This window comes from Juglans regia, chromosome 1 (assembly GCF_001411555.2).
Source record: "Juglans regia cultivar Chandler chromosome 1, Walnut 2.0, whole genome shotgun sequence".
NCBI lineage: Eukaryota > Viridiplantae > Streptophyta > Magnoliopsida > Fagales > Juglandaceae > Juglans > Juglans regia.
The window spans coordinates 44,070,478-44,213,364 of record NC_049901.1 but is presented as its reverse complement, the minus strand read 5'-3'; the positions used below and the strand labels follow the sequence as shown (position 1 = coordinate 44,213,364).

The 142,887-nt window shown below is 36.8% G+C and overlaps 13 protein-coding genes and 1 pseudogene across 22 annotated transcripts; 7 read left to right on the top strand and 7 right to left on the bottom strand.

Moving 5' to 3' along the window:
* The first annotated feature begins 1,943 nt into the window (after positions 1 to 1,943).
* Positions 1,944 to 4,690, top strand: LOC109012728 (probable pectin methylesterase CGR2). Its single transcript, XM_018994521.2, has 3 exons — positions 1,944 to 2,046; positions 2,437 to 2,787; positions 4,409 to 4,690. The coding sequence occupies exons 1-3, from the start codon at positions 1,944 to 1,946 to the stop codon at positions 4,606 to 4,608; spliced, it is 654 nt and encodes a 217-aa protein (XP_018850066.1). The 3' UTR covers positions 4,609 to 4,690.
* A 2,957-nt stretch (positions 4,691 to 7,647) lies between these two features.
* On the top strand, positions 7,648 to 8,290 carry LOC109012648. Its single transcript, XM_018994394.2, has one exon. The coding sequence runs from the start codon at positions 7,705 to 7,707 to the stop codon at positions 8,116 to 8,118; it is 414 nt and encodes a 137-aa protein (XP_018849939.1). The 5' UTR covers positions 7,648 to 7,704; the 3' UTR covers positions 8,119 to 8,290.
* Positions 8,291 to 8,337: 47 nt separating this feature from the next.
* Positions 8,338 to 16,191, bottom strand: LOC109012647 (transcription initiation factor TFIID subunit 6). 2 transcript variants are annotated; one of them, XM_018994391.2, is made up of 13 exons: positions 16,032 to 16,191; positions 15,488 to 15,696; positions 14,144 to 14,230; positions 13,098 to 13,199; positions 12,900 to 13,008; positions 12,627 to 12,739; positions 12,403 to 12,540; positions 12,230 to 12,325; positions 10,810 to 10,934; positions 9,996 to 10,128; positions 9,495 to 9,620; positions 9,285 to 9,396; positions 8,338 to 8,837 (listed from the first exon to the last, which is right to left on the bottom strand). In XM_018994391.2, the coding sequence occupies exons 2-13, from the start codon at positions 15,611 to 15,613 to the stop codon at positions 8,464 to 8,466; spliced, it is 1,641 nt and encodes a 546-aa protein (XP_018849936.1). In that variant the 5' UTR covers positions 15,614 to 15,696; positions 16,032 to 16,191; the 3' UTR covers positions 8,338 to 8,463. The 2 variants fall into 2 exon arrangements, with proteins under 2 accessions (XP_018849936.1, XP_018849937.1); XM_018994392.2 differs by having other exon boundaries at positions 12,627 to 12,730.
* Positions 16,192 to 23,136: 6,945 nt separating this feature from the next.
* On the top strand, positions 23,137 to 26,622 carry LOC109012651 (protein IQ-DOMAIN 1). Of its 2 annotated transcripts, none has more exons than XM_018994399.2 (6): positions 23,137 to 23,403; positions 23,665 to 23,949; positions 24,335 to 24,541; positions 24,977 to 25,090; positions 25,259 to 25,633; positions 26,336 to 26,622. In XM_018994399.2, the coding sequence occupies exons 1-6, from the start codon at positions 23,332 to 23,334 to the stop codon at positions 26,414 to 26,416; spliced, it is 1,134 nt and encodes a 377-aa protein (XP_018849944.1). In that variant the 5' UTR covers positions 23,137 to 23,331; the 3' UTR covers positions 26,417 to 26,622. The 2 variants fall into 2 exon arrangements, with proteins under 2 accessions (XP_018849944.1, XP_018849945.1); XM_018994400.2 differs by lacking the exon at positions 23,137 to 23,403 and adding an exon at positions 23,417 to 23,520.
* Positions 26,623 to 27,079: 457 nt separating this feature from the next.
* Positions 27,080 to 28,692, bottom strand: LOC109012652 (eukaryotic translation initiation factor 1A-like). Of its 2 annotated transcripts, none has more exons than XM_018994401.2 (2): positions 28,554 to 28,692; positions 27,080 to 27,725 (listed from the first exon to the last, which is right to left on the bottom strand). In XM_018994401.2, the coding sequence occupies exon 2, from the start codon at positions 27,706 to 27,708 to the stop codon at positions 27,280 to 27,282; it is 429 nt and encodes a 142-aa protein (XP_018849946.1). In that variant the 5' UTR covers positions 27,709 to 27,725; positions 28,554 to 28,692; the 3' UTR covers positions 27,080 to 27,279. The 2 variants fall into 2 exon arrangements, with proteins under 2 accessions (XP_018849946.1, XP_018849947.1); XM_018994402.2 differs by having other exon boundaries at positions 27,080 to 27,719; positions 28,554 to 28,665.
* A 1,373-nt stretch (positions 28,693 to 30,065) lies between these two features.
* On the bottom strand, positions 30,066 to 32,994 carry LOC109012650 (7-deoxyloganetin glucosyltransferase-like). Of its 3 annotated transcripts, none has more exons than XM_018994397.2 (3): positions 32,859 to 32,994; positions 31,340 to 32,108; positions 30,066 to 31,245 (listed from the first exon to the last, which is right to left on the bottom strand). In XM_018994397.2, exons 2-3 carry the CDS (start codon positions 31,857 to 31,859, stop codon positions 30,314 to 30,316), a joined length of 1,452 nt encoding a protein of 483 aa, XP_018849942.1. In that variant the 5' UTR covers positions 31,860 to 32,108; positions 32,859 to 32,994; the 3' UTR covers positions 30,066 to 30,313. The 3 variants fall into 3 exon arrangements, with proteins under 3 accessions (XP_018849942.1, XP_018849941.1, XP_018849943.1); XM_018994396.2 differs by having other exon boundaries at positions 30,121 to 31,245; positions 31,340 to 32,102; XM_018994398.2 differs by lacking the exon at positions 32,859 to 32,994 and adding an exon at positions 32,257 to 32,388 and having other exon boundaries at positions 30,167 to 31,245.
* A 3,844-nt stretch (positions 32,995 to 36,838) lies between these two features.
* LOC109012649 (7-deoxyloganetin glucosyltransferase-like) lies at positions 36,839 to 38,411 on the bottom strand. The gene is made up of 2 exons (XM_018994395.2): positions 37,889 to 38,411; positions 36,839 to 37,787 (listed from the first exon to the last, which is right to left on the bottom strand). The coding sequence occupies exons 1-2, from the start codon at positions 38,409 to 38,411 to the stop codon at positions 36,856 to 36,858; spliced, it is 1,455 nt and encodes a 484-aa protein (XP_018849940.1). The 3' UTR covers positions 36,839 to 36,855.
* Positions 38,412 to 53,206: 14,795 nt separating this feature from the next.
* Positions 53,207 to 57,559, bottom strand: LOC109012654. The gene is made up of 11 exons (XM_018994403.2): positions 57,420 to 57,559; positions 57,119 to 57,252; positions 56,655 to 56,736; positions 55,914 to 55,984; positions 55,677 to 55,778; positions 55,481 to 55,570; positions 55,076 to 55,150; positions 54,858 to 54,890; positions 54,629 to 54,709; positions 53,741 to 53,800; positions 53,207 to 53,667 (listed from the first exon to the last, which is right to left on the bottom strand). The coding sequence occupies exons 1-11, from the start codon at positions 57,472 to 57,474 to the stop codon at positions 53,485 to 53,487; spliced, it is 966 nt and encodes a 321-aa protein (XP_018849948.1). The 5' UTR covers positions 57,475 to 57,559; the 3' UTR covers positions 53,207 to 53,484.
* Positions 57,560 to 68,244: 10,685 nt separating this feature from the next.
* On the top strand, positions 68,245 to 74,438 carry LOC109012655 (putative BPI/LBP family protein At1g04970). The gene is made up of 6 exons (XM_018994404.2): positions 68,245 to 68,751; positions 69,981 to 70,120; positions 71,965 to 72,316; positions 72,512 to 72,760; positions 73,773 to 73,898; positions 74,016 to 74,438. The coding sequence occupies exons 1-6, from the start codon at positions 68,344 to 68,346 to the stop codon at positions 74,193 to 74,195; spliced, it is 1,455 nt and encodes a 484-aa protein (XP_018849949.2). The 5' UTR covers positions 68,245 to 68,343; the 3' UTR covers positions 74,196 to 74,438.
* A 465-nt stretch (positions 74,439 to 74,903) lies between these two features.
* LOC109012656 (tRNase Z TRZ2, chloroplastic) lies at positions 74,904 to 88,286 on the top strand. 2 transcript variants are annotated; one of them, XM_018994406.2, is made up of 8 exons: positions 74,904 to 75,454; positions 76,156 to 76,318; positions 76,402 to 76,472; positions 76,947 to 77,042; positions 77,134 to 77,247; positions 80,736 to 80,804; positions 87,030 to 87,104; positions 87,636 to 88,286. In XM_018994406.2, the coding sequence occupies exons 1-8, from the start codon at positions 75,074 to 75,076 to the stop codon at positions 87,723 to 87,725; spliced, it is 1,059 nt and encodes a 352-aa protein (XP_018849951.1). In that variant the 5' UTR covers positions 74,904 to 75,073; the 3' UTR covers positions 87,726 to 88,286. The 2 variants fall into 2 exon arrangements, with proteins under 2 accessions (XP_018849951.1, XP_035548178.1); XM_035692285.1 differs by lacking the exon at positions 87,030 to 87,104 and having other exon boundaries at positions 74,911 to 75,454; positions 87,636 to 88,281.
* A 10,725-nt stretch (positions 88,287 to 99,011) lies between these two features.
* On the top strand, positions 99,012 to 104,987 carry LOC109012657 (protein-tyrosine-phosphatase IBR5-like). The gene is made up of 6 exons (XM_018994408.2): positions 99,012 to 99,458; positions 99,610 to 99,871; positions 100,941 to 101,040; positions 103,464 to 103,521; positions 103,747 to 103,853; positions 104,396 to 104,987. The coding sequence occupies exons 2-6, from the start codon at positions 99,635 to 99,637 to the stop codon at positions 104,692 to 104,694; spliced, it is 801 nt and encodes a 266-aa protein (XP_018849953.1). The 5' UTR covers positions 99,012 to 99,458; positions 99,610 to 99,634; the 3' UTR covers positions 104,695 to 104,987.
* Positions 104,988 to 105,370: 383 nt separating this feature from the next.
* Positions 105,371 to 112,824, bottom strand: LOC109012658. 4 transcript variants are annotated; one of them, XM_018994409.2, is made up of 12 exons: positions 112,612 to 112,691; positions 111,983 to 112,079; positions 111,352 to 111,600; positions 110,496 to 110,705; positions 109,261 to 109,341; positions 109,075 to 109,161; positions 108,904 to 108,999; positions 108,640 to 108,693; positions 107,298 to 108,523; positions 107,134 to 107,182; positions 106,986 to 107,025; positions 105,371 to 105,834 (listed from the first exon to the last, which is right to left on the bottom strand). In XM_018994409.2, the coding sequence occupies exons 2-12, from the start codon at positions 112,013 to 112,015 to the stop codon at positions 105,689 to 105,691; spliced, it is 2,271 nt and encodes a 756-aa protein (XP_018849954.2). In that variant the 5' UTR covers positions 112,016 to 112,079; positions 112,612 to 112,691; the 3' UTR covers positions 105,371 to 105,688. The 4 variants fall into 4 exon arrangements, with proteins under 4 accessions (XP_018849954.2, XP_018849956.2, XP_018849955.2 ...); XM_018994411.2 differs by lacking the exon at positions 111,983 to 112,079 and having other exon boundaries at positions 112,612 to 112,824; XM_018994410.2 differs by lacking the exon at positions 111,983 to 112,079 and having other exon boundaries at positions 111,352 to 111,613; positions 112,612 to 112,717.
* Positions 112,825 to 113,390: 566 nt separating this feature from the next.
* On the top strand, positions 113,391 to 113,828 carry LOC109012729 (uncharacterized mitochondrial protein AtMg01250-like). Its single transcript, XM_018994522.1, has one exon. The coding sequence runs from the start codon at positions 113,391 to 113,393 to the stop codon at positions 113,826 to 113,828; it is 438 nt and encodes a 145-aa protein (XP_018850067.1).
* An 8,589-nt stretch (positions 113,829 to 122,417) lies between these two features.
* Positions 122,418 to 129,438, bottom strand: LOC109012730 (annotated as a pseudogene).
* Between the last annotated feature and the right edge of the window lie 13,449 nt (positions 129,439 to 142,887).

Genomic DNA, 142,887 nt, shown 5'->3' with positions numbered 1-142,887 from the left:
ATGATCAGTAGCTAATCTGATCATCGAGAAGTGATCCCGGCCGGGCCCGACCTACAAAAAATAGGAGAAAGTGATCATCTTAATTAATTCGAACATGATTTCTTCCCATGGGAGGAAATTAAGGAATCTCCGATTATTAAGTTAATTAATAGTTTGTAAGTTTTGAGATAGAATAAATAAATGATCGATCATGTCTGGTTTGGGAAAAGTTTTTACGTGGCAGCGGGTGGTGCTGCCTTTCCTTTTATTAGTATAGGGCTAAAGCCCATAATCATATGATCCTTTGCCACGCAGATATATACATTGCTTGAAGTATTGGGCTGCTCAATAATCTATATATCTTAGGGCCTATTTATTGGGCCTTATCCAACCCATTTGCAGCTTGGTTTCGTTAGCCCTGATCCAGTACTACTAATTAGATTTAAAAGCATGCACTTCACTGATTAAATAGGTCTCAAGTTCATTTTGATGGTTAATTAATTAATTCAGTTCAAATTTAAAATATACCAATTTATAAGCACTACTCCTCCTACAAAAACAGGATGCATCCGCCTTGCACTGCTCCCCCACATTAATTATATATTTGTCGGACGGATTCATGTGTAATTTTGTTTACTTTTTTATGTTTATAGACATTAGATCAGCTAGCTAGGGTTGCCATACTGACAGGCCAGACGACCTTGCAATGACTCATGGTGAACATAAATAATATATATACATGTGTGTATGCGCCAATATATAGCGTCATGCATGACGCAGATCAGATCAGCATGGAAGTACTGTAGTTTTATCATGGCGCCCCACGATCATTCACTCCTTGTGGGGACTCAGCTCAAAACTCTATACATGCAGTACTACTGAAGTCATGATATGATCAGTGCGTGGCAATCCGAAGGGTCTGACAACTTGCATGTGATATATAATTGAATGCATGGGAGTTATAGGTCCCGATCTTATCGCCATACACTGATCATCCACACATGCATCCCTGCATCTTCATTTCTCTAACAAATTAATGTATATATATATATATATATATATGTAATAATGTGTCAATATATCTGTTGCCTTTTAATTTCTGTCTAATATGTTTCTCTTTTCTGAGTGAATGGATGAGAGACAAGAGGTAAAATCAGGACCATTGAAATTAATAAGGCTGAAGCTGTTCTCACATGAGGTGCCCGTGCTTGAATTTGCCGTATTATGGATTTGATGCCACTGGATCATTCCACATGTCAACAACATCTGTTTTATCCTATATATGTAGCTTCCATATTGTAAACCCTAGATTATTCTCATTTTGGCATTCTGTTATTTGAGGCGGCTTCGATATAGAGAGAGAGAGAGAGAGAGAGAGAACAGAGAGGGAAAATCTAGGGTTTGTAAGGGTTTTCACTTTGAGAAGAAAATCATTGCGATTTTTTGAGAGAGAGTGAGGATTTTGTATATACATGTGATTCTGAGGCTTCTCTGTAAAGGACATTGATCATCAATAAAGCTCTAAGGCCATTCATGCCGTGGACGTAGACCATTAGGGTCGAACCACGTAAATAAGTTGTATTGATTCTTTATTTCTTTACTTCTTTAATTCTTTAATTACTGTTTTCTTTATTGCTCGATTTCTTGATATTTTTTATTCTGTTGAAAGGGGTTCTGAATTTGTTGTATCAGTTTGGTATTGTCTGTGAATATTTGCTATCATATTTTCTTTATTTGAGTTATGCATACAAGAACTCTTGAATAAATCTTTACAAGATCATAACAATATATATATATATATATATATATATATATATATGCATGCATGCATGTCGTTCCCTATAAATAGGGTTGAGCTATAGGGTTGAGCTAGCTGCATGCAACCATATCTTCTCACAGCTAGCTTCGTATAGAACTTCCAGTGATAAATCATGATATATAGTTTCTTCTACGATCAAGGAACAATGGCTTCTTCAAAATCTAATTTATTGTTACTTCTTTGTGCTCTCTTCGCTATTTTTCTCATAGTCTCATCTGAAGTACTTGCAGTTTCAAATGATCATACAGGTAAGTTTTGAAAACACACACCGGCGCATGCGCGGGCGCACACACACATGACACACTCTCATTTATACAATGCTTTGATCATGTTTTCCATATGGAAACAAAAAAGAGAACTGAAGTGAAATATTAAAGACATGACCATACTTGTTAATTATATATCCCTTATATCTTAAAAGCCGCTATATGCAGATGAACAGAAATGAACAGTCACTTCCTTCTTCCACTTTTGTCCCTCTGTCTAGCCGAGTGTTCACATTTTTGCCTCTTAAGTTCTTTATATTTAGTTCGTCTGATCGAGGATGTTTTGGTCTTTTTAGTGAAGGTCATTTCTGTTTCCTTCTCTCTCGACTCAGACCCCCTCTCTCTTCTGTTCAGCTTCAGTTTAATGTGTTTAATGCCGGACAATTCCTATTTTGAAGAAAGCATATGGAGACAGCATGCATAAAATTTTGCATGTTGGTCCAGACATCTGTTCGGTGGTTTCTAAATTGCTTAAAGAGGAGGAAACTGAAGCTTGGGGCGTGGAACCATATGATATAGAGGATGCAGATACTAACTGCAAAGCTCTTGTCCGCAAAGGCGTTGTGCGTGTAGCTGATATCAACTTTCCTCTTCCATATAGACCAAAATCGTTTTTCCTTGTAATTGTTTCAGATGCTCTGGATTACTTATCTCCAAGATATCTCAACAAGACCCTTCCTGATTTGGCAAGAGTATCAGCTGATGGTCTTGTGATATTTACAGGTAAATCTCCAATAGAAGTTTATCCTGTCTCTCACTTTGCATCATGGATGCTTGAGTTTGGATTTAAAATTCTTTTCTCACCCTCGATAGTTTCTCGTACAAATATCCTTACCTGAAGCAAATTATTTTTTCCATTATATTAGCAAAAGGAACTAGGTGTCCATGTGCTATACTGCTTGAGTTTGGAAGCCGACGGATATGATGGGGGGTAATAAGGCTTAAGTGACTTTTCAACTCCTTCCCTTAGAAGCTAAAATGGATGATGGAGATTCAATTTAGGAAGATATTTTCCTTACCCAACAAATCAATGGCTATGATTAAAAGAGCTTTATATTTAAAATAAATAAAATAGTAAAACTAAGGCTAATGTTGTAAAATCATATAATTATACCCTTCCCTCATTTTAATAATTCCTATTTAAATCAAAACATACTCATTTTAAAATATATAATGCATAAAAGAATATTTCATTTAAAGTATTAATAAAAATGACATAAAAGAACATTATTTATTAAATATTGAATAAAAGAAATTGAATTGTGTCGCTTTGAGATCTCGACGCACGAACTCTCTTCTATAGTTCTATAGTAAGGGATGTAACATGATTAAAAATATAAATTCTAAGTACTTAATGTACAAATTAATATATACTTGTGAAACATTGCCTGATCATAATATATATACATCTTCCACGACTTAATTTACATGATGATCATAAAGAAGTGTCATGTATTATATGGTCTGCCACAAACCAGCCAGCCAGCATTTTGAATTAATCTTTTTGTTAAACTTGTATTAAACAAATTTAACAAAATGATCAATTTATAAAATTTATATTAAACTATGGCATATTTTGAATTAATCATTTTTATTTTGTAAAAAATCATATAATTTTTATAAAAAATCTAAATACGGCAAACGTGCCTTGGATTATTACTGCTTTAATATATAAATGTCATTAATCGCCTTTTAAGTATATATATAAGAATAATGATAGGGTTACTACCCTACTACTACCCATTTACTACTCTTTTTATATTTGATTTTTTTTTAATTTTTTAATTTTACTTAATGATTAAGGAAGTGTATATTAGTAAATATATATATATTTTTAATTTTTTCTTAATGATTAAGGATGTTAAAAAAATACTTAAAAGAAAATGATAAAAAAATAAAAAAACTTAAAATACCTTTTGGTAGTAGATGGGTAGTAATAGGGTAGTAAGCCTATCACTACCCTATATATAAATGTCATTAATCGCCTTTTAAGTTCATATATACTGCTTTAATATGATACGTCAAATCATCTATTTTATAATAAAAAAGTGTTTTACAATATAAAATAATATTAAGACAGCTTGTAAGTTTTTTATTTGATAATATATTTGTATAGATCGAGAGATTTTCATCAATAATTGATGAAAAAATCACTTTTAATCTTTACACACGTTTGTCGCCTACTTATAAAGTATAACTGTAGATACATTGAGTCATAAAATATTAAATAGATTATTAAAAAAGATAATAATAATAAAAAAAAGAAGTGTAAATGCTAAAGAAAAAGAAAATTGTTACTATAATATTTAGCCAATCATTAGCAACAATCTCGTTTTGAATGCAGAAAATCACAAAGAAACGACTGGGTTGGAAGAAGCTGCCAAGCATGGAGATCCTGGCTATGGCTATCCAGGAGGTGAATATGGGAGTCATGGCGGGTACTCAAGCCATGGAAGATACCCAAGAAGGGGATGTCGCTATCGTTGTGATTGCCATAGATACCGTTATGCACCAGGCTGCCAAAGGTGCTGTAATGCTAATTAAGGAGACTAATTAGCACCTTCCGTCAAGCTTAATGTTTTGCCTTTGATGATGATTAAAAAAAAGTGTGTTCCATAGCAAGCTAATCAGTTATTAATTTAAGGATGATGATGATATATATATATATATATATATATATATATATATAATAGTTCGTCGCTACAAAAGAAATGTTTTTTTGTACTTGACGCGCGATGATGATGATCTCTCAGCTGGTGAGTGAGATCATAAGAGTTCTCATGATCAACCGGAACCAAATTGGTCGATTAGTTCAGTTGGATTTTTAGGATATTCAAAATCTCAGTCTTATGTTTCAATATATTACACCCATATATGCCACATGATCAGCAACGAAGTATTGATGCCCGAAGCCAATAATCATTTAATTTTACTAATTGCGGTCATAATAGCCAACTAATCTGCATAAATATTAAGTTGTCAATGAAAAATCTGAAAAATGTGCAAATAGATCATGAACATCGTGCGTGTGATCATCCAAATAGATGAATTATTAATTCCTTAGACCATGATGATGAAATGACATAAAAAAAAAAAATAGCCCGATTAATTTCAAGCTTCCCCAAACCAATTAAAGCACCATTGACCCAATCTGTTTGCGACAATTAATGATAATTTTTTCATGCGCATATCATTATGTGCGTGCTTTAGTATTAATTTCATATGCATACCACGTGTGTGTATATCTGTCCTATACTTAAAAGCGCCTATAACATCTACAGTAATAAACAGTGACTTCAGTGGATTCAACAGAGTCATCTTCTTCTGTCGTTCATTTCCTTCCTATCTTATTTCATTTCAGTCACATTTTCTTTCTACGGCTCAATCACATTTTCTTTCTTCGGCTCTTTCTTCGGCTCAACAACGTAAGTATATTTCTTCTTCTTCTTCTTCTTCGTTTCCCTTCTTCCCCGTATGATTTATTTCTTCATTTCAGATGTATTTTGGCATCTCTGTTTTGTTTCTTCTATGTTTGTTTTTGTTTGACGAGAGGAAGAGAGAGTTGCCGTCTGCGTCTCAATGGTAGTGTGCGACGGAGAGGGAAAGGGAAGTTCGTGGTGGCCGGATTTGGTAGAGATTGTCGCCGGTGTGAAGTGTTGGAGGTCTGGTGGCCTGGGTGGCCGCCTACGGCGGCACTGGTTGAGAGAAATGGGAGAAACCCATTTCGGATGGGTTTTCGCGGGGGACATATAGGGCTGCGCGTGGGGGATATCGATGGTAGCTGGGTTGGTCGCCGGCGTGAGGAGGAGTCACCTGTGGTGGTCGTGACGGTAGGTGACCGCGTACGGCGGCGCCGGTTGAGAGAAATGGGAAAAACCCATTTCGGATGGGTTTCCGCGGGGGAGACCTAGGGCTGCGCGTGGGGGACATCCATGGTGCCTTGGGTGGTCGTCGGCGTGAGAGGGGCTCCCCGGTGGTGGCGGTGAGACTGGCTGGCGCACGGCGGCGCCGCGCTGGGCTGAAGCAAAACTGACCGTGAGGAAGAATCGGGCCACAAAGAGACAACGTGAGGAAAAAAAAAATCATTATAAATTCATTAAAAAAAATAATATATGTTGAAAAATATTTAATTATTTGTTATTAATAACATTAAATTATTAACTAATTAATTTTTTTTAAAAAAATATATTATTTTTACACATCATATTATTTTTTTAAATACATCATTTTTAATTAGACAAATGGACAAACGTGCTTTGCACGTTATATACTGCTAGTATATATATATGTATATATATGTACCCTCTGGATTTATTCCAACTTATAATTATATATAATAAACCGGCGCAAATTAGTGTAGAATTATAAGTAACTTATAAATTCATTGAATACAAAATGCTACATGATTTAACAAATTAGTTAGCATACCTTCAAGTATATATATATACATACAATTACAACTTTGGTTGAGCAACTTGATAACCAGAAATCTCACAAATTAACTTTCCTTTAAGTGAAAGTAGCAGCATAGTACTAATCGAAAGTTATTTATATAATCATGTCATAGTAAAAGGTCGTACATATATACTGTATGAATTATATATATCAGTCACTATTCACTCTCAAACCTGATCACACGATGTATAGTTTTTTTATAAGGTATGAGTGTTTTTTACAAGGTATGAAAATATTTTTAATAGGATATGAGATGTGGGTAGTAAATAGTGACTGATAAAATTTTTTTTTCTATATTATTATTTCATACCTTGATCTCTAGTAAACCAGCTTTGAATCATGCACCATTCTAGTTAACGCGTTTTGACTCGATTTAGGCAGAAAATCATGGCTTTGGCTTTGGGGACCGAAAGTAGGAATAAAAATGGTCTATGGGTGTCTCTGTTTTTGAAGTCAAGATTCTGGCCTCATTAACCTCTCCGTACGTACTACAAGACTCCGGCATAGTGATTAGTTGGGCTAAAACAACGTTCTTTAACTGTAGAAAAATCTACATAATTTTATACTATTTATATAATTTTTACATATTATATTTTTTTTAATTTTTATTATTTTTTTCTTTTATAAAAAATTTAATATATAAATATTAAATAGAAGAATTGAATTAGTTTAACAAAATAAATTTTAAAAAATATTAAAAAATTTTAAAAATATAATATATAGAGGTTGAGAGGTTGCGTAATTATTCCTTAATTTTATAGTTTCTCTCGTTCTCGCTTTTGACTTTCCTAGGTAATCAGTGGGCCCCACCCTTTCTTTCTTAGGCTGGTGACCTTACATTTTCAAGGTTTTGACTTTTCTAAACATCCTTTTAGCCCGTTGATATCCAATTCCACCAGATTCATAAGAGTAGTTTAACGCGGGCCTCACCCTCACATAGGACAACACATCAGATTTTGTCGGTCCACATAAGAATTCTAAAAACTTTGGCAAAGAGAAACCACAGGCTAAAAGGTGGGGGAGTGTTAGATACAGCATAGTTTTGTAGGCATGCATTGGTTCAAGAATCTATAGCCTCTCAACATTGCTATATAAATATATATATATATATGAGAAGGTCCCCTTTCTCATTCGAAGAGTCAACATCAAAATCCATTTTATACATCTTCAAGCCTAGTAGAAAAAATGAGCGTAGAAGTATTGGATGCTGCCACCATCTTCAACTTCGTTGATGATGAAGAAGCATTCGAAATCTCGGTATGTGACCGTTTTGCTCACCTTGACACCAACCATGATGGTCTTCTCTCCTATGTAGAGATGTTGAAGGAGCTTCAGAGTCTGAGGGTCTTTGAGACCCATTTCGGCATCGACGTGAAGCCAGACCCTGACGAGCTAGCTCGTGTCTATGCTTCCCTATTCATGCAGTTCGATCATGACTCTAATGGGACAGTCGATCTGGTGGAGTTCAAGGAGGAAACCAAGCGAATGATGCTTGCTATGGCCAACGGCATGGGGTTCTTGCCGGTTCAGATGATCCTGGAAGAGGATAGCTTCCTGAAGAAAGCTGTTGATCGAGAATCCACAAGGGTGGCGGTTTAAGTTCATTGAGTAGATCCTCCATGCATAAAACGAGTGTGAAATCGTTTTTGTTTTTGTTTCTGTCCTCCTATTTACTAGATATAGGAGCTGCTATAATGATAATAAAGGAATTTTGTTGTCTGTTAAGATGGCAAAGTTCTATTGGTTAATAATAGCTTCAACTACAAGCTAATCTTAGTGCGATGGTTATATATCGATCAGCAACTAATACGGAAAAACTCATTGATAATATTGGATCTAACTACTAACAATGTTGTCAAACATAGGGTCAATCGAAGGGGCTAAAAGTTCTATATTTATGTATTACATAAACTTGCCGATAAGTGCTAGTATCTGTACAAATGGTCATAAGAACAAAGACATCTCTGGAGCTGGAATGAAGGATAATATGCCTTCACCAAACTGATCAAACAAGAAGTCCAGGAGACGCCCAGAATCCAAGTCGTTCTTCCATATCTGAGTGAGCATGGCTGATGCATTCAGAGCTTGATTATCACCCTCGTCTCTCCTCCCTCTGCCATCCAACATTATCTCATCAAGCATCTGTCTAGAGGATGAGGATGGGCCCACATTGGAATCAACCGTAGAATCTGGAAGCAAAGCTTTCCCTTCCATGTGAGGCGGGGAAGAATTGCTTAAATCTGCAAGAATTGGACCATCAGTTGCTATTTTCTTGTGGGGTGACTGCTCTTCCACTTGCTCCATGCTCTTGCGTTTATCTGGGTACATTTCAGAAGGCTTAAAAAGCAGCTAAGAGTCTTTACATCAATTGATATGAACACCAATCAGATGGCATTTCAATTAATAGTGTTGCAACCACCCAAAGAATGCCCAATCCACATCTAAGCCCATACTCTAAAAGGATTAGTCAATGATATAATTGGAGTAACTTGCACTCAATTTAAAAGGCTTCAACTTCTCCCTCCTAGTTAATATGGGGGATCCCATTTACCATCTTACTATACACGAACTGGGGTATTACACTCATAAGTAGCATCATCTTTAAAAATATAACTTTTTTTGTTAATAACGTGGAAACTCACCAATGCAGGACCCTTCAGATCTACTCCTAGAGAATAAAAGCTCGGATGCACGACCCCATTATGGAGTTCGATAGTCTATTGAACGGAATTTTTTTTTTAAAAAAAATACAGCATATTGCTTACTTAGTGCTGTGCCAATGACTCTTGCATTGGTCCTCCATACTGCACGCGCTGGTTGGGATGATAGGGGTGGGAAAACCTTGAGCCGATCATACAGACATTGACCTGCTGCATGCTGGTAAAAGCATCCTCTTATTACACAGCAAAAATCCATCTTAAATATCTTACTATTGTATAATCATAGAAGAACTTTTGGTTAGAAAAGCGGCTCACCAGCAGGGTTCCATAAACACGCCAAGCTTCATGTCTCTTCATCTCGTTCTTTTGTTTCTCAAGAAGCATCTCTGGTTCAAGAAGTCGCATGTATGGCTCAAGATTTGGCAGTATAAGAATGCGAACCTACTTATAAATTAAAGAAAAGTTAAAAACAGCTTAAAATCGGATTTAGAAACCCAAACATAATATAGATGGACATATAGAACAAAAAATCCTGTCCAGAGGGGACACGAGGTGCAACATGACCTTAAAATGAAATAGAGCTGAGATATTAACTGAAATTGCCACTTTTACTTTTCTTGACTTAAGTTTACAAAGACTACAAATGCCTCAATAAAGACTTAAGTAAACAGAGTAGCTTTGCATGACTACCCTTAACACCGCTTCTAATTCAAGAAAATTAGTACGAATCAATAAAGACAGTTTAAGACATTGTGGAGATGACATCCTATGGAGGGGGAGATTAGTTGCAAATAGCATTAAGGAAGATGAAAATACCACAGTGGGTCCTAAGGCTGCCAATCCTCGAATAGCACCATACTGTTGAGTCATTGCTCGTTTGGGATCCAAAAATGCATTGAGCAAAGTTTTTGTCAGGCGTGTCTGGAGATTACTATAAACATGCCCAAATCTGCAACAGAAGAACTTGAAAAGGGAAAAGGTTAGATGTCAGGTATAATATAAAGTATCTATACAGATGCATGAAATAACAGGAAAAAAAAAAATCTCTTTTGTAAGGATGCAGGGTAACACTTTCATAATCAAAGGTTAGAACATTGGATGAGGAGACAGATCAATTCCACTAATTAGTCAGTCCAGGTCACCTAGCCTGAAGTGAATCGATAACCAAGTTACTTTTCAAAACAAAATTTAGAAGACTGGCAAAAACATCAAGTTATCCACCATCTGAACAGATTGTGTTGATTGGGTCAAAATGTTTGCTAAGTTACAGCAGGTTCATAAATGATCCTGACCAAGGCGTCAACACAATGGTTGAACAAGTAGGTTGATCTGGAACTTAAATTAGTCACATCAATCAACTTTATCAATAATGGAGATCCATAAAAACACGTGTGATCCAATATGAGCATGCTATTTAACATTATGCACAAAATTATTGTGTTTTGATCACATGTTGCTACTATATTTCAATCAGAGAAGTATGCACAAGGACACAAAAGAGAAGCCTGTCAACAGAAAGGTGAGCAAGAGACTTATAAAAAAAAGAAAAAATAAAGATGAGCAAGAGTTTCAGCAAATTCGTACTCATTTTCTTTGCATGCACAACATATAACAAGATAGAAAATCTCACCTTTTGCATATTGAAGCAACCAGGTTTGCAGTGAAGTCTCTCAGTTCCCAGTGGTTGTCTGCGAACCTATTTCCCAACCTTCTTGCAACAAGGCATGTAACCACAGAAGGCATCAATTGGTGTAGCTGACAAGAAAACCAATGAGTTTTCAGATTCACAAATATGTTAACCTTTGACAACTGAAATTTTTTTGATCGGTTTCACTTAACCTTTGACAACTGAAATTTGAAAGCATTTACATGGTAATCATTAAAAATGCCTTCGCAGAAAAGAATAGAAGACCCTTACACCAACTTCGCTTTTGAAACTTTTCTATAGAATGTTCATGAAGTTCCTTTTGGATTTGTAATTGCTTCAAGCTCTACTTTTGTTGGGAAAAAATTCATATATAATCTCCAGATCTAAATCTTTTATCCAGTTATCAGATCAAGTTTTTCAACATAGTCAGAATATTCAGAAATCTGATGGTTAGCAGCCAATTAACTTTAAATGAATGGCTTATGTCTAGATGGTTGCTTTTCAATAACTACCAAATGCCAGGTCAGTATATGCTGCATCTACATAAAATGTGTAATGCGGAATGCTGTTTTGAGTCTCCTAACCATCTACCCAATAACACTAAAGCTAAGACACTAAGAATGATATGGGAAAATCTCATTTTGCAACCCCAATCCACCAAAAACCTCAAAAACCTCCACAATTTGCACCCTGAATCTCCTGCAATTCCTTGCTAAAAAAAAAAAAACTATTGTATTTTTCATTATTGTTAAATATTTCATTTTATTTCTTCTTTTTTATCTATTTTTGTTATTTGTTATTTTTGCTATTATCTTATGATATTTTTTATTTGTAATTTGTTTTTTTAACAATTCATTCTAGTCACATAATTTTTGCATTTCAACAAGGGCATTTTACACACTTTCAAGGGTTTCACTGTGGGGCACAAATTGAAAAAATGTGGTAGTTTCGGGGTGGAAATTGTTAGTCTGGTACCTTGGAGGTACATTTTGAAAAAAGTGCAGTTTTTTTATAGGTAAAAAAAAAAAGTGTAGTAGTCTGGGGGGTGCAAGTGAAATTTACCCTAATGATCATAAAGTTAGATATGGTTTAATCTCTTCTTTTTTTTTCATAATGAGGAATCGCAAAGACCATGCAGTTGCAACACTTCTTTAACCCCGCTGAGCCCTGAATCCCTGTATCGCATCTCCATCACACTTATAAGGTAAATCATCAATTTATAACCTGGGGGACATGGCCCCTAAAAATTTCTTGCACCCAAGGGTTCGAACCTTAGACCTAGAGGGAGCTTACCACCAAGACCAAGGCCCTTACCATTTGAGCCCCTAACCCCTAAGGGTTTATAATTTACTCTTTATGTACATGGTAAACAATAGAATGAATAAACTAGAGGTAAACTTACATAAGGTTCTATGTGAATATGAGGATTTCGAAGAAGACTACGCACAATACGCATCAAAGCAAAGAGAAGGGAATAATCACTTAAACCACGAGATACCTGAAATTATCGAAGAAGATATAGAATTAGCAACATATTGCTGTATATTTCTCTCTATCAGTTCAAACAGCTTTTACCTCATCAGCTATAAAATAGGTGAAATATGGAACCAAAGGATGAAGTCCTGAGTCTGTGGCCAAACTAACTAATGCTTGTTTGAAGAGGACCGAATCCGAGCTATTCATGGTAAGCTCGGTGATTTTGTCAAAGTAAAGCTGCAAAGACAGCAATGGAAGATAGATAACTGAACTATAGGGCTGCAAATAAAATATACCAAAAACGGACATAACATATCATATACCTGAAGCTCCCTAGACAATACGTGCTTAACTGGTAATTTAATATCAACAGGAAGTCCATCATCCTTCTGTTCCTTCTGTTCAAGCTTCTTGCCATCAGAAGGAGCTGCAATTACTACAGGCAAAGCCCAAAAGCTTTTTTAAGACTGATTCTATAACTTGAATATGAGACCTAATCCCAAAAGAAAAAATACATATACAGATCTGTCCAGACTAGTGAAAATTACAAGTCCAAAAATGTTATGCTAGCAAGCTGCAACTATTCCTATACTGACCTTCTACAGAAGCATTTTCCGGAATAGCAGGTTGTACACCTTCAATAGCTAGCCAGTGACAATGAACTGCTGTATCAAGAGGTGCCTTTGGTAAAGGAGTCTCAATCACCTACAATTCAAACGAAATTATTAAGATTATAAGGCATTGCACCCATTTATGCTGAAATGGCAATGAAAAATTACCCAGTAACTCCTTACATCTTTAAGATCGACATCCTTGTCATCAATGTAAAACAAATCCCTCTGCCCAATAGCTCTTTTGAACCGCAAAGGACCCATAGAGGCAAAGCCGTATATTGGCTGATTACAGAAAATAAATCAAAACGAGATTGAACAAAAACGGTTCATAAACAATGAAAAACACACGAAAAGAAAAAAGCCACGACATAGGCAGTTCTATCATATGCACCAAACATTTCATTCCCTGTGACACACACTTGACACTAGCTGAAGTAATGATAGAACTTGAGTGCTTTTTTATTTATTGTAATCTTAGCCATGCAACTTAAATAAGAGCTTTAAGCCTATAAATATAAGCAGTTCTACATATAAACCAACATATAAACTTCCAGACGTGCTTATGAAGACTAGCCCAAAGCACTAAACATGTTGCAGTTCTCTTGCCGCCCTGCAGCCCAATGCGATGAAAGTGTATTTGTGTTAAAACCTATAAATGTCTTAGTGCATGTTTGAGATTGTGGTGGAAAATAGAGCTTATAGGTTTAGGGCTTATAGCTTATAACTTAAGTAATAAGTTTTACTATTAAAAAGTTATTTACTGTTTGGTAACCATATGTTTAAAGCACTTTCAAACATTTTTTATTTGTTTGGCAACAAATTAAAAAAAGTGATTTCTGAGGTAGAAAAGACAATTATTTGATTTTTAAAAAATTGTGATCATATCCTTGAAAGTTTAAAAATTGTAATTATCTGAAAGTTGTATGGGTATTTTTGCCCATTGAAAGTCTTTTTAAAATTCGAATTACGTTTATCATTATCCAGAAAAGCACGTTTGAGGAAAAGCATCCGTACTTTTTAGCTTATTTGAGATTAAAAAGTACTTTAATATGTAACACCCAAACATCCTAATTTTTCTATTAAAGAGCTTTTAAGACTGTTGAAGCACTTTTTAAGATTCCTAACGCAACCTCAAACAGACCCTTAAAAAGGAAAAATGACTTATGAATGCAAGAAATTAATGAGTGGTAAAAAGCCAAAAATATCTAATTACTTGCAAAACTTACCTCAACATTTCTCATATTCAGTGCAGCATCAACATCATCTGCTGTCAATGTCGTTCTCTTAGAGTGACGCATGCATTTGATGGCCTCCTGCAATTTTGTGACGAGGTTTTACTATGTGTCAGTTATTTCTTTCTGTAAAGAGTAATGCTACATGTACTTACAATTTTACATACAAGACTCATTTTGTCAGTTTTCTTTTGAATTTCAAATTTCATAACTTTCAGCATATTTTTTTTTTATAAGTAAACAAATTTTATTGATCAAGGAACAGGTAGAGCCATATACAGAATTCTAAACAGCAAAAAACAAAGGCATGCCCTTTGCTACATAGGCGCATTATAGAAAAGAAAATCATGTAGGTCCATGCCATTGAAATTAATAGCAATGGCCCAAATTCAAAGTATTCTAAAGAATAAATCTTTCAGCTCCTCCTGCGATCTCTCATTGTCTTCAAATGTTCTGTCATTACGCTCCTGCCATAAACACCACATAATGCATATAGGGATCATCTTCCAGACAGCTTTAATCTGTTGCATGCCTCTTAGATTTGTCCAGCTGGCCAGCATTGCCACCACTGTCTCCAGCATAACCCAAGACAAGTATAATCTACTGAACACCTCATTCCATAATACCCGAGCTGTCTCACAATGTAGTAGGAGATGGTTTACAGACTTTCCCCCATCTCTACACATGCAACACCAATCTACAATGATTACCCTTTGTTTCCTCAAGTTGTCAGTTGTGAGAATCTTCCCCAACAAGGTTGTCCACACAAAAAAAGCTGTTTTGGGAGGCGCCTTATGTCTCCAAAGCCTTCTCCACGGAAGCTGAGTTTTGAGTTCTTGTGTGAGAGCCTTATAAAAAGAGTGAACCGAAAATACCTCTTTACCATCGGGTTGAGATGAGAATTTTTTGTTTTGGATAAAAGTTTAAAATATTATTTTTTAATATTATTATTGTTTTGGAATTTGAAAAAATTGAATTATTTATTATATTTTGTGTGGGAATTTGAAAAAGTTGTACTGATGAGATGAGAATTTTGTGTCTCATCCCACTTGCCAAACCTATCAAGTCTTCCTACTGCTCAGCTTTATGGAGTACAAAAGGCTGTAATACTTTTTATAAATCCAACACAGCTTCATGATGGCAAATACTTTTTAAACTGGAAAACTAAACACTGCCTGATGCTTTCTTACTCTATTAGACAACACATGCTAATTGCCATATTTAAAGCAATGTAAGCTAACAGTCTATGTGACCAACAAATTACACTCACATATATTAAAACAGCAGCGGCAAAACAAACTAATATCAATACTAATGCACAAAAAACCCGAACTCTACCTGCATGATCTCACGCATTCGATATTCCGCATCGGGAGCAAGAGCAAGTGCAACATCAGAAGACAAGTTGTTAATCCCAATGCTTTGTGCTATGACCTCAATGTTCTCCTTGGGCACAATGCTCATTTTCTTAAATCGTCAGTGATATCTCATAACTCAAAGCGCCTCAGATATCCACAAAAAAAGAAAAAAAAAAAAAAGGGAAAAACCTATGACAACAGAAAACATAGGCATTTAAGCAATACCCACCAATTATTTAAGCTGGAAATGAACTAGAAACTAATAAATATATAAACAAGAAATTCAAGTTTAATTAACATAAATACCATATAAAAACTTGAGCGTGTGTGTATATGTGCAAACTGAGATTTAAGAGTTCGATTTCAAAGCAAGCAAACATTTTTTTACAAAGCAGTGAATGGATCAATGATACTGAAGGGGATAATCAGTTAAATCCCCCCTAAAAAAAAGGAAAAAAAGAGAAGAGATTTTCTAGGAAGCGAAACAAAAGTCTTAAAATATACTTGGAGAAACTTAAACATACCAAAATTATTTGAACGGAACCACTCAGGAGTTGAAGTTGAAGAGGAGAGAAGAAGAAAAGTGCCTACTGCTACCGGTAATATACTGATTCTCTTGGTTCTGCGAGAGGGTTCGGACCCGACCCAAAATGTGATTCGCGTTACAAGGAAGGCAGGCTGGATTTGGAAGGGTCAGTAGTATAAAAGCGGTCGGGTGAGTCCGGTAATCCAGGTATCAGGATATTGGAATCGGGTTTAATATGTTCTCAATCATTTGGGCTTTGGGCCCTTTCGAGGAAAATTTGAGTTTCTTTTTTTAAGAAATAATCAACAAGAAAATGTGACATAGTTAAGGTGCAATGAGTGTTTTTTTTTTCTTTTTTTCTTTTTTAACACTCAATCAACAAGAAAACTAGTAGGTTACTAAAGGACTTGGTTATTTTAGCAATCTTTATACCCAAAATTATATAATTTTTTTTTTATGTATAAAGAATTTTAGAAGCTTCTATTTCTCTAGTAATGATTTAAAATAAAGAAGATAGCTGATCAAAATATGATGATTTTTTTTTATCTATCCATTTTCATATTTTAATTATATTTTATCACAAGCAAAACATGTACAAAATTTCCATACCAGCCCTGTAAAAAGAAAAGAATAAAAAAAATAAAAAATAAAAACCTTCCCCATCTATGGCAAGAGAGGTGGAGGAACTAAAATTCTTTCTTTTAGCTAGGGGTGATACCCGCCCCCTACGGGGCAGGGCCACCCCTCCCCCGCCACCCGCCCCCGCATATGCGGGGGGGGATTTTTTTCCCCCGGACCCCGCCCCCGCATGGGCGGGGGAGGGGTCCCCCGTCCGCTGCCCGGGGTGCGGGGGTGGACCCCCACCCGTCCGCACCCCCGCTCATGGTACTGGGCCTCCGGCCCAGTACTTTTTTCTGGGCCCTAAATGGCCCAGAATCAGTTTTTGGGTCCCTTTGGGCCCATAATTCGTTTTGGGCCACATTGGGCCCATTATTTATATTAAAAAAATATAAATTTAAAAACAGAAAAGAAATATTTTTTTTTTTATAAGTAGATATTAAGTTTTAAATATTAAATAATTAAGTAATATTCATCACTAAGGCAGTAAGACACTATGCTACAAGCCTACAATAAATAGTTTACAATTATACAAATTAAGAGAACTAATAAACTATTACACTATTACAAACTCTTCTAAAAAAAATAAATATTACAAATTATATAATTAACTATTGTAGCAACATTACAATAATTGTAAATTAAGAAAATTAATTTTGGGGGTGGAGCCGTAGTTGTGAGTTCACTGAGTTGTGTCGAATGTCGATTGCTGTGAGACTGAAAATCAATAAGTTAAAAATAAAAGTTAATAAGTCAAAAAACCTGAAATATTAATAAGTTAAAAATAAAACAAATTAGAATTAAAAAGTTATAAAAATGAAACAAAGTTTTAAATGCAAAAAACAATTAGGGAAGAAATTATGCAAATCATGGCAATGGTGAGTCCAATACAAAAGTCATACTGCATCGGAGGTAGCCGTAGACGCCGTCTCATGTATCACTATAAGTATTAAATTTGAAATGAAATTAATGAATACCAATTAAATGAAAATAAATAAATGAAAATAAGAAATTAGAATAAATACTAGATCCAGACTGATCATCACCCTCCTCCTCGACGTCGGCCTCCTCATACTCAAGAACATCCGGAACATGAATTGGAGTTCCCTTGATCCAATTCTGCGTGCAAATCAAAGCCTCCACAGTGGCAGGAGCTAATGAACTCCGAAATGAATCTAATACACGTCCTCCGGTGCTAAAGGCCGACTCTGAGGCTACTGTGCTAACAGGGATGGCCAAAAGTGTGCGGGCTATCTCTCCAAGGATGGGATACTTCACAGCATTCACCTTCCACCAACTTAATATATCGAAATCTCGTGAAAATGGTAGCATCTCTGCTGCTAAGTATCTGTCTATCTCTGACTGAGCCTCTACAGAAGTCCGGAGGAAGGGGGCCTGCTCATACCTCTCACCCCACTCCAATCTACGCCTTTTCCCACTCTCGACTTCAGGAAACTGTGAGCCTGAGGCTGAGGGGGTAAATGTAGGTGCCGCAATATTACCACCTCGCAGGGTGGAAAACTCATCAAATAATCTAGTAAGGGTTTCCCGAACCCTTGCTGCAATAAGCTCCGCCCATACTTGCCCGTACGCAAGGCCCAATCCAAATATCATGCCATCCAACTTATACCTCGGGTCAAAGACGACAGCTACATATAACAAAATATTAGCCCTAGTTAAATCTCCCCAATACTTGTCATACTTTGACCTCATAATCAATGTCATCTCCCGCAGCCTAATGTGACCACCCGCGACCATGTCATCTAATTCTTCTTTTACCCTACATATTTGCTGGCATACAACATTGGATGTAGGGTACAAAGTTCCAGATAGCCTCGTGGTGATATCGTAAAAAAGCCTCAAAAAGTCTACAAAAATAGTTACAACTTCCCAATCATCAGCTACGGGTTTCCCCAATCCCCCGTGATCATCAAAATATTTTACATATTGGATGTCTTCATCACCCAATAATGCAAATGCCAGCCTATATTCTTGGGCCGCCTCTAACATCAGAAATGTTGAGTTCCATCTTGTAGGCATATCAGTACAAAGACCCTTCTTAGATGTTAGACCCGCAGATCGCGCAGCAACCTTGAATTTCTCCAACCTTGAAGGAGAAGATCTCACCCATCTCACAGCAGTCCTAACTTGAGCAATCGAGTCATGAAGATCTCTCAAACCATCACTGACAATCAAATTCAGAATATGTGCTGCACATCTCACATGCAGACACTCACCACCCATAAATGTCTTATTTGCCTCTCTAAGATAAGTTCTCAAATGTCCTAATGCAACATCGTTAGACGAGACATTATCGACTGTGACTGTAACAACTCGGTTCAAACCCCACTCTTTTATTGAAGCCTCCAAGGCCTTCCCAACTGTCTCACCCTTATGATCGGTGATTTTACAAAATTTTATAATTTTCTTGTGTAATGTCCAATGGCAATCAATAAAATGCACAGTCAAAGACAAATAATTAAAATTTTGGATCGATGTCCAAGTGTCAGTGGTGAGACAAACAAATTGATCCGCCAATTGACCCATCAACTTCTCCTTTTCAATGTAAAAATGATTTTTTACATCCTTTGCCACCGTGTGGCGAGAGGGAATATTAAACCTTGGTTCCAAGTAGTGAGAATACGCCTAGAACCCTTTCCCGTCTACAATTTGAAAAGGTAGCTCGTCCATTATGACCATACGAGCTAGATGTCTTCTACACTCATCGGGATCATACTTAGTATACCCCCTCAAACTTGCACCCCCACTAGTCCCATCCGCCATTTTTTGAAGTCCAACTTCTAGTCTAGATTGGCTTTTATCTTGTAATGATCTTAACATTAGACTTTTTTTGCATTGTTCTTCTAAGTGCACCTTTAATTGAGAGGTGCCATGTTTCCTATAGTGGCATCCATAAATTTTGCCACAATGGTTACACTTGGCTTGGGGGTTACTTGAGTCACCACCCTCTAATTTGGTGAAATGAGTCCAAACTATTGAAGCAGGTTTCTTGCTGGGCTTGGGGGCGGGGCAAGGTGCCGTAGGGCTAGGGGTAGGGGTATGAGTAGGAGGGGTAGGTGTAGGTGTAGGTGTAGGGGTAGGGGTGCCCTCGGCCTGAAAAGGAGAGCTCGCACTCGAATCCGCTGGAATATCCATGAACTAAAGCAAACAAGAAATCTGAAATAATAGAAAACATAACAACTATATAATGAACATAAAAGAAAAGTAGAATAACAAAAAGTATCACACTATCACTTTACATTCATATATATATATATATTGTGTACTTTGGTTATAAAATGTAATAAAGTATATTAACAACAAATACACTATATGTTGTTAATAAAGTATATTAACAAATACACTATATGAGGCAAGAAAATATGGATGTTTCCTTTATTTAAGTAAGGTGGAAAAGTCCACATCCAACAAATTAAAAAATATTAACAAAGAAATGAGAAATAAAAAAATAATATTGAATTTTTGGACTCTTATCTTCTTCTTTTTTTCTTTTTCTTTTTATAAACATATCTTTTGGGATATTGAGATGTATGCTTAATTATATATAGGCAATATCTATATGTATGCTTTTTATAAACATATCTTTTGAAACAAGCTAGAAAGTCCCCAATATTCTTTATCCGACCTAAAGTATAAATTAGTTAAATCATGTACAGCAAAAATAAGCTTTTTAATTTCCTTGTTCAGAAACTTTCATAAAATAACATCTAAAATCAAATATTACCTTTATTTTTAATATTTTATTTTTATGCATCATATATGGGTAGGGAATAAATAAAGAAAGATATATAGGAATCATCTCACATAATTCAATATCTAAAACACTTGTCCTAAAGAGTCTTGCTAGTTATCAAATATGTCCAAATCCTAAGCTTTTTTTCTGAAGCATATATGATGTATATATCAAAATGAATGAAAAAAATAAAAATAAAGAAAAAAAAGGGTAACGTTACTTGTTATCAGTGATCACACGGTCACACCAATTGATATCACACGTTTTTACTTTTTAGTAGTTTCATAATTCAATAATTTAAATATATCAATACAACTGTATTACTGAGAATCATTAAAATTAAAGATGAAGAATAGTATATTTTAATAATCCTAATATATATAATATATTAGTTAATTAGTTAATTATTAGTCATATTAATAATCCTAATATATATAATATATTAATATTATTTTAGAGACAGACTGTAAAATAAAATGATTTCTCATTCTGTAATTTAGGGTTTCGGATTTGAGCCCTAAATTAATTTAGGGGATTCAAAGATTGAAACCCCTAAATTAATTTAGGGCTCAAATCCGAAACCCTAAATTAATTTAGGGGTTTCAAAGAAAAAAAACCTACGCATGAAATGACGTCGTTTCATGCGTAGTTTATATATATATATATATATATATATAAACACCACATGCGGGGGTATATATGGGGAGGCATGGGATGATTGATGTGATGACCCCCACCCATGACAGTAGTCACCCAACGCGCGGGAAACGCCGGGAAGCGGGGCCGCTGCCCACCCCTACTTTTAGCATGCTTATTAGGAGCAAGAAATGCTCTTAAAATTGATCGGTTAGGTAGACTAATTTTTTTATGGAAATGATAGCATGTAAGGGTGGGCAACGAGGCCCCACTAACCCGCCCCCATTCACCCCGCTCTCGCATCTGGCCCCCCTAGTGGGGGTATGGGGGCCGGGTGGGGCAGATTGCCCTACATCCCGACATGTGGGGCGGGGGTGAAATCCCCACTCCCTGCCCATGAGGAGAGAGGGGGTGGGGGGAAGAGAAAAACACATTTTAGAACTCAGACTTATAAAATTCCAACTCCCCTCTCGCCTCCCTCCCTCCCCCTTTTGAATCAATTGGTGAAAAGGATTTCTCTTTTATATATAGATATGTATATATATATATATATATATATATATATCTCAGAACATTTGGGATCTAGAAAGTGATGTAAAATAGTGTACCACCGTGACAAAATATCACGTATAAAGCAAATTATATGATAGAGAAATATTGAATAGATAAAATAGCTAAAACGATGTAAAAGGCCTAATAAGATCATCGATCCACTGATAAAATAGCTAAAACGATGGAATTCCACTCTACTCAGCATCCTCGATCCTCAATTATTTCCACGTGAAAATAGCTGCTGCGCCATGCTGCCAGTAAAGTGGAAAATATGATGGACTGCTACTACTTCTAGCTGGAACGATGATGATGATGACGACGACGAAGAACATGAATTATGCAGAATTTATTGCAAAGCCGCCAGCTTCATATCCTCAGACTGCATGCAGTCAGTCTTCGCGTGGTCAGTAGAACCCTCTTTAATTTTATAGGTGTATTGCACATGTCATGCACTTCTTTTATTTTTATGGTGTAGTACTTACTGTCAGTCCATAAAAAGCAGATCGGAGGAATAAAAAAAATTAACGAAGGAAAAGTAGTACTCACGTAAATATTAATTCTGATCTGTTTTTTTTTTCTTTTATCTGAAATTAATTATCTATCCAAAATGCATGCGATGCAACAGTACTACTCCAAAGTTCTCATATGATGCACGCCAAACATGAGGGCAGAAAAACTAATCTTTCTCTCAAGTACTGATCCAGCCGTCTCATTTTATTCCCGTGCGGCTCTCTCTCTCTCTCTCTCTCTCTCTCTCTGAAAAACCAGTACTCTTATATATTTGTCGTTTGCATTCAAAGCTTAACCCACATGTGATTCCCAATTAGTGGCACAAACCTCCAGAGAGCAACACAAGGCTGGTTTTGAGCCAAATTATAAGAATGATGAACTTAGTTTAATTACGAGGACCACAGCATTGATCAGCTGATAACATAAATGGCCTTCACATGTCTCATACATCAGTGGCTGGCAGGCACCAACCTTTCTTTTATGACCAATTTCTTGCAACTCAATCTCAAATTCTTGACACCACTTTCCTGACAGGTCTTGATCATCCCCCGTCCCGTCCTAACTAATATCACAAGAGCTTATCAAGTTGCTTCAGTCTTTGGAAAAGATACTCCTTACAGCAACGTCATATTGTAGCTAAATACGCATTTGACCATTGATTTTTAGGCCCAATTTTCCATCGCAGGCTCGTTCGAGGTCACATACTAAAGGGCTTCAACGTACGTAATATCAGGCTAAACAGCCCCTGATCAGAGATTTGGCAATACATGATGTCCCTAAATTTTTTGGCATGTTTTTCTGGTTCGACAAGTGGTGATGGCAGGAATCCCAAAAGGAGCTACTTAATTAGAACCGATGCAGTAAACAGAAAGGAATAGACATGAACCCAATAGCAAGCAAACTTTATGAGTCCAATCTGCTGCAAGCCATGTGCAAAAAGTAATTGCAAAAGGCAATAAAAATATGTACCATCAAATTTCTGCTTTCTATCTGATCTTTACTTTTTCAGCTTGCATTATTGTTGTAAATTAAAGGTCCAGTCCAGCTCTAAAGCTCTGTAATCCCTGCATATTTTCTCATCTTATTTTAGCTAACATGTTGCTTTCCTCTAATTAAAATAGGTTAGCTATTATATTTAGGGAACCTCTGAACTTCTCATGGTTTTCAATACAATCGAGGACTACCCCATTTGAGAAATCTTCTTGAAATCTCTCAGTTGAGAATTGAGATGGGGGTCACTGGGGAGTTGGTAAGGAGTGTCTTCTCTAGAAACCGGTCTCTTGGGACTCATGAGAGCAGTGTGAGTCTCTACAACTGCAGTTTTACAGATTTCTTGATGCTATGATGATTTGAATTCTCTTATTCCTGTTGCCTGTTATCAAGTAGGCATCAAAGAAAGAAAAACAAACTTTAATGGGTCTGTGCAAATCAATTTCTCGTCCTGACCATATGCTTTTTCATATCTCTCCAGTGTGGTTTACCCAGTCCTCTTCCTTTGATCACTTTGTATTAATTTGATTCTGAGCAGAATAGCCATTTGGTCTCTGTTTAATTCTGTCAGGTAAGGAGCAATGTGATGGAAAGGAAAAGATGGAGCTCTGTTAGAGCATACCTATGCGGGGATGAATTCAATTCAGTTCTTGCAGATGAGGATTCTGTTTCAGTTAAAAGCTCCGAAGCCACTGTTACACAGCCCATACTAGAGGACTTGACAGACAAAGTAGATATCCAAAGTGAAGAAACCAATGAAGATGTACCTGAGGAAAAGCAGGATTTTAAGTCTAAATTAATATTCCGTGAAGAAAACGCTGCAACCCTCATCCAGTCAGCATTTAGAGACTTTCTGGTTAATTTATACTGTTGAAAATACATCATTTTACGTTATTTAAACTATTTATTTATTTTTTCCATAGCAATTATTCAAAAGATTTAGATATCTTCCTGTGTGAAAGTTATCTTGATTTGAAAAAAAGGGCAGTATATTGAGATCTTTAATCCAAGAAGTTTGCATGCACATAGGCATGATTAGTTCAAATGTGACAATGACAAATCTGCCTTGAAATAGAAAAAGTAAGCAGAAAACGTAACATTTTCAGAAATATCTCCAAGAAGAACTCAATGCGCATCAAATATTCATGTTATGTATTTTCAATGCGTTTGACTTCCAATGAATCTCCTATATGGCACTTGGAATTCAAATACTTGTAGTTATTGTATTCGTCAAATTTCAGGCTAGGCGTGAAACTGAAGGAATAAAATTGAAGGATGATAAAGAGGAGCTTGTTGTAGGAAAACAAAGTCCAAGCAGGGAATCTCTGGGCACATCAATTGAAGTTCAAACAGGAAATTCTGTGGAAGTTTTCCCAACTCAAGAAGAAAGAGTGGCTCTTCACCACCGCATCCAACAGAAAGCCCGAACTCAATCTCTAAAGCTAAAGGTAACTTCTTCTGCTTTAAGTCATAGAACTAGATGAATTTACACAAAATTTACCAAATATATGCCAGAAAAGTAGGCCAAGTCCTAGAATGTTTTAAGGTGTTCTTTTATATATTCCTGTGTAGACGAACTATGCCTATCAATAATATTTACCTTTTACTTATTAAAAAAAAAAAGAAAAGTAGGCCAAATGTATTGCAGCTGTTGTGTTTTTCAATATTGGAAGTGTTCTTGTAGAACAGATCTAGCACGAGTACATCTGTAGTCTGAATTATCAACTGTAATCTCATTTGGGATTTTACAATTTGAAACACTCAAAAAACTAGTTCTCATAATCCAAATTTTCCCTTTCTTTTGCTTGGTACCATCTGAACCTGATTAACCGATAGAGAGACAGAGTGCAATATTAACATGTTCTGCAACATGAAATTTACAGGGAGACTGGGATGATAGTACAGTGAGTAGCAACATATCAAAACTGAGGATTCAAAACAGACTAGAAGCGACAACAAGGCGCGAGAGAGCACTAGCTTATGCTTTCTCACAACAGGTACATGCGGCAGAGTATCCTTTGAGGTGGGATTGTAATTATGCTTAAAATGCCTCATCCGCTCCTTATATTTAATCAGCAAAAAGAACGAGAAACTGTAAATCTGAAATATTTTCCTGATTTGACTACATTGCTGATATACATGCACATCATCCTAACTGTTTACAGCTGCGGGTCTGTTCAAAGAGAAAACAAAACAAAGCCAATGACACAGAACCAAACATGGGTTGGAGCTGGTTAGAACGGTGGATGGCAACCCGGCTTCCGGAAACCTCCTCGTTTGAAGACCAGATAAACAAGCAACTTGAGCCAATTGACAGCAGTCAAAGATTCATGCTTGGGAAAAGAATTTTCGATGTAGCAGGAGAAGAAAAAGAAAGTTGTGGATCAAATGAGGTGTCTGTCCAATTTGACAGCTTTAAAGCAACTGTACCAAAAGAGAGAGACGGGGTGGAGTATACCAAAAACAGGCTCAAGGCCACCAGAAGCGTGTCTAGGCGAAAAACTATGCAGAACATTCAATGCGCAAAACAGTCTGACAAGGTAGAACACTTGTCTTCTGAGATATAGAAATGATATATAGAATAAGAAAAATTCTATTTGTAAGTGCAAAGCACACCTCAATTTTATTGACATGATAATACTTAATTTACTAGATAAATTTAAAATTAAAATTTCTTATATATCAAGTCTTACAATGTCAATAAAATGGAGGATGTGATTTGCACACCGATTTCCAAGTAGAAGAACTCAACATGAAAAATTCTATTTGGTCATAGAATATGGCCAGTTTTGTCATGAACCGTATTCCATATTCAGTTTATTTGATCTGCGGATTTCATGTTTGAAAGAGTTTTGTTTAGGGAAATACTCTAGTCATAAAAAAAATTACATAAAAGTAATTCCACAAACTGATGTGGCTTGATATGGTTCGTTAGATTGTAAAATTAATTTTGTTGTAAAGTAGATCTAACAGATCAGATGAAATCACGTTAGTTTATGATATTATTTTGTATGATTCATTTGTGAATGTAGCAGTACTCATTTGTTTATGCATGAGAAAAAGTAGGCTTTGTCTTAAATTATCTTTGGAAGTCAGCGCTAATAATAGATAGTAGAACATGAGGTACTAGCTGGTTTGTAAGATGATATATGCTCTATTTTTTCTTCTTTCTTCTTTGTTCTTTCGGTACATTCACATTGACACTTGCTTCCTCAACGGGAAAATTTTCTATAATGCTACAGGTAAATCAGAGAATTGGTTCAAAAGAGACCGAAAACGATATAAAGAACAAGCAAAACCAACCGGGCAGCAAAAAGATATAAAATGCAAAAACGTTCCGTCTTAACAATCTCCAAGTTTTCAGACCAGTGGCGTGCCCATAAAGATTCCAAGACTCTTAAGGCCATATGTGTTTGTTGTTCTTGTTGCCCATAAAAGAGAAAAAGGTGTGTTTGTTGTTGCTCTCTAGGATGTATTCTGCTGTGTGGATTCTAAATATAATAATTCCCTTGTGAATGTTACGACCGTACTCATAATCTTATCTAATAAGCTTAAGCACCGCTTTGAATCACCAAGAAGCATGCCAACAATAGCATTTCTGGCTGAAGAGTTTATTCGGAAGAAACAGATGGATCATAGAATTTACTGAACTACCATAAGCAAGAAAGAAACTGAATATTAGACAGATCATGGAACTACGAATCTGGCACACTGAAGACATACTAGGACCCTTGAAGGGGGGGTACTTATTGATCAATCATAGCTACAGGAGTTTTGACCCGGAGAGATTTCTCAGGTTTCTGGGAACCTAGAACAGAAGAACTGAACAAATCTGGCCAAGGAAAGTTTAAACCCTGAGGAGACGAGCACCTTCAAATTCTTAACTCTATGAAGATGTCAACCAAAAGAACCACATATGACATATGAATACAAGCGGAATCAACATCAGTATTGTTCAGATCAAAAGACGCAAAAGAGCATCAACATCGATAGCAAAAGAGGCAACACATTACAGCCATTCATTAGTAACAACAGGTTTTATATGGAATACAATCGATTCATCACCTGAAAATCCAAACTTGCAAAGTGCAATTCAAAATTATGTAATACTGTCACTAATAAATTAATAATAGCTCTCAAAAACTAAGGATAATCATAACATCCATACAGAAGTGATTCCCAAACCCTATATCTTATCGATATCTTCATCCTCAAACTCAATATAATCATCACCACCACCATCCTCCTCGTCATCAATGATGCCTTCATTGAGACGAGTGTTCTCAGGAAGCTCACCATATGCCTTCAGAAGCCTAGCCTCGTCAGGCATGTACTTGAGGATCACATCAGCCTTGTCATCCTGGTAGTCACGAAGACCAACAAGGATGATATCACCAGCTGCAATCCAGACCTTCTTATGCATCTTCCCTCGGATATGGCAGAGCCGTTTGGTGCCATCAATGCACATAGCCTCACATCGTCCATTGCCCAGCATGCGAAGCACTTGGGCATACTCCTGCCCGTCTTCCTTGAACACAAGCTCACGCTTTTCATCATCTGCTTCATTCTTTCCCCTCTTCCTGTTCTTTCCTCCCTTTCCCTTGTTCTTTGGCATGGTTGCTGAATCTGTTGCTGCACCCAGAGCAAAATCATTAATCCAAACTCAGCTAAATCTAAACGATCACTTAGGTACATGAAAATTTAAACTTCTCCCGCATCGAAAGAGGTCATATATTAGCACAAATCCATATATAAAAGTTTATGAAGAATATGAATCTACCAGTGAATCAGAATCAGAAAGAACCCACCCAATAAGACTGCTTCAGTAGAAATTTAGAAGTACACGAAAGCAAACTGACGAGAGCGTTCTTCCATACACCAAACTTGAAATAAAGATATTGGATCCATGAAAACTCGATCAAAACCCGTAAATTTAAGGGCCAAGAAAAGTCTAATTCCGCCAAAGAAAATAAAAGATAAAAATATTTATTTTACCAAAGATTTTTAAGAAAATAACAAACTTTATCAAGCTCCAAAGTTGAGGGAAAAAATTATCAAGCTCCGAAGCCCCAGAAATTACGGATCCCGGCAGGTGTCAAGAACAAACTTGAATAAGAAATGAACGCCTAATCACATCGAAGAAGACCAATACCGTGATAATAATAACACGGGATCTTTTACCCTATTTTTTTTTTTTTTTTGATAGGTAATCTTTTACCCTAAAGTTTCAACTTTAAAATAAGATAATCTAGCTGTTTCAAACAAAAATCTTCATAAATCAATACAAGAACTAGCAATCGATCACATCAGAAAACCATGAACAACAGGGAAAAAAACCTAAATTTTAACAATAATCATACATGCACAAGAAGCACGAAAGTGACAATTGAGTTGAAGACTGGAAAATAGCAAAGTTAAAACCAATTAAATTATAATAATTGTGGAGGCAAAAGAGCGTACCTTTGTGCGACGAATATAGTTTTAGAGAAGCTGCTTGAAATTGATATGAATTGGAAATCGCAGGGCTTGAGAGAAGAGCTGAGAGACTTGAGTCTCGGACTCCCCTACCTCTTTTGTACCACAAATAGGTCGTCGGAATCGGTTGATATTTGGGCCCGGTCGAGAAAGTAGACCCGGATAAAACAGATCTTTGGGAGTTTTTGGCCCATACAATTTAGGGCCTAAAATTCTGGTCCTCAAAGCTTGGATTGTTGGGCGCATTTTGAGGGTAAAAAATGAAATTTTGCTCCAATAAATCCATCATCTAATGTCTTGGAAAAATTTTATCGGATGAAGAAAATAATTTGATTTACAAGAAAATTTTAAAAGTTTAGGGTTTGTTTGGATATAAAAATTATTCTATTTCATATTATCTCATCGTTATAACTATTTTAAATTCTCACACAAAATATAATAAATAATTCAACTTTTTTAAATTCTAAAATAATAATAATATTTTATTTAATTTATATAAAACTATTTCATCTCATCTTATCTCATTTTACTATCCAAGCAAACTCGATCCTTGCATATTAAATATGGTCACATCAACCATATGAATGATATATTTCTCACATCAACTTGCAAGTAGAAGCCCTCGTATTATCTCTAATATTCTATCTCTCGCTGTCTATTAGAATTTAGAACTGCCTCTACTTCATTTCAACTAAATTTATTAAACTAAAAATATAAAAAAATTATTAATTTCCACTTCAAAAATAGGATCCTTAAATAAAAAATAATATATTAATTTTCAAGGCAAGAATTTTTGTTTCCAATAAAATCACATCTTCTATTCTTCAATTGCATTATTATTTAAGGGAGATGCTAAGTCACCGAGGATCGAGGAATCCTCTGTATTGACATGGCATTCTATAGTGGCATAAAAGTTAAGAGTAGTGCTTGGCTGCTGCCAGCATTGACCACTGGACAGCCTAGCATAAATTTATCTTCTTATTTTTTTTAATTTTTTAATTTATATTTTTTTATCATTTTTTTTATAAGTGATAGTAAATGATAAAATTGAATCGTTTTAATTAATATTTGTATCTTTTATAAGAGTTTACACATACTTTCTAATCGTGGAATGAGATTTGGCAAATAAATGTCCTTAATATTTATTCGATTAGATTTTTCTCATTAGTTCTTCATATTCGATTTCTGCACTTACTTTTGGTCTAATATTTTCCAATAGGCAGTAAGGAGAAACTTGTTGAATTTGCAATGAAGCTGGTGTCTGTATTATTTCTGGTGATCATGCATGATCATGTCATGTCCATGACGATGCCAACTGAGGCCACGAGGACTGGAAATTGAATTGTTGAGATAGCAATCTGATATGCAATCTCTCACCTTTGTTTTCCAAACCCCAAGTAATGTTGTATTGCAGGGCAATCAATAGTGTTGACAAATTCTAGAGTAATTAATTATCACGGAAAATTAAAGCAGCAATCTTCCAAGCAGTTAACTTCCTACTTTTAAGATGATATTTTTCAACATGATGTCATGAAAAGCTTATTCCAAGTCATAGGAAAAAGAAGAAACTCTTCAAGAACTTCTCAAAGCCACCTAGCTTTGCCCAACTCATCCCAAGAACTAATGTTATAATTCGTCACAACATAAGGGCTTTTTTGAAGCACAAGTACAAACTGGATATATAAATATAAAACACACGACAATTTTTTTTGTTCTTTGATTGTTAGCACTCCATCTTAAAACATCTAGCCTTTTGATAACAACACTTCATTCACCAAATTATTTAGATTCATGGAAGAAGAACCATGTGGTTCACTGGCTGCCTCTGCCAATCTTTTCCACTCCACGACCTTTTTCCTCATTTTCTGACACTTGTCTCCCTCCATAAACTCTCTCAGAATCTTTTCCAATTCCTCTCTCTTGACATCATTATCAATCTCCATGCCAATACCCCATTCATTGCAAGTATACCTGCAATTTGTATGCTGATCTCCAGAGACTGGCCAACAAAGCATCGGCACTCCCGCGCACACACTTTCAAGAATTGAATTCCACCCGCAATGTGTTAAGAAACCTCCAATCGAGGAGTGGTTCAGCACTTCCTCTTGGGGGCACCAACTAGCTATTAGACCCCTTTCTTTTGTATCTATCACAAACTCAGGCGGCAAAATAGCCGATTCACCAACGACTAAATCGGGCCTAATAATCCACAAGAACAGATGGTTGCTATTTGCAAGTCCCCAAGCAAACTCATTTAACTGTTGTGGTGTCAGGACAGTCAAACTTCCAAAATTCACATACACCACTGAGTTGGGTGCCTTAGAGTTGAGCCAATTAAGGCACTCGGTTTCTTCTTTCCATAAACTATACCCAATTGACTTAAGAGAGTGATTGGGTAATTGATTGAGTAAGAGTTGATGAGGGCCAATGGCATATATGTGACGAAACATGGGGAAGAGTGCAGCCAAAACTTCTTGCTCAAACGCATCAAATGTGTGAACTACAATAGCTGACGCTTCAGGAGCTCTCTTTGCTGCCTCAAAGATCAATTTGAAGAGTGCATCATTTGGATCTGTGGCTCGAACCATGGTTGGGAGATCCCTCATTCGGATATCTCTCATACCGGGAATCCAATCTATAACGGTTTCCAAATAGCCATTTGTTAAATAGCTCTCATCTGCGAAAACAAAGAGCTCTTTTAGTCTTAAGACTTGCAAGTAATCATAACAACGAAATCGAAGATTTCAGTAGATATGCCCTTATTGATACACCTTTAAGTGGTGTAAAGCCTTTGTCCCTGAGTGAAGGAAACTGCATAAAACCCATTAGGCTGCAAGCAGAGATCGTGAAGAGCATTACAATAGGGACTCCGAGCTCTTGAGCAGCAGTGACAGTGAAAGGCAAGAAACCATCGGAGATGACACATGTTACTGGAATATTGAAATGTGAAGCTGCGGAGTTGAGTTTCAGAAGCAAGTCGGAAAATGGAGCCAATAAGTTTTTGAGAATGGAATCGCTAAGAGAATGGATGTCTTGGGTGGCATTGGAATTCGATGGAGGGAGGTTGTCTGGAATGGTTTTGAAATGGAAGTCAGGCAAGCCATTCAAGGAGTCGAGACCTCCAGATTGTAAAAAACGCTGGTGATTGAACTCAGTGTTGACAAAGGTTATGTGAAAACCTTTCCAATGGAGAAGCTTTGCAAATTTTAGCATGGCCTTTATGTGGCTTTGGAAAGGGGATGGAATACATACAGCATGAGGTTTATGAACTCCTACAGTTTTAGAATCCATTTTCCTCCTCTCCTTCGCTTCAGTGCTTCACTATGCCAGTACAAGAAGGTTTGCCTTTTGCGGCCAAATGATGGACATTTCAAGCTATAAACTCCTGGTAAAAAATGAGTGGATGCAAATGAGTCAGCATTTCCTTCTAATCTTCCTTGAACACCAGCTCACGCTTTTCATCATCTGCTCCATTCTTTCACCTCTTCCTGTTCTTTCCTTCCTTTCCCTTGTTCTTTGGCATGGCTGCTGAATCTGTTGCTGCACCCAGAGCAAAATCATTAATCCAAACTCAGCTAAATCTAACCGATCACATAGGTACAAGAAAATTTAAACTTTTCCCGCATAAAAAGAGGTCATATATTAGCACAAATTCATATATAAAAGTTTCTGAAGAATATGAATCTACCAGTGAATCAGAATCGGAAAGAACCCACCCAATAAGACTGCTTAAGTAGAAAATTAGAAATACAAGAAAGCAAATTGACGAGAACGTTCTTCCATACACCAAACTTGAAATAAAGCTATTGGGTCTATGAAAACTCGATCAAAACCCGTAAATTTAAGGGCCAACAAAAGTCTAATTCCACCGAAGAAAATAAAAGATAAAAATATTTATTTTACCGAATATTTTTAAGAAAATAAAAAACTTTATCAAACTCCAAAATCCCAGAAATCACGGAACTCGGCAGCTGTCAATGACAAACTTGAATAAGAAATGAACAGCTAGTCACATCAAAAAGACCAATACCGCGATAATAATACCGCGGGATCTTTTACTCTAAATTTTCAACTCCAAAATCAGATAATCTAGCTGTTTCAAACAAAATCATCATAAATCAATACAAGTAGCAATCAATCACATCAGAAAAGCATGAACAACAGGAAAAATAAACTTAACAATAATCATATATCCACAATAAACACGAAAGTGACAGTAGAATAGAAGAATAGAAATAGAAAAGTTAAAACCAATTAAAATATAATAATTGTGGAGGCAAAAGAGCGTACCTTTGTTTAGAGTAGTAGTATTGGAGAAGCTGCTTGAAATCGATATGAATTGGAAATCGCAATGCTTGAGACTCTCAAGTCAAACCCCCAAGCTATTTTTGCACTACAAAAAGTCAAAAGGTCTAAGAAACTCCCTATCTCTTTTTGCACCACAAAAAGGACAAGTAGGAATCGCTTGATATTTGGGCCGGGCCTAGAAAGATATGCCAGGATAAAAACAGATCTTTGGGAGTTTCCAGCCCATGAAAGCTCGGGCATAATAATCTGGGCGTCAAAACTTGGACTGTTCGGTGCATTTGGGGGTGAAATTGAGACGAAACTTGCTAGATATATGGAGATATTTGGATTTGAAGATGACTTGAAATGACTTGAGATGAGCTGAGATGAGTTGAGATTGATTGTGAATAGTAATGAGATGAGTTGTGAATAGTAGTGAGATTTGTGAGTTAAAGTTGCTGAATAGTAATAAATAGTAGTGAGATGAGTTGAGATGAGTTGAGATGAGCTGAGATGACTTGCGAATCCAAACAAGCCCTTATGGTGTGTTTGGATGTTGAAGTGAGTTGAATTGAGTTGAAATGATAAAATATTATTAAAATATTATTTTTTAATATTATTATTATTTTGAGATTTGAAAAAGTTAAATTGTTTATTATATTTTGTATTGGAATTTAAAAAAATTGTAATGATGAATTGAAATGAGTTGAGATGAGTTGATAATCCAAACTCACCCTTAGTATATCAAATCGATATTGACATAATTTTTTTTATTAAAAAATAAAAATAAAATAAAATAAAAATTTGAGAGAAAAAAAAGGTTATCTTTCATAAAAATCATTTTCATCTTTAATTTATATCGTTTCATTAAATGAATGTCTTATATGTCAACATCAATATACAGTTTGATGCGCAAACTTACTTTCAAGAAGAATTTTCTAATTGAGATTTTGCTTCAATGAATTCATCATCTATCATCTTGAAAAAGTTTTATAAGTAAATCGGTACGGATGATGAAATAATATAATTTGATTTACATAAAAAATTTTAAAATCTAAATTTTAAAAATTAAATATTGTCACATCAACCGTATGATATATTTTTCATGTCAGTTTGCAAGCAGAAGCACTCGTATTGTCCCTAAAAATATAAAAAATAGAGATGTCTATGTGTCTATTATTGGAACTACTTCCACTTCATTTCAGCTAAATCTATTAAATTAAAAATATAAAAAAAATATTAACTTTCACTTAAAAATACGGTCCTTAAATGATAAAAAGATATTAATTTGCATGAATTTTGTTTCCAATAAAGTCAAATCATCTATTCTTCAATTGCATTATTATTTCATGAAAAATTACATTAAGTTAAACTTAAAGGAGAAAAAAAATATTTGTAATTTAATTATTGATTTTAATTCAAGATTGGTAACCTTTTGATTTTGATAACGCGTTTCTTTGTGGTAGCAACAATTTATGTCTTTATTATAATCTTGTAACCAACGGATTCATAAATGTTAATAAATTTGAAAAGAAGTTGGGTATAAAACGAATATAAGAAAGGGTGCTAGAGACACGACTAAGCTTATAATTACTTGATGACATTGTAGAGAAAATATGTGTACACAAAGTCTTGATTTTTTAGGGTAATTGGTGTAAAATGATATATTATTTTTAATTAAATATCTTAAACTATTCTGTAAATGTGTAACATGAAAAAATCATCTTCCATCATTATTATTCTATTTGTTTCAGAAAGTTAAAAATGCATCGACCAACTTGAGCAGAGTGAATAAGATTACGCTCGTTTGGATAGTGAGATGAGATAAAATTATTTTAAATGAGTTGAATAAAATTGTTAGAATATTATTTTTTTAATATTATTATTATTTTTAGATTTGAAAAAGTTAAATTGTTTATTATATTTTATATGAGAATTTGATAAAGTTATAATGATGTGATGAGATGAGATAAGATAGGTTGAGAGTATTTCTGTATACAAATAGGACCTTAAGGTTTGTTAATACTTCATGAGAAATTCTATTTGCAGTCTCCATTTGGAGACTGCATGTGTAAACTTTTCATTAAATAAAAAAAAAAAGTACAATTTTAAGAAGGATATTATTATAATTTTAAAAAATTTTAAAAATAAAATTGACTAAACTTACACATACAATACGTAACATTGCTCATATTTCTTAGTGGAATACCGAATACTCCATTTTTCTTTCCAAAAAAGATGAACTAAACAATTCTTACCCAAAAAGTGAAAGAATGAGATGGTAATTAGCAATATCCCTTTTAGAATGGCTTTTACAAGTAACTTCCCTTCCAAACTCAAGTGACGTAGTTTCTCTTGATTAGAATGGTGCCATCTTGGTTCTAATTAATATGGAATTCATGTTTTTCATTTTCATGCCAAATTTGGCTGCATGCATATGTTCTCTGGGAGCAACCCATGCATGGAAATAATAGATCATGTAACAGGTGAGAATAATTATGAAAATAGAGCTGCAGGACAGGACTTGGCCCAAAGAAGTGTAGCAGAGGCCTAGATCATGCACACAAATTTTAACTTATGATTTTGATAGTAACAAAGTTTGAGAAATTTTAATAAATGCTTCCGCGTACTTTTTTTTATAATTTCAGTATTTTAATAAAGAACAAGTTCATTTATTATAGAAGATCTTTCAAACATGGTGTTTCATTAAGAAGGAAAATTTTATAGAGATCAAGGTTAGTAGCACTACGGTTTCCTCCAATTTCATAAAAATGACGTCGTTCATAACCCTGGGGGAGCGGAATGTTACAGTTGGTATTAAAGTCCAAGTTGAAAGATTTTGTAGACTTTTCAACATGAAATAATAGAAAATATTTTACAAAGAAATAAACTTTTTCAAAGAAAAAAAAAACTTTTTGTTGAAAAACAAAAAGAAAAAAAAAAGAATTTTTAAGTCAAGGTCAATAGTAGCATTTTGTTTCCCTTGATTTCATAAAAATGACATCATTCTTAACCGCCTTAAGAGAGCGGGGTGTTACAGATCAAGAACTAGATGACAAAGCTAAGAGGTTTTTGTTTTTTAATAACAAAAGGCTTTTACAGAAAACATGAGAATTAGCTCTAATTGTCATCTAACTCTATATTTATAAAGCCTAGAATATATATAAATTATGGAAACTACAGCAAATAATTAATTAGCTACAACGGCTACATAATTTATAATTGTTTGGATTCGCAAGTCATCTTAACTCATCTCAGCTCATCTCAACTCATCTCAACTCATCTCACTACTATTCATTACTATTCAGCAACTTTAACTCACAAATCTCACTACTATTCACAACTCATCTCATTACTATTCACAATCTATCTCAACTCATCTCAACTCATCTCAAGTCATCTTCGAATCCAAACATCTCCTTAAGACTCTATATAGGAGAATAAGCTAAGCTGTCCAACGGTTATAATTCTTCAAAGCATGCATGTGCGGTCATTTTGGTTAGGATTTCATGACTATGATATGCATTGATGCATGTTTACTCGGCTCTTAATTTTTGCTGATGGGTCATCATCTTCTTCCCGAAATATTTGTGAAAAGTACTCTTGATGGAAGCTAGCTGAGCTTTAATTATCAGTAGGGGATCTGAGCTTTTATTGGATATGTACTTACCATTACAATTTTACGCATAAAAAAATAAGTGTTACATGCACTTACAATTTTAATTACAAGACTCATTTTATCAGTGTTCTTTGAATTTAAAATTTCACAATTTTTAGCATATCAATAACTGAAACGTAAAGAAATAAGTTTTTTGTAATTACATTCTATGGTTTTAAAAGAAAGCGATCAAACACATGATAGTATGTCTAAATATTGCATTATTTTGTTGGGTTTTCACAGCATAGTGCATAGTTTTTGAAGCAAATTAAAGTAACTGGATAAATATAAAACCACGACAATGTTTATTTTTCTTGTTTGCAGTACTTTCTTCTAAAACATCTACCCTTTATGTAAGAGCACTTCAGTTATCAAATTGTTTAAGTTCATGGATGAAGACCCATGTGGTTCACTAGCTGCCTTGGCCAACCTTTTCCACTCCATGACTTTCTTCTTCATTTTCTGGCCACCGTCTCCTTCCATTAACTCTCTCACATTTTCTACCAGTCCCTCTCTCTTGACATCATTATCGATCTTCATGCCAATACCCCATTCATTGCAAGTATACTTGCAGTTTGTATGGTGATCACCAGAGATTGGCCAACAAAGCATCGGCACTCCTGCACACATACTTTCAAGAATTGAATTCCATCCACAGTGTGTTAAGAACACTCCAATCGAAGGGTGGTTCAGCACTTCCTCTTGGGGGCACCAACTAGCTATTAAACCCCTTTCTTTTGTTTCTACCACGAACTCAGCTGGCAAAATAGCCGACTCACCAGCAACTAAGTCGGGCCTAATAATCCACAAGAACAGATACTTGCTATTTGCAAGTCCCCAAGCAAACTCAAGCATCTGTTGTGGTGTTAGGAAAGCTATGCTTCCAAAATTCACGTACACCACTGAGTTGGGTGCCTTAGAGTTAAGCCAATGGAGGCACTCAGTTTCTTCTTTCCATAAACTATACCCAATTGACTTTAGAGAGTCATTGGGTGATTGATCGAGTAAGACTTGTTGAGGGCCAATGGCATATACTCGGGGAAACATGGGGTAGAGAGCATCCAAAACTTCTTGCTCTAATGCATCGAATGTATGAATCACTATTGCTGAAGCTTCAAGAGCTCTCTTTATTGCTTCAAAGGCAATTTTGAAGATAACATCATTTGGATCTGTGGCTCGAACAACGGATGGGAGATCCCTCATTCGAATTTCTTTCATGCTTGGAATCCAGTCTATAACTGTGTCCAAATAGCCATTTGTTAGATAGCTCTCATCTGCAAAAACAAAGAATGCATGTTTTTAGTTTTAAAACTTAACAATAATCATAACAACGAAATGGAAGATTTGAGGAGGAACGCCCTTATAATTGGTACACCTTTAAGCGGTATAAAGCCTTTGTCCCTGAGAGAAGGAAGTTGCATAAGACCCATTACGGCGTAAGCAGAAAGTGCAAAGATTATTACAATAGGGATTCTGAGTTCTTTAGCAGCAGTGACAGTGAAAGGCATGAAACTATTGGAGATAACACATGTTACCGGGGGATTATTATTTGAAGTATTTGCAGTGTTTAGTTTCATGAGCAAGTCGGAAAATGGAGCCAAGAAGTTTTTCATAATTGAATCATTGAGAGAAATGAGGTCTTGGTTGGTGTTGAAATTCGATGGAGGGAGGCTGTCTGGAATGGTTTCAAATTGGAAGTCAGGCAAACCATCTAAGGAGTTTGGACCTCCAGATTGCAGAAAGCGTTGGTGGTTAAACTCAGTGTTAACAAAGGTTATGTGAAAACCTTTAAGATGGAGAAGCTTTGCAAATTTTAGCATCGTCTTTATGTGGCTTTGAACTGGGAATGGAATACAAACTGCATGAGGCTTATGTGCACCTACAGTCTTGGAATCCATTTTCCTACTCTTCCTCTCCTTGCATTCATATCCAGTCTTATGGTTTAATATATATGGATCAAATTACTAAGTTTTCCGCAAAGATTCTAGATATTTCTATAGTAATTGTTAAGATCAAATCTCTCGCCCTGCAGATCGTGCACATAATGAGTATCCAAGTAGTATCATTACAAATATGGCAAGAGGATCTCATTGATTCAGTAAATAAATCACATTTATGTTAATAGTATCATTTGCTACCTTGTACAGAAGATAATGTGTATCTCTCAAGATTGTCTCTTTTGATTTTTCATTGACTTGAACCACCTAAATAATAAAAACACAACATATTGGTTTGGTGTGAAGGCCAAAACCATTTTTCTGAAATTCTGTTCATGTTATCAAAGTTGTACTAAGCTCACACTCATGCATTTTTTTTTTAAGAAGAGAACGGTATCCCAAATTTTATTGATAGGTCTCATTTGTGGCCGAAAAAAATTATGGTTACAACTCGACGCCTGGAGGATACAGATAAACTAAAAGGACAAAACCCAGGCATAAAAGAAACTAAAAGCATCCACCCAAAATACCAATTACCTATAAAGTACAAAGTAGATCACAAAAGCCAAGACCAGACCAAAAACAAACTTGGGCAAACACGAAACCTGCAAGAAAAAGCACATTCAAAATGGATAAAAATAAAATAAAAGCAAAGCACCATATCTAAGATAGCACTACGAGATCCACAGATAAGGAAGTCGAACTCTATCCATACGAAGAAGACCTCTTAACTGGCTAGATTAATCACTATCACCTGACCAATCCAAATTTGAGCCCCCAACTCCTTGCTTGGCAAGAAAACCAGCCACAACATTTCCCTCACGAAAATATGACTCACTCTAAACTTCATGCAAGATAAATAGACATGTAATTCATCTCAAAAATCTCTAAATATTAGATATTACAATTTCATTTAGTAATCCAATTAACAAGAAGTTGAGAGTCAGCCTCAATCTCTATCTGATAAAAACCAAGCTGATGACATCTTCGAACCCCTTCCACCAAACTTCTCATTCCAACAAAATTGTTAGAACCCTGCCCCAGAAACACAAAATAAGCCGCATGTAAATTACCACATTCTTCATGAATAACAACCCATACTCATGCCGGCCTAGGATTACCCAAACTACTACCATCAATATAAAGCTTCACCCAACCCTGCTGAGGGCGAGACCATTTCACCACACAAACCTGTTTAGGTTTTATTGGTAAAACCGAAATATCCAGACGATTTAAAATAGCCACATCTTGGGCAAAAATCCTAGAGACTTTCATAATCAGGTGCATAATTTTACGAAGCCATAATTTAATAATGTGCCAAACCGAATCAACCGTGGCACCCTTGTCTTCATACCTAGCTTTGCAACGCCTATCCCAGATCTTTTAGGAAATAATAAACAGGAGGAGACAAAAAATAATCCTCAACTGGGAAGATTTGCTAGCACGACGAAACCAAAAATTAATTTGCTCATTCCAAGTTTGAAACACACCCATATGCACGCCTAATTGAATCGTAGCCAAATGCCAAATTTGTCTAGCAAAATCACCAGTACAAAGTACATGATTCAGATCCTCAATATGGCCCCTAGAACAACAATTACATTTAGAAACCATGGGATACCCACCATTTTAATCTTATCATCAACACTCAAACAACTATTAAAAGCCTTCCACATCATAATAGAAATTTTCTTTAAAAAATTAGTATGCCAAATCCATTGGGTCCAAGGTAAAGGAGGCGCCCTAACCCGGGTACAATCCCAAACATTTTTAGTAGTAAAATTCACACCATCTTCCTTCAACCAAATTAGGACATCCTGGCCATCCTTTCTTCTAGCCAAGAACTAATACAATTCAATAGTTTTTTGTTGACCCACAAGCCTCTCCAAAAGAGGGATATCCCACCCATCTTCAATACGACACTCTTTAATTTTCAACAAGGGTTGCTCAATCATAGGATAATTACCACAAAGAGGACCTCCCTCCTCCTAATTATCATACCAGAAAGAAATACTTCCATCTCTCACTATCCATTTAGAGTTGTTAAAAACCTCCAGAATACTATCCTCTTAGTAGTCACCAAAAGGGATAAATTATTACCTCTAGCATACTTCCTTCTAAAAAAATCAGCCCATAAAGACTGACCTTTAATGAGGCGCCAAGCCAATTTCAAATGAAGAGCCCTTTGAATGTCTCCAAAATTCTGAATACCCAAACCTCCTTCATCAATAGGTCTACAAATATTATTCCAAAAAATCCATTTCCTTTTACCTTTACCGTCAGAATCGCCCCAAAAGAACAAGCTCAATAACCTATTTAAGGCCTTGAGTACCACATTAGGAACATGTAAAACAACAAGAAGATGCATGGCCATAGTCAATAGGACATGCCAAAGAAGAATAGTTCTACCACCCGCAGAGAGCCATTTCATTTTCCAGCCTACTATTTTCCTTTTAACTTTCCCGAGCAGCTCAATAAAGTCAGAAGCCTTCAATTTACCAACCACAATAGGCACACCTAGATATTTAAAAGGAAATGATCCTTCAGAGAAACCAGCAATGCGAAGAAGAGAAATCTTTCTAGAAGCCGGGATTTTTTAAAAAGAAGTCAATGACACTCTTATCTTTATTAAGGACTTACCCGTGCAAGCTTCATAAAGGTTTAAAATCTTCATCAAGCTTCTTATAGACCTCATACCACTATTAGCAAAAATAACAATATCATTAGCATACATAAGGTGGGAAATAAGCGGAGAACCTCTAACTTGAGTAAACTGGCAAATTTTACTATTTTCAAAAGATTGCTTAAGAAGAAGAGAAAACACCTCTTGCATAATGATAAACAAATAGGGCGAAAGATGATATCCTTGTCTCAGATCACATTTACCTTTAAAGAATCTCAGGGAGGTGTCATTCATCATGATCGAATACCAAGGGGTAGAGATACACACCTTAATCAAATCACAGGCTTGAGGAGAAAAACCAAACGTAGCTAGGACATGTAATAAAAAATTCCAATCCACTCTATCATAACCCTTAGACATGTTAAGCTTAACCAAGATATTACCCCCATTAGAATCTTTGTGAATAGAATGAACCATCTCCTAGGTCAAACTGATATTCTAAAAAATACTATGACCAAGAATAAAAGCCCATTGCTCCTGAGAAATCATCTTAGAAAGTAAACTCGTCATGCGGCCCACAATAATTTTGGCACAAATTTTGTAAATCACTGAATAGAGACTAATAGGCCTAAATTTATCAAAGCCAGCAGGCTTATCCATTTTAGGGATCAGAACAATTGAAGAAGCAGTATAAAATATGGGTAGCGACTTATTATTAAAAAAATCAAAAATAACTTCCAATAAATCTTTTTTGACAATATCCTAACAAATTCTTAAAAAACCAGAGCCATAACCATTCGGACCAAAACTACTGTCAATGGGGGAATACTAAAGAGAGCATTCTTAATTTTCTCAAGAGAAGGGTCTTTACAAAGCGCCAGATTATCATCAATAGTGATCATAGGAGAAATCAAATCACTTATGGTAAAGTACGACTACCACTCTAACTCATAAAATTTGGAAAATACTCAACAACAGCCTGATGAATGTCAAAAGGGGACTTTAAAACAGTACCATAAGCCAAACACATATCACTAGCCCTTTTTGACTCTTCGCATTCAAATAAGCATGAAGAAATTTGGAATTATTATCCCCATCTTTCAACTAACTTTTCTTGGCCATATGAGAAAGGCAAGTCTTCTCTCTACCCGTCCAAGTATCTAATTCCAACTTAGACACCAAAAGATCATTCTCGTCCTCATGGTTAAAACTAGCCTGAAGCCAGTTATCCAGATTTTCAATGCGATGCTCTAACTCATTAATAATAACATTAGTCTTACCAAAAACACACTTATTCCACTCCCTTAATACCACCTTAACCCTTTTCAATTTATGAACTAAGTTAATAAGCCCAAAACCAGTCCCCTCTTGGTTCCACTGCCCTACACACGACTAATAAAATCAATATGATTAGTCCACATATACTGAAACCGAAAGGGACTAGGCTTGTACCTAAAAGGGTCATTGCCCATCTGAATCATCAAAGAAGAGTGATCCGAAGTAGTACGAGCCAAAACATGGTAAAAAACATTAGGAAAATAATTAAGAAAATTAGAATCAATAAAGCAAAGATAGAACATTGCCCAGCTGCTAGCCAAACTGCTTTGGTTATTGCACCAAGTCATCCTCGGGCCTTTAAAGCACATGTTGAGCAACCCATAGTTTTGAATGCAGAGATTAAAATCTTCCATCACAGCAAATTGATGTGGATGCCCACCTCTTCTTTTTGAATCATCTTTGATAATATTAAAATCATCACAAATAATCCATGAGAGATTACCATTACCTGTAGCCTCCAAATTCTCCCAAAGAATTTTCCTTTCTAGCTGGTTACACTTGGCATACACAACTGTAAGCAGAAAAATATGCCCATTTTCCTCAACTTTCACCGTCACAAATTGATTCGAAGCTGCCAAACATTGAACTAAAACTGTTGAATTCCACAACAACCAAATTTTTCCATCTTGTGCTTCATTAGTGACAAAAAACTCGCAACTAAACATGCCCAAAAGAGAAGGAATTTCTTCCTCAAGCAAATAAGGTTCAACCAAAGCAACACTATTAGGCCTATATTTTATTATATATTTTCTCAGCCTCAATTTGGAAGTTCCAATACCCCTAATATTCCAAAACATTAAAAGAATAATCATAGATTATGTTTTGAAGGGCGAATCACCGCCCTAGCAGAGCTCATTTTCTAAAACTTACCAACTAAATTTTTTGGGCCTTCTGAATCTGTGCAGTATTCCTTTCTCATGTCTTCATTAATACTGTCTCTCTCAGCTTCATGATTAGATTGGACTTCAATCAAACGAGTCTCATCCTCAATTTCAGCTAGGAAAAAGCCATTACCTATAGGCCTCGTCTCTTGTTGAACCATAGCCAATCCAATATGCTCCTCACGCTGCCCACTTCAGTTATAGGCCTGATATCTGGCAACCATTTCTCCCACTAGCCCACTACATTTATAGATTTCTTGTCACATTGAGTCGAAGTATAAGGAACCACATGCATTATTTGTTCCTCACATTGATGCAAGAATTGCTCCTCACTTTGATCAGCTTCACCTGCATTACCCAATCCTTCATTCCCATCATCTGCACCAAGATCCCCTGCATCTTGCAAAGATTGTCCCACCAACACCAATTGCATCTTCTCTTGAAGATGGCTGCTAGAAGCTTGGAAAGCAAATTGTTAGACGGTAAAGTCATCAGTCCATCCATCTCTACATCTGTCTTGTTACCTGAAATCACTATTGTATTGGCCATCTTCACCCGAGAGTCATCCTGCTCTACTTCAAGTTGCTCGTGCAACCCATTAACCGCAGGGAGCTTCTCAATTTTTTCAGTTTCCAGCAAAACAATCTCGATCGTTTGGTCCATATCGGCCACATTCTTTTCTTCTTTTTAAACCATACCTGACTTCCCTTAGATTTTGTTTTCGAATCAGAGGTGTTACAACATGTGCCCAGATTGTGTCCCTGAGATTTAAAAAAAGAGCAATATGCAGGCAAAGTTTCAAAAATTACCTCTTGCCTCCTGCTTCATTGTAATCCTAGACTGCCGATCCAAAAATACGATATAGGTTCTTTTGAAGAGTCAATCTCAAGGCATACTCGTGTCATCCATAAATATTATGTAGTACTTTCAGCCACTAACATAAGAGATATGATATATCCATAAATCTGTATTGATAAGTTCTAAACAGGTAGTAGAGATTCTATGAGAGGCAAAAAACGGAAGTTTTTTACTTTTACTAAGCTTACATGAATCACAAAAGGGTTGCATATTAACATTTGCATGAGAGAGTGGTAAATGATAATCTTTTATTATTCGAGAGACTAGTACAAAGGAGGAATGCCCTAGTCTAAAATGCCACATAGGAAGAGTGGTCTTTAATCCAGTAAAAGTAGTTAAAACATGTTTATTTTTTAAGGAATATCCTTGAAACTGTAAGGAGTACAACCCATTCTTGACTTTTTCTTCCAAAAATATGGCTTGGGTATGATTGTCCTTCACAAAAAAAATGAGATGAGGTTAGGACAAAATAGCAATTATTATCATTACAGAATGTGTTAATAAAGAGCAAGTTGGCTGAGGTATGCAGACAATGCAACACATTTTTAAGATGAAAGTGAGATTTAGATGAGTGAATGATGGAAGAACCAATGTTTTGGATATGAATTTTAGCTGCACCGTCAATTGTAATTGTGTCATGCCCTTGAAAAGGTTGCTGAATGGTCAGATTCTCCAAGTCATTGGTGATATTCACATTGGCACCACTATCAGCATACCAAGGTTGTTCTTCTAGTGCTTGGTTGGTGCGAGTCACATGGAGGATGTCTTCCTTGATAGGAGTAATCCATCTTATGGAAGCAGTCAATAGCTGTATAGGCTAGTTTTTTCACAAATTTGACAAGATGGCTTGTTGTTGCTAAAGTTTTGGCCATTGTTTTGCTGTTGTGGCTTAGGTGATGAACCTGCATAGGGCTTAGAGGGTCTATTTCTTGGAGGGTAATATGTTTGAGGATTTTTTTACTTTTTTACGGAAGTGGGGTGCTCCATTACATGAAGGAAATCTGTTTTGTTGTGAGGAGTGGGATGCTCCATTACATGAAGGAAATCTCATTTCTAGCAAAGGAGCATGCTACATTGCAATTTCCATCCAAGTTTTCCTCCTATTGATATATTTAGTGTTGATTTTGAAAATTCTAGCATTACTACTACGTTACCTGTCTCTGTTGATACCCATAATTCTTGAGCTTTGAGCCCCTCAATGTCTCTTAAACCTTCCCCTCCTAACTCAGCCATTACAAATGCTAGTTTTGACCCAACGCCCCTTCTTGTCATCAATTATGCTCTCACTAATCTAAACCAGTAGTTGAGGTCCCAAGTTCCTATCCAATGCAAACCTGATCACATATTGGTTCACTTCAACCCATATCATTACTAGATTTCTAGCTTTATTACTCCTCCAAATATCCTCTTCTTGCATTACAAGCTCAATCATCACCAACTAACCCACTTGTTTCTCCAACGCCATTGTTGATCCATGCTAGAAAGATGCCATGTCTCAAGAGTTTGCAACTCTTCTATCCAATGAAACATGGGCTCTTTGTCCAAGACTAATCCAAGTCTTATCCGAAATAAGTGGGTTTACTGGATCAAACATCACTTAGATGGGTCCATAGACAAATTCATAGCACACTTAGATGCTAAGGGCTTTGAGTAACAAATTGGCATTGACAAAACAAATACGTGTAGTCCAATTGTTAAAGCATCTATCATTTGCATTGTGTTGACACTAGCAATACATTTTCATTGGCCCATTAGACAACTTGATGTGTCTAATGCTTTCTTATATGGAATAGGTGTTCATGGAACAATCAAGGGTTTATCAATCCTTTTTTGGTTGCAAGTTGAAGTTGGAAACCCAAACTATGTTTGCAAACTTTATAAAGCAATCTATGGTCTAAAACAAGCCCCAAGAGCCTAGTTTCATTGCTTAATCTCGGGTTCACGACATCCTTGGTTGACTCATCTTTGTTTATCTTTAAGAGGATACGAGGTCTTCATGCTCATATATGTGGATGACATAATAGAAACTGGTATTCATAACTCTATTAGTTCTTTTCTAATTTTTCATTTGCAGCAAAGGTTTACCCTCAAGGACTTGGGGTCACTTAGCTACTTCCTTGGAATTCAAGCCACACGATCAGCCACTGACTTCCACCTCTATCAATCTAAGTACATTCTAGATCTCTTGCACCATACTCACATGATTGGAGCCAAACCAACCATCTCTCCTTGCTCCTCTACTTCCAAGTTGTCCAAATATGATGAAGAAGTGCTTCTCAGCCCCTCTGAATATCGTCAAGTAGTTGGGTCTTTACAATATTGCACATTGACAAGACCCGACATTGCCTTTTCAGTCAACCAACTTAGTCAACATATGCACTCTCCCTCAACCACCCATTGGTCAACTGTCAAGCATGTTCTAAGATATCTAAAAAACTTTAGTGATCTTGGTCTCTTTTACTCTCCTAGTAGTCTTAATCTTTAAGCATTTTGTGAGTCCGACTGTTCTGGAAATCTAGATGACTGTCGTTCTACCTTAGGATTTGGCATTTTCTTGGCAACTCTTTAGTCTCTTGAAGTGCTAAGAACCAGGTAGTGGTGTCTCAGTCCAGCACAAAAGCTGAGTATTGAGCTATGACCATCATCATTGCTGAATTGTTTTGGCCTCACATGCTTTTTAAGGATCTTCATATGTTAGATTCTTGACCCTTGCCTCTAATCCTGTGTTTCATGTTTGTATTAAGCACATAGAGGTCGACTATCACTTTATCTGTGAAAAAGTATTGGATGGTGACATTCTTCTCAAGTTAATTTCAACTAATGATTAATTGACTGATATTTTGACTAAGGGTCTCTCCTATGCTAGATCTTCTCTTCTCAAGTGCAGGCTCTTGGTTCAATCTCTTCTCACTCGCTTGCAAGAGGATGTTAAAGTATCTAGTGCAACCACACCAGACCCCTCAATCTCTAGCCCTACAGATCTTGCACATAATAAGTGTCCAAGTAGTATTATTTCCAATATGACAAGAGCATCTTTTCAAGATTATGACAGCAAGCCTCCAGACAACCAACCATATAAATATAGAAGCTCACACTTAAGTCAAGTCTATGCAACAATCATGGATTATTTTCTATAAGGCTAGGGATATCATGTATTTTCATAATTAAGCTAGGCAAGAGATTTCATAATATAATAAATTAAATATTTAATACTTAAAAAAATAATTATTAAATAAAACGTGTTTGAAAAATATAATCGGAGTCTTCAATGAACTGAATTGGAAAATATTTGTCATAAAAACTAACTAAAAAGCCTGGAACTAAGTCTTATCAGTCTGCTCCAACTATGCTTGTACTCATCATCCTCTTCACTTGTGTAGTTAAAAACATGAAATAAAATTAAAATGATTGGAGGACTCAGTAAGAAACTCATCAGAACGTAAACATAATATATGAAAGTTTTTTCTTAAAATCTTTTAAGCGGAGAATTTATAATCATGACTATTCATGCATATATTGTAACACCTCATTCCCTAGTGCTAGTGATGTCAAGTATTTTCCTAAATAAGCTAGGCAAAATATTTTAGAAGTTAATAAATTAAATATTTAATTCTTAAAAATAATTATTAAAAAAACCATGTCTTGAAAAATATAATCAATGTCTTCAATTAACTGAATTAGAAAATGTTTATCATAAAAACTAACTAAAAAATCCGGAACTAAATCTTATCAGTTTGCTCCATCTAAGTCTGGCCTGGCTGCTTGTACTCATCATCATCCTCACTTAGGTGGTTAAAAATATGAAATAAATCTAAAATGAGTCGATGACTCAATAAAAAATCTATTATAATGTAAACATAATAAATGTAAGATTTTTCATAAAATTCCTCGTGCTGAAAATTTAAAATTATGATTATTCATGCAAATGCTTATGACATGCATGACTTGAAAATATTTCTTGTATCTTCACTTATTTGATTTATCTGACTGATCTGAATTATTTGGCTGATCAATACATTTAACTTTGTGTGTAAGGTTATGCATGTGAAAGGAATTACCTGGCCATTTAAAGTCAACGGATTCTATGCCTTGTACAACTTTGACAACTATCTTCTATGTTTGTAAATCTTTTATTCTTTCCTTAATTAGAATATACAAGTTGTAGGCTATCTTTAAACAGATTTGTATATGGTAGTTTAGCTGTTTTTAAGGGCTGAAGATCAGCTTGTATTTTTCATATAATGGGAATTTTCCATCGAGGGAAAACATACTTTTGCTCAAAGCTCTTTAAGTTTATCATGGCATCAGAGCCACATTTCTGAACTCTCACATGTCTCTTGTCCAACTCAGCCCTAGTTCAATCCCTTGTTCTCGGTTATTCTTGATCAAGTTCTCTTGGCCTCCTGTCTTCAGATAAGTCTGATGCCTTCTTGGTTCATTTTAATGGCAAAAACTACTCAGCCTAGGCATTCCATTTCAAGATATTTGTCAAAGGCAAGGATCTATGGGGCCATGTTGATGGCAACAACCTTGCTCCTGACAAAAACAAAGACAAGGATCAGCAAGCCAAGTGGGAGGTCAAGGATGCTCAAATCATGGCGTGGATTCCAGGATATGTCGAATCCAACATCATCTTGAACCTTCGACCCTTCAAGACTGCAGCCAAGATGTGGACTTACCTAAAGAAGCTCTACAGTCAGCACAACACTGCTCGTTGGTTCCAACTTGAACATGATTTGGCCAATCTCCAACAGGGCAGTCTCTCTATCTCTGATTTTTACTCTACTTTCATGAATCTTTGGGTTGAATATACTGATATAGTCTATGCTGCCTTACCTCCCGAAGGTCTTAGTTCTGTTCAATATGTCCATGAAACTACTAAGAGGGATTAATTTCTTATGAAATTGAGATCTGAATTTGAAGGCACCAGGTCTAATCTTATGAACCGAGAACCTGTCCCCTCGTATGCATGCCTCAATGATTTGTTTCGTAAGGAGCATCACCTTCTCACGTAGATCCACCTCTGTTTCTGTGGCTTATGCAGCACAAGGCAAGCCAAGAGGTAGGGATATGAGCACTGTTCAGTGCTTTTGTTGCAAAGGATTTGGTCATTTCGCTTCAAACTGTCCCAAAAAATTCTGCAACTACTGCAAAAATGATGGCCATATTATCAAGGAATGCCCTACTTGACCTCCCAAGAGATCTGAAATAGCATATACTGCCTTAGTTGGCTCTTTTAGTACTGGTAGTTATGGATACAGCACCTCTGACACAAAGTGCTCCTACTCATGTTCAACCAGTGACTTCTGAAATGATTCAACAAATGATCATTTCTGCATTCTCCACTTTTGGACTCTCAGGTAAACCCTTCTCTACATCACCTCCTTGGTACTTTGATTCCGGGGCTTCCCATCATATGACAAACAATGCTCATTTCCTTATCCATATAAACAAATATTCTGGAAATCTCAAGATTCAAATTGCTGATAGCAACCATTTACCTATCACAGCCACCAATGATATTTCTCCTTCTCTAACCGATGTCTTTGTCTCTCCTAGTCTTACCACTAATCTAGTTTCTGTAGGTCATTTGGTTGACAATGATTGTAAAGTGGAATTCTCTAAATTTGGTTGTGTTGTGCAGGATCAACAATCAGGGAAGATGATCGCAAGGGGGCTTAAAGTAGGACGTCTTTTCCCTCTCCAATTTCCTTTGTATCCATGTTTCTCTTTGCCCTTTGTCACTTGTAATTCTGCTCGTGTTGATTATCAAGCATGGCATAAACGTCTTGGACATCCAAACTCGAATGTACTTCATGATTTGCTAAATTCTGGTTTACTTGGGAATAAAGAGTCACCATCTCTTAGTGCTGTTCAATTTGATTGCAATTCTTATCGACTTGGCAAAAGTACAACTCTGCTATTTCTCACTCACACACCAAAATTAGTCCAACCTTTTGATATAATACATAGTGATTTGTGGGGTATGGCACTGGTTACTTCTCATGCTAATTATAGGTACTTCATCACTGTTATTGACGACTATAGTCATTTCACGTGGATTTATTTCGTTGCATTCTAAAGATGAAGTATTTTATATTTTCAGGCTCTTTCATGCTCATATTCAAACTCAATTTTCTGCAAATATCAAAATCATTCGCTCTAACAATGAGGGTGAGTACATGTCTCATTTGTTTCTGGAATTTCTGCAAACTAATAGCATAATCTCTCAATTGTCTTGTCCTTTAGCCCCCCAACAAAATGGGGTGGCTGAAAAAAAGAACCGTCACCTTCTTTTAAAGTCATATGTGCCCTATTGGTTCTGGTGTGAAGCTCTCTCCACTGTTGACCACCTCATCAACAGATTGCCTTCTCCCTCATTGAACCACGTCTCTCCTTACACTCGGTTATTTGGTCACACTCCAAATTATTCTAACCTTCGTACCTTTGGTTGTGTGTACTATGTTCATCTTCCTGCACATGAACGCACAAAACTCAAGGCTCAGTCAGTCCAATGTGCCTTTCTAGGATATTCTGTACACTAGAAAGGTTTTCTTTGCTATGATCCAAATCTGCATCATATTCAGATTTCTAGAAATGTGATATTTCTAGAAAACCAGTATTTTTTCTCCACTCACCACAATCCCCTTTCTCCTTCATTTTCTTTTTTTCCCTTGTTTAATAACTCTTCTGCAGATCCCGTACCTTCTAAGCCTCTCTTAGTGTATAAATGACGCTCCTCCACCACATCAAATCAGACTTCCACACCTCCTGAGCCCCCTCAACTTCATTCCCTGGTTCGTAGACCCCCATATAGTTTTGGTTTCACCCCTCCTTTATCCTTAAAAGCCACCTTGTCTTCTACTCCAATTCCCTCGTCTTATAAACATGCAATGGAGCATGAGTGTTGGCGAAAAGTTATTGAAACAAAACTTCTCGCACTTGAAGAAAACCAAACCTGGGATGTTGTTCCATGTCCCCCATCCGTGAAACCCCTTGGCAGTAAGTTAGTGTTTTCTATCAAGCTTCGTTCCGATGGATCCATAGACTGTCACAAGGCTTGGTTGGTGGTTCTTGGCAACAAGCAAGAGTATGGCCTAGATTATGATGAAACCTTTAAACTAGTAGCCAAGATGCCCACCGTGCAAACCATACTAGTTGTTGTTGCATCTGAATCATGGCATTTACATCAAATGGATTGTGGTTTGGGTGATTGAGCTGGGGATATTTAGTAGCTTTTTTACATTGATGGCAGAGAATAAAGTTTTTGGTGAACTTGCAGAGAATAGAGGGTAATAAAGAGGGGAGAGAATGTTCGATGTGTCGAACTCGAAATCAATCACTAACTGTCGTAGGGAGATTTGAGAATTGTTGCTGATTTGGGATTTTCAAATGATAGAAATTTAAAGATGGGTGGAGTGCTCGGCGTGTTCGATTTGGAGTCAAACAATGGCTGTCGTAAGCCAAAAATTCAATCAAGTTACCCTTTTAAGAGAGGGAGGGTGACAGACTTGATGCTATGATGGAGTTTAAGGTTGCGTTTGGATGTTGAAGTGAGTTGAGTTGAGTTGAGTTGAGTTGAGATAATAAAATATTGTTAGAATATTATTTTTTATTATTATTATTATTTTAGGATTTGAAAAAGTTGAATTGTTTATTATATTTTGTGTTGGGATTTAAAAAAGTTGTAATGATGAGTTGAGAGGAATTGAAAGGAATTGTGATTCCAAACGAAGCCTAAAATATCGTGTAGAAATCTAGAAGTAATTCACTAGCTTTTGTAGGAAGAAGACTCGGTCAATGATGATTTTAAAATGAGGAAACCCTAAACTAGAAATTTAACTATGTTTATCCTTTAATAAATTAAATAATAATAATAATAATAATAATAATAATAATAATAATAATAATACTGATCTGAACTAAAAAATATTTATGATAATATTAAAAATAAATAAATAGACTAAAATTATTTTTATGTCCTAATTTTAAGATCCGTATGTTACATATTAACATTGGTTCTTGATATTAGATTTAACTTTTCTGCACTTACTTTTGATCTAATATTTTTCAACAGGCAGTATGGACAAACTTGTTGAATATACAATGATGCTGGTGGTTGACTTGTTTCTGGTGATCATAATCATGTCCATGGCGATGCCAACTGCATCCGGCCATTGCATGCAGACCAAAATTGAAGCTCCATTTTGTCCATGCCCTAAATATCCTGATTGCTGCCTTGCAAAAGCTAAGTATTGATGGCGGCCAGTACAATGCTTTTGCTTTATTCTTCTCCAGTTCTTCATTTGCACATTTACATTTCTTGGTCGTAAACAATAAACATTTCAAGTGGATGTATAAGAAAAAAGTGGTTAAACCGTTGTCTAACCAGAAACTAAAGCCTGCATTGCAAGATCGCAGACAAATTTGAGAGATTGGAGAGTCCTACCTCGCGTTGTGCATCACAAAATCAAATCCCAATTAAGAAACCCTGTTGTTATATATTCTGTTTATGACTGAAAGTTAAAGAAGCATCAGCCTGGCTATATGAGTTGGGTGGGATAAAATCCAAGTTGTTTGTCGTAGTTATTGGTGTACCCTTTGACAGAAAAAGAAAATCAAGCAGTTCTCATGAGGGTATAAGCTGGTCACTTCCATATGATATTGATATGGGAAAGCTTATACCCATCAAATAACTACATATAGAAGTAATCCAATTTTGTGAGTATGTGCCGGTTGTTATAAGTTGCAGACCATGGTGAAGACAACAGTCTGAATTGCTGAGATAGCAATCTTGTATGCAATCTCTCACCTTTGTTTTCCAAAAAATACGTTTTGGATCATTTTCAGACTATTCGGTATGTCTCCCAATGAATTACTCTTTGGCAAGTTGATTCAAGATCACAAGATTTAACACAGGAAACACTTGAAGTTCGGCTTCAACCCAATAAGCATCTTTCTTTCTTTTTTAATTTATATTCCATCCTTGGTAGCAATCAAACAGGACAAAAAACTGAGTCTTATGGAGATAACTGCAGAAATTTATGAAGCAGAACTGGAGATGAATGGATTTTTGACATATAGCTATATGAAAATACAAAAATACAAGGTCATCAGCGCCACCGAGGTTACGGTGCCTTATTCTGCTCGTATAACATATGAAATCATTACTTGTACAAAGCACTATCACTATATACTTTTTCCATCTGGAGATGTGCAAATCAAACACCCGGAAGCATTTATCACTGGGAGCAAATTATGGAATCCCGTAACATGCTTATGAAATCAATAGGAAGAGTTCACTCCACCAAAGCAAGAAAACATAATGAAAGAATCATGTATCCGAACCTCTAATGTCTCGGCTCAAAGAAATACCAACTGGATATGACCTGTGTATTCTATTTGTCAATGTCGGACCTTTTTCACCAGAGAAGTTGTCAAGATCAGTTTTCCTTATTGTTATCACTGAATTATCAATCACACCTGAGCCCTTAGCTTCAGCAATGAATTGGAGGCCCTGAATGATATGGTGACACCATGTCATTGGTGAATGAAAACAGGATGCAACTGAAGAAGGAGACTCGAGTTACCTTGGGGGACTTATCCTCAAATGTGACTGTTGAATGATTTGCTACCTTAGCACCAACATCCTGCCAAAGCACAAATACAGAAGTTAGTAATATTTGAGGAAAAAGATAGTGAGTAATAGAGGTATCCATCTCTCAGCAACAGTGAAGAATGATCATTCAATGATATAATTGGAGCCCCATTGAAACTATTATAAAGACTCTTTTTTTTTACAAGTAAGATAGCATTTTATCAATAGAAGTAAATAGGCATAGCTCAAGTACACAGAAGGTATACAAACAGCATACACCTAGTTACATAAAAATGAGCTAGAAAGAGATACAAGAAGGTCATTGAAGCAAGCTCCATTCAGAACACAAGAAGATACCCAGAGAAATAAAGAATGGAAGAAGAAACTTCTTAGCTCATCCAGAGAACGTTCCTTGTTTCCAAAAGCTGATCCTCACACCGTCACCGACCTCTAATTTAATAAACCGAGTAAAATCCTCCCATCCATTTCAAATATTCTTCCACAGACCAACACCATGCACACTTCTCACTTCATTTCAACACCAACCCCCTCACAAACTCCCATACTTCAACTCAATAATGGTCTTCTATAAAGATTCCCCTTCTTGATGATACCTCCATGACCACTTCCCAAGAAGTGCCTTATTTAAGATTTTCAGATTACGAATTCCCAAAAAGCAAGGACTTCTCATTCCCAGACAAATGTGAGATCTCATACACCACCTACCCTTATCACTTACCAATCAGTATGGAGTATCACAACTATTACAAATACAAGCCAATAACTGGCTGTTACATGAATAAGCTGACCTCCTGAATTTTGGCATGAATAGTTCATCTATAATAGGCATAAATCTTAACACACGGATCTAGTATCTGACCTGAAAAAGTTTAGAATTTAGCCCATCTTTGAAGCCTCCAGCCACTTGGCATAGATACCAGAGACCTGAGTTAGTCATGTCCTGGATGTTGAAAAGAAAACAAAGGAAAATATCAATTGCCAAAGAAATGTTAAGCATATACATTTTGCATTCATGTCAGCGTTTCGTATAGAAGTTATTGTATCAGTAATTAACAAACCCAACATGATTACATTATCAGAGATATAACCTGTTTGTTTTCAAGAAGCTCAACCTTCCCTTCCTGTCAAGTTAATTGACAAACAAAAGATCAACAATCTACTAAGTTTACTGAAATTAGCATGCCAGAGAAAATAACAAATATATATTTTTCGATAAGTAATAAAAAATACATAAATTTTTTGGATAGGTAAAAATACAGTTTTATAACAAATACTTATTTTGAAAAAAGGAAAAGCAGCTACTTACCAACCCAGATAGCATTTGATAGATTGATGCCACATCAAACCCAATTTGAGAAAGGCTTGATTTCACCTCATTCACCTGCATGCCAAAAAAGCTGCAAATAAATATAAGCATACTTCAAGGCATGCAGTTATCGGAAGTGGTACCATTAAAACTTTGAGAATATTGATTGCAAACCCAAATCCAGATTGGACAAGAGATGCAGATATCAAAAGTAGCATCGCTTCTGATCTTAACAAGAGAAACACACAAGAAAGACCCACTGAAGGGGGAACGAGTGGAACTAAAATGAATGGTAATTTTGATCCTCTTATGGCCACAATGCTTCAAACAAGGGGAACACATTTCTTATATCTTATCTAAAATGAATGCATATCCAACCAAAAAAAGAAAGGAATAGCTTTATACATCATTTGCAATAAGCTTGGTTGTTTCCTTCTGCTCCTCCACCTTCCAGTCCAAGTTCTCCAGCTTCTTGGTTAGATGTCTCTTAGTTGCCTGCACAAATTGAGATTTTATAACACGTGTGAACTTTAAAAGTAGTAAAGAAAAGAATTACTATCTGGAAGAACATACTAAACAATGGCCAAGCAACGCTACTTACACCCAGTGCTTCATGGACATGCTCTAATTGTTTGGACACGGTTGCAACAGCATTTGCCATATTGTGCTTAGTTACAAACATTACATCAGAAAGCGACCAACCCTGCACAACAAAAGAAAGAAAATTAGATACCAATCCTAAATCAGCAAGAATAGCTATTGTTAACAGTGCACTAACAAATGCAACGCACTCATGACAACAAAATTGGTGCGTTTGGATCACAACTAAAAACCTTACCTTCCACCACATGTAACAATATCCCATTGCTCCAAGTGCAGCAGCAGGCACTAAGTAAGAACCATAGCTCCCTGTGTGCCCATCAAAACATGTAGTTAAACTTCCCCATCCAAAAATCACATGTACTTATTAACACAGCGCATAAAAATTCTTTGAAAATGATGATACACAGGAAACAAGAAAAAAAATGCACTGAGCTAATAGAGAATTAATTAATAATTCCTGATGAGCAAAGATGGGAAAGAAGTATAAATCAGCGAGTTCGAAAGTTTTTCTTTTCATTCTCATCAGCAAATACGATCCAAATGAATTAACTACATGTAAAATGAAATATACCAAAGGAGGGCCCCTTTGAGTAAAAAAAACTGCGGTCATAAGAGGATCAATCATTCCATCCTGCAATTCTTAAATATGCTTTATTTATTATGCCATTCCATCATATGGGCAATAGGGCTCAAGTCTCAAAATTCTGGTTGGGTTTGGTTTTTAGATCATTTGAAACAACTCAAGGAAGGCCCAGAGCACATCTGAGCCCATGCTCCAAAGGACCAATCAAGATTACAGTTGGAGTCCCTTGGAATTATTATAAAGATTTTGAATTTCTCCCTGCTGAGCAACGTGAGATTCTATTCACCTTCTTCCTAGACACAATCCTAGATATTATAGAAAGATGGGATACAAAACATAAACAGAATTGCATTCGCAATTCACAACGATAAAAGATATGATAGGTCTGCGTACCATTCGATGATGAATCCCCATTGAAGATGGTTACAGGACGGGACACTGCTAACTCCCTGATCTCTTGAGCCAATTGTCGAATCTAAAGATAAAAGAGAAGACAAGCAAACACACATAACTAACTAAGCACCACCCATTTTAACACTATGGATCACACAACTATTAAAGCAGCCCTTAAATATGAAGTGATTCGGTTTAATTCAAATGCATTTCGGGAATTTCTTTTCTTCATTTGTATGTTTTAAGTCATAATTTAACACTTCGCCTCATTCTTTTGATCAAGGAAACATATCATTTCAGTTACACGCACGCAATGAGCATAACCATCGATGAATATATAAACCACCTATGTTACGCACGCAGAGAGTCTTAAAGCTACAAACTTCGGCACTCCTCCGCAGCGTTCTAACGGACAGAAAGGAAGCGCGATTTGGATAAATGCTTATTAATTAACTGTGAGATACCTGAGCTGCAAGGACTGTAGTATCGTACTTGTTCGGCGAGATCTCAGCTTCATTTACACCCTTCAATAACTCCTGAAGCTGTGCAATCAGATCAGACAGTCGTCCGCCCCTCAAAACAACCGAACCCGTCAAACCTAAAATCGCCAAAATAAATTACAAAAACCAAAAAAAAAAAAAAACATAGTACGAATCAGCTGAAGTTTTAGAAACCAAATTAAAACGAAACTAAAGCGGTGATCATAAATAAAACTTCGAAATATCAATTTAAAAATAAACAAACGAAAAAAAGAGAAAAATTGACCTGCTCCGACGAGGATCAGAACCTTTGAAGTTGAAACCCCAGCCTGCAACGCCATGTTCTCTCTTTCCGCAACGGGAGAAGAATCGGGTTTCCAATTAGCCGAACCTCGTTGACTCGGTTCGAGTCCTCGATTATTACGAAAGGGATCCGTCGTCGTTTTATATATACACACACGTATGAATGTCAAGTTTGCCAACCAAAGAATATAAGGAAAATAATTAATCTTGGCATCAGCCCACTCTTCGCATCAGCCATAACACACCTGAAGTGTGGACCGGGTTCACTAACCAGTGGATCGGTTTTTTCAATTTTTCGCTTTGCATCTCTCAACCCTCAGATTCGAATTCCCCCGACCCCTAAATTCGAATTCCCCCTCCCAAACCTCCCCATTCCTTCATCTTCTTCGATCTCAGCCCTCGAAACCAAGCAACCACTGACCTCAGCCGTCCCCACCACAACCTCAACCCTCCCAAGGAGATCAGTCCCCAAGCCCTCGATCCCTAAGTCCACAAACACAAAGCCCTCAGTCCATTCGACGCGAAGTCGCCCTCAGTCCACCGACGCGAGCCTCCCTCAAATCTGTTGGAGGTGATTCTAGGGTTTGGGCATACCTTTTTTTTCTCTGTTTACTCCATTATTTTTTTCTCTCTGTATGTGCTAGAAACTAATGGTGCGGGACTATAGATGTTGCCTCTCATGGCATACATTTTTCTTTTTTCTCTCTGTGACAACTAATGTTAAATTATTTATCTCGCATGTCAATGATAACAGAGTTCTTCTATCAGTATTTTCTTTTCAGGAATTGCAAATGCTTCAAACAGAATAAATAGGAAGAATTTATTACCCGCTATCCAAGTTATAAGTTCAAGCTCCTTCAGCACATACTGAAATTCTTATGTTATGCTTGATATTTGAAGTTTCTTACATTCATATGTAATTCATGATAAACTGTTACTTTATTAATAAAATACAAGCACATATGGCACTTTATATGTGTAATTTTCATATATCATAATGTTTCATTTTTTTTTTTGTCTAATTTCTAACTGTTCTTTCAAAATACGTCTTAGACCTCTGTTATGGTAGTTCTATATTTTAATTTTTTGAGGGTTATTAGTTTGCTCATTCTTGTGGACAAAAATAGAAAAAAAATTAGCTCAATCCCATTGATTACTTCTTTGCAGTACTTGCTTTGGTTTTAAAAGTAAAACAAATGCATATTTGGCTAATATGTAAACTCAATTGCAATACTTTGTTTTAGCTTAACCCAAGATTTGAACTCAAAATACAACCATTTCCCTACACTTGTTGCTTGTCTTTTGGCAGTATGCTAGGATCCCTTTAACTATAACTTTTTTGGACTTGAATTTTGATTAGCTATTGCAATCTACCAACTTTTAGGTCTGACTAGTTTTGGTTTGCATATGTTTTTGAATTAAGTAGCACAGTTCTTGCTAAAATCATATGCATTTTTTTTTTATTCTGCACATACTGTCAACCCATTAATAAAAATTAGTGATAATAATGTTTAGTTTCTGATTTTGGTAAGATCAAATTTTAAAATAAGCTCTTACATTTTTTTTTGTGACACTTTATTCAAGGTAAAGTCCTTTGGAGGGTTTTGAGAAAGATTTGAAGTTTTTGAGTCTCCCTATTTTTAATTTTTTTTTTCTTGAAAAGAGAACTGAGCTTTCAACCCAATGGTGTTTAAACAATATTTACGAATATCAAAATATAGAAATGATGTTTGATTTTATCTTTGAATTGCTTCTTAGATTATCTTTTTGATAATTAATTGCTTTTGTGATTTTTAATTGTATATGTTTACATATCTTCACTTGGTTGTCATGTTCTATGCATCTTGTTCCAATAGAGGTATAGAAAGTTGACCTTGGTTTTACTTCTTATAGCTGAAAAATGTCGGCAGCTGGTTAGGGAAGAAGTTACTCTCTGTAGCTTTGCCAGTTAATGACGAGAAGTCATATTTTCTCCATAAATTTGTAACAATCTATTGGAAAAAGAACTAAATTTCAAGATGAATTAGAAGTAATATATATATATATATATACACACACTAATTGCTTTGTTCATCTATCTTATCTATTACAATATAGGTCGTTGAATTTTCAAGCTTATTTCTTGGTAGAACATGGTCTTTTGAGAAGAAATGACAATACCTTGATGATGTGTGAATGAAATATGACAGTAGAATAGCTTGCATTGAATTATATATATGTGTTATGAAATAGATATTGATTTTGTTGTTTCTGATTTTGTTTCCATACACACATTCTATGGCTTTTCAGAATCAAGAATGACATCATCCCAATCATCATCTTTAATTAATGATTTTATTATAGAATCACCAACTTGTTGGTGTAGTTTGAAAACACCACTAAACACATCCCACACTAATAAAAATCTTAGAAGGAGATTTTTTGCTTGCTCAAAGTATAATACGGTAAAATGACTTTATATTTGTTATATTTGCATATTGATTTGCTGCTTGCGGGGTGTACTTTATAATGTTAATTGGAAGTTCGTACTGTGTGCAGGGAGATGCGAGGTATGAATTCTTTGTATGGGCGGATACACTTCAGTTGCTAGAGGATAACTTTTTCTTAAGAGAGAATAAGGCTTGGAAGATATGAGATGATGTATTATAGTGCGAGTATAATGTTCGGAAAAGGAAAGATAAAGTGAGAGAGAAAGCAAAGAATTTGAAAAAGGAAAAACGAAAATTATTGTGTTTGTATTGAGTTGTGACCTTTGTAATAATGTTTGCTTGGTTCAGATAAATTCTATGTAAAAAGCACTTTGTATGGATTATATGAGTTTTCAATGGAAACAAGTTTTTACACATGGTTTGATGAACACGTTGTATGTAAATTGTATTTTGAGGAAACAACTTGTGTAATTAAAAGAGTTCGTGCACTTCAATTAACTTTGTAAACTTAGCCACGTCTTGTGTAGTTATGTAGTTTGGAAAACACATCCAGCTTGAGTCAATCATCAAGCAATTCAAGTTGCAATTTCGAATGTCTAAACTAACAGCAGTTATATTAACAACAAACTAACATTGTAATTATTCTTGATGCTCAATTTATTTTCACTTCTATTAATTACTTTTTGTTTTCAAAGAATGAGAAATGAAAGAGAACATAAAAGCAATGTTCTAGAGGACTACTCTTTCAAGGACAAATTGTTGTCAAAATTTTTTTGAAGTGAAATATATATTGTAATAACACTAGAAAATAACACAGTAATAACTCTTTCAAGCATAAATATACACTTGAATAACACTGTAATGAAATATAACACCATAAACATATACTTTAATGAAATATACATTGTCATAACACTTTAATAACGCCATCTGATATACATTGTAATAATAATATACAAGAAAGCTCCTTCACAAATATTGCTTGCAGAACCCATGATAGAACTTTTTCCAGATGCCATGAGGGAGGAATGTGGGCACGCAACTAAACTCCTCTGGCAGTCTTTGGAAAACTTCTTCTTGCTCTCTGGCATTGATATCAACCTTCAGAGATCCAACATAATATCTGCAAAATCAACTTTAAACTCCTCCAGCAATGCTTGTTAAGTTGTTGAGCTTGCATCCATAGCACCAAAATCAACTATAAAACTTCAACCCGTACCAGTCAACGTTAAGAGAGTATAAAAATAATTAGATACCTCGGGTGAATCAAATGATATAATGATGAAGCACTTCAAAACAACACCTGTTCATGCATCCACTAACTAGTATCTGGATAATGTCACTGAAATATTGCTATGGTCTGTAACAACACCTTATTCTCATAATTTAAAATTGTTTCAGTTTAACTTAATGGTATAAAATAAAGATATCATGAGATTTGAAATATAAAAAAAACTTTGAATAATGAAAATAAATTGAGAATGTCTATGAATGCCAATGATATCTATAAAATGGTGCAAATTAAGTAAAATTTCAAGCATACCAAGAAGATGATCCTCCAAGGAACCAATCCAATCCCACTGATTTGAAGGTGTTACACCCCACATGTTTGACTGAAGAATTCCATGTGCAATACAATGACCACTTAAGCAAATAGTTGGACATTTTAAGAAGATTAAGAGTTTTAAATAACAAATTGGACATCACTGTTTTGAGGTAGGGTCTCCACCCAAGTTTTTTTTTTCATGAAACTAATACTGTGGTCTTCATTATAATGACAGAGATTTGTTTATATAATACAAAATCTTTTAAGACAATCAGTTAAATCATGTTCCTGATCAATGAATCACAATTCAAATGTAGCATTGCAGAACATAGAGCAAAAAGCTATCTAAATGGAAGAAACTCCCTACAGAAATATGACTACTAACTAGTGATGAAGCTGCCAAGTGCAAAATGCATCATTCGCCCATTACCCTACACAAGCAAGACCAGCAAATGTAAACATGTGATTCATTGTTAACTTATAACCCAAAATAGGTAGTGGTTCAATTAAGCAGCAACCCGGCAAGTCATTAAAAATATTTCTTACCAATACTGCCCCTAATCTCTACAAAAATGAATATAATATTCCAGCAAGGACAACGTATGGACAGAATCATGGGAACCACGCAAGTCAATGTAAATCATTAAGTTAAATAATCTAGGCAACTTTCAAGTAATAGCATTAATCTATGGGGAGGAAAAAGATGTAACCTGGAATGCATTACCTAATAAATGGGGCAAGAAGATAAATGAGTATAAAATCTGCATATATGACCATTATCTAAGAAATGTAATGAGAGGAAATATACATTCCAAATAAAAAGTGAGAATTGCTAAAAAGTCACAAACTCTGAAGAATGAAATAAGATATAATTAAAAAATATATGGATAGATATATATTTATAAACATAGCTTTCCTCATTATTTCCACAATAAATGGGATCGATGCCCAATTTTTCCTTACTATTTTTCACTCAAATATTCATACAATAAATTTTGAAATGAGAATGGAAAAAAACCAAATATTTGCATGATGCCCATCATCAAAGACACAGTTAACCAACATACACAATCATGCTACAAAAAACCAGCTGCAGGAAGACTAGTTGGCTCATGGTACCAAAACACCCAACCTTTTCAAGAGGTACAAAAAATAAGTCGTTGCATCTCCACAAAAAACCTTACATTTGACATATTCACAACGTACACCAAAACTACACCAAGAGGTACAAAAATGCATTTTGATTACCAGCCCATCCCTCTCAAAGAGGTACCAAAATTACACCAGAAGCATATTGACAAACTACACCCTACCCTCTCCAATAGACAAAAATTTTTATCACGTTTTGCATATTCACAAACTACACCCTACCCTCTCAAAGATGAACAAAAATGAAACACTTTGCATATTCACAAACTACACCCAACCCTCTCCGTGAAGAACAAAAAAGAAACACTTTGCATATTTATAAACTACACCCAACCCTCTCCAAGAGGAATAAAAAAGAAACAGTTTGCATATTTTCAAACTACACACAACCCTCTCCAAGAGGAACAAAAATGAAATATATCAACAGACACAAACTACACCATGACCATTACCAACAGAAAAACAGCAACTCAATTATGGCAGCACATCTGAAAGAAAACAATTATAATGTAAACAACTTTTAAATTATGCATGCAATCTTTAATCGGAAAAAGTATATTCAAAGACACATTTAACCAATAGCTGAAGACCTCTTGATTTCCTGATGGCATCGATTGTGTGACAATACTGTTTTGTGTCCCAACACCAACCCCATCATCAAATTGGTGGTATTGAGATCCTGGGGTGTCACCCAATTGTATTTCATCATCTAATATTTTCTTAAAAGCCTAAGTTAAAAAACAAAAAATAGACATAGATTAGAAAAAGAATACTAATTAGTAACTGAAATTTGGAAAGTGTATTACCTTTCTCCACGAGTGGAACTTTTCTCTTACTTGGGGATCTCATTTTCCCTGGACCATGTGAGGGCTTAATATCTTCTTACAATTATCTGCGACTATGTTTTGTCCAACCTTCGTTGATTTGAATCTTAACCCAAATGTTACATCATCATATTTTGAATCAAAGTCATCAACATAGCGCAAGAATGCATTGACACGCTCATCACTTGGGGATATTTTAGTTGCTAATTTCATGCATCTTTTAACCACCATCTCATACCTCTATGCATCTCCACTAGCCCGCAAGTCATCATAACTACTTTTGATCAATGTGCATCTCCTATTCTCATCATTCATCCAGCGATCCAAGACATATATATATATATATATATATCTCTGGCAGCACATTAATTCGGGACAACTGAAAAACTTTAAGTGCATGCCTACATAAAATTCCCCTCATCTCAAACAATGCACATGTGCATTTTAACTCATACTTTTCTTCGTTATAGTAAAGTGTGTAGTGGACTATTTTGTTGCAGTCATTAATAGAGATTTCATCCAAGATATCAAAGGTTGAAATGCACCATTGCTTGCTTACCAGTATGCAATTATAATACCTTAGGCCCATCAACTATTTTTAGAACTCTTTAAACTTTGCATTTGTGTATACCGTCTGAAACTGCTTCTCAAAGTTGAAAGGGGAAACGCAAGGGATCATTTGGTTACTGGAGTTGAAATCAGCTGTTGTCTCTACCTTCACATTATTTCTTAGAGTATTATCAAATTGATCAACGAATTCCTTCAAGGTCGTACCGGAATGGACATACCAATCGAAAATAGCATTCATACTTTCTAACCGTTGTGTCGTGCTCATACCAGCCCAAAATACATCCTTCAAATAAACTGGAACCCAAAAAGTTCTTTCCTCATATAAGGACTCGAGCCAATTATTGTCTCTGAGATCATACTTATCAAAAAGTTGACCCCACCTCTCCTCAAATTCCGTACAGGTCTGTGAATCATACAATCCAACCTGAATGGAGGTCTTCAACCATGTGCTGAAATGGGAGTGAGATCCTAACTTCTCTGGAAGTTTGCGCATTATATGCCATAGACAATATCTATGGCAGGTTTTCAGAAATACAATTGAAATTGTATTCTTCATTGCTCGGTCTTGGTCGGTTATGATGGCTTTGGGAGCTTGACCATTCATGCAAGCCAACCACATGCGGAACAACTAAACAAAGGAATGCGTGTCCTCGCTTGACAGCAACCCCGCCTTTAGTAGTATGGACTGCCCATAATGGTTAACACCAACAAATGGAGTGAAAGGCATCCCATACCGGTTTGTTATGTACGTTGTATCAAAGGTTACAACGTCTCTGAAGTAATCATAGGCCGCTCGACTCTGTGCATCAGCCCAAAACACATTACGTAACCTTCCCTAATCACCGACGTCCATGGAAGAAACAAAGCCATCATTTTGATCTCTCATTCTTAGGAAATACTCATTAAGGGCTTCGCACCTCCTTTACCCAATCTTAAATGTCTAGCCTTGTGAATGAAATTCTAACAATCTCTCTCTTGAAAATCTAGATTCTCAAAACCCCTCGCGTCAACTACAAGAGAAAAATAATTATTATTCATTCGAATACTGGCTCTATCGTTGAGGTCGAGGATCCTTTGACTGTAGTCATCTAGATGCTTGTGAGATCGAAAGAGTCTTGTCTTCTTGGGGTTGGCAATAATGTGGTTGTGTGCATTTTCAACTATAGTGATAACCCATTTGTAATTCTTGTTCAATGTCGCATTTACTTTCGCTTCACAATCCATTTTAGTTGTGCACGTGACTTCGAGATATTAATGTTCTTAAGTTGGTATTTTCCACCACGAGCACAACCAATAGTTATATACATAGGCCTCCCATCATCATCTCTCTTAGTCCTCTGTGTCCTTACACCAAATCCTTATTACTTGGCATATTGCTTATAGTAGGCCGTAAGCTCATTGTCACTCTCAAATTTCATACCGGATCTTGGTGCTTCAACTCGTACCTCATCATCCGGGACAACAGTGGTACCCTATAAATCTTCATCTATGTTGAATAACATTTCTAAACATGGAAACATAGGATGGATTAGCATCAATTCAATATTAGCGTCATTAAAGTGAAAGTAAAAAAAAGTGTAATACCATTAGTAGCATCAGAAAATGTACTTCCAACATTTTCTTCAAATTTTTCAAATTCTTGCCTAAAACTCTCTAGATTACTCAGCGGCGAAGGGTAGAGCATATTTACATCAAAATTATGCTACAATTAATTAGATTAATGAGCACGTCAAACACACTTTTTAAAAAAATAAAAGACATCAACCTGCATACTCACAAGGTAATCGTTTGGATCTCCAAATGTATTTTGAGGCGTTATTAATGACTGTGAAGTCGAAGTCGAAGGCCTGGTTGCCATTCCATCTTCATCTTCCCCCATCACACTAATTCTATGAATATCTTCTGAGACTTTAAAGGGGAAGCACATGATGGCAAAAGAAGAAAAATGAACATCAAAGTCTCATAATTGATATCGGTAATAAAAAAAAAAGAATTTGAAAAGTAGAAAAAATAAAAAACATTTAAGCATAAGGGGACACTTTATCATTCCTGCATTCACTAACATTAACATTATTTTTCAGGGAAAGCATATCTGGACATTTGATATGATGTTCTTTAATTCTCATGATAGATCGGTCCAGTTTCAAACCTGATTTGGAAGATTTATTCAACCCAACTAGTGGTGCATTCTTTTAGGTCAATGTTTAATTTATGTTATTTATTTGTTGTTGGAAGTAGTTGACTATCTATCAATAGAGTTGTAGTAGTCTCTTGTCCCCGTCACTACCATTTTTAATATGTTTTAGGTTGAGGCTGCATATGATATGTTGCTTATGTAAAGTCTAACTCAGCGACGAGCAGGAAAAGTTGTGAATAGTAGCGTTTGTTATACTGATGTTAAACCTTTAAGTGCTCCTGGGATGGGATCAATGCCTTAGAGGTGGCAGGTTGCTGTGAAGAATCCACCCATTTCAATTGAAACACCATCAAGCAGTGATTTGGGCATACAAGCAGGTGTATATGAGGCTTTAATGGTCTTAACTTTTGTCAATGGAGCTTCAACATCCATTGCAGCCCTGTATGCTGGGGCTGATGTTTTTGGACTAATCTTGGTCAGTTATTTTGGAGCTTCTTTGTATTTCATGAGAAAAAAAAAATGTGAAGTTATGTAAGCAACTTTCTTATATCTATATGGTTCTACTTGCATAGTTTTATTTGTATACAAAATTATGTTGTCGTCAAGAAGTTTGAGATGCCTTACAAATTTAAACTCAAGAAGTTTATCAAAGAATGTGATGGAAACCAGGAAATAGAAGTTAAAGAAATTCAAACAATTTCATTTATACAAATTAGCTCAATTTTGGGTGGGAGAAAACCCAATACAAGATATAGTTTACTGACCACAGACAAAGTAAACTATACCAATAAACCTGGCTTTTATAGACTCAACCTACTTGGTTCTTAATCCACTCCACTTCCATAGGCATAACACACTCTTCTCACAATCGAACTCTATATATGCACCCACATCAAATACTCAGACTCACCCATGTTGCTCCCATGCTACACGACTCAATTGACTGGCTATGTCTCTCTCCATTAGCCACATCCCTTTGATATCGCTGCATCTTTTTTTCCCTTTTGCTCCACAAATAGAGATCATGGAAGCCTCTCACATATCCATATCTCATCCCATATAGCTTGTGTCCCTTATGGTGTATCACAAGAACAATGCCTCTATTACTAGAGCATTATTTGTGCTCATAGAAAGGGCATTATCTCGCAATTATTTGAGAGGTGGATACAAGAAGAGTACAAAAAGTCTATTGATAATACTAATACCCTGCTCAGCCCAAAAACTTAAACCTACACCAAGAATTGAATATCAAACATATCAAACAATCCGAGCAATATCAAAGTCAAGCAAGAGAAAAGGAGACCCATCTTCTATACGGCTGTGTCTTCATTTTTAGACACCCAAAATCACAACCCAACCCAAAATGAGAGAGTTAGCAACTGTGCGACAGAAAACACCCAAAATCACAAATCATGGTATACACGAACTACAAACCATAAACCAAAAATCAACAGCAGCACTCCAAACTAAAGCCCAAGAATTTTGGGTTGAAATATGTAAGATAGGGAGGGATTCTAGGGCAAAAAACAACTCACCTGGCTGCCAAGATGTAGATTCGGATTGTTGATGTCGATTCTGAAGCAGGGAAGATGAGAAAGTTAGTAATTGTGCGACATGTATTTCTCAAAATCAATCTCAAATGCCCAAAATAGAAATGAAGCAAAGAAAGAGAAACGCAAACATGCACCTGGGACGATGACCAAAATATTAGGAGAGCATGGACGACGCAGGTGGTGGGGGTGGAGGTGGGGGAGAGGATGGGTGACGCGGGGGCCCTGGGGGGAGAGGAACAAAAGGAGATGGGTGGGCGACGGGGAGGGAGGAAAGCTGGGCGACGTGGGGAGTGATGGCGTTGTGCAGATGGGCTTGATGTCGCTTGAAAGAGAGACGGCGTCGCCAGTAGCAATAGGAAGAGGAGGTTCGCTGCGGGTAGGAGAAGATTCGATTTGGGGGAGGCTCGAATTTGAATTGGGAATAATATGAAAACACTATAAAAAATAGCGCATTTTACAGAAAGGAAAAAAAAAAAAAAAAAAATTGCCACGTAGCTACGGTGGCTGTTCCTTAAAATGACGTGGGCATTATTGACATTTTACAGAAAAGAGTCTTGATTACTGTCATTCAAGACCACCGTATTTGAGTTAAAAAAAAAAAAAAGTCCTCTGTATTTGATTGGATTTCTGCCGGAAGAAAAAGAAGGGTTTAAATCCATCTCAGTCCTGCGAATGCGAGCAACCCAATAGCAAAGCCGGATGGCACCCACTATTCTCTTCGTTCTAATGGCTGCTTTCTTCATTCCCACGAATTCCCATCTACAACTAACGGACCAAGCCTTTACCTCCGTAGCCCTCTCCCAACAAGGTCTCGATTTTGTCAAAAACTTGCTTATCGACGAGGCAATTTCTTCAATAATCCCCCTCCAACTTCCCAAGATTGAGAAATCTGTGAAAATCCCATTTGTGGGTAACGTCCATATGGTCCTGTCGAATACTACAATATACAAAATCGATGTTTCCGAGTCGTATGTGAAGCCTGGAGATACAGGGATTGCGATTATTGTGGCAGGGGCTACTTGTAATTTGAGTATGAATTGGTATTATTCTTACAGTACTTGGCTTGTGCCGGTTGAGATTTCGGATAGAGGGAGTGCTTCTGTTCAGGTATAGCTTAGCTTGTTGGAGTTTGATGCAAACTTTTGCGTTTGGTTTGGGAATTTGGTAGCTTTATTGTGCTACTGTTTAGGAATAACATATTTAGAATTATCTCTTTAATTTGATTCAAAATCTGGGATTTGCAATTGGATTTTGTTTATTTTGGCGTGTTTGAATTGCTATTGGAGTGGTTTGGATTCATAAATGAATTGAGATGAGTTGAGATAGTTTGTGAATAGTAGAATAAAAGTTGAATTATTTATTATATTTTGTGTGGAAATTTGAAAAAGTTGTTTTGAAATTTGAAAAAGTTGAATTATTTATTTTATTTTATGTAGAAATTTGAGAAAATTGTAATGATAAGATGAGATGAGTTGAGGTGAGTTGAGATGAGTTGCGAATACAAAGGAGGCCATAAAATAGCTTTACAGTGTTTTGGACGTATAATTGTTATGAATGGTTGATTAAGTTTGCAAGCCTTACTGTGTTACCGAGATTGAATTCTTAGCTTTTTAACTTACCCCCCAAAAACTTCTAGGCTTTTTGTGGTCTTTGAATTTATTTATATGGAGGTTTTCTGGAGATATCTTATTTTCTTGTTTGTTTTGTTTCTAACTGCTTGAGTTTCTTTGTTGCAAATTTCTTGTATTTTGATAATACTAAGGCGGAATTTGTTACATAGACTATAGGCTATTAGAGTATGCAATAGGATGTTTCAATTTGGTTAAGATTAGCAATAACCCCGCTTAGAAGAACCAGCATGGGTGATTTCCTGTTATATCGTCTTGGCAACTCACTGGAATGTGAGGATGAGTAGTTGTTGCTCCTATAGTGATTGGCTTTTTCTCATGAAGTTTTTGCATGAAGGGTATGCCTACTTCTTTTCTCCTGTAAGCCTGGCTTGTAGGACTTACCTATGAGCTTTATACTAATTTTTATTCTTGTTGTCTGAATCAAGTTATCCCAGGGAGCTTAACTCTGTTCTTTCTCAATTCAGTCATCTTAGGGAGTCTAATTCTGAGTTCAGGTTCGTAAGGTGCTAATTATTTTGAAATTGACGTTTCAGATAATCCCCCTCCTTTGTTAACGTTTGCTTTGGGAAACTAAAAATTATATTTAAAAATGCATAGGCTTCATGTATCTGTTAAATCTTGTCTAGTTTCTCTTGTGTGTTTGTTTGCTCATTTCTCATGTGTACATTAAAAAAGGGAATTTGATGGGTGCTGCTCCTGGGTAAGGTTGAAGGCATGGAAGTGGGGCTTACTCTAGGCTTGGAGAACCAGGAAGGAACACTGAAGCTTTCCCTCATGGAGTGTGGTTGCTATGTGAAAGAGATATCAGTAATATTGGATGGAGGAGCATCATGGCTTTATCAAGGGTATGTAATATTTACACGTAACTTAATTTTATTAAGAGGAACAGTTGCATCACTTTTGTACCAGTTGTTTTGAATTTTTGTTTAGTGGTGATTTTAGTCATTGTATGCTAGAAACTGGCAGTTATTTATTCCCTTTTTTTTCCTTTCCAATGATGCAGTTTTTATGTTTGCATTCCTCTTTTCTTTTTCTTTTTCTTTTTTAATTATTCTAGCAGTCCCTCTCTGTATAAAGAGAAGTATCTAGCTTATGCTACCGTTCGCTCTGTTTGTTTTTTGTTAAAATCACAGACAACCATGCCTATTATCGTAGCCTTGACCAACCTTTTTTTTCTTCCTTCGGTTCTGTCACTGCATTCTTCTTATCTGTGTAACCGTTAGTTCTCTTTTATAATGATTGAGGGTCCATTTGGCAACACAATTGTTTTCAAGTATTCTCAGATATTTTCTTTCTAGACATCCCTCAAACACAAAACACTTTTTAATTTCAAATCTTCAACTTTTTATTTAATCATTACCTAATCATTACAATTTTCCCAAACTCCCAAACAAAACATAAAACACAATTCTACTTTTTCAAATTTCAAAACAAAAATTCTATTCAAACAATTTTTTAACTTTATAATATTTTTATTCAACATTTTCTCTCTCATTTCCCAAAACCCAATAAAATATCTTAACTCAAACCATTTCACTACTATTCATAGATATACATAGATATTCTAAGGTCTTGTTTGTTTTCAGGAAACATCTCATCTCATCTCACCTCATCATTACAACTTTCCCAAATCCCTACACAAAATAAAATAAACAATTCAACTTTTTCAAATCCCAAAACAAAAATAATATTAAAAAATATATTCTAACAATATTTTATTCAACTTTTTAACTTTAATCTCAACTCATCTTATTTCATCTCATCTCTGAAAACAAATGAGCCCTAAGTATCCAAACGGGCCCTCAATCATCTAAACTACCGTATAATCCCATTCTTAGCTAGTGTTACTTTCAGCTAGTCATTTGTATTGTGTGTTCGTATTTGGTGTCTGCATATAATCTCTTCTTTTATTAACTTCAGTCAACAAGCATGATGGCCGTGAAAATGGTACTCTATAATTTGAAAAGCTGATGGATTGACTTGATAGTTCACATGTCAAAATGTTCATTGTGTGATTTAAAGTTGAGAACTTCGCTTCCTTCATGCAAACATCTAGAATGAAGATTAACCTAATTTAACCAATTATGCTCCTTTCACCCTTGATACTCTTAAAGGCAATAATCCGGTAGGAGCTTCCTTCTTACAACCTTTGCCAAAATAGAGAACAGTATTACTCTTTGCTTTTCTCTTTTGGTAAGTAATTTAATCTTGTAGGAAAGGTACAGGGGTGCAACCCTACCGCATAAGAAGTGTTCAAGAGTGCTCTATTCCTTTCCCCTTATTTTTTATTTATTTATTTATTTTTTTGTGTATTTTGAAACGTTTCCTTCTCATATAGGTAGGTAAAACTTGAAGTTCAGGCCGAGTGCTTTGTTATATACAAGCAGTTTTAGAAGGATTATTATTTTTAATTAATTAATTAATTTCTTTCACGGTGATGCGCTTCAGCACTGTTATGATGCATATAATGGATACTAATAGTCTATTCCAATCATCCTTTGGCCACATGAAGCTGAGGTCATTAGTTCTACCCTTACCCTCCTACTTCCCTTGCCATTAGGGCCCCTCAATTCGCAGAGGAAAAAAATTGTACATCCTTTGCATATGCCTTTGCTTTGCATATCTTTTGGACGGAACCAGGATCTGCTCATTCACTGTTATTTAAGACTTTATTCTTGTCATCTGGCAGTATGGTTGATGCTTTTGAAGGGCAAATAGGTTCTGCAGTGGAAAAGGCTATTACTAAGAAACTTGATGAAGGGATTTTGAAGCTTGACTCCTTTCTCCAAACTCTTCCAAAAGAAATCCCAGTGGATGACAATGCTTCTCTGAATATAACTTTCGTAAATGACCCTTTGTTGAGTAATTCTTCCATTGTATTTGAGATCAATGGGTTATTCACAGGAAGAAAAAGAGCTCCAGTCCCCAAGCATCGCCTTGAGAATTCACAGTCTTCAGTTTTCTGCCCCAGTTCTTCTCGAATGCTTGGAATTACATTAGATGAGGCTGTCTTTAACTCTGCGTCGGCCTTTTACTATAATGTAAGACTTACTTTTCCAAAGATTATGTTTTTGCCGGATTCATTATAAATATTCTTGTTTATAGGGCCAAAATGTATTGATGTCTCTAAATCTGAAGTTTATGTTTGTATATTCTTTGCTAAATTGCATGTTGTTGATTTTGGTTCGGTATATATTATCTCATGTTGTTAAATAAATTATTCTTTCCCTGTTCAGGCATCATTTATGCAATGGATTGTGGACAAAGTACCAGATCAGTCTCTTTTGAACACTGGTGGATGGAGATTCATTGTTCCCCAACTGTACAAGAAATACCCAAATGACGATATGAATTTGAATATGTCTTTATCCTCTCCTCCAGTCATGAGGATTGCAAAGAATAATATTGATGCAGTCATTAATCTAGACTTGGTGATTGACGTTTTGGAAGCAGGCAAAGTAATACCAGTTGCATGCATCACGCTGGTAAGCTTATTGATGGGCGAAATGACAATTTTGGTCATCTTTATTCTTCAATCTGTGTTAAGCTCTTATATTATTATTCTTTTTATAATCAAACGATATATATATATATATTTTTAATTCCCTTGCCTAATGCTGATTGACATTTTTAGTGTACAAATGGGTTTTCTTGTCTCTGTCATTCTGTATTTTGTGTATTTAACATAATCATTATTAATGTGAGAATGATCATAGTAAGGGGCTGATTTGGACATGGGTTTGCCATTCGCTTCTGACAAGAATTGCACAGCTTTGCATAACAGACGATACCAACAGTATAAATAACTCAACATTCACAATACATCTTTTTTATTTTTTATTTTTTTATTTTTTTTTATAAGTAAGAGAACATTCTTAACCAATATTTTAATACATTATCAGATCTAGTAGCAATTTCTCCCAATATTCATTATAACCATCTATCGGAAACAGTGTAGAAGCAGTAATTTTATGCATTAAAATTATGGATATGTAGAAGCAGTAATTGCATATATTATGGATATTAGCAATTAAAACCTAGTGGAAATATGAAAGAAGTGGAAAATATGCATTATATCATGGTTTTGCAGTGTAACTTCCGAGGTCATAAAATTAAAACATAAGAAAGAGCTCCTGCTGATTTCTGTCAAACATTATGGATAGAAGCAATATGGATTTGCAAACATGTGGCTTGCACTATTCTGTGAGATGCTTAGTTTATGCACATTAGATCTAAATGTTACCTTTATGGTATGTGAGCTCCTTTCCGACTTCCTTTTCTTCATTCTAGTGCATCTTTGTGGTTCCTTTCCAAGTCTGTGCCTCTCCTTTTTGTCTTTTAAAGATGAATATGAAGAATGTGACACTCCTTTTCTGTTCTTGTTAGGCCATATGAAAAATGTGACGCCCCTTCTCTCTCTTTTTTAGGCCATATGAAAAGTATGGCGCTTCTTTCTCTTTTAGGCCATAATTTTCTTATTGCTTCCTCTTGGTGCAGATAATTCGGGGCTCGGGTTTAGTTAAAATTGCAGGAAATAACCTTGCTGGCAGTGTGAAATTAAATGACTTCACGATGTCATTGAAATGGAGTAATATTGGTAATCTGCGGTTATATCTAATTCAGGTAATCTTACACATAGCAATTTCTCAAAATAACATTTTTATTTTGCTTGTTTATATTAATGTTCACTTATTCAAACAAAATTTCTCAAAATAACATTTCAATATCCTCCTGTTGCAGCCTGTGATGTGGACACTTATTCAAACAGTTTTCTTGCCGTACGCGAACTCACACCTTGCAAAAGGTTTTCCTTTGCCCATCATTCACGGTTTTACCCTTTATGATGCTGACATCATTTGCTCAGATTCAAGAATTATAGTCTGCAGCGATGTATCATACAAAAATCAAACAATTTTATAAGTTTCTAATGCTTTGGGTTTATAAATATACGATCCACCTGTGTCTGGAAGTGTTTGTAGGAAAAGGAAGCGGCAATCAGTCTCCCTTTTGTAGTTTGTACATCTTGGTGGAGACTTTTGTAGTTTGTACATCTTGGTCGATCAGGTTGAACCACTCGCCATTTGGATGTGTGCATTGTAATAAAACCATTTTTTTTGCTGAATATATAATAGAACTATTTGAACAGAAACTTTCAGAGTTTAATGAGAGTGCACAGTTCAGATCCTTTATTTATTTATCCATATATTTTGGTGACTTGCAAATAATATACCGTATTTATCAATAATTATGGTTAATTTTCATATTTTGAGCATGAATGCTAGAAGCATGTGCCAAACTGGATTTAAAATCAGGGCCATACAGTTTTAAAAATCATATGCCGTATGATCTACTTAACCTCGTCACATTACAAAAAGTGTCCTGGTTGCAATCCCCAGGAACCAGAAAAAATAAAGCAAATAGTATATACTATCTCAGTTGGCACGAACGAGACATCAGTTTATCGGAGTCTGGACTACAAATTTCTTAAGAATTTTTTTTGATAAAAAAATGGTTAGGATTAGTAGCTCAAAAAATGGGAAAGAAACAGAGTTACGACTAGCACAAAAGTCCAACTAAACCTGTTTAATGGATCTGTATAAAATAAAAATAAAAAAAACCTGTTTTATGGGCCGTGTGACACCTCGCTCCACGGAAAGTCCATTGGTCTCCTGACTCTCCTCTGATATCTCTTCAACGTTTATAGAGGTTGTGTTTCCGGTCGATATTGAAAAACCTCTGCAAACCCCCCCTTTTTCCCTCTCTCTGATGCTCTCCTATCGAATTCCAACAACCCAGAAATGCAAACATCTCTGACCATTTCACCCTTTACTGCTCCATTAATTTTTCCACTCCATCAACCCGTTTTACCACCACCGCAACACCGCGGTTTCTCCCTGCCAGCCCATGTCAGTCCTGTGAATTCCGTCAAAGGGTCCGGCTATTTATCAACAATAGGCCAAGCTATACGAGAGGAAGAGGAGTACCGGAAAGCCAGGGCACAAGTTCTCCGAAAAGGAGTGGACTTGGAAGGATACACAATTGAGGGAGTCTCCGTTGGTGGGAATGAGACTTGTGTTATAGTTCCTGAGTTGAAGTGTGCTTTCGATATCGGCCGTTGCCCCTCGCGCGCCATTCAGCAGAACTTCGTTTTTATCACTCATGCTCATCTTGATCACATTGTGTGCTCCTCTACTTCCGTTTTCTTTCTGTTTTTTGTATACCCAGCATTAGTTTGCATGCCTTGGATGAATACCTATGATTTGGTTTTGCATCATATGTTTGTATTTTGGTGTTAGTAGTGGGAAAAGTCTTTTTTTTTTTTTGGTCTAATTTTTTGGTGATAAGTGAATGAAATCATTAAGAATATTGGTTTTTAAGCATTAAAGACACTGGTGGAGGTTTTGGTTTATTGTTATAATTAGGTTGCTTTTGTTGGTCTTCCAATTTGGACATGTAATTGGTTATTACTTACCGAAAAAAAAAAAAGAATTTTTTTAAACGTGTACTTGGTGTAAATATAAAAGCATGCGATGATGCCATGATTCGGTGTTAGATGGTCAGCATTAGAGTTTTAGACATGGTTAACTTTTCGTGTTTTGGGGCCAAATTTAGGTTGTGGGAGCATGATTCAGCATAACGGTTATTAAATAAGAATATCTCTTTTTGTTTCTTGAAATAGGGGCGAGTACTGCTCCCTGTAGAGTCAATCAAAACAATCATGCAGCTTGCTCTAATGATTAATGTTTTAATCATATGCACTTTCTATGCGTTTGTTGGTCTTAATTTCCTTATGGACAGAGTTATTTGCTTTAATTTTGGTGTCGACGACTTTCTAAAAAGATGGTGTTGATGTTATTATGACTGTATGTTACCAACTCAGGGCGGTCTGCCAATGTATGTAGCCAGTCGTGGTTTGTACAACTTGAAACCTCCAACAGTATTTGTGCCTCCTTGCATCAAAGATGATGTTGAGAAGCTTTTTGAAATCCACAGGAGCATGGGCCAAGTGGAGCTCAACCTTGATTTGGTTGCATTGGACATAGGTATGCAGCTCTAGCCTACTTGCCTGTCTGTGATATGAGTTTGTATTTCTGTGGTGAAACTGATTTGTTGATTTTTCCTTTAGGTGAAACGTATGAAATGCGCGATAATCTGGTTGTCCGAGCTTTTAGAACTCAACATGTCATACCCAGCCAGGTGATCTTCATCTAATGATTCCTCACATTATTCTATGTACCAAGTACTGAGACTTTTAGTTGTAGCTCAGTTTGGTATACACTTGTTTCCCAAAGAAGACCCAACAATAAATGGTTTGTAAAATCTGTCTCAACAGCATGTTACACTATTAGGATGCAGACATTGCATGCCCAGATGCTTTTGTCATCATTTGAGTCTGAAGTTATTTTGAGAGCTGCCAAGAAAGTCAAGGGTTGAAATCTGCCATTGTCACTTTAAAAGTAAATGTATCCTTAGAGATGCCTATCTTTGACTCATAAGCAGATTATGCAGCAATGAATGTGACCATTGTGTTCAATTTCTGTGCTAGAGAACCTCGGACTTGGGTTGAGGCCTTGATATAGATGGTTATGATTTAGAATTACTTCATCATATTGTGTTTGCAATATAGGACTCGTCGTAGTCTTTAACATGTTATTACTTGGTTTTGTTCAGGGTTATATCATCTACTCAGTTAGGAAAAAGCTGAAGATGCAGTACAGTAGTATGAAAGGAAGACAAATTGAGAAATTGAAAAAATCTGGTGTTGAGGTTTGTAATTTCTTCATTGTAGTTTTGCTCTTCTCCTGTTGTATGTTGTATGTCTGACTTGAATTCTCCTTTTTCTTTTCTATTTTTTCAGATTACAGACATTGTATTGTCTCCAGAGGTGGCGTTCACAGGCGATACAACATCAGATTATATGCTTGATCCGCGAAATGCTGATGCCTTGAGGGCAAAAGTTCTTATAACTGAGGTATCGTGTAGATAAACTCCTTGTGAATTCGCTTGCCTCCTTTTTCATAATGGAAGTTTGTGTGATGTGGTGATCTTCACGTGGAGAGAAAAAAGACCTTTTTTTTTTTTTTTTTAACCCTATTGGTAGCATGTTTTGAACCCGCGTGTAAAGTGCTAAAACTTCTAAAGCCAGGTTTATGATAAGCTTGTAACACCCCTTCCCGTAGGTTAGGAATATTACGAAACATACATCACATAATGCCCGGTAAAGAGATTCATATCCTGAAACACCTCATTTATTGAAAAACATCAAAATATTAAAACTGAATTGAACATAATTGTTTCGAAAACTGAACGTAAAGTAAAAGAACATAAACTAATCCTATGAAGGGCATAAAAGAAATCTAATTATTGTGTGAATATCACTTATTCCTTCATAAGTCTTTATACTAGATCTACTCCTAGCCATCCAGCTCTGCATCATCATAATCACCATCTGTGAGAATTAAACATAGAAGAAAACAGGAAGACAGACAAAAATGAGTCGAATACTCAGTAAGTAGCACATCATACCGTAAAATATAATTTAGCCTAGCATAGACTTACTTTCTGAAGACTCTTCACAACATACATACAACATCATGGATTCACAATCATACACGTAACATAACTTTCTGAAAAACTTTACATACATACATATATCGTCACAGATTCACATAGCATATCGATTCATCATTAACATGAGCAAAAACATACATAATCATGGCAACCATGTAACATGAATGCATAATAACTTGTTTATCTTGTCTTAACATGAAGTGAAACACGCTTGAGTCCGTATTTCACCTAACTTGCATAATTTGTCATAACATGGAGTGAAACACGCTTGAGTCTGTGTTTCACTTAACTTGCATAACATGGAGTGAAACATGCTTGAGTCCGTGGCATTGTCTTAAAACTTCTTATCTTTATTAATGTATGAGAATTTACTAGGCTTCATGAACTTTTCTAACATGGCATATTCTTGTTCATGACATAACATAACATGACATATTCTTGTACATGTCATATTCTTGTACATGGCATTGTCTTGTACATGGCATACCATAACATGACATGACATAACATGATCTGAACATTTTATGACATTCCATGGCATACATGATCTAAGTACTACATTCCATAGCATACATGATCTAAGTACACTACATGAGCATGGCATACATAATTTAAGTATTACATGAACATGGCTTACATAATCTGGCTATTCTATTACATGGCATACTTGACTTGAATTACTACATGAACATCTTATGGCTTCCATATGATTTTAGTAACATTCAATCCATCAAACAACAAATTCATTCATTTAAGCATAATCTCATATTTCATCAAAGATCGTGAAAGGAATCTAACCTTGACTTGTCTCTTAGAGTAGCGTAGATAACCATCATAAGCACATCATATTTTCATACATAACAATAATATTCACAGTACACATGCATTTATATGATCATACTATTTACCTCTTAGCGCTGCTTCCTGATTTCCAACTTGTAGCGCGTTACCTATACGAGGTACTCGATGTTACTAATTTTCTAGATAAACATGTCGTGGTTCTTTACGTGATTAAATACAAAATTAGAATTTTAACCTAGTAGTTATCTTGTTTCCTTGCAAAATTAATGAATGCTTGTAATATATAATTAATCCTGACTAAATAATTTAGTAGTATAATTGGGTTTTTCTGTGAAATGCAACGAGCCCAGAATAAACATCAGGCCCACATTGATTCAGCCCACTTAGAAATTAAGGAGGCATTCGACCAAATGGGCTTAAGGCCCAAGGCCCATTTCTAGATTAAGAGGTAGAAGCTTTCTCTGGAAAGCACAAGGCCAAGACACAGAGAGCTCTTGAATATGGGAGGGAGTCGTGCGATAACAGGGGACTCACTGAGGGAAGGAGGCTGAGGCGACGGTGGCTCTGGGGTGGCTGGAAGAGATCGGGGACGCGACTGGGTCCTCTGGCAGTGGTGCGATGCAAGAGAGAGAGTGAGGGAGTTAGACCGAGAACTGAAAATCACGGGAAGAGAGAGAGATCCTGTTGGGGACTTACCGAAAAGGAGTGGGTTCAACGGGGTTGGGCTGGTCTGTGATTTCTGGGCAGCCAGGGTAGTGCTCCGATGTCCTGTGGTGGATTCCGGCGAGGTGAGTGTCTCGGTTGGTTGTGAGAGTGGTTTTCTCGGTTTGCAGAGGCCGTTTACATTGGGCTAGTGTGTATAATGTTTCTTGTGTTTATTTCTGAGGTCCCGTGGGGTTCTTATTAACGATGGGAAGGAATAACATGAGTCTTCAGGAGATTGGCTATAGTTTGAAGTTGTCTAGACTTTAGGAACTTATTCCTACGAGAATATGGATTCTGAGAGGATTTTGAAGAGTCGAGTTGGAGTTAGTTTCAAACTAGGAACCTAATCTAATATGGGAACCTAATGGATGACTATATGAAGATTTTGAAGGGAAAGAAGCACTGTTTTAATTTATCTGATAGCATATTTCCTAAGATAATGATTATAAAAATAAAATAAAATAAAATAAATAAATAAATAATACTAATTTTAAGCCTTAAATTTGGACCCGTATGCTACGAAGCTTCTTGAGGAGATTCCATTGCATGTCAAAATGTGTGACAAGCCATGAGTTTCTCTTTTGACCTTTCTATTTTCAGTAGAATTAGATTTCGCTATGACTAAAGTTAGACCACTGTACTTAATTATAAATTAAAAAAAGAAAAGAAAAGAAAAAAGAAAAGAAGAAGTTAGACCATTTTACTGCTGAAAATTGGAACTCTTTCCATGCTCCATGCACAAGTGCTATTTGATGGAGATTTATAACTTTCCTAAAGCCTTGACATGGCTGCCAATCTTGATGTTGACTCCCCCCACTGGTAAAGGCCCTATTCTATTAATCGCATACACATGCATAGTCACAAATTACTAAACAGATATAATGCTCTCTTGTTTTCATTGTTTCAGTAGTTCATATTCAAAGTTGTGGTAGTCTAAGTGACTATTTTCTAGATACTAGATTTTCTTTGTACCAGCCAAATGGATATATGAACATTTTCAAATCAGAGTAGAATTCAACGTATGTCTCATTGATTTCGTGCCAGACTTGAGTTAATGTTATTGGAAGTAAAATATTCTTGATTTTTTTTTTATTGGCACCGGGTGTCCAGGAATAGCGTCCCGACTAATCCCGGGGGTGCACAGGCCCTCGGCAAGGAATTTTCCGCAAGTGCACCTCGGGTAATTCAAGTGAAAAATTCCCTTGTTCGATGGCCTCTAGAGATTGTTTGCACCCAGAGGATTTGAACCTTAGACCTGGGGGGAGCATACTCCCAAGCCCAATTTACCACTTGAGCCAACCCCTAGGGATTATATTCTTGATTTTATATCATTCACTGAGATTCTGGTTCAATATCATTTGATAGATGAAGCGCTTTTGACAGGCAACTTTCCTAGATGAAGGGTTCAGTACTGAGCATGCACGACAACATGGTCATACACATTTATTTGAGGTATGTCGAGCATTTTCATTAGGTGAATGATTGTTACCACGGTATTCCTCTGCCATAAGTGAGGCTGATTTTGAATAAATTTTGGGGCACCACCCTTTTCTTTTTAAAAGAGAAAAAAAAGGTGTGTCGAGCATAGAAAATTCTGTTTTGACTTCCCTTGGGAAATATAATAACTTCTGTCATATATTTGAGTCCGGGAAGGGAAGGAGGTGTTGATTGGTGAGCACAAAGACCAGAAAGGGGGAGTCTTATTTGTTTTCCAAATTTTACACTTTTGTGAGCATGCGTATTTTGTGTTATCCATTGTATCATATGATAGTTTTCAGCAGCCAGCTAAAACCTCTTGGAATGACCCAAGTGAAAATTGGATGGCTGATATGGCCCAGTGCACAGTTTGACCAAGATTAGCTTCATGGCAATATATCCAAGATATGGATCCAGTCCACTGATATACAAGCCATCCTATTCTTATCCGAATAACCCTCTTTGGATATTTTTTTTTTATCAGTAAAAGATAAATATTATATATATGAATGAAATAGGCCTAGGCCTTGTACACAGGAAGTATACAAAAGTACTCCTAATTACATTCTAAGAACGATTAAATAAAGACAAGAATTCCTGGATATTATCCCCATCTAATACAATAGTAGAAAACCAACACATTAAAGTATGGAGAAAAAAATTCTTTAACTCGGTCATTGAGCGTTCTTTATCTTCAAAACAACGTGCGTTCCTTTCTAACCAAATACACCACATAATACACAACGGAATCATCTTCCATACTGCTACCACTTGATGACTACCTTGCATATTTGGCCAACACCCCAACAAATCCACCACCCTCATAGGCATAACCCAAGCAACATCAACCCTTACAAAGATTTCATCCCACAACACCCTTGCAAACTCACAGTGTAATAATAGATGATCCACAGATTCTCCATTCTTTTTGCACATGTAACACCAATCCAACACTACACAACCTCTCTTTCTCAGATTTTCAGTGGTCAATATCTTCCCAAGAGCAGCACTCCAAACAAAAAAAGAAACTTTCGAAGGCACACGAGATCTCCAAATACTCTTCCAGGGAAACTGAATACTACCTCGTTGTGTTGTTAAGATATTGTAATACGCCTTCACTGTACATATCTTGTGGTTGTTAGTCTGCCACTTCAAACTATCTCGCTGCGCTGTAGGAATCTCCAATGAGTATAATAGTCTGAAAAATTCTAAGACTATAGGTAATTCCCAATCATGGAAATCCCTAATAAAAAGAACATTCCATTGCTGCACACCATGAGAGTATACACGCACATCTGCCACTGAAGCTTCCCCATTAACTGCAATGCGATGTAAGGCCGGAAAAACCCTTTCCAAAGTATAATCTCCACACCACACGTCTCGCCAAAATCTAATACAAACGCCCTCACCAGCCACAAAGCGTATTTGATTTACAAACCCTGGCCATCCCTTCCTTATGTACTTCCATAAGCCCACACCATACCTCCCTCCCACTTCCTTAGAGCACCAACCACCCCAATCGGCCCCATATCTAGCGTCAATAGTTTCCTTCCACAATGATCCCCTCTCCATGTGATATCTCCATAACCATTTTCCCAATAATGCTTTATTAAAAATTCTCAAATTACATACTCCCAACCCCCCATTCACAACTGAGGCACATACGGTTTTCCATTTAACAAGATGGAACTTCTTTTCCTCCCCCATACCTCCCCATAAAAAAACCCTGAAAAGTTTCTCCAATCTATTCACCACCCCTACCGGCATAGGAAACAAAGATAGAGCATATGTAGGGAGATTAGTGAGTGTACTCTTAATAAGAGTGAGACGACCCCCTTTTGATAAATACCCTCGTTTCCAACCAGCAAGCTTTTTCTCTATCTTCTCCACTACTCCATCCCAAATAGCTCTATTCTTGAAAGTTGCCCCCAACGGGAGACCCAGATATTTCATAGGGAGCGAGGACACCTTACAATTCAAGAGACTTGCCAAATCTAGGATATTTGAGACCTCACCCACAGGAACCATCTCAGACTTACTCAAGTTCACTTTTAACCCTGACACTGCTTCAAAGCATAGTAGCAAAGCTCGTAAAGTTTGGATGTGGCTACTAGTCGCTTCACAAAATACTAACGTGTCATCTGCAAAAAGAAGATGTGAAATGATCATGGAACCACCAGAACCACTTCCCACTTTAAATCCTGATAAGAAACCTCCCCCAACAACAGCCTGCATCATCCTACTTAAGGCCTCCATAACCATAACAAAAAGAAGAGGAGATAGAGGATCTCCCTGTCGCAATCCCCGCAAACTGTCAAAAAAACCAGCAGGTGTGCCATTAACTAGAACCGAGAATCGAGCGGTTGAAACACAATACCGCATCCATGCAATCCACCTATCCCCAAATCCAGTTCTCTCAAGCAAGTAAAAGAGAAATTCCCAATTCACATGATCATATGCCTTCTCCATGTCAAGCTTACACAGAACACCTGAACCTCCCTCCTGTAATCTGAAGTCCAAACACTCATTTGCAATGAGTACTGAATCAAGAATTTGTCTCCCACGAATGAAGGCATTCTGGGACTTGGAAATAATATGTTCCAACACCGGACTAAGCCGGTTAGCAAGCACCTTTGAAATGATCTTATACACGCTACTAACCAGACTTATAGGCCGAAAGTCTTCAATAGAATCTGCCCCATGTTTCTTGGGAATGAGAGCAATAAAGGTCGCATTCAATGATTTTTCAAACTTTTGGAAAGAATGGAATTCATTGAAAATCTGGAAAACATCACCTTTTACAATGTCCCAGCAGGTTTGAAAGAAACCCATTGTAAACTCATCCGGACCCGGCGCTTTATCCTTTGCCATACCTGAAATGACCTTATAAATCTCTTCTTCGCCAAAAGGTCTCTCCAACACATTTGCACTCTGAGTGTCAATAGCCTCAAAATGCAAAGCATCAAGCTTTGGCCTCCAAAGAACCGATTCTGCAAGCAGGGTCTCATAGTACTGAACTATATGATTTTCTAGCTCGGATGGAGAAACTAGTACCTGGGTCCTTGAAATAAGAGACTCAATAGCATTGTTACGCCTATGTGAATTAGCCACTTTGTGGAAGAACTTTGTACACCTATCACCTTCTTTCAACCAGAGAGCCCTTGATTTTTGCCGCCAAGAAGTCTCCTCTGACGACAAAACCCTCTCCAAATTTGCCATAACCATGCCCTTTCTCAATGCCACATCTTCCGAATTATCTCCCAAGAACTCTTTCTCTTCTAAGTCTTGCAGTTCCTCCATCAGTGTACCCTTCTGACTGTCGATGTGACCAAACTCCTCCAAATTCCACTTCCTCAAATCTTGTTTTAAAGCCTTCAATTTGCCAGCAAGAATGTAACTAGGGGTACCAATAAACTGATACGAAGTCCACCAAGCACGTACCATCTCTACAAACCCATCCGCTGTAAGCCACATGTTTTCAAACTTGAAATATCTGTGCCCCCTGTGTATACCCCCGCAATCCAAAAGGATAGGAAAGTGATCTGAACTGACTCGAACTAGTCTTTTCTGCCTTACTTCAGGATATTTAGCTTCCCACGAGGGAGAAACCAAGAATCTATCCAATCTCGACCAAACCCTTCCATTTGACCAAGTATACTCACCTCCTACCAAAGGAAGATCCATGAGATCAAGATCAAAAATGAACTCATTGAATTCCTCCATAGCCCTCGAATGTCTACCCTGCCCTGATCGCTCACTAGGAAAACGAATAATGTTAAAATCCCCCCCCATGCACCAAGGCACATCCCATAAGTAATATAAACCCGCCAACTCCTCCCACATCCCTCTCCTAATCCTATCCACATTAGGACCATAAGAGCCTGCAAATGCCCATTCCCAACCATCCACCACATTTTTAAAAAGAGTCGCCACTGAAAATTCTCCTATACATTCCTCAATCATCTCAACCATTCTTTTATCCCACATTAGTAATACTCCACCTGAGGCTCCCACCGAGGCCAAATAAGTCCAACCCACATACGGGCACCCCCATAAACTTCTCACAATTTTTCTATCAATGTGTCTCAATTTTGTTTCTTGCAAACACACTACATCCCCCTTCCACAACCGCAATAACGATTTAATACTAGCTCGTTTATTACGATCATTGAGCCCCCGAGTATTCCATGATATAATCTTGGGCTTCATAATAAAACTATGTTGCCCCTCCCTCTCGATCTATCCCTTCCACCACTCCCTTCTTTCACATCATAATTAACAGAGCACGTTAACTTTTTAAGTTCCCTATCACGCCTTGAAGCTGACTTCAAATGACTATCCTCAAGAGCTACAAGGAGAGCTTTAAACTGTTCCTCATAGCCTCCAAACGAAATCCCAATGACTGCTTGAATCTCTTCTACTTCCTTGAAAACCCACTTTGACGAACCACACCCATATTTAGAACTAGGCAGGACTGTACACAAAGGAGTTAGGTTGACCCCCTCCTCCTCTACAGGAGTAAAAACAACCAGCTCCGAGCCACACACTAATTCTGGTTTCCCACTGACAGGGACAGCCAAATTTATCTGTACAGCCCCATCCCCCACCTTATTTTCTTCCACAGATACCAACTCCAATGCTATTGGGTCAATCGTGATAGGCAACTGCTCAGATCTCACCACGCTGCCTTCCATCCCCCCACCCCTCGACTCAGCGACATTATTTCCCAGAAATACCCCACGACTCAGCGTCGGTATCTCACCCAAAAGTCCAACTTCTTCCATCGAGCTGGACCTTGAAGCTGCAAGTAACCCTTCGACCACCACACACGGCTGGTTCTGTGTACTCCTTGACGACAAACCCCCTTGCGACGACAGGGAATTAGCCCTCACGGTCTCCACCGAAACAACGTCTGCTGCGATCTCAGCATCTTCTGCGAAATCACCAGCTTCTGCGATATCTCGATCTTCTACGATCACGTCAAGCTCGACCGCGACCGGAGTATCTTTCTGTGCCGGTGGGAAGAAGACCGACGCGGCGCTTATCGGCACCTGGGCCGATATCTCGTGACTCGGCAACTGCACCGATGTTTCGGTCTCCCGCTGCTTGGGCAGCCAAATTGATTTTGGGCCTACGGTCTGGCCCAGAGCCAAACCCATATCCTTCGGGCCAGGTTTCTCCACCAACGGGCCTAACTCTGCTCCCAAATCTCGGCCCATTACTATATTTTTATTAACACCCGAAACCCAATCCTTATCCCTATTCATTTCTTCCTTGCCTTTAACGCACCGTTTTAGCCAAACTATTTCCTCTAATAAATTCCCAACTTTTTTCTCCATCTCCTTCAGCACCCTTAACATAGTTTCCTGATTTGGCCCCAACAGTACACTGCCATGCACGATCTCTGCACCTCCCACGTCTGGCAACCCAGCGCCCACAGTTCTAACCTGGCCCTTTTGAAGGGCTTGGCTGTACGACTGTCCCCCAACTGCTGTCCACGAAGGAGCACCACCACCACCCCTAAACCTCTCCGGGTTCCCTGCCTGATCCATACCCTCTCTGTTTCTCCCACTCAAAACAGAGGAAGAAGAGCTTAGTTCTTGCAGAGAAATACCAAAGTTTCTCCACCCCTCTCCCTTCCTTCCTTCCGGCACCAATAACATACCTCTCCTCTTATCATGCCCATATTCTGAAATGCATAAAAACCAGCCATTGTTGTTCCATCCCCTCCTCACCATAAAAACATTATTACCCTTCCTACGAGTTCTCAGGAACTCTACAGGGCCCAAAGAAACTGCACACTCCCTAACCATTGAACCCAACCATCCCATGGCTTCATGATCCAGAGAAATATATTTTACCCCACGACGGCTTCTCTCAGTAATTCTCCACCACTTGTCATTCTCCTTACTGAACTCAAAAGCTTTCTGATCAATAACCACCTCTCTACACAACCCCATCCTAATTGTAAATCTGAAAAGATATTCTTTGCCTGAAAAAAAAAAAAAAAAAAAAAATCCAGCTTCTCACCTTCTTTGAAACATTTTCATAACTGGCCTTGCTAATAAGAGAGAACGCTAGTATGAAAACATCTTCACGCTAAATAGCTTCTCACCTTTTTTTTTGGATATCTAAATAGGACTAAAAATATTCTCCCGTACTCATTTTGTTTACTGAAGTAGGATTCTGTTGAAACTGCAGATCATTGAACATGCTCAATGGATTCGAAATAAAGCAGTTTTATTGACTCATTTCTCTTCACGCTACAATATAGAGGTAATTGTTTATTTGGACCATACTGTCTGTGACTGTTTGATGGTAATTGCAGTGTATAATGACGATTCGCTTATAATTCTTGAAGATCCAATAAGATACTTGCATGGGTTTCCTGCCTATAATAAGAAAGGCATGTTCACAGTATTATGCCAGAATCAATTCCCCATTTCAATCATTTTTAGCTATTTAAAGGGATGGGGTAAAATGGGATGGTCTGAATCATATGATGATCATGGTCTTTTATCAAGTAGTTTTGTGTGATGAATTTAGTAGTTCAGTTAAGAGTTTGTTTGGAAAGTCTAAACACCTGGGTCAAGTTTAACCAAAAGAGATTTATTTACCAAATCATCCTCCACTGCTCACAAGAATGTTGCAGACTGGATTTTAAGTTGGATAGATGACAACTTGGAATTCACTTGCATGAGCTGCACATGCTTGATTATTGGAAACGCTTCATTATGTAGGCATGACCCTTGGTCCTTCCCTTCATAAATCATGTAACTGAGGGATTGCAACTGCTGTCAATTGCAGGACATTCGTCAAGCTGTATCAAAGTTGCAGTCGAAGGTGTCAGCAAAAGTAGTTCCTCTTACAGAAGGTTTCAAATCTATGTACTCTTAGTCGGATTCTAGTGTTGAATATATCTATTAGCAAATGGAAACACCTAGAGAGAGAGAGAGAGAGAGAGAGAGAGAGAGAGATGTAATCAACGAGTAACTTTGATGTTCTTGTTGAGGTGTAATCAATTTGTAATTTATTCTTGTTTGAGTTGAAATTCGTGTTGCAGGCGAGAACCAACTGATAATGTGCCTTGTTAATGTGAACTTTATAATTTATTTCAAACTGAAAGATTGGCATAGGATGTGATGCGGCATAACAAGAATGTTTGCCGTTGGGCTATGGACCGTGCCTTGGTAGTCCAGCAAACACTATTAGATCATTCCACTTTGCAGATTATGTATTTATGTTACTGAAGATATTGGTGTGATTTCGGACAGCGCGTTGCAGGGACATCTATTTTCAGTGAATTGCCCCGTCCAGACCCATGTGGACGAAGGCATTAAGGCCGAACCACCATGTCCGAAAAATGGCTTCAACATATTGTACTCTATTATGTCGAGAAGGTTTTTCATGGACAACTTGTAGAACAGTTAATAAACAATCGTATTTTTTGTTCTGACATGTTCTGATGTTTGATGTTATGCATTCTTCTTCACCTTTGACTTTATTCACATCAACAAAAGAGAGAAAATAAGAGTGAGACGGTTGTTCCTGCATTCTTTAACGTTGATTCATCCTACTAATTAATTGGACTTTGACATTATACAAACAATAGAAAAGAGAGGAACCCTTGACTTTATACTCAATGAGAATGAGAATTTCCTTCTTACATGTTCTAATAGACCATAACCAATCATTGATACAAATAGTTTAAGATAAATGTGAATAGAAATGGTTTACAGGAAAACACTGAAGATGAAAAGTCATAATTTTTCTCAATGTTTGGTGGTCTGTAATGGCGAGATTACAATTGAGTTTATAGATGTTAGGTGTGGTTACGATGGGTTTCTTGAAACATATAGTGATAGAATTGAAAGTTTTATTATTATTGAAGGATGGAGTAGACATCATGTTTATTACTGAGAGAAGCTCGAAGGTGATGAACGAGTTGAGACTAGGGTTGTCCATTGTGTAGTGGTTTGCTAAAGCAATGGAGGACTGTCTGAAGGGAGAAAAAAAGGACTTCTACACCATGATAAGGGAAGGAAATCGCAGTTTCATAGCTCAATGGTGCTAAAATGCTCGCGGTTTCTACATGGCGCTAGTGGAATACAGCGGTGGTAGCAGGCTTAGTTTTATCTTCATACTTGAAGAGATGAAGGGTAAGGGATGGAGGAGGATGGCAGAGGCGTTGTGGGAGTTTGCAAATAAAGGGAGAGGCATAAGTCATTATAGAGGAGGGGCACCTATGAAGCCGTTGGTGGCAGTGCTTCAGCTGCAAAAACGCTCGTATAGGGAGGTTGGAGCTGACAATAAAGCTGGTGTAACCCCATGAGAATGGATTGGAGACAAAGGTGCCATGGAAGCTCAGAGAGGTGCCTCTGCAAGACAAGTTAACATGCATGGGACCAGTAGAGCTCCTCTAACTGTCGGTACAGTTAGTGCTCAGTGGAAGGGTGGCAATGGCAGGCCTTCTGTCGCCTTGGCAGAGGGGGGCATATGCAGTACGCTGCTGGACTTGAAGGCACAACTGAAGGAACTTCAAGAAAAAATGGCCTTTTTTATATGGTGTGAAGAGGAAAAAAGGACATGAGCTTGGGCTTGGAGATTAATAGGCTTGGTACAGGCTTGGGCTTAGAGGAAAGTGGACTCAACAGAGTTATAGATGGGCAGCCAAAAGGGGACAAGTGGGCCTAGGCTCAGAGGTTGCTAGACCCAGTAGAGTTATAACAGTAGAGCAAGTGGGCTGCTCCTTTGGGCCTTAGCCCATGGGGCAAAATGGAGGAAAGGCAAGGCTCGAGACTCAGGTCGTGTGGAGAATCAAAGAGGGTGGTGAACTAGAGCCCTTTACCGACGGGAGTCTGGCATCCTTGCTAGGAAAGGTGCTGACCCTTTCTCGAACGATCGAGGAACCCTCAACGGTGGCCCAAAGGGTGATGACAACGGTGGGGGAGTCGACGACAACAATCTCTGAAAGGGCTTTGGACTTTTCCCTACCATCGAGCGTCAGATCTCCAGCTCATCTCAGCTAGAAAATGCCGACGAGAAGCAGGGAAGTGGTTGCCATTGATTCTTTGGTGCTATCTCTTTCTACGAAGGCTCTACAGCAGATGGATGTGGGTCTAGATCTGTATAAAGTGGTTGGAAGTGATGAGGGAGCTGTTGAAGGGTCTTCATAGATGCTTATTCCGATGAAGGGCTTCTCTTTATAGGCATAGGAATCTCTTTGTAGAGGAGGAGATGGGGATGCTGATGGTTTCACAATGGGCTACTAGAGATGGGGAGCCCATACCCTTAAACTGTATGTTACCAGGTCAATCTAGTGTTTCTGATTGGGTTCTACATAATGTGAAGGAAATTCAACATTGTGTGGGGATGGAGTGTGAGGGTTTTGAGGAAAACTTTATGGCTTTGCTTACTGCCATTGATATGGGTCATGCTTAGCTCAAGAAATCTAGTTCCAAAAAACAGACTGAGCTAAAGAGACTAACATGGTCTCTTAAATATGAGGGCAGCTCAAGTTGAGAAAGATCCAAAGATAAGAGGCTATCACATTTTTTATGAAGCCCATAATTGTTTCTTGGAATGTCTGAGGGCTCAATGAGGCCAATAAGCATCATCGAATAAAAAATTTGCTTCGTAAGTGGAAGGCAGACATAGTATGCTTACAAGAAATCAAGTTGAAATCTATTCCAAGAATAATTGTTCAAAGTATATGGAGCTGTTGATATGTGAATAGGGCTTATCTTGCATCTGATGGGGCTTTAGGAAGTGTTCTAGTGATGTGGGATAGAAGTGTGGTAGAGAAAATGAAGAAATTCATAAGAGAGTACATAGTGGCATGTTCCTTTGAGAGTGTGGAAGATAGCTTCTTGTTGGTATTTACAAGCCAGATGTGGACAATAATAGAAGACTTTTACAGGAAGAAATAGTTGGAGTACATAGCTGGTGGGACATACAATGATACATAGGTGGTGATTTAAATGTTGTGTTGACTTCAATAAGGGCGCCAAGTTGATTGCTTGGTCTCCACCAACATGGGGGTTCGTAAAACTTAATGTAGACAGTGGTTCACTTGCCAATCCCAGAATGGTTGGTGGGGGGGAGGGGGCGGCATTGTTGATACGGTAAAAATTGCTCAACAGGCCGGAAGGGGAGAAAGAGTCATTCATGGCCCACTGGGGCGACTTGGGCTTCGTTCGGTGTTGTTTGGAGCCCCTAGCTGTGTTCTGGTGCCGCTGTACAGCGGCAGTGCGTACGTCTATGGCGGTGAATGGAAAATAAGAGCAGAGAAAGTAAAGAGAGATGACACTAGGATTTACGTGGTTTGACACCAGGCCTACGTCCACGGGGGCTTGGAGAGGAGAAATCCACTATAATATTCTTGTTTACAATCTCTCATGGTCTTTCATATCTCACTGTACAATGGTGATGCTGAATATAAATTTATTGGAGAAGAGGCCTTCATTGGAGCTCCCTGCGTATTTGGTTTTGAAGGAGAAGTCAACTAGGAAGAAGGAGAACTGAAGACCAAGAAGAAGAAGGCCTTTTAGAAGAAGAACCTCCCCCTCTATTTATCTGAATCCTTTTTCCCGCGTGCGCCTGCCAAGCCCATTTTGCATGTCTGATTGTGCCCCATCTGCCAGCCCCTGCACCCACGTTATCTCCTGGCGTCCTGTCCCCCCTGACACCCCATGACCCTTCTTGTCCCCCCTTGTTCCTTAGCCTTTAATCCAAGTGGACTAGGCCTGGTGGCTGGGCCCGTATGGACTTCTGTTGATTTTCCCCCTCACAGTACCCTGCGATTCTAAGGGCAGGTAAGAACCTTGAGAATCTTTAGAGGTAAAAATGTTGATGACCTAATCAGCCCGAATATGTAGGGAAGTAAACTCCAGAGGCCCATTCTTGTTCATTTTTTCCTCTGGCACAAACAATAAATATTTTCGAACTCAAGGTTTGACTGTGTAGAGTGCGAGCGCGATGCTCGGCTAAGGCGAGAGATGGACTCAACCGTGTATGGTTCGAGCGCGAAGCTCGGATGAGGCAAGAAACTGGCTCGATCGTATATGGTGTGAGCGCGGAGCTCAGGTAAGGTAGGAGATGGACTCGACTGCGTATGGTGCGAGCGCGGAACTCAGATAAGGCGGGAGATGGACTTGACCGCGTATTGTGCGAGCTTGAAACTCGGGTGTTTGTTGTTATTTGTAAAGTGTATGTTCGTTTGATGCCTTTATTTTAGTGTTAGAGTTTGTGTGAAATAACCCACGTGAAGAGATCAGAGGGCCTGTCGACCCACTGGGTCTACTTTAGGCGGTTGCTGAACCCGTCGGCTCGTTCCCGTAGGTAGCCCCCACATGGCGGCTGTGGAGCTAAGAGGCCCGTTAACTCTGTAGGCTCGTTCCCGAAGGTAACCCATTGGCAGTGGTTATGGCTCGAGCATGGCACTCGGCGCGAGTCATCTGAGAGCTCGAGGTGTCATCCGAGCGAGTGAGGTACCGAGCTGGTATTGTTTCGAGCTGGTGACTGTTGGACAGGTGATTCCCGAACTAAGTTACTCTCCTACAAGTGGTCTTTCGAGCTGGTGGCTATGATGGTGATTGCGGGGTGAAGTTGATTTTGTGCAGGTGGGCTGCCGAACTAAGGGGTAGGGTCCGTGCTGAGGAGATGTCGTGTGGTGCTCCCAGGCCCCAAGCTGAGTTCCCGATCATATTTTCGAGTGGAACAAACCCCAGGCTGAGGGGGTGTCGAGCTGGTGGGTTGAGGAGGTCACTTCCGAACAAAGTGTGGGCCTGTCCGAGAGGAGATTTCCCTAGCCGATGATGACCAGTCCCGAGCTGAGGAGATCCTGGTCTGATGAACCCCGAGTAGAGGTGTTTAGAGTCTAGACGAGTCTCGTGCCATGATTCTTGGGCTGTGCAAGGACCTCCCTGAGTAGTGTTTCATGTTCCGTGTTTCCCAACTAGAGGCAGAGGTAGGGGTGTAAACTCAAACCGGAAAACCGGACCGAACCGGACCGGTTTTACAGGTTTTGAAACGGTTCGGTCCGGAACCGGTTTTTAAAACGTAAAAACCGGCCGGTTCCGGTTCCGGAATTTTTTGGACCGGACCGGACCGGACCGATTGATTAAAAAAAATAAAAAATAATATTTTTATATATAAGTTTTATACAAAATATTATATATATATATATTAAATATTAATATATATAAGTTTTATATATAATGTATAATTATAAATTTTTATGTGAAATTTTATATATAACATATATATTCATATATGAAATAATTTCTTATTATAATTTATAAATTATTACATAAAATGTTAATACTAAATCACTAAAAGTTTATAACTAATACTAATATATAACTTATAACTATACCAATAGTCTAATATTAATATTATTATATAGTCTAATATATTAATAAAAGTATAAAACAGTTTTTTTTAAATCAAATTTTTTTTTTTTATAAACAAATTTTTAATGACAAATTGTGAAATTTATATTTTTAAAAAACTGGAAAACCGGACCGGACCGGACCGGAAACCGGTAAAACCGGAAGTACCAGTTTAGGAGGGTAACCGGTGCGTAATCGGTTTTGAAAAATATAAAACCGGTACATACCGGTTCGGTCCTAGATTTTATCCAAAACCGGACCGGACTGGACCGGTTACACCCCTAGGCAGAGGGGACTTTCCCGAGTGGAGGATGCCGAGCAGAGGAGGTGGCTCTGTCCCGAGTTGGTGGGCTACCATGCATGAGCTTCCCGTGCAACTAGGACCCGTCTAGATGACTCCCGAGCAAGAGGGGTTATGATGGAGACTCTCGAGTGGAGCGAGTTCTGGCTATGACTTCCAAGCAACGTGCGGATCGGTCCAAAGCCGAGTAAATCCAGGGCAGAGGAGTCCCGAGGAGTTAGGCTGTGGAGATTCCGGGTTGGTGGGCTGGGGAGGTGCCGAACTGTTGTCTCCCAAGCAGCAGGTTCCCGAGCTAAGGGAAGCAATGTGAAGGGCCGGTGGTTCTCGAGCTAGCGACAACCGAGCAGATGACCATCGAGCCGGTGAATCCCGAGTCGAGTGAGGGTGGTTCCCGAGTTGGGGGTTGCCATGCAGGTGCTACTTCCCGAGTCGAGGAGGACCCCATGTGGGGTGTGCCCGAGCCGATGTGCTACGTTGAGAACCATGAGCAGAGGAAGACCCCTTACGGGGTGTGCCTGAGCCGAAGTTCTGCCGTTGAGAACCATGAGCAGAGGAGGACCCCACACGGGGTGTGCCCAAGCCTAAGTGTTGCCATGGAGAACCATGAGCAGAGGAGGACCCCACACGGGGTGTGCCCGAGCCTAAGTGCTGCCGTGGAGAACCATGAGCAGAGGAGGACCCCGTGCGTGGTATGTCCGAACCGAGGTGCTGCCGTGGATAACCATGAGCAGAGGAGGTGGTTGTCGAGCCGAAAAGGTGGAGGAGGTGGGGTGTTTGCTGAACCGAAGGGGAGGAGGACCGTGGAGGTGTCGGCCATGGGTCGTCTCTAAGGGGACAGACGATGTCGACGATTCACATGGACACTGCCGGCGTAGCCCTTGGCCGGGCCACAGTGAGGGTGAGTCCGTGGCCTCTCTGTGCGTATGTTGGCGTGCGCCATGGAGAGTAGACCAACAACTGGGCGTGGCCCCCTGGAGGGGGATCACGTCACTCCTGACAGAAACTCTCGGCGGCCCAAGTGGTGGCCACTGGAGAGTCAGACGGGCTCACGATGGCCATCTGTGAGCCTATTGAGGGCATTGGACGTTGCCCCACTGTGCACGGCCAGTAACTACCATGATCGCCACGGCCGCGGCAATTCCGGTGGCCCGAAGTGCCCGCTGGTGGTGCCACGACGTGGGTATGAGGCTGCCCACTAGTGCACGGGACGTGCACCCGTCCGGTTGCCTTGAATGACACTGTTCATAGTGCCATGCATGGCCTCTACGTGGGTGGCACTGTGCACTTAGCCTCGTGGCTACTGTGCACTTTTAGATGCACAATATTTGCCCACTAACAACTTGGAAGTGCAAGTGTCCAAACAGTGTGTTTTTTTTTTTTTTTGTTGTAGAGCGATTCGAGTGCAGGGGCGAGGAGTTGATTGAGTCATTCGCCCACGATCCGCTCATTCTTCATAAATGTAAATGATAATAGAAATTGAGAATACTCATCTGGGAGGGTCTTATCTGTCCCTACGGTGATTTATTCAGTGTACCGAAAAATTATCCTTCTCCCCGAGAGGAAATAAGATCTCACAGGGGGCGTCACTGTTGATGCGGTAAAAATCGCTCAACAGGTCGGAAGGGGCAACTTGGCACTCATTCAACGTTGTTTGGAGCCCCCGTCAATGTTCCGGTGCGGCTGTATGACTGTACGACTGTACTGTGTACATCCATGACGGTGAATGGAAAATAACAGTAGAGAAACTAAAGAGAGATGACACTATGATTTATGTGGTTCGGCACTAGACCTACGTCCATGGGGGCTTGGGGAGGAGAAATCCACTATAATATTCTTGTTTATAGTCTCTCATGGTCTCTCATGTCTCACTGTATAACGGTGATGCTAAATATAAATTTACTGGAGAAGATGCCTTCACTGGAGCTCCCTGCGTATCTGGTTTCGAAGGAGAAGTCGACCAGGAAGAAGGAGACCTGAAGACCAAGAAGAAGAAGACCTTTCAGAAGAAGAACCTCTCATTCTATTTATTTGAATCCTTTTTCCTGCGTGTGCCGACCAATCACATTTTGCGTGTCTGACTGCGCTCCTTCTGCCAGCCCTTGCACCCACGTTACCTCCTGGTGCCCTATCCCTTCTGACACCCCATGACCCCTATGGCGCCCTGTCCCCCTTGACCCCCCTAACACCCCATGACCCTTCTTGTCCCCCCTTTGTCCCTTAGCATCTAATCTAAGTGGACTAGGTGATCGTAAGAAGTCCACATTGGAGGAGTTACAAGAGTTAGAGAGGATACAGGAGGGCCAGGTTCTTTTCTCAGAAGAGTTAACTCGGAAGTCAAGGTTAGTCTCAGAATTAGAGAGGGTTATCTTATTGGAGGAAATCTTTTGGCACCAAGATTCAAGAGTATTGTGGTTGAAATAAGGAGATCGAAATACAAAGTTATTTCATAGAGCTCTCATAGGAGAACCAACACTATTGAGATGCTGAATATAGATGGTGTGGCTTGTATGGACACCCCTGTAATTCGAGAACATGTTACTGATTTTTTTGAACACTTGGTTATTGAGCAAGAGGGGTGGCGATCAAAGCTTGATGGACTAGGTTTTGAGTGTATTAAGCCACAGAATGTCTCTTGGTTGGAGAAGTCCTTCGAGGGGACAGAGATTCACGGTGTGGTAAGGAGAATGGTCAAAGACAAAACACTTGGTTCAGACGAATTTTATACGGGATTCTTCCAATCATGTTGGCATGTGATGAAGGAGTATCTAATGAAGGTATTCCAGGAATTATTCTCGATTGGAAAATTTGAGAAAAGCCTCAATGCCACTTTTATTGCACTGATTCCTAAGAAAATTGGAAAATCAGAGGTAAAAGATTCTTGGCCCATTAGTCTTGTGAATGAAATGTATAAGATCATTTTCAAAGTGCTTGCAAATCGACTAGGGGAGGTATTAGAGAAGATCATTACAAAACCCCAAAATGCATTTGTAAGGGGTAGGTAAATTCTAGACTCAGTTCTCATCACCAATGAATGTCTAGATAATAGACTAAAATATGGCAATACGGGGATCCTATGTAAGTTGGATATGGAGAAGGTATATGATCATGCTAATTGAGACTTCCTACTTTACTTGCTTGGGAGTTGTGGATTTGGAGAGAGAATAGTACTCGTGGATCAGATGGTGCATATCAATTGCGAATTTTTTAGTTTTGGTGAATGGCAATCCAATTGGCTTTTTTAACAGCTCTCATGGCCTAAGAGAAGGGGATCTGTTGTCCCCACTCCTTTTTGTTGTTATTATGGAGGCGCTTCGCAGAATGATCTCGGCTTTGTGGTTGGATTCTCAGTTGGTGACCCCAATAGGGGTACTCTTAACATTTCTCACTTGTTGTTTGCAGATGAAACACTGATATTTTGTGAGGCAGAACAAAACTAGATTCAGGCACTAAGGGCACTTCAACTTTATTTTGAAGTGGCATCAGGTTTGAAAGTGAACTTTGACAAATCAGAGTTGGTGTGAGTTAGTAATGTTTGCAAAATCCAGCAATTAGCCAACACTATTGGATGTAAGGTTTCCTATCTTCCCATGAATTACCTTGGTATTCCGTTGGGGGATGCCTCAAGGGTTAAATCAATCTGGGATACAGTGATTGAGAAGATAAAACGTAAATTGACAAGTTGGAAAAGATTGCACTTGTTGAAAGGTGGCAGAGTCATCTTAATCAATAGCACATTGTCTAATTTATCAATGTACTTCTTATCTCTATTCCCAATTCCAGCAAGTGTGACGACCAAAATTGAGAAACTTCATCATGATTTCTTTTGGAGTGGCATGAGGGATGAATTCAAATTTCATCTAGTAAGTTGGAAAAAGTTATGCTCAAATCTCTTCTGGTGGATTAAGAATTAGAAATCTGAAGATTTTCAATCAGATTTTACTTGGGAAATGGTTGTGGCAATATAATATGGGACCGAAATGCTTATGGAAGTCAATGATTGATTGCAAATTTGGAGGTTTGTGGGGGTGGGAGGGGGGTTGGTGCACTAGAGAGGTAAGTGAGGCTTATGGAATGGGTGTCTAGAAGCATATTAGACGAGGGTGTGGGGTTTTTACTCGTCATACTAGACTCGTGTTGGGAGATGGATCTAGGATAAGATTCTAGAGTGACCTATGGTGTGGAAATAATGCCCTAAATGACCCATTCCCTTCAACTTTCCAGGTTGCATGTGAGAAAGAAGTTTTAGTGGCTGACTTTATGATGATATCTAGGGATCAAGTCCAATGGAACATCAACTTCACGGATCTTGTATTCCATGAGATCGAGCACTCAAGGAGCTAACACGTTGTGGTGGATACTCGCAGGTAAAGGTACATTCTCAATTTGCATTTTCTATAAGGCTCTCACACAGTCGCAGAACAATTAGTTTCCATGGAAAGGATTTGGCAAAATATGGCGTCTCCCAAAGCGGTATTTTTTGCTTAGACAACTTTTCTAGGTAAGATTTTGATGACGAATAACTTACGGAAACGCAGGGTGATCATAGTAAATTGGTGCTGCATGTGTAAGAAAATTGGTGAGACTATGGATCATCTTTTACTGCACTGTAAGATTGCTAGAGTGTTATGGGATGAATTATTCTACAGATTAGAGCTAGCTTGGGTTATGTCCACCACAATGGTTGCGCTTTAGGTCAATTGGACAAATCTAGGAAGTATTTCACAAATCACAACCATGTGGAAGATGGTTCATATCTGTATTCTATGGTGCTTATGGCAAGAGGCAAATGACCAAACGTTCGAAGACAAGGAGCACTCATTAGGGGAACTTAGATCTCTTTTTATTAGAACTTTATTTATATGGGCCATAGTTATAAATTTTAATGGACTCTGTTCATGACTTTCTTATTTATTTGGGTTATGTCCACCACAATGGTTACTTATTGTATATCATCTTGTATACTTAGACTATGTCTATTCTTATTAATATAATCGTTTACTTATTAAAAAATACAAATGGTTTAAGATATTACTAACTTTAGCTATAAATCCTATTAGGTGGTATTTCCTGATTCCATGCAACATCTCTCTAAAATTAAAAAAAAAAACAAATCGTCCAAGGATCGAATGCCGTGCGTGGTATCCAACAGTTAACCTTTTATAAATTTTCGTGTAGAAAACTACTACTTTGTGCATAACTCACTATAATTGTGACAACTCGAAGAGCCCAATCCTATTTTTTATACCATTTGATTTTATCATGCCCCCTTTGAAACTCCCAAATTTGCCTATATGCTAACATAAATAATAATAACCATTGAAACCATTAATTTAGTTTCAAATTTTCTAATATAAGAAAATATTCAATTATCAGAACTGTCACTTGTAAGCCTATCACTACTCTAGTTGGTATATGACCGCACTAAGATTATGGGATGTGGCACTCAAATGATTGGTATATCATGGGTTGCAGGCCTAAGTAGTTCTGGCAAGTCCTATGTGAAACAAGGAAACCTGCGCTGTTCATTACTCATTAGCACAATGACCATCAAAGAATCCAAAAAAAAAAAAAGCCTTCTTTTAGTTTCTGATAGCCGTTATAGCGGTGTTGAGCTCTGATCTATCCCATGAATACTACTGCTATATTGAAAAAAGATGTCCCATGAATACTGCTGTTGCTCCCCGTTGCTTCTAATAAATTCCCTCTTTCAACCGGAAAAGAGATAAATAAATAAATACGTGTTCGATCTCTAAGGTCGCAAGCGGCAAGCTCCACCTCAACCAGGACAACCTTGTGAGTCTGTGACATCCCTAAAAGGGGGGAAAAAGAGAGGACAAATCCATGCGCAGAATCTGATCAAAAAACGAGAACAAGCACAGGCTTGAAACTTCTCAGTACCACCCCTCTATCAGAGCTTCTCTCTATTTGCGAACTGAGGCAAGCATCGATACGTGAAATACTCTTCAATTTTTCACGCTCCTTTTCCGATTCCTTTTTGGTTTTGGCCTTTGTTATTTATCTTGACAGTCGTTGTTTTCTGAATTAGAAGCGTTTTCTTCACCTTGGTCTTTCTTGTTTTGTGCTTTAGAATCCCTCGACCAAATCTTGGGGCTATGAGGAAGAGGGAGAGAGAAAACCCTTGTGGGGTTTGTGGCCACTATCATAAATATGAAGAAGGAGAGGTCTGCGGGGTTTGTGGCCACCGGATTCCGGCTCCATCAGAGAAAACATCGATTCAAGTTAGCGCCTTTCCATCGGAGATCTTGCCCGAGTTCTTATATCTTGGTAGCTATGATAACGCATCGCGTTCGGAGCTTCTTAAGTCTCAGGGAATCTCTCGTGTTCTCAATGTAAGTTCTTTGTTTTCCTAGCATTCTAATGTTTGGTTCGGACTTGTACGATCAAGATTATAATATTTTGGCTGTTCTGCGTGCTGTGTTAATGTTAGTCTATTTAAATGTTCTATGAAATTGATCACTTTGATTGAATTTGTGATTTGGGATTGAATTTGGCTGTGGTTCTCTTCACGGTTACATAGGAAGCTGCTTTGTAAAATAATGGGAAGATTTGTTTGATGGTGGAGGGCTTCTGAATACGTTCTCTCTAATTTGTTTATCGTGTTTTATGATTTGAGTAACGTGGGGCTTCAAGAAAGATATATTAATTTCATAACTAATGCAACAATTATCTTTGATGGAATGGATTTTTTTTTTTTTGATAATTATCTTTGATGGAGTGGATAGCCTTGAGATCGAGTGGGGGAGTGGTATTTGACACTTTTCAGTGCCCTGAATGATCGTTTAGGGGGATAGGTCCAATGGTTATGCTGGTGCTGCTGGAGAGTGTTGCATGATCACATAAATTTAATGAGGATAAATGAAAGTTTATGAGAGAGCTATAAAGTATCCATGCTTTGTTATATCAAAAGTTTGGGGACTAAGAAATAATATGGCCATTATGTGGATAAATATGGGATTATATTTAATGAATGACCTATAAAGAAGTAAATAACAGCATGAGTTGAGGTCAAGACGGGAGAAACAGTTTAGGAGCTACAGGTACAATGTGAAGGCTAATGAAGCTAAATGAGTTTATCCCAAATACATTGGATTTATGAGTTAAATGTAAATTTGGCTCATATAGAACTAAATGAAAATGGTGATTTTCAAAATCAATAGTTATTTCGTATTAGAAAAAAGCAATATAACTACGCATATCATAGTACATTTGTAGGGAAGTTTGAGTTTCAGAAAAAAAAGAAAGAAAAGAAAAGAAATTATTGGTTGGAGATAGACAAAATGACTTCAAAACAGAAGTTCATCTCCTGTATTAATTTTTTCCCATAAAAAAAGTGATCTTGTACGATGCAAGGATGAGATTCTTATATTCTACTTTACTTTCTTTTATGTATATATGCAGACGGTACCTGCTTGTCAAAACCTCTACAAGAATTCATTCACCTATCACTGCCTCCAAGATGAGAAAACTTTGCCTTTTGATGATGCAAATCAATTTTTAGGTGTGTTATGCTTTCTAGTTCATAGGGAATTTATATTTGTTTTTCACTTGCTGCTTTTTAGATACTTGTGCTTATTGTGCAGCTCAGTGGAGTATTTTTTTTTTTCTTAATAAGTAAACAAATTTTATTGATCAAAGAATTAGGCAAAGCCCGATACAAATACAGGAACACCTATATGCCCTAATTAAGAGAGCACAAAAGAGACAAGAAAGTCATGTAGGTCCATGCCGTTGAAATCAACAGCAATGGCCCAGGTACATAAAGCACTGTAAAATGAAGCTATAAGTTCCTCTAGCGATCTCTCCTTGTCATCAAACGTCCTTGCATTGTGCTCCTGCCACAAATACCACATGATGCATACAAGGATCATCTTCTTAATCTGTTGCATGCCTCCTATATTTGTCCAGCTGGCTAGCACTGCCACTACAATCTTCGGCATAACCCAAGCCAGCTCTACTCTACCGATCACCTCATTCCACAAAACCCTTGCTATCTTACAATGTAATAGGAGATGGTCCACCGACTCTCCCGCTCCCCGACACATGCAACACCAATCTGCAATGATCACCCTCCTTTTCCTCAAGTTATCAGTTGTGAGTATCTTGCCCAAAGATATTGTCCATACGAAGAATGTAGCTTTGGAGGGCACCTTATGTCTCCAAAATCTTCTCCAAGGAAACTGAATGTTGGACTCTTGAGTGAGAGTCTTATAGGAAGAGCGAACTGAGAATACACCTTTCCCGGCGGGTGACCACCACAACTCATCTTGTTGATTGTTTGGTTTAACAGAGTACAAAAGGCTCTAAAAATCAACAAAATTGTTCATTTCCCAATCCTGTGCTGCTCTACTAAAACTGATGTCCCAATGGAACTGCCCACCCGATAACCCCATGACATCCGCCACTATTGCATCTTTATCACTAGCAATTTGGAATAGTGAGGGGAATGAATCTTGTAGGGAAGTATCACCACACCAAATATCTTTCCAGAATTTAATCCTGGAACCCTCACCCAACTGGAGTTGAGTATGTCGAGTAAAAACCTCTCATCCTCTTCTAATGTGTTTCCACAACCCCACTCCATAGGCTCCTCTAACATCTTTAGTACTCATCCCCCCCATATGCCTCCATATTTGTGCTCAATCACCATATTCCATACGGCTTCTAGTTCCTTATTATATCTTCACAGCCATTTTCCGAGTAACGCCCGATTAAAAATCCTCACATTTCTAATACCCAACCCACCATGGGAGATAGGATGACAACTGTTTCCCACTTCACTAGATGGAATTTGAACTCCTCCCCCAGGCCACCCCACAAGAAGTCACGTTGGAGTTTCTTAATTCGGTATGCCACACTTGTAGGTATAGGGAAAAAGTGACAAAAAATAAGTTGGCAAGTTAAAAAGTGTACTCTTGATCAAGGTAATCCTGCCACCTTTCGATAAGTACATTCTCTTCCATCCCGCTAATCTCTTCTCTATCTTCTCAATCACCATCTCCCATAAAGAGGATGCCCTCACAGCCACCCCTCTCTCTCTTTCTTATAAAAATACTCTCTTTCTTCCTCCTCCTCCTCGTAGTTATTGATAAGTAAGGATAAATGGTAAGGTGTAGCTGAATTTAAGGGGCCTTGCTTCTTCTTCTTCTCCTTTATGCTACAAATAGCAGTAGGGCTTTGCTTTGCTCAGTTTGGCCTAATAAGTGCCTTTAATGTTGTATACAAGAGAATATGCTTTATAAATACATTGGCAACTTGCATCTGCTTCTAGGGTCTTTACTTGTTTCCTTTATATATGATTAGGATTGTAAATGTTCCCTTTATTTGTTTTCTGCTATGCATCTTCACAATTTAGGTTTAACTTCCGGGCAAAACAATTGCTGATCTCTTTTGCAATATTGAGAAAGATCCTAAACTCCATCGTAATCCTGGTCACCACATTAGTTGCATTCTTTATTTTATTTGCTTTTTATTCAGGAAACTATATGTATTTTGGGGGTTAGGTACACTTTTTGCCGAGTTCTCTTCTCACTATCAAGTTGATAATCTCATCCTGGTGAATTATTTCCTCCATTTCCTCCATAGGTGCTATTTTTACATAGGGGCTTCACTCGATGCGGAACACTGGGACTAAGAGTGGCTAATGGAGAGTCAGTGTGATTAGGGAGGAAAGCCCTTCAATACTGTTATCCCTTAGATTGACAAAAGGAGATTACTGTTCTGCAATGTACTCAATAATAAACAATTCATTGACTATTATGATTAACTTTTTTGATAGGACTATTATGATTAACTTATGCAGTTTGTGACAGAGAATAAGCTTCAGTACCAATTTACTGAGGTTAATTGTTGGATCTTTCAATTGTACCGCAAACATTCTCATTTAATTGGCAGTTTTGAGTTTATGCGTGCTTGATTTTGCAGAGCAATGTGAAAGGGATAAAGCTCGTGTTCTGGTGCACTGCATGTCCGGAAAAAATAGGTAGATTATTACTGCAAAACAATTTGGGCCTGTCTCTGTCCCTCTCACCCGTTCCCCCTGCACATGCAAAGGTCAAAGACTAACATCCACAAGACGCATATAGTGACACTGGCTGCACACCCACTCACAAATGCATCAAGAATGCTACTACATAGTCTCCATACAAGCTTACTTCGATTTTTTGAAATTTTTACTCTGAAACAGTTGTTCTTTTCTCCCTGACAGGTCACCGGCTATTGTAATAGGTTACTTGATGAAGTCCAAAGGATGGAGACTTGCCCAAAGTTACCAGTGGGTGAAAGAGCGGAGACCATCTGTTGAACTATCTGAAGGTAAGAATATTTCTGTTACCACTTTGTCAGAATAATCAGTAAATTGCGTAGCTAAATTTAGGTAGTCTGAAGATAATATGTTGGAGTATCAGATTGGACTATCGCATCATTAAGCCCTAGATTATGACTATAGAGGTTGTTTGAAGTAAACAAATGCTGATGCTGGTCAACCTATGAAAGCTGGTTGGGACATATGGTGGTTTGGGATATTGCAACATGGATGGGTTGTAACTCATATTTTTTTTCTCCACCTTGTCTCAAGCTTCTTGTTCTTTTCCTTTCTTGGATGGGTTTGGGTCAGCATGCAAATTTAGTGCATATTAAAGCTTAACCTTCTCAAAGGTTTCATCATGCAAGGCAGCACTTGGGTTGGTAACTGTCCTTTTCTGGTGCTGTGATGAAGTGCTCTTGAAAGTTCTTTGTCGGTAAAGGGCTTGTCTAGCAAGTACTTAAAGCATACATTTAGTTGGAATTAACTATGGCCGGAGAATTAATGAGCTATCTCCCATCTCTAACTTCCATTTCTTTGTTTCTTAACATAGCTGTCTACCAGCAACTTCAGGAGTATGAGCAGAAGCTATATGGATCATTTGGTACAGGCAACCTTGTCCCACCAGTCTTTGCACCTGCAGTCGTGCCTTTGTTTAACTTCGGCTTCCCAAAGATTAATGATCCAGTTCCCATTCCCACTTTCAGCAATGTTGGTGCTACCTCTATTTTCGCCCGTCCTCCTTTAGACATTCCTCCACATGAATTTACTTTTGGAGCGGGCCTGATTCAGAAGAATAATGATAGTACACTGAACCCAAATGGGAGTGATATTCAAATGGAAGGTTCTTGATTTTCCTTTCCTTATATCCTCAGCGAGATCAACACTTGGTCAGAAGTTAAATCAGTCCTGACATATGGGTTTCTTTTTAACACATATGGATGTAAAGTGAGTAGAATACTCGGGACATTTTGGTTTGTAAGATTTGATATGTTCGTAAGTTCTGTGTGCCTTGTCTTCTCCTGTCTAATGTTCAAAGTTGAAACAATCTTGTCTCGTTCCTAATATCATACAAGTGATTCGATAGAACACATGTCTTCTCTATGCTCAATGTCCATTATACATTAAGATTAGGCTGGTGATCAGATGGAGAAAGGCAGGGAGGTAGGGAGACTTCGTTTCCTTTTCATTTCATGTGTGGGGTTTTTTTAATGATTTTGCAAAAATGTCTGGATCTTGAATATGAACATTTATAAAGCCCCTACATATATTTCCATTAAATTATTTTTCGAACTTCTATTTCATCATTGGGATTGGATCTTCTTTACTCCTCACCACCCTCCTCAACATTGAAGGTGCAGAAGGTAAGCACATAAGAAGTGAGTTGTTAGAAGTTCAACATGGCATGCCAAAGTTCGTCAAAGTTTACCATATAAAGTGTTGTGATTAAATTGCGTGACATTTTTTGTCTTACTGATCCTTGCGTTATCATATGATATAGTAGTAGCATCAAATGAGTTGCTAAAACTTTTTATAAACTAATAAGAAAATATGATTTATGAGCAACAATCAACATACATACAACAAACTTTTCAATCCCTCATCCATTTAATTTTATAAACAACCATCTTTCTGGACAATGTCGGGCTTCCATAGTTTGACAGTATCGCTAACATAAACGGGCTGTTAACGGCAATTGGACTCCTAAACAACCATTTTATCTGCTACTAACGTTTTATCAACAAACTATGATACCAAACGTACAATCCTGAATTTTATGAAGTATAACTGCACGATTTACATATGGCACCTTCACTGTTTTGATATGTTCTACGCACTTCCATCACTAGTAAGCCGTTTCCAGGGAAGACTTTGCAAGCCACAGTAAGCCGGGATCATTCCGCTTCAAAACTAGGTAAGTCTCTGCTTTACCAATCTCGTCCAACACAACATCTTCATTGAAACCGATCAAAGAAAGAATGTCCATCGCAGCTGTAATCACAACAAGCACGAACAGATAATTTCAATTTAGTAAATTGAAAATCTCATTATTAAGAGTTGGAAACAAGTTGATCTCAACTTAGTACCAGTAAATATTAATGTTCACCCTTTGCTTTTAATTAGGGAGACTTTATTCTATCCAACCCCTTGGGGTAGCATTTTGAGGGTGGGGGCTTTGCTAAGCTGTCAGTATATGCTCGATTTGCCTAATTCACATAAATCTACTTCATGTCATCTTTTAATTAACCAAGAATCCATCCAGGTTTGACTTGGCTGATTCGTCACATCCCGTAAGAGATCGTGGATCCAATGTTTTTTTTTTTTTTTTTTTAAAAGTATTTTCAAAAAACAAGAACTTCTATCAATCCACAGCTCACTGGGTATGAACAAACCACATTTACAAAAAGTATGCAGACTATATAGCTATAAGGAACACAATACAAACCTCCATCTATACAAAAACCAATTTATTTACATCTCATATAAGGCAGTTTAGTTTTCTCCATTACCAAGCATCCTTCTAACTTCCTTATGTACATTCTAAACATCCAAAAGCTTCTGAGAACCCGGTAATCAGCAATCTGATTTACCTTTTTTTCATATCCTTGAACCACCCTAGATTGAAAACTTGCATGTATTATCCAAGATCTCAATTAGTGACCAATGAGCACGGCCCCTCCCACACAACCAATCAACCACCAAGTTAGAATCACATTCACTTTCAACTATGTAAACTTGTCATTTCCAACACAGTTTTAACCCCTCCATAATGTCTCGGGATTCAGCATCGTTGTTAGTGCCTATACCTTAACAATAAGATAATGCATCCAAAAAAACAACTTACAGAGTCCCTCAATTGAGTGCACATGTCAACCCAAGCTTGAGCATGATATAGCACTCATGTATTTCAACTAACCAGCACTCACGCATGTTTTGTTTGTATTCGACAATATAGTGAAATTCCAAAGCTTATATTGGTATCTAGCTCGATTTTGTTTTCAGTTTGCTCTTCACATATATCTGGCATCTACCAACAATTTGTAACACAAGACTGACCCTAATGACTTCACGACCATCATTACACTTACAATTTCTTGGTAAAGTTGGAAAATTTGGAATTCAGTATGAGAAAAGATGCAAACCTTGATAATTTGTGACGTTCTTTTGGATTATGGGATTTGCCTGCAAATGCATCACACATTAGTTATCAATAAAGTATTTGATGAGGCAACTATAGGATGCAAAGTTTCATTGAGAGGAGAAAGAGGGAGAGAGAGAGTGAGACTGTACCTTGCGCAGTCTTCTATATTTCATCTCACCAGGGTGTTCAATCACATTCCTGAGAGCGCATGGCATAATTGTAGCATTTGTCAGTAACTACTAGATAGGAAAACTTATGACCCACTGGCAACAAAAAGGAAGAAAACAAAGCATCAGTGATTTGGCAAGTATACCTAATTATCTTAGACAAAGTTTGTAGGACTGCAGTAGCTTCCAAGGGAGTAACTTCGACTTGCAGCATCTCAATGGCCTTCTTCAGCCTACTACAAAGGAACGTTACAGGGTCTTGGATTCTTTGTAGTTCTTGATCATCCGGATCTGGCTCATAAGTTTGCATTCTTGATACTCCAAATGCGTGCCCCAGCTTATCATCAGGATCAGGCTCAGTCTGAACAGCTCCATTTGCTTGAGAATCATCAGGATCAGGTTCATAAGTTTGCATTCTTGATACTCCAAATGCGTGCCCCAGCTTATCATCAGGATCAGGCTCAGTCTGAACAGCTCCATTTGCTTGAGAATCATCAGGATCAGGTTCATAAGTTTGCATTCTTGATACTCCAAATGCGTGCCCCAGCTTATCATCAGGATCAGGCTCAGTCTGAACAGCTCCATTTGCTTGAGAATCATCAGGATCAGGTTCATAAGTTTGCATTCTTGATACTCCAAATGCGTGCCCCAGCTTATCATCAGGATCAGGCTCAGTCTGAACAGCTCCATTTGCTTGAGAATCATCAGGATCAGGTTCATCAATGTCCTTCCTTGTTTGAATTCCAGTGTCCAGAATCTCCATCTCTTGATTCTTATCAGGATCAGGCTCTTCATGCAACTTTGTGGCTCCCAACTTTCTATTAGTTTCTGAAGGCAGCAAGGGTGGTATTGGCACATAGTTACTGAAACCTTGTCCAAATACGGTTCTGTTTCCAGTAAATTCTGGATAAAATTCAGAATCCATTGTTTCACCGTACTGCGAATCACAAGGATTGGGTTCAAGCTTGTTTTGGTCGCCAGAAAGATTGTCGGAATCAGGCTCAGAAACAGGTTTTATCTGTGCTTCATTGGGACTTTGGATATTTGTATTGAAGTTTTCATTTTCCATGGAATCCATAGAAGCAGGTAGTCCATGTGTATTTAACCCAGAGTCATCAGGGTCTGGTTCTTCACTTGCTACAGATCCTCCCCAGGTGTTCACAGAAGCATTTGATAAACGGCGGTAGGCAGCAGCAACTGAAGATGCACGTGCATTCGCAAGCTGATCCAAAGTACTTCCTCCAAGCTTCTGAGGAGTATTACTACTGTCACCAATGTAGTCGTCGTCCTCATAATGTCCTGAATATCGGACACCATTCAATGTACGACTCCTTGATCTTGTCCAATCTAAACTAGCAGCTTCTTGGTTCAACTATACAGAGGCATATCAAATCAAGATAGGTCAACTTTAACTGAAGCATAGTAATGAGCTTAAATCAATTCTGACACTTATAACATGAAAACATGAGAAGGTATAGGCATTCTGACCTGTTTATCCAAAGCATAAAAGTTTTCATCATGTTCCGAGTGTACCATGTGAGCCTGACAGGAATAAAAACAATATGAGCTCCCTCAATACTATCAACGAGTTCAACTCAATCCAAATCAATCTCAATTTCAGCTAATAACCAAAGTATTTTAAAATGCAAAACCACAAGAACCTTTTGTCTATACATAGAAAGAATCATAGACTCACATCTACACAAGCAAAAGCACTTCACACACACTAAAAGTTGGTGAGATGTATCTTACAAGTTCATGCAAAAGAGTTTTCTTGATGCTTTCATACTTCCGGAAACCCTTAAGGTCATCAGTTCTAAGACGCAAGGATATCTCCTCTCCATGATTCTGCAAAAATAAGAGTCAGCAGGGGAAAGTAAATATAACAGTCCAACAAATGTTTGTGCGTAGAGAGGCTAATACCTTATTGAAACCAAGCAAGCATTTGGGACTTATGCCAACATAACCAATAGGGGCCAACTCAGTCATAATACCTACGCGCCAATGATGCTATAAAGACCAATCAAATTATAAATTATCAGAGACGATACCGCACATAAGAGAGAGTTAGTTGAAAGAAGTGGAGTGTGAAAAATTATTTAGTGGTACCTTGTTCATAATAGCAACAATCCCAGGATCTGCCGCAAGCATATGCATTCTCTTCAGTGCCTCTGAGGCTGGAGGATTCATCTATAAACAAGTAACAACCAAGTTAACCAAAAATCAGTCCAAGAAATTGGAAGTTTTAGTATTTATTGAGGGGCATAAATCCGAGCAAAATAAAGCATAAAACATTCAGTTCAAAACATATACACAAAATAAAAAGGGCATTCATTCGGTATATCTGTTGAGATCTGGATCCACACTTCAACAACCAACCTATGTATGGCCATGATAAAATTGCTTAATGCACTCCAAAACAGTTCAATTTAAGATCATCGTATGATGGAGAAAATGAGTTACAAACAGATCACTCTATATAAACATTTCCATTTCTAAGTCTATCGTGAACAAACTGTTCAACAAACATATCATGAGCTTCACAAGCAATGAAACTCACGTAAATTGCAGAAATTTTCAATGTTTGATTCGTATAGATTATATGTGAACCAGCAAGGTTTACGTATCCTGCTAAATAACAAGCTCTGAAGTAATTCAGGGATGTTTACTCAAAAGTAGGCGTACAGGCATGGACACACACACACACATGTGCACACCCACGCACCAGCAGGTTGCATCCGTCATGGCCATTATATGAAAATTCTTTTCCTTTTGATACGTCGTATACGACAATTCTATCTATAAGACTGATTTTAAAACTCTCTTTAGGAAAATTTCACGGATTTTAATAGAAAAACCTAGAAATTAATTGACTCAATGATCTGGAATTAACATAACATGAAACGAAATGTCATATTACTATAATCTTTAATATCAATTAAGAACTCTAATTTTTTGTCTCCTAGAACCCACAGATTTTGAGATTTAGACTTGAGGTTTGAATAGAAGAGTTTGGTGTTTAAATCTTGTACTTACACAATTATGATGACTTCCTCATGGCTATCCCTCACACCCAGAATTTGAAATGACTCCAAATATAGTTAAAAATATAGTACAGCCAAAGAGCTAAAAAGATGAGAAGAAAAAAACATGATTTTTTTTTTCTTTTTGCGATAGGCAGTACAAACTTATTTGAAGAAAAAAGATTAATGACTCTTTAAATCCCCTTTCTTTCCTTTTTGCCCCACTTTTCACTTTGAAAACAGATCTTTCTTCCTACAGAGAAGCTAGTCTATTTGTACTACATATTATACATGGTAAAAAGTAATTAGAAAGTCAAATACCTCAATTCCTGGGATCTCAAGTGTGCGGAAATGACAAAATATATAAGGTCCTTGTGGAGGTTTTGGGGAAGCATGAGGCCTATCTGACATCCGCTGCCTCAGTCTCTTTTCCTCTTCTTCAAATCCAGCTACCCTTAAATTTGCTTTTGCATTTTGTAGAATTTCATCAACCTCACTTCCAGGCACACCCATCATTCTGATAGACTTGCCCTGAAATAGAAGAAAAAGGCAATTAGTCTTAAAAGACATGATAATTCAGCATACGGAACTAATATATGAAGATGAAAAACATGGCTGATAATTTCTTAGGATGTGTCAAAGTTCTGTGACCTCTAATTATGGAGGTTCGATTTAAAGCTTTTTAAATTCATGCATGGTTGTTGTCTAAAGCTCCTAAAGATTTTTTTTTTTTTTTAAATAAACAACAGATTCAGAATACATCATACTTCTAAATACCATATAAATATTTTTTCCTTATACAATGAATTGAATGAAAATATAATCAAAGCTATAATATTCTGTAATTAAAGAGCATGCACATCTAAACTGGATCCAAGCACAGAGAGAATCCTCTCCATGTTAGTCAGCACACTCTTTTAGATCAGACTATAAGTAAATGTGTAATTAGGAGTTAGAAATCTCTAGCATGCACTGAAGTGTTTTCGAACATTGAAGCTATCATGGATTTGCCACCAGCAAGTAGCTTATGTCAAAAGCACTAAAAATAATTACTCGATAGACAATGTTGAGATTAACTTTTCACATCATAAAGATGGTGCCATACCAGGGAATTTTAGCTTAACAATGGTTGGAATGTATGAACCAAAATGTCGAATAAAAAAGCAAGTGATGGTACCTTTGTTATGGAAATTTCTTCCAAACTTAAAAACGCCTGCTCATCGGAGAAAGGAGACAGCAGCTTCGATGTTTTGTTGGAAGATTGTGGAACAATGAGCCGCATGGTATCTGCTTTGACATCTGTTAATCCTTGTAGTTTGAGCCCAAGCTCCTTGAGTGTAGCGCCTGAACCCATTTCTATGGTAAACTTCTTCCCCCTCCATACCACTGATATATTTTGTACATGCTCGGGATTTTCCATTTTGTGCTGCGAGGAAAAACTGTAAGAGATTTCTTTAACATTCACAAGTAAAACCGATGGATATAAACTTGCTCCAAGAAAAATATCTACAAATTCTAGAAATATTTTACGTACAATGAGCAACCAATATGCCTAAATCATCTTTTAAGAATATGCAATATTGTCTGAAACCACAAAGAATGCAGCTATACTGATACTTTAGGTTAACAGCTTAGTGTGAGGTCGTACAGTATGATGGGTACAAAACAAAAAGGGATATGGATTGAACCGGTTGTACAGATTATAGAAACTATGCATTCCCCACTTCTCCACTTGTTTATAAATTTTCGAAGAATTCAGAATACAGATAAAGTGATGAAAAACTAATTCTACCATCGTATTCTCTTACCATAACAAATAGAATGGGAAGAGAGGAAGTCATGTGTAAAGGATAATCAAGTTCTTGAGCTTCACAGAATACGACATGTTTCAACTTCCACAGAATGCTTCAGCAGACATAAAATTCAATCACTCAAAGTAATTCGATTTGGGACATGAACTTACAGAATTCAGATATCGACTAATTAAGCAAAACAACTCATAAACAAAAAGAACATTTAAAAAAATCTCGAAACAAGAGGTCCATTTGGGAAACAAAGTAGATACAGTAAAAGCTTCTGTTCCCTACTTATTGAATATAAGTCACCGGTCATATCAATAGCCTGAATCCCGAATTCATTAAAATAGTTTCTGCAGATCCACAATCAAGTATTCAAGTTATTCCAAAACAATATAAACCAGGAAAAAAATAACTTTGATGGAAATTGATAGAAAACCATAATTTCATTTATCCCAAAAGTACCAATTATACATCCACACAAACCGTGAACAAACAAAGATTTATTAATGATAGACTAATTCCAACTCGAATAAAGATTTCTAAACTAATTACTTGCACAAAACCACAATCTTGGAAACTAAAGGACGGTAGTAATCCATAATTAAACACCCCCGGATATAGAATTTCGAAGACCTTACCTCAGGTGTGGATCGGACGCCCTCTCTTTTCTGTGGAAAAGCGAATATTCTGAGAATTGCTTCTTGTGTAAATGTCAAGCAAAACTTGGACGAGATTGGGCTGGGGAATGCATTTATATAGGAACAGGGAGAGCGGCGTAGGATAAGGGGCGGTGCATGACAACAGGTATGGACGAGCGTCTTGCTAAAATAAACGGCTGTGGATTCCGTGTTACGTATGTGCTGGCGTTTGACTGTTGGGAAAGATCTAGAAGAATAAAGATAAACGGCTGAATTCTTTTCTGTTCTTATTTCTTACAAGATAAAATAAATTCATTAATATATAAAGACGCGGCAGCCACGACTAAAATCCCAAACATAATTGAGAAATAGATAAGCTTTACGCAAATCTTTTATAAAAAAATTAATCATATTAATAAAGAATGAAATTGTATACATTTTTTTTTCTACAATATAATTGTACCTGAATTGTCTATTCAAAACTTTGTACAAATTATTACTCTTTGATATTAATTAATTGATTTCATCTAAGTGTGGACTTACGGAGTCTTCTCTTATGGGGTGTTCTTGAGCAGTCCATCAATTTTACTTATGTAGCACTGGTATCAAAAGTTTCAGAGCCTAAGAAAGTTGGTTACTACAGACCAATTAGCTTGTGCAATGTCTTGTACAAGCTAATTTCAAAGACCCTTGCAAACAGACTTAAGCTGGTATTGGATAAGATCATTGCTAAAAATCAGAGTGCCTTCATTCTAGAAATATTGATTTTGGATAATGTGATGACAGCCTATGAAGCATTGCACTCGTTGAAGACCAGATCCAAAGGGAAATGGAAAAGTATGGCACTGAAAATGAATATCTCGAAAGCATATGACAGGGTTGAATGGGCCCATTTGAAAGCTGTCATGCAGAGGATGAGGTTTGGGGAGAGATGGATAGGGTTGATTATGGATTGTATAACATCAGTCTCTTATGCAGTGTTGGTGAATGGGAGGCCAAGAGATGTTATATATCCCTCAAGAGGTATTAGGCAGGGGGACCCAATATCCCCTTACTTGTGTTTGTTATGTGTTGAAGGACTTAGCAATCTTATTAATGCAGCTGAAATTAAGGGTGATATAAAAGGGATGGCTGTTGCAAGAGGAGATATAAGAGTCTCTCATCTCTTATTTGTTGATGATTGCATTATCTTTGCAAGAGCTAAGTGGCTAGAATGACTGAAAGTGAAGAAAATCTTAAGGGTATATGAAGCAGCTTCTGGTCAATGCATGAATCTACAAGAAACCATTGTGATGTTTAGCTCTCGAGTTAGACAGGAAGGAAAGGAAAGGATTGTGCAAGACCTAGGGGCAAGAGCGCAAAGTAGTTGTGAAAAATACCTGGGATTGCCTACTATGGTTGGAAAAGGCTGTTATGACACTTTTAGGGGAATCAAAGACAAAATTTGGCACAAGATTAATAACTAAAAAAATAAGTTTTTATCATCGGCTGGCAAAGAAGTACTACTTAAAACAGTTATCAAGTCCATACCCACTTACCACGTGAATGTTTTTAGGGTGCCTAAGAGGTTGTGTAAGGAGATAGTTGGTATAATGGTGGTAGTTGGGATTTTGAGGCAGTGAGGGCCACATTCAATGAAGAGGAAGCTGAATTGATATGCAATATTCCTTTTGAGTCACACTGGCTTGGAGGACAAGAGAATTTGGGCCTACTCTAAGAATGAGTGTTTTAGTGTAAAGAGTGCCTATCACCTTGATCTGAGCAGGAAGCAAGAGTTGAAAATGGAGTCATCTAATGGGAGGAAGCTTAAAGAAGGGTAGAGAGAGCCATGGCAGCTTAATACCTCGTGAGTGGTTAAAAACTTATTATGGAAGGCCCTCAACAATTGCCTTCCCACCAAGAAGAATCTCTAAAGGAAACTATTGGAAAAAACAATATGTCCTGTTTGCTTAAGGGAAGATGAAACTGTATGCCATCCTATTTGCTTAAGGGAAGATGAAACTGTATGCCATGTTTTAGGGAGTTGTCCTGTATCTATGGATGTATGAGTTGAGAGAGAGAGAGTTCAGTGCAAAAATGGGTGTCAATGAGGTGGATATGGTTGCTGTCTGGAGGAAATTGTTAGCTGAGCTGGCACTGAAAAATATGGAACTGGTGGTATCTGTTATGAGACATATTTGGCATAGAAGGAATGGTTTTGTTTTTTAAGGGAAGTTTAATAGCCCTGTGATGGTATTTCAGCAAGCAAACAAGTCTCATTGATTTTCAACAAGCACAACAAAAGGGGGTATAGAGAATTGAACATGCTATAATGGAAAGGAGGTTGGTTAAATGGGAAGCTCCAAGAGAAGGCTATGTGAAGGTAAATTGGGATTCTGCTTTCAAGGCAAACCAGAGAAGGATGGGGCTGGAGTGGTCATTAGAGATGAAAATGGAGATGTGCATGTGTCTTTGTGTATGCCAAAAGATTGAATTCAAACAATTGTGCTTGCTGAAGCTACTGCTTTATGGAAGGCCTTCTGCTTGTGTGCAGAACTTAATATACAAAAGGCAATCTTTGAAGGTGATGCGTTGGGGGTGATTAAAGTTGTAAATAACAAGGAGGAATGCTGGGAATGGCATGGAAAATTTATAGAAGACATTAAAGGGATTCTTTTTACACATCCAATTTGGATACTCAAACATACATATAGAGAAGGGAATAGAGTAGCTCACTATCTTGCACAATTTGCTGTAAATTCTAGTGAGGAGCTGGTCTAGATAGAGAATGGCTCTGAGGGTTTTTTTTTTTTTTATGTTGTCTTACAAGATAAGTGTTGTAATGACTAATTTACTGATGTGTGAAAGGTGATGTTTTGATTCAAAAAATAAAATTGATTTCATCTTATAATTTGAACTTTGTCATTGTGAAGTTGGATATTGGAATAATTCAGTGGGGATGTGTTGGTTGCTCCAATACCATCTGCAATGCTCTTGATAAGGTTGGTTTGTCTTCTTTGGTTGGCACATTTGTGAAAGAAATTCGTGTTTTTGTCCCCCTCCTTGAGCCATTTGTGTTTGGTTCGTTGTTTCCACTTCAAATCCTCTACTTCTAGCATGTGAGCAACTTCTTTCTGAATTTATTTGATCTCCATTATATAATTTCAAATGTTAGTCTCTTGCAAACTTTTGATTTGAGCCAGTTTACCCTCGATAACTCCCTTGTTTGTCTTTTCAAATTCCTTGCTCCAGTGAATCAACTTATTCTTACACTTTGTTCAGTCTGTTTGTAACTGCTGCTAGTGATGTTTCCTCATTTGGTTACCCCTTCCATGCTGCTTGAATTAGAAAAGAGCATTCTTCTTTTCTTCCCCAATATGTTTCATATCTGAAAATCCAAGAAGCATATCTAGTCAAGTGGATAGGCGCCTGTCTTCACCAAGAGAACACACTCATGACACTGATCTTGGGTATATATTAATTTTTGAAGCATTGTATCCACTCTTCAGATCACGGGCCGTGCGAATGAGCTTGGGCTTAAGCCCACGGGCAGGATCTTGTGCCCCACCATACGACGGATGGGAAGGTACGCGGACACCCCTCTTAGACTGTCAGATGCTTTGTTAAAAGCGTAGCTATGGAGTTATAAACCCATCCCCTTCAAAGCATCACAGTACCCGTGCTAGTTACACTAAGCTAATGCATCTACTTGTGGTAGTAATTCCACAAAAATAAATAATAACTTAAGTAAGCTGTCACATTCAATATATAAATCCATATATATATATATATATATATATAATCTCACAATCTACAATATTTCCTTCGGAGATAATTTCAGAAAGTAATTGTTGATCCTCTTTTTCTTCTCGATATTAATTTTGTCCTCAACATGAGGCCCAATAGAGTACTACGTACGTAGTAAGCTCTTAATTTCTTGTGGATCGTCGTCTAATATCTCTGTTGTGGATTTTGGTCGATATAATGAGTTAATTATATGATGGTATAGATATTGATAGTCTATGATTGAGGGTTATAATGAGTTAATATATATGAGATTGGTATAGATAATATATTGATAGTCAATATATATAATGAGTTATTAATAAGGTTCGGATACCGTCTTTATTTTTTTCCTTTTCTTTGTTTTAAAAAACAAATTAAGGATCTAAAATGAGTGATGAATTCAATATAAAGTCTTTACATTAATACACTTACGGATCATACCGTACTTCTCTTTTCCAGGAAAAAAAAAAAAAAAGAGAAGAATAACGAAAAAGAGTAATGCCTGATGATATACATGATAAATTTACGTTGGTGATCATCAGCCATGCACGTACGCGCATGCATGCAGGATTCACTTGGGAATATCTTATTTGCTTAATTAAGTAATTGATCAGTACTAGTACTGTTCCCAAATATATAAGACTTAGAAATATATATTTTTCATATAACATATATACATACATATATATATATATATAGAACGCTTGCAATAGGTAATAAATAAATTAATTACCAGATTGTTTTGGCCAAAATTTCCTCCTAACCAATACAATTATATTAATTAAGCATATATACATACCTAAATAATTTGTTTTGAGAACCTATTTCTTCATGATCAGGCCAGGATACTTAAGTACCCGAGACAAGCATACCATGCATGTAGGGGTGAACGAAAAGGCCGAATACCCGACCCGACCCGAATTACCCGGCCCATTGGTGTTTTTAAATGGAAATGGAATACCCGTTACCTGATTCATTTTTAAACGAGTAATACCTGTTACCCGATTCGTTTTTAAACGGGGTAATACCCGTTTACCCGATTTCGTCTAAAACTCACAGAATACCCGCTCGACACTCTCTCCTTCGCAGCCGCTCTCCTCCTCGCAAGCTCACTCTCTCCATCGCAGCTGACTCTCGCAGCTCTCACTCTCTTCATCGCAACTCAAAATCAAGGTTAGTGGGTTAGTTTATAGGTGTTTAGATGGTTGGAAAACAGATTCTTGCTCCCTTGCATGAGATTAGTTTGTGAGTTTGTTAGTCGTGGGTTTATGGGTGTTTTGAGTATTTTCTTACGAAGGAATCGACTATATTGAATATTTTGGATTTATGGGTGTTTTGAGGGTTTTTTGAGTATTTTCTTACGAAGGAATCGACTATACTGAATATTTTCGGTTTATGTGTGTTTTGAGTTTATGGGTGTTTTATTTTTACCATCTCGGTCTCAAGAAACTTGAGTGTAGGTGGTGGGCTGCCTTGAGATAAAACCCATAAACATATACCCCAAAAGGAGATGAGATTTACTCTGACCAAAACTGAGGGACTAATGAATGATTGATACACTTGTATATGATGATTTGAAGGCAACTTCAGTGCCAGTATGATTGATACTGGCAGTATCGGGAAGGTAATATCTTCTTTGCCATCCTATAAAATATTTATAGAGCACTTTGATTTTTTTAATGTTACCAGTAAGTTGAGAAACTCCATGACTTGCAATAGCAGATAACACACCCCGTGAAGAAAGCAATAACAACAAACACATATTGATTACAAGAACAAGATCATGCATTAACCCAACTGGAATAGTTGCATGATATTAATTTTATTTATTAATAAAGTAATGAAATACAACTTTCCTTGGGCACAGAGGTCACAACTAGTAGGTAAGAAGTATTGCTCTGGTTCTGGTTCTGGTTCTGGTTCTAGTTTTGCTTTCCTTGACTCACAAGAGAATTGACTGTATGGAAAAGGGAGGGGGAGATGGTTCTGGTTCTGTTCGGGGGTCATTAAGAAGTATTGCTCTTGCACTAACTAGTAGCTAGCAATATATATTAATACAATTGTTATAATACTTTTTTAATATTCTAAAGTCTTGGACCTCAAATTTTTAATATATGAACCCATAAGTGTGCATGCGTATTATTGTCTTTGAAAAATTTAACTTTATTCTATAGTGGAGTTATATCCACCTTTTTGTCCTCCAGTATGCACCAATATAGACTCTCAGACATGTGTCTGTTCTGTTTAATCATGGAATATTAATGTTTTATAATGATCAGATCATGAGATGTGTAAAATCATAAGGGAGTAGGGTACCCAAACCTAAACACGTACGTACAATCTAGTTTTACAAAACACACGTACAAGCTAGGCTTTAAATTAAAGAAAAAATTGTACTTGCTAGGAGACCAAAGATCAAGGCTGGCTAATTAATTTGTTCTTTGGAAAAATCAAGGAAGGGATCGACTTATACTAAAGAAGACATTGTTGTGGTTCAACTAATGCATTGAGAAACTGTACGTAGTCGAAGGTTGCAACTGATGAAAGCACAGTACTATATATATATATAGTCATCAAATGCATGTATTGTCACTTTTGATTAGATTTTTATTTTTGTTAACTTTCAGTACTACCTGCATGCTCTGGATCCCCATTTAGAGGGAAAGCTTGAAAATAGATAGAGATAGTTGAGATTAGAGTGATAACAGCTTTGGTGGCTAAGAATTAATGGTGCACTTGATTTTTAATATAGCTAAAGTATTTCAAAATTAGAAACAGTGATTCTGGTGCTCAATTAGAAAGTTGTTTAGAAAGTGAGTTGTTATAATACTTTCAAAATTAGAAAGTGGTGCACGTATCTTATCACCATCACCATCATTAAGAAAGTGAAAAGAATGAATATGGGGTCGCGGTTCATGTTTTCTTTAATTTGTGAAAAGCATCTGCATGCCTTGACAATGATTTTACACCAGCTTCTACGAGTCCTTTTGAACCCACCAAAGGGAAGCTGGGAGATGTTGACCCCATCAAATATTGAAATTTGTTGATATGAAATTTGAATTAATTGGAAGATAAATTGTCATTTTCACTCAAACGAATATCGAAACTTAATTCATGTGCAGGTATCTTACTCTCTTTTTTTCTTTTTCTTTTTTTATATTGCAGTTGAACTCTATAGAATATAGTGCTGCTATGCCTTCATCTGGGTCTGAATCAATGCCCAATGTGATTCATTTGGATAGTACTCAGCCTCCAACTTTGGATAGCTCTCTCCCAACAACTAGTCCTCAAGTTCGCCCTCCTATCACAAGAAAACGAGAAATATCAGATGTATGGTAACACTTTACGAGGATTGAGAATGTCGAGGATCCCAATGAGCCCAAAGCCACGTGCAATTATTGTGGTAAGGTTTTGTTATGTCATCCTAAAAAACAGGTACTTCATCTTTGAAGTATCATCATCAGACATGTAAAGTCTTTAATGCTAGTGGAATTGGAAGGGATAACCCCAATAAAAAATGACCGGGACTAGGAAGATGGGGGTTGATGGTACAACTAGTAGTCCTAGTGTTGGACTTGCTAAGTACAATGAACAGAAAATACGATCAGCGATAGCTAAAATGATAATCATGGATGAGCTACCGTTTAGATTTGTAGAAAAACAAGGTTTTAAAGACTTTATGGCTGTAGTTGAGCCTAGATTTTCAATCCCCTCTCGCATTACTATTATGCGAGATTGTATGAAGATGTACATGTTAGAAAAAGATAAGTTGAAGAACATGTTTATGGCATCTGATTATAAGATTTGCATCACTACTAACATGTGGACATCAATTTAAAATTTTAACTATATGTGCATAAGAGCTCATTTTATTGATGATGATTGGATCTTGCATAAGATGATTATAGATTTTAAGAAAGTTCCTGATCATAAAGGAATAACAATAGGAAAAGAGATTGAGTCATTTGCACTTGGATGGGGCATAAAGAAGATATTTACAATCACAGTCGACAATGCATCCTCTAATACAACGGCCATTGATTATTTGAGGAAAATTGCCAAACTTAGGGATTGTATGGTATTAGAGAATGAATTTATACATATAAGATGTGCACATATTTTGAATTTCATTGTCCAGGATGGATTGAAAGAAGTTGATAAATCAATTGTCAAGATTCGAAATGTAGTTAAATATGTGAAGTCTTTCCCTGTAAGACTTAATAAGTTCAAGTCATGCATAGAGAAGCAAAATATTTTGAGTGGTGGGCTTCTTTGTCTTGATGTTTCAACTAGGTGGAACTCAAAGCGGCTCTCAAATATTATGCGGCGTTTGAGGTGATGCAAGATGAAGACAACGAGTTTGGCCCATATTTACGTGAGGTTGGACAATGAATACCAATTTTACATGATTGGGAAACCATCAAGGTTTTTGTACAATTTTTGAAGCTTTTTTATGATATGACTTTGCGGGTTTCAGGCTCAATTTATGCAACTTCAAATTTGTTCATTAGAGAAATATTTACAGTCTATAATTATTTGAACAAATTTTCTATGAGTGAGAGTAATATGCTGAAAACCATGTCGGAGAGGCTGTTGTTGAAATATGACAAGTATTGGGGGGATTTTGAGAAATTGAACAAAATGTTGTTTATTGTATCTATGCTTGATCCGCACTTCAAGTTAGAAGTTTTGGAATTTTGTTTTAGAAATTTTCTTGGGAATGAGCGAGCGTCTGAACTTGTTGATTGGTTAAGGAGGATAATTGAGCGGATGTATCAGCAATATTTAAAATCTAGTGTAGGTTCAAGTAGGGGCCAATCAAGTGTTGGTGAGACCCAAAGCAACATTTCTTATGATAATGTGGATGATATATTAAGTATGTTTGAACAATATCAAGCATCAAAGGGTGTGGTAGAGTCTAAATCAGAATTGGATAAGTATTTCATGGAAAGTGTTGAAGGATCGACACCCGACTTTGATATTCTACTATGGTGGAAGGTGAACTCAATCAAATATCCGATCCTTGCCAATATGACTCGAGATTTGTTAGCTATTATCATATCTACTGTTGCTTCTGAGTCGGCATTTAGCGTTGGAGGTCGTGTCTTAGATTCATTTCGTAGCTCATTGGCCCCAACAACAGTTGAATCTTTTATCTGCACACAAAAATGGTTAATGACTCACTCCATTAATTATGACTCCCAAGATGTAATGGAAGATGTTGAAAGCTACAAGTTAGAAACCGGTAAGATTCACATTTGAAAATTATTTTCATATAGTCTTTTCAATTAATTATATGTTTAACATAATTTTTTTTTTCATGTAGAGATAACTTTGAAGGATATTTTAAATGAGGTCGATTGAAGATTACTTGAAGTACTTTTGGACCAAAACTAGCTAATCCAAGAGTAAGACCATTTTTTTTTTTTTTTTGTGGGCATGTTCTTCACTTTCTTGCTTGCTTATATATGGGTGTCTCATGAGTCATGAGTTATATAGAATCTTAGTTATATATGGGTGTCTCATCATCATCATCCTTTTCCCAATGGTTTTACTCCTCGTGTAAGTTACAATCTTGTTTGATTATCTCCAATAATTAGCATTAACTTAGTACCTTACTAAAGACATCTCCTTTTGTCCCAAGTTGTGGAGTTATTTGATGCAAACCAAGGAGTTGGACATGCTAATCATACAAGTGGGAATGGAGCTGAATTTGTACAAGACCCTTTGTCATTTTTCATCATATTTCTATGTGCTAATTAGCCTCTTCAATTGCCTTGATGACATGGATTAAGTCTTGAATATTATTTGAGCCCATCTTGGTCTTTTTAGAATCAGCCCAATTCTCTTGGATTAGCCCATTTAGTGCTTCCTTGAAACGTTTGGCTCTAAGTCTTGTAATTGGGCCACTAGGAAATGACAAAGGGTCTTGTACAAATTCAGCTCCATTCCCACTTGTATGATTAGCATGTCCAACTCCTTGGTTTGCATCATTATTTGACCTGCATATAGCCAATTGTTTATTGTTCTGACAAGTTCTACTAGTTATTATGATCATGATCTATATATAAATCCCAACGACTGAGGTAATAATCCCACAATCTCATGCTGTTGTTCATGTAGTCACAAGGCCACTCAAAATCCAGGAACTGTAAGTCTTGCAAGAAGTTGGAGTTTGAAGTAGAAGAAGAGGATGATGAGGAGGAAGAACTTGATGAAGAATCTGCACATGCGACAAGAATCTCATGGGGTTCAATTAATGTAACTTCATCAGTGCAGAAGCTATTATTCATGAGCTCCATTGGGTCACATGTGCTTGTCATGCTTTTGCCTCCTTCCTCCCTGGCTTCAGTAATGGAGGATGACTCAAATGATGTCTCGGGTTCCTTGTTTTGATCAAAGTCAAGTGTATAATCATTATCAGATAGAGAAGTAATTTGTTTCTATTTTTGCTCTTGTTCTTGCTGGGGTTGATCATTTGCTGTACTAGAGATTGGTCTGTGGGTGATTGGATCAATACCCATCTTTTTTAGTTTTTTCTTGATGTGGGTGTTCCAGTGATTCTTGATCTCATTATCAGTTCTTCCAGGGAGGTGAGAAGCAATCTTAGACCATCTGCAAAATGTGAAAGATTCTTAAACTTCATTATGACAGTAACCAGGATATTTACAAACAGATTTTTTGGATATTCTTGGACTCAGAGTCTTATAAGAGACTAGCATATCTATTTTTCCAGAAGAGTAATGTTAGAGAGAAGCCACTATAGCAGTGCACACTTTGCACTCACTGCATGACTGCTTCTAGTTGATTGTTCCTAACACTCACTTGGGGAGATGTGTGGTCTAGATGATGCCACATCATCTGTGCAAAATGGATGCTTCCAATAGTGGTTTCTATCTATATTTATTCTTTCCAGAATTAAAAAATAAATCAGGTAATCGGGTAATCGGGTATTCCGAAAATCGCATTCGGGTCGGGTAATCGGGTATCGACCAAATCGGGTAATCGGGTAATAGAATAGCCGTGGGAACGGGTCAGGTCGAAACAGTGAAATTCGGGTAGGGGCGAGTTGGATGAAGAGTCCTATCCACATGCATAAGCGAAAATAAGCATGAATATCAGATCATTAGAGGCTATAATAAAATTTAATTGGCCGTTTCAAGACAAAAGAGAATTTAATAAAATAAAAGGCTATAATTAGCCTATAAATACATACATACATATATATATATATATATATATATACACTAGCAGTAGTAAACGTCCAAAGTACGTTCGCCACATCTGCCAAATTGAAGAAAAAAAATAAAGTGTAACTTCAAATATTAAAATAGTCTAATGTATAAGAGTAAAATTATTATTTATTTATGTTTATCATTTATTATGAAATTTAAATTATATGAAAAATTCAAATTAATTAGATAGTTTTTTTCTCATAAAAATGTTCAGTAAAATTTCATCATTTATTTAATGATAAAAAATTAGTATTTTATAAATTAAAGTTGATTTTAAGTGTATGATATAATATTATTATCTTAAAAATATTTAGTAAAACTTTATCTTTTATTTAATGATGAAAAATTAGTATTTTATAAATTAAAGTTAATTTTAAGTGTATGATAGAATATTTATATTTTAATTATCTATTTTATGTTAGATTAAATCAAAATTTAAATTTCTACCGTTAGATTAAATCTGAAGATTCAAGATGAAGGGTTGGAATTTAAAACAAAGAAACCAACATTTTCTCCCACTTTTCCTTTCTCCCTCTCTCTCCTTCCCCCCGCACGTTTGCCTAGTTTATGTATGATATGTTATTTATATTTAAATTATTTAAATTTTAAATTAGTTTAAATCAGTGTTTTAATAAGAGAAATTATTTATATATAAATTTTAACAAGAGAAATTATTTATTATAGTGATAAATATTACAGTCTTATAATTGTATCTCTAAATTTTAACAAGAGAAATTATTTATATAATTTTAAAATGTGTAAAATCTGCACAATATCTTTAAAAAAAAATTGATATATTTGAGATTCACTTTAAAGAATCTACTTTTTACATACTAGTGATAAATCCTTTAATAATTTTATTTTATTTTTATATATAATAGTGATAAATATTATAGTAATTTTTTTCCTCACTTTCTTTCCTTCTCCTCTGGCCCGATTCTTTCCCCACACCCTATCCTCCTTCAGCCCAGCCCGGCCCCGTCGTGCGCCGAAGCCTCACCACCACCACCGGTGAGTCCCCCTCATGTCGACGACCAACCCAGCCATAAGGTGGTGAATTCAAATACTCACTGTGACGCCCCCAAATTCCGCTTGGGATCGGACGGACATTTGAAGCGTCGAGACATGCAACACAAGGTTACTTGCCCCTGTTCATAACATATAAGATGCAATATTCCTAACATGCATCTAGTATTATGCAATATTCGCAGCGAATAATTTATTTCTTCAGCAATACTATGCACCAAACTGAAATATCCCAAATACTTAAAACATACTTCATACATAATGACGTACTAAACAACTGAGATCACAACACTAGTCCAAAATGGTTGTGATCAAAAGAGTATTGGAGATTGAACTCCACAAATACAAGTAGTAATCTGAGGTAACTGCTGTACTACCATCTATGTCACACCATCGCTTAGTCGACCATTTCCAGTTGGTCGATTCCCGGTTCTCCTTCAGATCTTGTAGCAAAATCTACCATTCGGGAGGAATGGTAGTTGGGACTACCACAATGAGATTTGATTACAAATCTCAGCAAGTTAACAAGAAACTTCCACACAGGTTAATGATGCATGCATGGCAGTAAAAGCATGAATGCATAATCAAATCATAAGTAATCATAGCATAACTTGACATACAACATAACATAACTGGCATAACTTAAACTGAAACTGAAGCTTAGCATGAACGTGACTTGAAACATAACATGGACTTGAAACATAGCATGAATGTGAACTTGGAACATAACATGGACTTGAAACATAGCATGAACATGAACATGCATAATTTGAACTTGAACTTGAGCATGACATAACATAAATGTGAACTTGAAACATAACGTAAACGTGAACATAACATAACATGAACTTGGAACATATTCTTGTCTCATGGGATTACCATGATTGCGTGAACGTAAACTTGAACATAATATAATGTGAAACATGACTTGAACTTGGAATCTTATTCAATAGACTTAATCATTAAAGTGACCATATGGGGGCTACACAGGCCCCCTTGAGCCGTGTGTCCTTGCCGATTACCGCATCACATCACAGGTTTCTATACCAGCTGTGAGTGCGTTAATACGTACTCCACAGTTGTTGTGGCCCCACGTATTCTACGTGTCACAATTGCTGTGTCTCACGTAGTGTATGCTCCACAGTTGTTGTGGCCCCACACTTCATGCTCCACAGTTGTTGTGGCTCCATGACTTATTTGTTTGTGCCACACTTGCTGTGGACACACGTAACATAATGTGTGGCACCATCGACGTTAGTTAGGCCCCATTCGCAACCTGATGACTGTACTTTGTCAATTTAGGGAATTTCACACCTATTTAGACACTCCAGCGTGAACAAAGGAGTTCCACTAGGATATTACCTCATCCTAGCGCTTAGGGTCGTGATTAACATGAATGACTTAACTGGCAGATATGACATTTCGTAACGTGACGTAACATGAACGTGACATAAAAGACAGAAATCTTGACGTAGCGTAACGTGAAAAGAACGTAAGACGACAAACATGACATACTTTGAAACATAAATGTAACAAACAACATTTTATAACATGGCATACATGTAACAAGCAACATTTCGTAACATAGCAAACCATGTAATAGACAATATTTCTTAACATGGCGTAACATGTGACAGTGAATATTACGTGACATGAAATACATGTAACAGATGGCATACTTAACATGACATACTTGCAATGTATAGCAATACGTGACTGAATATCTTGTATAACAGATGAATAATTCATGACAGAATAAATTATGTGTAACAGATAAATATGTAATGATTTGGCATGACACATATGATAACATGCATATATATACAATTTAGTTCCCTTACTTATCACTCATACACATTAAACTGATAGATAGTTAAAAGCTAACTTACCTCGATCTTCGCTTTGAGACAAAACTCAAGTGCGATCACGAGAAACTGAAAGTAGCGGTTTCTAAAAATTAGAAATTAATCACTAACAATTAGGAATATGGAGAAATATCAATTTCGAGTAAAATTACCATTTTACCCTCTACATGTGAGAAAATGACCATTTTACCCCTAAGTTAAGGATTTTGTATCCTAACTCCAAAAATCACCAAAATTTACATACCTTATGTAAATTTTGTCCTAAGCTCAAATATCAATTCAAAAAAATTTAAAACTAAACACAACCATTAAAACTTTATAGGGCCGAAACTTACAAAGGCTATTTCCTTTTATTTTGTTGTAATTCTTTCAAATTTCAAAATTCATGATTAAACCAAAATTTTTCATCTACTATACTCATAACATATTCTTAAGAATAATCATGTTTTGAATCATGAACAAATATCATCAAAATCATTAAAACCATACTTGAACTTTTTGGTTTTTTTTCTAAGTTCAAAACAGAATTTTGTTTCTAACTTGTTTTGATCAACCTCTTGATCCATGACTTATAAAGAAGTGATCTTCAAACCAAAACATCACATGGTTTAAAAAGGTGTCCTAAAACAGATCCAAGCTTCAAACTCAACATCACATGGTTAAACATCACCCAAAACATTAATTTAGCCAAGAACATCATCACTTTGGCCTAACCAAATATCTGAATGTATATAAGATGCTAAGGATCTTCCAATAAAAATATCAAAGCCATTGGAATAAGATTAAACCATAAAAGATTTAAACTTTCTCAAAACAGAAACTGCTTTTCCTCTTCCAGTTTCTAAGTTTCTAGACCTAAGAAAATATTTCACCAAAACATTTAATCATGCAACAAATTCTCAACCAATAATCATATACACATGTTAACTCCATAAAAATTTCGGACCAAGATCTATTCATTAGCTTGGTCAAAAACTCCAAAATATAACACACTCTCCAGTTTATCGCCTAGAATGACCTTTCTGGAGTCTAAACAACTTTTTACCGACCAAAGGACCTCCAAATGGAACTAATAAGGTATCCACGTAAACTAGACTCCAAAAGAAATAACTTTTATGAAGGAAATTTTGCTAGAAAACACTTACAAAAGCTTCGAAACAGGCGTTCAAAAGAGGTACGAAAAACTGTCCGAGAGTGTCTTTTGTGTTCTATGAAGGAAAAGTGTAAAGGGGAGCTGCTTTTCGTGGGAAGTGGACTGGAGAGCTACTTACACAAGCTATGTAAAGTGATAGGACTGAAGGAATAGTTGAGTGTTGGCCTTTTCTTCTCATAAAAATCAGACCAAGATCTTTTCTCAAGGTGGAGTGTGAGAGTGAATGAGTGAGGTGACCCTTTAGCTTTGTCTTTCAAGAACCTTCTAGGCCCTTCTTGTAAAGATCTGGCCAGCCAAGTGGGGGTACAAAACTTAGCCATGAAGCAATCCTATGGTGACCAAATCCGTGGGCCTTAATGGCCCTAAACCGAATGGGCCTAAATTTTGGGGTTTAAAGAGGGTTTGGGTTGCTATCAAGCCCAAATCCAATATCACTCGGTCCAATCAATTTTTCAAGGTTAACAAGGTTGGATAATGATGTTCTAACACAAATTTGAAGGATTAATAGCATGTGGAAGTGATTTAATCAAGTGATTAAACACAATGCTAGAAATCGGATTAGAAAATGTTTAGAGGCCAACTTTAGGGTTTTGGGGAAACCGTTTAGGGTTTCGATTTCAACAAAACTTTTGGGCTTTCAATTGGATTCCCACCATTTAGGGTTTCACTAGGATTGAAAACCTCTTTGGTCTGGCACAATATGGTTGATCAGATGAAACAAAGTTTTGCTTAAGTAACATGATTTCACAGCTTGATTCCTTCAAATTCATCAAACGTTCCTCATGGTACCAGGTGTCTAATATTACTCACTAAGTGTGGTTAAGATCTTGCCAAGTGTCCAAATAAAATTTCTCTAATCTAATTTGGACATTCCACACTGTGATTTTGAAACACTACAATTAGTGCGCTTACCGAGATTACTATTCACTCCGAAAAAGTGAATCATAAACTTAACACTAAAAATTTCTAAATATTCATATTAACCTACAATGAAAATATTATACCGAAATTCAACCTCGAAGTGCCCCTAAAAATAATTTCACAATTTTCAACAGATGTTTCGTCCGGAATTATGAAAATAGGATATTGCGTCATAAAATTCTATATAATCCACTAAGTCTAATGGCGTGGACCATAATGCATTCTGACACTTCAAACCACCTCAAAAAAATAAAACTCATATTTCTAGCACCATAGTGAGTGATAATACTGACTATGTTGATAGACTAAAACCTATGCGATTGATCGATTCATAAAAACTTATGGGATTTTTACGAGATTCCTAAAGTTAATAAAAATTCCAACAATGAATTTCTAGCGGGCTGTTACACTCACAACAACAAATTTGTCTATTTCTCACAAGTTTTTTTTCCAAGACATAAGATGGTGGAAATAATACTTTCTTGATGTTACCAACCATGTTGCTAGAAAAATACAATGAACCTTTCGCCATGAAATGATGTCCGACGACCAAAAAGTCGTCAGCAGTACATACTTTATTCTTTATATTTTGTAATTAATTATATAATATATAATCTTAATCACTAATTCGATCTTAATTTTCCATTGGTCGGCAATCAGTTTCCTTTTCGCAACCTTTTTTGCCGCCATTTGCAGGCGTCTCATGGCAAGACGGATCGTCCGAATGCAGATTGCAGTTAGGAGGAATATCACCCGATCGTATAGGTCCATATTTGAGTGTAGATGCATCTGTATCTCCAACAAGAATCCCGCAGACCAACATGAACATGCAGATCAGACAAATAACAGCTCCTTTAGACATTACCATTATATTTAAGTAGTACTAGTATCGTATAACGACGTATGTACGTACTGTAAAGGTCGATCGTTCTCTCTTGGTTTCCTGGACTTGGAGTTGGTTCTAACCTCTTGGTAAGGTGTGTCTCAAAGAGTTTGCTGATGATCATTATATAATATCTGGATCACAGGGTGTATGGAATATTTTTACAGCAAAATGGTTATACGTTGAGCTAAAAATAGTGTCTACAGTACTTAATTAATTCCATGCACTTCGCATGCATGCATGAGTTTTTGTCGGACTCATACGTGGTCATAGTTAGAAATTAAGGGTCAGGACGAAGTCATTTGGCTTCATGAGGTCCACCTGCTTTTTTTAGGCACTCTAAAAATATATTAATTAAAGGTTTGAAGAAATTAATTATTGGTAAAAATTAAAATTGTAACACGCATCATGTATCTAGCATATGAATTGGTGATATACGACATATGGAATCAAATTAACCGTACGTATGTATATAAATAAAACTGATGAATTAATTAAAACACAGAGAAATATATAAATGGAAGAGCTTGTTTGGCGCTGCAAAGCGAAAAGTTAGTGAAATGGCATGAAAAGATCGATCCTTGTCCAAAAACTTGAAGAAGGGGGCGGAATAATTTTACGTGATCTTGTGGCTAGAGAATTTTGGCCAAAATATTAATTAACATTATCGTGTACATTTATTCTGATCTATCCACTACAAGAAATAAGCAAGCTTATTCTAGCGATTTCATATTCGCTGTAATAGTAATCGTTGCTGATAGTACATTATTTCTGAATACTTTATTTTAGTGCAAGCAAAATCATTGTAGCAAATTTAGTTTTTATTTCGTTGTGAACAATTTCCAAACTTTGTGTATCGATATTTTGATCTTTTACGACGATTTTAGTGTATTTGCGGCTAAATTCAATTCAGACGATGGAAATTTAGTTGCAAAAAATGATTTTTTGTTGTAGCAGTGTTTTATTTTCAGCGACATAGAGAAAATGCTACAAATTTGACTTTTCGTGGTGAATTTTTGTCGCCGCAATAGAACCCGTTGGGTAAGGGACGAAAAATAACAACAAATTTTGCAGCGATAGAATTGTCGCCGAAACTTATTGCGGCAATTTTTTAACTAATAAGTTTCTTTCTAAAGCGAAAGACTCAAAACTACGTAGTTTTGAGACAAAAACCATAATCCCTCTCTTTCTCTCATTTCTTTTTTCTCCCCTCCTCCCCCACTTGCGTCATCCACTGCTATGACCACCCAGCAAGCCTCCTAACTAGCCCGCGCTGCTGCCATCGATAGTACCACGACGCCATCACACCTAGCTGGCGACAAACCCCTTCTCCCTCTCAAATCCTCTCTCTCCTTCTCTCAACATCTCCATCTTGATCTCTCTCACCCTCCACTGTCCTAAGATGTCCTGTGAATGGCAACAACGAAGCCGCACCATGAGTGAGCCACCATACCTCATCGGCTGACTATCCCCTCCTTTCTCTCGATCCATCGTCGTGCGCCCCAATCCTGACTCTACTCTCTGTTTTCTCCACCTCCTTACCGTCATGTGTTGTCGCAAGCCTAGCCACCGGCATCGATTTCCTCACAATCGTGCGAAAAGCCTCCATGCAACTAATTTACATTATACGTACAGATTTTGGGATCTATTTCTATACGAAGAATGCTAGTACTACTGTTTTATTTATATAGTTCATACTTATTAGACTAATTTTATGGGTATTGAACAAATTGTAATGTAACTTTTTAAATATTATATATGTCTATTTGGTTTTTCATTATTGGGTAAAATAAAATAGTTATCGCTCGAACGACTAAAAACTTTCAAATAAAATAAGTAAAACTATTCGAACATTGACATAGAACATTCAAATGTAATCAGTCTTAAACATTCAAATAGTACTTGAAACTGTTCGAACGAAATCCTCTAACATGAAATAAACGTTCAAATGTCATCTTATAACAAATCGTTCGATCCTATCATGGTCCGATTGAACATTTTACTCAATACGTTCAAACATATTTGACTGTATGACCATCAAATTATTTGTTCGAACGTTTCTTCATTCCTATTTGGTCGAAAGAACTGGTATTGATCGACTAATGACGAAGGACGTGTTTGAACATATTTAGCATTTGAACGTCAAGTTTATACAGTTCGAACGTGATTCTGAGATGAAATTCAATCATCCCCAAAAAAATATTTTGTTCGAACGCGATCGAACGGTTTTGCTCAAATTCGTCTCAAAAGATATTTTTTGGGATAAAATTGATATTTTCGTCCTAAAATATCTTTTGGAACAACCTTAGAAAGATTTTTTATTTTTGTCCCAAGAAATATTTTGAGACGAAATTTCAATTTTTTGGGACAAAAATTTTCGTCCCAAAAAACCACTTCTGTTGTAGTGGTTAATGTAGCAATGGTTGAAAAATTAGTGATAAAATAAAATTTTGTATTGAACCGTTTGGATAGGTAGATAAAAAATAAAGTACAGCTCAAATGAGATAGTCTGTATCTCATCTAGGCAAGCAAACCTATTCTATATATAAGCTAATTAATCTTGCAAACTGGCGATCGAGCCGGCTAATTCTCTAATAGATCAGATGCTGCTTATAATTACTTCATGATCAGCATAAATGCAATAACGCCGTCTACACACTACAACATATAGTGCTTTTTCCTAAAAGGCATTGTGGCCGGAAGAAGTATGGACTTAGTGACAAAAACTTTTTTCTCACCAATTTGTTCCATAGCAAACTCATGGAATATAACTAGTGAGGAAATAGTTGTTTTTCAACAAAAAAAAAATTATTCTTGGGAAAAAAATACTTTTACCCATGACAACATTAGTAGATAAAACACCCAAAATTTAGTGACAAATAGATGTAAGCATTGCCTTCTATCGTGGAAAATAACATTATTTCTCACGATCAAAAGTGGTGGAATATAGCTCTACCCATGATCAGTGTCCTGGAAAATGCTTGCAAACTATCGTTTGGCCCATGAACAATAATCGTGGCAATTATAGTTGTTTCCATGTCCATATTTCGTGGGAATTAACCAAAAGTAATTAAATTACTATTTTTCACCAACTTAACTCTTCTTAAAAAGTCTTTTTTCCACAAAACCTGCTTATAGAAACAATTTTCCCACAAAGTTTTACAATCAAACTACTATAATATCATTGTATTGAAGGTACAAAATACCAACTGACCATTAGAAGAATATCAGATATACGAAAATGCTCAACTAAATAACAAAATCCCATTCACTTAATTAAACCAACACATGAAGAACTTTAACAAAAAAAAAACATAAATATAAATTATATATATCATAATAGTTTTACACATCTTTCCACTGGCCAGTCAATCAAGGCTCGTTGCTTTACTGCAATGTTTGCAAATAGGGGAGTATAGGACGGAAGCCAACATGGTCAATAATGTTCATAACAAAATCTTTGTGCCTAATTACACGTATAGATATTTCCGATTCTAGACACAATACTTAAAACACAAATCACTGCTTCTCTTGTGTTCTCCAATTCATGTAGTAATCCTTGAATTGGTTGCTGATAATCTCCATTCATACTTGGTTGCAAAGCCTCTTAGTTTGGAAATATTAGGGATTCATAATTACTGGAAAAGACTATATTGTGATTTGTATTAGCCATTTTATGTCACATTTCTTATAGGGCAATAGAAACATATGCTTAGCAATTAGTAGGGAAAGATGACACAAATGGGACATATGGGAAAAAACAATTACCTAGCTACTAGAACATATTTGCTTAGCAAATCTATAGGGAAATATGATACAAACATATGTTCATTCCACTAAAAAGCAATTCAAGGAACCAAAAAAAATATTGAAGTGATTCCCAAATAAAACTGGAAGGGACCAAACTATTCCTAAAATCCATTCCACAAAATAAGATGAGAAGTTATCAAGGGACAATAATGGGGTGGAAAAGCTCAAGCCATTGGGTTAGATCCAATCACATGGTGTGCATGTATATCTTTAAACATCAAGGTGCATGCCAACTGATAATGTCTACTTCGTACTATTTCTATTACATCTTCAACTGCTATGTTATTTAATCTCATTTTAGCGAGGGAAGCTCTTAGGTTCTCTTCACTTCTCACTCGACCAATAGTAATACTTGTATAAATTGAACACTAATTTTCATCATTAATTTTCAAAAACACTAACATGTACCAGGACACAATCATTTCAAGCAAACTAAATTTCAAAGTAGCATATAAAGTGATAAAACTCATTACATAACAAATTAGCAAAACTCAAAATCATTCAAGTAAAGTCTAGAATCAAACAATGGAATATCGGCCATCGAGTGCATAAAGAATCAAATAATGGAATATCCACAGAGTGCATATTAGAGACATAATCCATACATAAAGCAATTATACAGTACTTGTCTAACTATACCATGAGGACAGAGAGAACCAATACCTGAATTTTAGTTTCTTTACCATGAGGATAGAGAGAACCAATACTTGAATTTCAGTTTCTTCACTACCGTTATTTAGCAAAGTTTCCAATTGAAACCATAAAAACAGGAAGCCGACATAACATTTTTTGTAAGTGATCTTTAAATAAATAATAATAATGGTAGTGCCCCCCATCTATCTCATACCATATCCAAACTAAGAAAAAAACAAGTGACAATACGAATTAATTGGATGACTAAAAATGCATGTTCCTTTCATTCTAATAGCTACAATAATGCATGTTCCTTTCATTCTAATAGCTACAATAATGCATGTTCATTCACAATTACCATATTAAACTAATAAGTCTCTTAATGCATACCATACATAAATCCCATCCATCATCCATATAGCTCACATACCATGCACACGACTAATCACATAACTTCTCAAGTCCCAACAAATGCAATATCCATGCTCATTCACTATTTCACCACTTAAGAAACTCCAACACTTCACCAACTACAAACACATACTCAAAACAAGATCCAACACTTCACAAAGCACATAACCAACACATTCAACATGCACAACCAAGCACTTGCTCCCAACACTTCACACTTCACAACCCAACTACAATATCACAACCACATCCATTTCTCCTCCGTTTTCCACAATAACACAATTAAAATAATAAATATACATAGATACAAATCTGCCTAAGCACTCAACACCACACCATACACGTCTATATATACTAAAATATCGCATTTGAGACACAAATGTAGGATTTTTACCATGCTTAAGGGCTGGACAGCGAAGGAGGTGTGCAAGAGGTGTTGTTACGTCCATGGGTTGCTCGTGGTGGTACTGTGTCGTGGCTAGAGGCAGCAATGGTGGCTCATGGCGGCAGGGAAGGCCACTATAATGAGAAAACTGTGGGGGAAAAAAAGGTGGGGCTTGGATTTGAGAGAGGAGAGAGGGTTGAAAGGGGTGGCCGAGATGGCTCTTGGTGACAAGCTCGCCAACATGCTCATGGGTGGCTCATGGTGGCAACGACGTGGCAGATCTGGGTGGTGTGCGAAGCTGAGGTGGAGCGAGGGTTGGTGACTGGCAAAGCCATAGGCGGCTAAGGGTGGCGGTGGTCATGGCTGGAGAGGGTGTCGGAGGTGCAGGGATCTGTTGGGATTTGTGTGTGAGAGAGAGAGAGAGAGAGAGAGAGAGGTGAGGGGTTGAAGGGGAAAGACTCATGGTGGCTCGACAGTAAGGGGAGCCGTTTGCGGTGATTCAGCGGGGGGAAAGGCTCATAGTCGTAGGGGAGAGAGAGAGAGAGAGAGAGAGAGAGAGAGAGAGAGAGAGAGTAGCCGGGGGGAAGAAAGGAATAAGGGGAAATGTTTTAACTTTATTAGCTTTTGTGGTGGGTTATTAACGTCGCAAAAGCTGATAATGTTGCCCAAAATTAAAAAAATATTTCAAGTAAGTTTATTTATGATGAGAAAAAGTCATCCCAAAAAGTTAATAACCTTGTCGCAAAAACTAATAACCGAAAGAAAAATATTTCTAATAAGATTATTTGTGACGAGAAAAAGTGGCCGCCAAAAAGTTTTTCCCCACAAAGTTTTACGTGCAGACGTGATCTCATGGTAAAAGGTTTTTTTTTTTTTTTTTTCTCACGAACAGTTTTCGTGTCATCAACTATATGAAGTATTAATAGTAGCATATACCATTAATTACCAGTACTAGCCTATCTATATGATCTCTCTCTCTCTATATATATAATTCATGAACTGTCACTACAAGAAATATGATCTTTTACCACAATATACAAACGTGGGTATATATATATTCTTTTTTCTATGCAAGTGTTAGCCAGGTCTTACACAAAATTATTGTTTGCATGTCGTATTGCAATAGGTAAAATTTATTGTATAAGAAAAATAATTTTATCATGTAAAATAATTTTATCATGTAATAATAATGCTATATATAATATAGTCCAAAAATTTCTTATATAAAAAATACTTGCGTCCAGCAGTAATTTTGTCTGCCAGCACTGCTACACAATTTTTTTTAATCTCTATACATTATATTTTTTAAAATTTAAAATTGTTTTAATATTTTTAAAAAACAATTTTCGAGTTTATTTTTTTAAACTAATTTAATTCTTTAATTTATTATTTTTATATTAAATATTTGATAAAAGAAAAAAATAATAAAAATTAAAAAAAAATAATTTGTGGAGGTTATACGAATAATAAGAGATTATGAAAATTTTTTCTTTTATCTGCTGCTTCACTGATGTATATGTCCTATTTGCGTCCAGCAGTGATTAATATCAGAGAAACTCTACTTACAACCCGGCTGGAGAATCCCCATGCAACCGGCGCTCCTTTTGATGGTTTTCTTTTACATTTCTCTCCTCATCATTTCACTCCCCCTCCCTCTTTATCAATTTTTTTCCGACCCTCTTCTTGCTCCCTGTACATTTATCTCCTCTGCACATCACAAACATTTTAGCGCACCTTCCATTTCTGACTCTCTTCAATCAAAACTTTCTCTAATGGAACGGTATGCTAGCGTACTTCATGGCTCAATTTTTTGAAAATCTTTTGAAGAAGAAGACATTCCAGCCTCATTGCAAAACTTTGGTACTTTTAACATTGCCAAGGAATGTGAGAAACATGTTCATTGAAGCCCAGTAATGTTCATTGTTGATAGTCCAATCATTTCAGTCCTTCTTCCTTCTTTCTTCTTCTAGTCTGATGGTCTTCTAGATTTTCTTCTCTAAATATATTTAGGTGTTTAGAAGGGGAAAAAAAAAAATCTTACAACTCGTTTCCAACATTCCAGCCACTAGTGTAGCGATTAAACCCGTCAAGAGGGTCCTTCCTAAATGTCCTCATCTCAGCCAATATCATAAACGACTTCCCTGCACCATTCTCTGCAACAGACTTCTTTGTGTTTCAATGCACCACCCTACCATATTATTTATCAATAAAAATCTCTATAACGTCCAAAACCACGCACATACCAAAAATAGAGTCGCCTTTACAAAATAAATTGTTGTAAAAAAGAAATACATGTTTCAGGAAACAAAAAATGAAATAATTACCATTAAAATCACCTGGACTATGTAGCGTGTGGTGGACTCGAGAGCTTGTGAAGGCTGAAGAGATGAAGAGGAAGACAGACAAAGAAAGAAGACGAAAAAATGAAGGGAGCGCCAATCACATGGGGTTCCCGTGCATTTTATATCCGAAATAGAGTGTTTTCGAAACCAATGGCAGTGTTTTAGTCTGAATCCAAACGAAACATTCGTTGTTATCATTTCTCTCCTCATCAGACATAACATGGTGAGTTTGCTTCTCTTCGTTTCCTTCCACTTCCAAACGATCCATCATTTTCTCTTCACGTGGATCGGCAAGCTGCACCTGCCAAACAAATTCAATTTGATATATATATATATATATATATATATATATAGTTTTATTATGCAACTTTCACTATATTTTACATTTTATTTTTTTTAAAATTTTTTAATATTTTTTTTAAAATTTGTTTTGAGTTTATTTTTTAAAATTTTTTATTCATTATTTATATAATAAATATTTGATAAAAAAATAATAAAAATTAAAAAAATGTGAAATATAAAGTGTGAAACGACTACGAAAATTTATATATATATATATATATATATATATATATATATATATATATATATATATATATTAGAGTACGACTGATTACATCTAGGAGGGCAAATTTATTCCTCGCGGGGCTGGACCCCGACCACTTACTTCACCAGGGCCAAAGGCCTAGAAGCTAAGGTTCCAACGTGTGGCGAGAAAAAAGCCTGGCGTGAAGCATAATTTTAGTCACGTCGTATTAAATGAATCAATACGATAGAACTGGTTGTATTAAAGTACGATTTAAATAATAAATTAAAATTAAAATTAAAAATAAAATAAAATATTATTATAATATTATTTTTTAATATTATTATTATTTTAAAATTTAAAAAAATTAAATTATTTATTATATTTTATATAAAAATTTACAAGAATTATAATAATAAAATAAAATAAGATAAATTTTTTTTATTATTCAACTAAACACGAAAAAATGCCGCCTAGGATGAGACACCTTACCACGACGGGAACTATCTCATTAAATGTAATGTCGTCCAGGACAAGGGACCGACATCCCATGCACTGAAAGAGCAGAAAAGAGGAGTATAAAAACCCGAATACAGCAAAGACGAGCGGTTCAGTTCTTTCACAGCCTCTTTACACTCTACCTTCCATATATATTTTTTTTAATTTTTATTATTTTTTTATCAAATATTTATTATATAAATAATAAATAAAAAATTTTAAAAAATAAACTCAAAAAAAATTAAAAATTATGAAATTTAGAATGTGATAAAAATTATGTAACAGAACTCTTCTTTAAAATCTCATTTTCTCTCGCTTTCTATCGAGTAACATATTAAGACTACGTTTCGATATTAATTTAATTTCAGTTTAATTAAGTTTTTTATATGAATAATAATGAATTGAATAGTAAAGAAAATTATAAAAAATTTATTTAAATTGAATTTAAAATATGTTTAGATGTTAAGATGATTTTAATATTTTTTATAAAAAATTAAAAAAAATTATGAATCTTACATATAAAGATATTTTAAGTTAAAAAAAATTATGAATCTCACGTATAAAAAGGTTTTGAGTTAGAATAAATTTAATAATTCTAAAATTGAGTATTTAAATATTTAATTTAATTTAAAATTCAATTGAATTTAGTAACCAAGCGCAGCTTAACTTTGATATCGAAGATGTTTCAACACTCCGGGCCATCAAGCGCGCAGTTTTGACGTAGGGTCTGGTGAGGAAGTAGGGGGTTTCAAAGCATGTCTTCCACAACATCGATCTTCAGGCTTCGTTTGGATGACAAACATCTCTTAACTCATCTCAACTCATCATTACAATTTTTTCAAATCCTAACATAAAATATAATAAACAATTCAACTTTTTCAAATCTTAAAATAATAATAATATTAAAAAATAATATTTTAACAATATTTTATCATCTCAACTCAACTCAACTCAACTCAACTCACTTCAACATTCAAACGCAATCTCAATCTCAATCTCTTGATCAAGAAGCTGCTAGCTAGGCATGCTGCGTGCTTCTGATCATCACCCCACCAACCCAAATAAAAATAAAGCCAAGAAGAAAGGACAATATACCTAACTTTTCTGCATCGCCTTAATGATACCTAACAATTATTTATCAATAATGAATGTCGTATATTAATTTAAATGATCATGATAAACCTAACTATAAGAGATTAATTTAATTCCCTTTTTATTATTATAACTAAACCTAACAGTACATAGAACTTTAGTTAAAATGTGGGATAAAGTATGACGTTAGGGTGATTCATTTTCTCGACTTTGTAAATGATCAAAGAGTATAAAATTATCATTTATTCTAAAAGTTTAAACTATTAAGAGTATGTAGATTTTATTATTTATTTTATATCTTAATACTCACACTTAATGAGTAGCCCAATACGTAAAATATTTAATTAAATAGAATAAAGTGTAGAGTTAGAGTTCGAACTCAAGACCTCTACTTTAATACAATATAAAATCAATACTTGTCCTAAAAACTTAAACTAATGAAAAGAAACAGATTTTATTATTTATTTTATATCTTAACATTCTTCATCACCAAAAAGAGTAATAATATAATTCATGATTAATTAAGTGCATGTGAAGCTAATAGCCTATTAATATATAGGCCATGGCCTCGGCCTGTTTGAGGATCATAGCATTTTGGCGGGGGCCCTCCTGCTCCTGTTTGAGGATGATCAATATATATCGCATTGTGGCTGTGGCGTTGGACGGGATGATATGACCATTAATTAAAAGGGTAGAATATGTAAAGGCCAAAGGGGACCAAAAAGGCAATTACTTATACATATTGAAAATTAATATATATTAAAAATGATTTGTACATGCCCTAATAGATAATTTCTGCATAATCTATTTTAAATAAGATTGTTTAACTGGGACGGATTTATTCCGGACCCGGTCTAGAATCCAGAAAATTGGGATTCGGTTCCAGGTTTCGGCCCAGATTTGATCTGTCTGGAACCTGTGTTGAAAAATTCGGATATTTTCGGCCCGGATACAGGTTACAAACCCGAGTACCAAGTTTTAAACCAGGTACCCAAGTCTTTTTAGTTTTTACGCCCCCTAAGGAACCCCCCCCCCCCCCGAATCCGTCTCTCTCACTCTCTCTCTCTCGTTACTCTTGCAAGAAATAAGTAGAAACCCTAGGTTCGTGCCTCTTCATCGCCGCAACCCCATTGTCGCCGCCGCATCTCCATCGATGCATCTCCGTCGCCGTCAGCCTTTTCTTAAGTCCCTGCCTCCATCGTGACCCCATGAGTCTACTATTTCTCTCTATCTCCTTCTCTCTCTATTGGATTTCTGGGTTTGGCTTTCCAAAAGAGAAAAGTATCAAACAAATTTGGGTTTGGATTTGGATTTCTGGGTTTCTCCATGAGTCTGATCTGGGTTTGGGTTGAAAAATGTGTGTTTGAAACATGTAATAATATAGTCGATCGGGAAGTGAATAAAAGAATCTTTTCATGTTCCTGTGCGATGTGAACATGTTCAAATATAGATGAACATTTGTTGGTATATTAATGCCGGAAAACAAGACACAAGTCCACTTCAATTCAATATATATCAGAAAACTATATATTCCAAAATTAAATGGGAAAATTCTATATATTTTTTTGGCCATAAAAAAAAAAAAAAGAAAAAAAAAACATGTCACTATCTTAGTACTGCTCATGCACTGCATTAATTTGTTATTTATCATGATCATGTGATTAGAGTTATTAACAGGCTGTATATGGTTAGAACGATGCATGCATGCGCCATGAAAATGAAGTCCACCAACTTAACATTATTATTATTATTATTATTTGCTGTGTAACAAGCTGTGTTGTAATACAATATATGCAGGTGAGTTATTATCATTGGTTAATTTTTTTTCCCTCTAGTAATTTCAGAATTACAGAATTGAGGTCTTTTATGTCCTTATTTTAAAATGCTTCCAGTCCTCATGGGGTAATTTGTAGGTCTTTGTATGTGACTGCTAATGTATATTTTGAGTAACTTTGCACAATTGAAAATGTATTAAATGATATGTGTTTGAGTAGTGATATTATCACTTGTACTATGGGCATAAATATGACAAATAAGTATGACAAGTATTGGGGTAGCACAAATAGGTTCAACTTAATGATATATGTCACTTTTGTGCTTGATCCACGATACAAAATAATGGCAATGAAGTTTTGGTTGTAAAAGTGCAAATTATATGAGTTGGCGAATAAGATAGAGGACAAGGTTAAACTCCTTTTAGGCCGCTTGATCGAGCAGTATAGCACATTTTGTGTGACTAGTGGAGGGAGTTCTAATGTGGCTCAAGGGAGGCTAAACACTACTAGTGGGGGGAGTTCTAATGAGCCAACACCGTCTCCGACTAAATTTCAGATCATGTTCACCAAATTTCTTGAGGAGCAGGGTGTTATGGCGTTTAGATTGGAGCTAGAAAGGTATTTGTCTGAGGCGTGTGTAAATGACTCGCTCGGTTTTGTTATCTTAGATTGGTGGAGAGTTAATGCCGCCAATTATTCTGTACTTGCTGAGGTAGCACGAGATGTGTTAGCCACCCTCATTTCCACTATTGGCTCGGAGTCTGCATTCAGTACTGGAGGACGAATATTGGATCTTTTTAGGAGTTCATTGTCTCCGAAAACTGTCGAAACCCTCATTTGCACCTAAAATTGGTTAAGAACCAAATCTGTCGACATCCGGGAGTTAGAAGAATACGTACAGTCGATAGACCTTGGAGGTAAGTTTGAAACTTGAAATATTTTTTTAATATCTATCTATCTCGTGCGGTTTATTATCTATCTAAATCATTTTTTAATATTTTTTTTATGATCATCTATCTTCATTTTCAATAGAGGATGTTGTGTGTCTCTCTTCCCATTGATGCTGTAAAAGATTTAGAGTAAGTACTTTCTTCTTGCATAATCAGCCAACTCTTTCATTTGTATGATCAACATATATGTGTGTGCATTAAAAGATATATATGGCCTGCTGTGCTATTTTGAAGTTTGTTTCTTTGTTCAGGTCATACAAATCTTATCTATACCTCGCTCATCCTTGTTTAAGAAGCCTTGAATAATATGAAACATGGAATTGGATATGTTTATTTTGGGTAAGTGGTCCATTATTTTGGGTATGACACATTCCCAATATTTTTCAACTTATATATATAAATCTAGATAGCCACATAATCAAGTTTAGACGTGTAACTTGTGGGCATGTGGCAAACAAAATAGTACTATGTTCATGAATGTGCATTTATACCTTCATTTGAAAGAAAATTGATGTCAATATGTAAGCAAATTATATTCATAGCAATTTATATTTTGTAATTAGTGAAAATTTTATTTTTTCAGGTTCCGTAGTTTCTTATGACTTGCTGATGCAATTAGTAAACACTTGAAGGACACAAAAGCAGCTAAATAGATGGTAGTTTCAAACCTTCAATTGAAGCATTTTGTAATTTTCATATATTATAATTTTGTGTTTTGTAATGTAATGTAATTTAATTTAATATGTAATGAATTACATTATTGCATGCATTTTACATGATAATGCATGGCCATGGAAGGTTAGAAGTAGTGGAGTTTAGAAGTACTACTACTTGATCGATCACTTTTAACAGTAGTATTATCATACTGGAATATATAATATATTACATGTACATGATCATTTAATTTCAAATTAAATATATATATTACCAACTTTTCAATAACATAGGCTTTTAGATTAAAAAAAAAAACTTTTTGAGCTTTTATTTTTTTTTTCAGAAAAAAATA

Coding starts and splice junctions, on each gene's coding strand:
- LOC109012657 (XM_018994408.2), top strand. CDS start 99,635: ATGAGGAAGAGGGAGAGAGAAAACCCTTGTGGGGTTTGTGGCCACTAT. Junction 101,041..103,463: donor TGATGCAAATCAATTTTTAG/GTGTGTTATGCT, acceptor TTGATTTTGCAG/AGCAATGTGAAAGGGATAAA. Junction 103,854..104,395: donor ATCTGTTGAACTATCTGAAG/GTAAGAATATTT, acceptor TTCTTAACATAG/CTGTCTACCAGCAACTTCAG.
- LOC109012648 (XM_018994394.2), top strand. CDS start 7,705: ATGAGCGTAGAAGTATTGGATGCTGCCACCATCTTCAACTTCGTTGAT.
- LOC109012649 (XM_018994395.2), bottom strand. CDS start 38,411: ATGGATTCCAAGACTGTAGGTGCACATAAGCCTCATGCAGTTTGTATT. Junction 37,788..37,888: donor AGGCTTTATACCGCTTAAAG/GTGTACCAATTA, acceptor TTGTTTTTGCAG/ATGAGAGCTATCTAACAAAT.
- LOC109012729 (XM_018994522.1), top strand. CDS start 113,391: ATGACAGCCTATGAAGCATTGCACTCGTTGAAGACCAGATCCAAAGGG.
- LOC109012658 (XM_018994409.2), bottom strand. CDS start 112,015: ATGACTTCCTCTCTTCCCATTCTATTTGTTATG. Junction 109,000..109,074: donor GCTTGCTTGGTTTCAATAAG/GTATTAGCCTCT, acceptor TTATTTTTGCAG/AATCATGGAGAGGAGATATC. Junction 108,694..108,903: donor AAACTCTTTTGCATGAACTT/GTAAGATACATC, acceptor TATTCCTGTCAG/GCTCACATGGTACACTCGGA.
- LOC109012655 (XM_018994404.2), top strand. CDS start 68,344: ATGGCACCCACTATTCTCTTCGTTCTAATGGCTGCTTTCTTCATTCCC. Junction 68,752..69,980: donor GAGGGAGTGCTTCTGTTCAG/GTATAGCTTAGC, acceptor CTCCTGGGTAAG/GTTGAAGGCATGGAAGTGGG. Junction 73,899..74,015: donor TGCGGTTATATCTAATTCAG/GTAATCTTACAC, acceptor CTCCTGTTGCAG/CCTGTGATGTGGACACTTAT.
- LOC109012728 (XM_018994521.2), top strand. CDS start 1,944: ATGGCTTCTTCAAAATCTAATTTATTGTTACTTCTTTGTGCTCTCTTC. Junction 2,047..2,436: donor AGTTTCAAATGATCATACAG/GTAAGTTTTGAA, acceptor TTTAATGTGTTT/AATGCCGGACAATTCCTATT. Junction 2,788..4,408: donor TGGTCTTGTGATATTTACAG/GTAAATCTCCAA, acceptor TTTTGAATGCAG/AAAATCACAAAGAAACGACT.
- LOC109012651 (XM_018994399.2), top strand. CDS start 23,332: ATGGGGGTCACTGGGGAGTTGGTAAGGAGTGTCTTCTCTAGAAACCGG. Junction 23,404..23,664: donor TTGGGACTCATGAGAGCAGT/GTGAGTCTCTAC, acceptor TAATTCTGTCAG/GTAAGGAGCAATGTGATGGA. Junction 23,950..24,334: donor CAGCATTTAGAGACTTTCTG/GTTAATTTATAC, acceptor GTCAAATTTCAG/GCTAGGCGTGAAACTGAAGG.
- LOC109012647 (XM_018994391.2), bottom strand. CDS start 15,613: ATGAGCATTGTGCCCAAGGAGAACATTGAGGTCATAGCACAAAGCATT. Junction 13,200..14,143: donor TGAATATGAGAAATGTTGAG/GTAAGTTTTGCA, acceptor TTCTGTAATCAG/CCAATATACGGCTTTGCCTC. Junction 12,541..12,626: donor TATTGTCTAGGGAGCTTCAG/GTATATGATATG, acceptor CTGTCTTTGCAG/CTTTACTTTGACAAAATCAC.
- LOC109012656 (XM_018994406.2), top strand. CDS start 75,074: ATGCAAACATCTCTGACCATTTCACCCTTTACTGCTCCATTAATTTTT. Junction 75,455..76,155: donor ATGCTCATCTTGATCACATT/GTGTGCTCCTCT, acceptor TTACCAACTCAG/GGCGGTCTGCCAATGTATGT. Junction 77,043..77,133: donor TGAAAAAATCTGGTGTTGAG/GTTTGTAATTTC, acceptor CTATTTTTTCAG/ATTACAGACATTGTATTGTC.
- LOC109012650 (XM_018994397.2), bottom strand. CDS start 31,859: ATGGATTCTAAAACTGTAGGAGTTCATAAACCTCATGCTGTATGTATT. Junction 31,246..31,339: donor AGGCTTTACACCACTTAAAG/GTGTATCAATAA, acceptor TTGTTTTCGCAG/ATGAGAGCTATTTAACAAAT.
- LOC109012652 (XM_018994401.2), bottom strand. CDS start 27,708: ATGCCAAAGAACAAGGGAAAGGGAGGAAAGAACAGGAAGAGGGGAAAG.
- LOC109012654 (XM_018994403.2), bottom strand. CDS start 57,474: ATGGCGTTGCAGGCTGGGGTTTCAACTTCAAAGGTTCTGATCCTCGTC. Junction 55,571..55,676: donor ATGTCCATGAAGCACTGGGT/GTAAGTAGCGTT, acceptor CAATTTGTGCAG/GCAACTAAGAGACATCTAAC. Junction 53,668..53,740: donor TTGAGGATAAGTCCCCCAAG/GTAACTCGAGTC, acceptor CATATCATTCAG/GGCCTCCAATTCATTGCTGA.